The following is a 144,179-nucleotide window of genomic DNA, read 5'->3' as shown; positions in this document are numbered from 1 at the left end:
TAGTAGTAATTATATTGAGTAGCAGCAGTAGTAGTAGTTACAATAGCAGTAGTAGTAGTAATAGTAGTAGCAATCATAGATTAGTAGTAGTAATTATATTGAGTAGCAGCAGTAGTAGTAGTTACAATAGCAGTAGTAGTAGTAATAGTAGTAGCAATCATAGATTAGTAGTAGTAATTATATTGAGTAGCAGCAGTAGTAGTAGTTACAATAGCAGTAGTAGTAGTAATAGTAGTAGCAATCATAGATTAGTAGTAGTAATTATATTGAGTAGCAGTAGTCATAGTAATAATAGTAGTAGCAATCATAGATTAGTAGTAGTAATTATATTGAGTAGCAGTAGTAGTAGTAGTTACAATAGTAAAGTAGCAGTAGTAGTAGCAGTAGTGGTGGTAGTAATAGTAATAGTAGTAGTATTAGCAGTAGTAGTAGTAGCTGCTGCTGCTGCAGCAGAAACAATAGCAGTAGCAGCAGAAGGTGATGGTAGTGGTGGTGGCGATGGTTGGTAATTGGGGTGGTGGTGATGATAAATATACCCCTTCTACACAGTGATTGCTGCTCTCAATGATGTCTCTGGGTTTTAAGCTGGAGGATAGTTTGCCAAGTATATAATAGGAGATCTGGCAATATAAGAAGAAAAGTCGCATCTAGTTTTTGGGAGGCAGGAGTGTACAAATATAAATCAGTTGAACACAAGGGAAAAAGATGTAGAATCTACATGAAAATGTCTGCAGTGTCTTGAAAAGTCCAAGTTTCACTATGACCATGTCAGTGGACCTATGTTCCCTATGAAGAGAGGTAGTCAAGAATTTCTACTGATCTTATCAGTTCTGAACTACATAAATTGTGAATGCAAGAACTTTGAACACAGTAGCACTGAGGGGAAGGAAGACTGTAGCTGTCTCTTTGTGTGAACACACTCTTTTTTCTAGGGCAAGTAGATGCTGTGGAAGTCTTGGGTCTAGCCCTGCCATTAGCATGCATTGACACTAGGCTTTCTTTCTAATGAAAAGAAAAAAAAATGAGACAAATCTTGAAAATCAGCAAAGTGCCACAGGTCTCAGGAGCTAAATAAGATTAATTAGCTCTGGAAAGTCATCAGCCTATAGGGAAAGAAGCTTCATTCATTAAAATGTAAAATATGCTTCCAAAGTCCTGGCTCCTTTCTTCTAGGATTCTCACTAATGTTGCACATAACCTTCCCAAGTTTAGGACAGAGATGACATAAAGGTAGAGGTGGGGCAGGGGGAGAAGAGTAAAATGGACATATTCTGGAAGGGTCAGATTAAAAAGAGTAAAGGGAAAGGGAAAAGAAAGGGAACAAACATTTGTGTGGTACCTACAGGCACTTTGCTAAACACATTTCAAAAATATTTTATCATTTGAATTAAGTAATACAGTTGGTAAGTGTTTGAAGATAGATTTGAGCCCATATTTTCCTGACTCCAGCCTCAGTACTCTACTCTGTTTCAGGACATGAGAGTAGAAGACAAACAAGATCATTAGACAGTCTAAAATAAAATGTGCCCTTGGCTTAGAAAGAGTCTATGTAGCTTTGTTGTGTAATCCTGACTTTCCCAATATCTAGATCACATGGTATCTTGATATACCTTTCATTTAACAAATTTATTCTCTCAATTCAGAAAGATCCACATGTAGGACATACAGAAAGGAAGATTTTCCATCGGACAGAGGAATAAAAGAAGGTTGTCCACAAGATAATGAATTTTTTCAACCATGGAACTCATGAAATGGACAAACTGTTGCAGTCCTCTCTTATTTCTATAATCCTGATTGGCACCTCCTTCCATAGGTGGAAGAAAAGTGAAAAGTGAAGTAGAGAATTCTAGGAAACACCATTCTCAGCTTTTGCCTGTAAATATTAACTTACAAGTAATACTCTTAATGTGGAATCTTTGTCCAACCACCCACCAAATTCAACCTTATTGGATGAAATTAATCAGAACTTGAAATCACAGACTTAGAGATGGAAATGAATTCTGAACCCCTCATCCCTCATTTTATAGATGAAGAAATTGAGTTCTACACAGTGTTAAGTGACTTACCCAAGATCACACATATAGCAACTAACAGAACAGGGATTCAAATACAGGTCTTTTGATTCCAAATTCAGTGTTCTTTACACTGTTGACAATCTCACCACACATGAAAACAGAAAACACTGATGTTGCTCTTCTTCCTTCTTCTTTCTTCCTCCTCCTCCTCCTTCCTCCTCCTTCTTCCTTCTCCTCCTCCTCCTCTTCCTTCCTTCCTACTCCTGTTCCTTCTTCCTCCTCCTCTACCTTCTTCTTCTGTCTTCCTCCTCCTCCTTCTCCTCCTACTCCTTCTTTCTTCTTCCTCCTCTTCCTCCTTCTTATTATTTCTTCTTCTTCACTTGATTATTCTCCTTCTCTCCTTCTTTTTCTTCTCCTCCTTCTCCTCCTCCTCCTCCTTTTTTCCTCCTCCTCCTCCTTCTTCTGTCATTTCACAATAGAACTATTCAGAGTTGGCAAAGATAATGGAATGGTCTGCCATTTCCTTCTTCAATTCATTTTACAGATGAGCAAACTGAGGCAGAGTTAAGTGACTTGACTAGGGACACACAATATGTGTCTGAGTTCAAATCTGAACTTAAGTATCTCTGATTCCAGATTAAATGAAAGGAGATCTCACAGGTTTTCCTTACACAAGCAAACAAAAGACTGATAAAGTCAATTTCATCATGCACCCAAAGGTGACAAGAAGCATCAAAGTCAACATATAATGTACCCTGAGGTGAAAAAAAAAGCATGACACCTAGTAATACTAATGATGCATAAGTAAATAGATACCATTAATCATTGCAATATATGCACTGACAACTATGACCAAGTATTGAAAAGTAGAGGTCTATGAAGTATTTGACAAAATTCTCCAAATCACAGCAATACACATAAATATACACATTTGTGTATATGCCTAATCACACACACACACACACACACACACACACACACACACACACACACATACATGTATGTATACCAAAAGACACCAAGTAGGACAAAAATGAAAGGTGATAGAAAACCATTTTGAAAAAATTCACATTGGCATCAATAATCAGGAATACAAATTAGTTTTAAATCAGACATATCACCTTTCATTTATCAAATTTGAAAATGTAGTTAAAAGATGAAAAAATGTTGCTACAACTATGGAAAAATTGCTGTGCTGAAATACTGTTGATGGAGTGATAAATTTTTGCAATCTTTTTTAAAAGTAACATGGAATTATACAATAAGAATTACATAAATGTTCTTTGACCCAGTAATGTATTATCCATAACATACCCTTTAATTGTGAATGTTCCCCAAGGCCCTGTCCTGGACCCTCTTCTCTGCTCTGCCTACAGTCTTTCTCTTGGTAACCTCAGCAGCTCCCATGGGTTTAATTATCATCTCTATGCTTATGCTTCACAGATTTCTCTCCTGAGTTTTAGTCCCACATTATCAACTGCCTATTAGACATTTCAAACTGGATGTTCCAGAGAAATCTCAAACTTAGCATATTCAAAACAGAACTCATTTTCTTCCCTTTCAAACCAATCCCTTTACCAAATTTCCCTATTTTGTTGAAGATAAAACCATTCTTCTCATCTCCCAAGTTCAAAACTTCAGCATCACCCTGAATTCCTCCACCCTCTCACATCCCAAATATCCAATCAATGCTTCATCTTACTATCTCTACCAACACTTTATCACTCATATTCACCCCTTCTCTCTTCTAAACACAACTACTACCTCAATTCAGACCCTTGCCTAGACTGTTGCAATGGCCTCTTAATTGGTCACCCTGCTTCTATTGTCTCTCCACTTTCATCTATCATCTACACAGCTGCCAAAGTGATGTTCCAGATGTTCAATCTGATCATGTCACTCTCCTATTCAATGAACTCCAGTAGTTGCCTATTACCTCTGAGATAAATATAAATCCTCAAGTCATTATATTCATGTTGCTGAAAAAAAGTTAAAATAGCAAGGCTATCATGTATTTGAAGGAGAAGGCAGGGGAGAAAAATAGTCAAGATTTCCTATGAGGATTAACAAGATTAATCATCACTATTCCCTTTGTCTTTCCCCTTCCTCAGATAACAACAGAAGTTGCTAAACAGACCAGTGTTTAAATAATTAAAAAAGGCAATATTGTCATTTTTATGAGTAGTGACATTGCAGGATAAATAAAACAGGAAAATATGGTCATTTATTGTGTTCAAAATCATGGTGGTCCAGTGGAAGGAATTTTTGCTGATGACCTGCGCTCTTTGCAGATGACACCAAATCCTTCTGAATGTATATACTGGTGGTATGGGGAGGAGAGGGGGGAAGACTGGTGTAACCATCTTCCAAAATGAAATTAAAGTAGAAATATATCTAGCTAGATTTCAACTGGAAAACTGTTCAGTACTTTCAATGACCCTAAGCTTGCTGCTGCAAAAGCCCATCTCTTTAATATGAATCTTCATGGGACCATAGATCTAGAGTTGGCCATGAAGTAAAACCTCATTATTTAATGAAGAGCCAACTGAAGCCAAGTCAGATTAAACAACTTTCCTGAGATCAAACAGAGAAAAGGTTTGTGGTCTTCTGACTCAAGTCCCCTAACTCCACAGTCAGAGTATTATTTCCACTGTATCATGCCACCTCCTCGAATAAGTATCTCTTCTGGTGACTCAGAAAATCAGAACTTTGTGCCTAAGGACAATTAAGTAGAATATATATCAGTTACAATACATTTTTATGATGACTTAAGTGAGAGATATGATATAAAAATATTTATAAAAGACATGTATTACTGGGAAAGATGGTAGACTGTTCACAAATTAAGTAAAGAATTAAAATGATTAATAAATAACCCAAGTGATACTTATTTCTCCCAAGATGTAAAAGGAGCATCAGGGTAGATCTTTCATGGGAGACCTATGGAACACATGAATGAGATGTATGAAGGCTTAGAAGGTAAGGAATGGTTCATATCTTTACTGATAGAAAGTACACCCACCTCAAGGAAATGCCAAATTCATCCACGTTTAAAATGTCACAAGTACAAATATCTATGTGCTAGGTTTTCATAAAGCAGAACTCACCTCTCTCAGATCATCAGGAGCATTAAACTTTCAGAATGAGGCAAAGCATCCCCCCCAAAAAAGACTAAAAACAAATTTTAAAATAATCTGAGGGGTTTGGGGAAAGTTTTGTTTTTGTTTTTGTTCTTAGATCTTTGGGACAGAAATGAAGGATGAGAGAGGAGTAGTGCTGCCTGTTTGAGGTAGATAAGTTGATGGTAGCCAACTACAAAGAGAAGATAATACTCTTCAGACATTTGCATCTACCTCCTCCACCAAGGACATTGACCTTTGCACTGGAAAAGATGGGGGAAATAGTTAAAAGATTCTAAGATAAGCAAGAAGATAGTAAGAGTATTTGGTTATACTTCATGGATTCACAATGATATAGATAAACTTGCCCTTGATTATGATCGGTACATTATTCATTATTTCATAGATCTAGAACTGGAAAGAACCTTAGAGGCCATCAAAACTAACTCTCATTTTACAAATGAGGAAACTGAGATCCAAAGGGGTTGAATGACTTGCTTAAGTTAACAAAGGGAGCAAGTGGCAGAGACAGATCCTTTGGTTCCAAATCCAATATCTTTCCCACCTCACTGCATTTATTGTCAAGATCTTTGAACAAGAGGAACATCAAGAGACTGTTCTGATTTTCAAATAAAAAAAGAAAATGGATTTGAAAACTGTAGGTCATTGACTTTGAGCTTCATGTGTTCAGGGACTTTATTCAGCTGCCTTAATGTCTTTCTCAATAACTTGGACAGGGATAGATGGTTTCTCCATCATATCTTCAGATGGCAAAAGGACTGGTTAACACACTGGATAAAAGTTATGGAACCCTAAAACATTGTAAAATGAAAAAGAGCATTAGGTTTGAAGGACTTGAGTTCAGATCCAGACCTTACCATAAACTACCTAGGCAGCCTTAAGCAAGTCAAATGACCTTTATCAGTCTCAGTTTCTTCATCTACAAATGGAGAAGGTTGAACTAGAAAAGTTTTGAAAACTTTTATAGCAATAATTCTATGTTAATATCTTAGCAAGCAAGAACAATCACCTGAATCTCATAAAATGAAATTTAATATATAAAATCTTATATTTGAGTTAAAAAAGAGGAAACTTTATGAGTACAAGATGAGATCAGTGTAGTTATACAATAGTTTTTACCCCCCCCCAAAAAAAATCCAGGGGTCTTAATGGACTAAAAGCTCAATTTGACCCAATTCAGTATGAGTTTGATAAGGTAGCCAAGTAAGCCTAAGTGACTTGGGCTGCAATAAGAAAGATGTAGGTTACAAAATAGGGAGGTAATAGTCCCACTGTCCTCCACTCTGATCAGACCACATTATATTCAATCTAAATTTGCCACACTTTAGGAAAGACATTGAAAAACTACAGAGAATCCAGAGAAAAACAAAGAGGATACTGTTGAATCTTGAGTTGATGCCATATGAGAACTGGTTATAAGTAATAAACCTGTTTGGCTAAAACTTGTGTGGGACAAATGGGTTCCCCCTCCCTGGGCATTGATTCTTGGATAGGATACACTTTCTCCTTGACTTTCCTTTGACCCCTGTTAAAGAGGATGTGAGCTGGCCTTCCCTCTGATGGCCTGGCAGTCATAAGATCTATATCACTTCTATGCCACATCCATCACTTTCTCAACTTTCTACCAGTCTTGGAAATAACTTTAAATAGGAGTTAGCTGGACATAAAGAGAAGAAGTAGTCTACAATATTAATATAAGCATCTAAGACTTACCACTCTGCCTCAAACTTCTGGTCTACCCAAGTTAAAATTCTGTCTCTGATGAAGACACTGAAGGATGTTGTGTGGGAGTGTGAGGCAGATCATTATGACATTCATTTCAAAAGCTAAGAGATGTCCCTGACACACCTCAGTTTCTCTAAGTAATGATTTAAAATTATTCAATTCCAAATGACCCTATAGAAATAGACTGCCTAAATTGCTCTCCCTTTCTCTTTTAGTTTAGAAAGGATATCAAGACTCTAATTGGCTTCTTGACTCTGTCTCCCAGAACTTAATCTTCCTGCCATGGCCATAGTAACCCAAATCACTACCTCACAGAGCTGAACAGTGGAATTTTTTAGATTGTTTTCTCTCTCTCTCTCTCTCTTTCATGCCAGGCAAAGTATAAATCAGACTAGAACAAGTAAGAAATCTTACACTTCTCCAGTTAACATGTCTCTGACAGAAACTGATGAGTTTAACCAAGCAGAGGCAAAATTGGAAATCAAGCAGCTGGCATCTTGAATCGTAACGTGTAAAAATAAATACTATTTGGTGAGATTTAGAGGGATTATGAAAAAGTGGAGACAGCCAATTTTGGTTGTGTTTATTTCAATGAAAGCTTTTATTTAGCTGACTCGAAACGGGGCTCTTGCCCAAATCCTAGTCCTATAAACAGAAGGAAAAAATAGTAAAGAAGAAATAGTGGCCCTGCATTTTACATCTTACCTGCCCCTGCTCCCTGATCCTCACCACCCAAATAATTTTAGACCAGTCCCAGAATAACAATAGTGAGGAAGTAATGAGTGACTGGTATTGTTGGTATCATCAAAATCTGTTCAAAACATAGTGGAAAGAGCACTAAATTTGGATCAGATGGCCTGGGTTCAAATCTTCCTTCTAAACTTTTAAAAAACACTTTTTCCTTAATAAGCCTATTTTCTCATCAGTAAAATGTGAGGGTTGATTCAAATGACCTCTTAAGGTCCTCTTTGACTTCATATTCTAGAGATAACTTGATAGAGAAAATGTATTTCTTCTGTATCCTCCAAGTCTACTTCTCAAAGTAGATTTCTTTGTTCATACTGCCCCCTACTTCATCCTCTGACTTACCTGAAGGATCATAACAGCCTTCCAATTGAACTGTTGGTTTCTATCATGCCCCCTTCATCAATCCATCCTTGACACAGGTACTAAAGTATTCCTGCTAAAGAATAAGTCAGATCAGGCTATTACCCTGCTCAAGATTCTTCAGGAGTTCCTGATTGTTTCTAAGATAAAATACAAAATCCTCAACTTGAAATTTAAAGTCTTTCTCAGTGTGGGTCCGGCTACATTTTCAGGCTTATTGCACATTTTTTTCTTTATTTGCTTTGTATTTCAGTCAATCTGACCTAACTGCTGTTGCATAGTCAGCATTTCTTTTCCTACCTCTGTGCCTTTACATAGATGATTCCTGATGTCTAGAATGCAATCCCTCTTCATCTTAATATCCTAGAATTACTAACTCCCTTCAAGTCTCAGGTAATATCCCATCATCTAAGGAAATCTTTCCTGATCCGTCTAGTTGCTAGTTCTACCTTACTACTCTAATCATCTAGATAACTTCTCCATGCAAATATTGGTATCCTGTGATAGACTATAAATTCACTGGAGGATGGGGATTAATTTTCATTGTTCTTGTGCCTAGTGTGCACAAGATCTTTTAGATAGTAGATACTTTTTTTAAAAAAAAATGCTTAAGAATTGAAAATTGAGGGCATGTTCATCAATTGGGGAATAGTTAAATAAGTTATAATATGATTATGATGGAATGCTTTTGTACTATAAGAAATGATGAGCAGAATGCTCCCCAAAAAAACCTAGGAAGACTTACATTAACTGATGCAAAAATGAAAAGAGCAGAACCAGGAGAATACAGTAACAACACAATTGTATGATAATCAACTGTGAATAACTTAGCTATTTATAGTAATACAATGATACAAGTTAATTCTGAAGGATTTATGTTGAAAAAGGCTATCTCCAGAGAAAGAACTTGAGGAGTCTGAATGCAGATCAAAACATATCTTTTCTTTATTTTTCTTGATTTTTTTTAATCTTCATAGCATGACTCACATGAAAATATGTTTTGCATAGCTATAACCTATATTTTTATCAAATTGATTGCTTTCTCACTGAGGGAAGAAGGGAATAGAAAAGAGAACTTGTTACTCAAATTTTTTTTAAAAAAGAATTTTTGAACTATTTTTGCATATAATTGAGGAAAGAATATTAAAAATATTAAATTTTTAAAAATGTTTGATGGATTGAATTGGATTGGATTGGATTTAAATACTTTTTCTCTACTTCTTATCTACTTTACCCTAATCACCAAGTCCAGCTCAAGTACCATTTCCTCTACAGAGTTTTTCTTAAGTATAGCCTCCTCAATTACTACTCCTCTTCTTTAAACTCCTATGATCTCTATTACTAATTTGGAACTTACTACATACTGCTCTAAATTATTGTCTGTTTTCATATTTGGGTAGATCTTTCTTCCTATTTGGATTACAAACAAGGATGTACTCATTAATGTTTAACAATCAGGTCTCCAGGAAAACTATTCACAGGATACTCTTCTAAGTTTAATCTGTACTATTAACATTTTGCTATCACTTTCTTAAGCCTATACAATCAACAAAATAATAAATCACACACTTTCTAATTTTTCAATATATAAATTCTGTGCAAATTTAACATTGAGCTAACTCCAAAGCACCCCAATTTTAAGTCCCTTGAGAACAGGGGCTGGGTTCAATTTCCCTTTATATCTCCCAGAACTTAGTTTGGCATGAAACATAATGAGCATTTAAAAAGTATTGATTGATGATGATGATAGTGGTGGTGGTAAATTAGATTTGGGGTTTAGAGAGAGTTTCTGATGTGGAAATTGAATGGCTAATCTTGAAAGAACACATGCCCTCCTGAGAGGATTCTGCCCTCACTGACCTGGTTGATTAAAGAGATTGGGCACAGAGAGATTGGGATATGGCACAGAACAGGCAACATCAAGGTAAATGACAGAAAGAATTACAGCATGGGGTGGGCACTTAGACATAATATCTCCATTATTAAAGAAAAATTAGGCCAGGGGCTGCATTGGCAGAATTCCAACCTCACATCTGGGATGTGCCTCCAGGCTAGAAATTACTTTAAAGCTATCTTCAAAGCTTGAACTTTAGAATCAAAAATTGTGGGATAAGATGATAATTTTCAATATGGTAAAATTCTTCCCCAGGACTTACTCAAGGAACAGAAACAGTAGAGAACCCTTCCTCCCACATTAGTGCCTGAAAATGATAGTTTTGAAAAAAAGAGCATATTGTCTTTTCTAGAAAGCATTACGTGATCAAAACATTTTGGTCAACAAAACACCCTGACCCTCTCCTGATACTCTCCCTCCCAACCTCCACCTCTAGAATCTCTGATTTCCTATAAGACTCAAGTCACACCATTTGCAAGAGGCCTAGCCAAGTTCCTGATGCTGCTAGTGCCTTCTATTATGAGTTTATAACTTTTATCTGCTATGTATTTGTCTGGTATAATATATATCTATATAAAGATAGAGATAGATAGATAGATAGATAGATAGATAGATAGATAGATAGATAGATAGATAGATAGATACAGATATTAATTCTCCTCCCATATGAGTGTAAGCTTCTTGAGGATAAGGACTGTTTTCACTTTCTCACTATGTCCTCTAGACCAAACATAGTGCCTAACAAATGAATAGTACTTAATAAATGTTTATTATGGACAGGAATTCTAGAGGGACTCCTTTGGGGAAATGATTCTGGCAATCAGAAACCTTTGTCTTCATAAACTGAAAAACTCTCTGAGAGTATTTTAGGGATGCTAAGTAATAGTCCCCTGTGTGAGCTTGCAGTGCCATTTTGATTAACAGCAGGCATGGAGATTTAAACAGTTTACTTAGAAATGTCTTGGGAGATGCTGACACTGACCCATCATAAAATTCTTTTCAATACCTTTATCCCCATTTACCTGTCTAGTCTTATCTCCCCACCACACCTGGGATAAGATCAGACTGTTATTTCTGTTCCCCACAGCAAGGAATTGGAAAAGACCTAAGTGCTTAGCTAGCTCAACCCCAACCAGAGGTTTTTGTGCTTGGATCACATGACTCCCCCAATTCAGAATGCTTCCCCAGAACAACCAAATCCTGCTCATCCTTCAAAGGAGCTATTCTCCCAATTAAGCCAGAACTCAAGGAGTTCCTCTAATTAGTACCCCATCTCATTCATCTTAGTATTTGATTACCTACTATATTCTATTATGATTCTCTCATTATGGAGACATAGAATGTCAGAGCTAGAAGAGATCTTAGGAGTTGGCTAGTAATGCCGGTTTCTAAAAGCTTTAAGATGTTAAATAACTTACCCTTTGGTCATGCAGCAAATCAATCAATTAATTTCAATTAAGTAAATGATAAGCATTGTACTAGTTCCTAAAGAGGACCACCTAGCTAGCCAGTGGATGGTGCACAGGGCTTGGACAAGACCTAAGTTTAAATCTGATCTCAGTCACTTAATAGCTAAGTGACCTGGGCAAATCACTTAACCCTGGTCCCCTCAGTTTCTTTATCTGTAAAACAAGCTAGAGAAGGAAATGGCAAACTAACCTAGTGTCTTTACCAAGTTGGACAAAGCTGAACAGCAACAGCAACACTTCTTCAGACCCTTCAACCTCCTGTTCAAACCTGTGGAGAAGATTCCATCTTCATTGGAAGCCTGGGATAGGCCATGAGATTAGCGGATTTCATTTCCTCTTTATAAATAACAACAACAACAATAGCCCTAGGGCTTCCCTCTGTTTACATTTATTTGCTACATACTCCAAAATCTCTTCCCTTCTTTAGCTTCCATTCAGACAGTAAACTTACAAATTCAAGATCCCCAGACAAATAAATAGGTTGAACTGAGGTAAAGGCCAGAAAAAAAAGAGATTTTTCCTCCCCTTGTCAAAGTGCTGATAATGTTTTAAAGATTACTACATTATTTATTTTTATAGCATTTCATTTATTCTTGCTGTTTGTAAAACCCTTGGGACTTTGTAAATAACTGCTATTCTATAAAAGTTTCATTGAGCAAATATTGATTTCTTTTATTCATATTCAGATTGGAGCTGAAATAAACACTATCACTACCACCACCCCTCTTTTTTTGCTTCGAAAGCAACTTTCATCTGACCAAACAGGTGAAGCTTTCTGCAATACAAATCTAACCATGTTATTGACACCCTCTCAAAAATATTCAATGACTCCCTATTGCCAAGGGAAGAAATAATAGAAAATAAACATAGTGCCTTGACATTTGCAAAGTGCTCTACATAGATTATCTCATTTGAGCCTTCCAGAAACCCTATGAATTTGATAGTTTTCATCGACCCTGGTTTACAGATTAGGAAACTGAGGCTCCAAGAATTTTAGTGATTTACCTCTCTCCATATAGTTTAAATATAAGAGACAAGATCTGTGAACCCAAGTTCTCTTGACAGCAAAGACAATAATCCATCAAATTTTCCAAACTGCTTCCCAAATTGTTTTTTTCAGTCTGACATCCAAGTCCTCCACTACCTGATCCAGATGTACCTTTCTTGCTTTAATCGCCATTACTTTCTTTGATCAGACCATTACCAGTTGTTTTGACTTATGTCTTAATACTAGACCCTGATGACTCTGGAGAAGAGAGTGTCTCACAAGGCATCAGTTTCATGATGTCATTGCGCTTCAAGAATGAAGGAGGAACAACTTTCCTTTCTATTCTTTCTTATCCAACCAAATTGATTCACTTACCACTCCCCTTGAAAATTTGAGGTTCTATTTTAACAATGAACAAGTCACTCAGCTTCTGTCTTCTCAGTTTTCTCCTACAAAATGAGAATTGTATCGGTGGCACCTAGCTCATAGGGTTGCTATAAGGATAAATGAAGAGAATGGAGGAATGCATGTTTATTTATACAGCATTTACTATAGATCAGACATTTTGCTACAAGCACTTCACATATATTATTTCCTTTGATTTTCACAAAAACCACAAGAGGTAGAAGCTATTATTATCATCCTCATCTTACCTCTGAGGAAACTAAGGCAGATAGTGATCAAATGACTTATCTAGAGTCACACAACTAACAAATGTCTAAGGCCAAATTTGTACTCAGGTCTTCCTGACTTCAGGCCTAGTACTCTATTCATTGTATTATCTATGCCTCCATAAATAACTTCTAAAGTTCTTTCAAGTTCTAAATTTATGGCTTCTTAAAACTTCAAATTTCCTACTTCTATATTTGTTCTCATTGTTCTCTCTGGGATTTTAATTTTACTTTTTTTAACCTTTAATTTTGTGATCTCTAAGAGCAATGAACCTGTTAAAGGCCTCACTCTAACTTAGGGTCAGGAAAATCTTGTCAGAGAATACCCCCAAATATCTCTTATTCTTAACATCATATTTTCCATCAAAGGTTCTCTTCTCCATGGAGTCTCCTCAGCTAGAAGTAATCTCTCCCTGCTCTGAGGATCTTATTATATTATACTTTATCTCTTTCATGAGTTTTCACATTCTATTTTCTATTATAAGTACTAACTTGCTTTTATACTATATTCACTCACTAATATAGTGCTTATATTGGGAGTAACTAGGTTGGGCAGTGAATAGAACACTGTACCTGGAGTTAGGAAAACCCACATTCAAATTTAGTCTGACCCTAGCTATCTCAGTTTCCTCAACTGTAAAATAGGAATAGTGATAGCACCTACCTCCAGGCTTCTTGAAAGGAAAAAGTGAGAGAATAATTGTCAAGCATATTACAAGTCTTTATATCCCATGTAAATACTAATTATTTTTTATTATAGTTACCATTCTACCTCCCCAATAGTTGCCTTACCATCTAAGAATGACTCTGCCCCGAATTCTTGTCTGAGATTTCTATACCTTGGGGATATTCAGTCACATTGTTCACTTTACTCCAGTCTGCTCCTATTCTCCATTATTTTCCTTGACTTTAGGGAGGAAAGAAAGGGAAGGGAATAAGCACTAATATAATGCCCAGTGTATGATATAGGCATTGTGTTAAACACTTTACAACTATCAGTCATCTCATTTGATCTTTATAATAACTCTGTGAGGTAGTTATTGCTATCCTCAATAACAGTAGAGGAAACCGAGGCAGACAGAGGTTGAGTGACTTGCCCAATAAGTCTCTAAGGTCAAATTTGAACTCAGGACTTCCTGACCCTGGACTCAGGTACCCTCCTTCTCTTCCTATTATTTTCCACCCCCTCTTTGTGTTAGTCCACCCCTTTTAGAATGGGAGTTCCTTGAAAGAAGGGACCATCTTGTTTGCTTGTTTTCAAATGATTACTGTAGAGCCTAGAACATAAAAAATGCTTAATAAATGTTTGCTCCATCATTCTATCTATATGTCTGTCTATCTATTTTCCATCTATCATCTTTGATAAATGAGTCCTGTCAAATTGGATAGAGTGCTGATTGTGGAATACAGATTTATAATTCAAATCTCACCTCTGATATTTACTAGTTAGCTATGGGATTATATGCAAATCACTGACCTATTGGTGCCTCAGGCAGCTTCCCAAGAGTTATCTATTAAAACATCTCAACTATTTTCATATGAATTAAAAGGGGGCAACCCCTAAAAAATATCCTGGCCCTTCTGTCAATACAAAGGGAAACCCTTCAATGAAATCTTTCTTCAGGAAGAGACTTTGGTGTCTTTGTTGCCTTTAGAGTGGTCCAACAAAAATAGGCAATTTCACACATGTCTACTGTTTATTCCTAATACTCTTGTCAGAAATCTCATCAACTCATTATCCTTTCCATGACACCAGGAGTCAAATTTATGGGAATAAAGATCAGTCCACATTCTAATTCAACAGCCACATCTTTTCTATCCAGGGATTTTCAGAATTCCACTCTCAGAGATAATAGTTCATCTTTTAGCACCCCCTAGCAACAAATAATAACACACAACACTGCAACAAGAAATTATTTTCCATTCCCCATTTTGACAAAATTATCCTTTCCCAGGTCAGTAAAAAAGTTGCAAATAGGATGGAGAAGTTGTGATTTCCCTCCCAATTCACTCCTTCAATTGTTTATGAGGCACAAGTGTGTCATCTTCTGAGTGGGATGGCATTTAGGGTCATCTTATTTAAACTTAGTTAAGCCTCTCCCTCCTTTAGGCAAAAAGGAAAAGGACAGAAAAAAGATCCAGACTCTGGATCCTCATAGAAGAGGAATCCCCATTAGCTGTTAAAATGTTGTAAATTCAGAGCAGTTTGGGAGACTTGAAACTATCTTTGAAAAGGAAAAAGGACCTATTTGTTCTAGGTGGTGGAGTCAGGATAACCTGAGTTCAAATCAAGACCTCAAATATTAATTAGTTAAATGATCCTGGCCAAGTCACTTAACCCCAGTTGCCTCAAAAAAAAAGTTAATGAATCAGTACAGCTCTTTTTTGTGGTAGCTAAGAATTGGAAATCAAAGGGATATTCATGAATTAGAGAATGGCTAAATAAGTTGTGGTATATGGCTGTAATGGGCTATTATTGTGACATAAGGAATGACAAGCAGGATGATTTCAGAAAAACCTGGACTTAACTGAACTGATGCATTGCAAAGTGAACAGAACCAGTAGAACTTCGTACACAGTAATAGCAATATTGTTCCATGAAGAACTGTGAATGACTTATGACTTAGCTATTCTCAGCAATTCAATGATCCAAGAAAATTCCAAAGGACTAATGATCATACTATCCACCTCCAGAGAAAAGATTGATATTGATTATAGACAAGTATATATATATATATATATATATATATATATATATATATATATATATATGGAAATGGTCATAGTTTTACATGTATGAGCTATATCTGATTGTTTTCCATCTCAGGGAAGGAGGAAGTAAGGAAAGGAGGAAGGGATGGGTTTTGGAACTCAAAATTTTAAAAACGTTTTAAAAATTGGAAGAAAAAACGAAACTACCTAAAATTATCCCCCTCTCTTAGGGAAATGAGAGATAGCATTGAATAGTGGATAAAGAATTGGCAAGAGAGTAAGGAAGTTACAGGTTCAAGATATACCACTTTAATACACCTCTTTGGCAACCATGGGCAAATTGCTTAACCTCTTATTCTTTCACTACCACTACCACCACCACCAGTAACTCCTTACCTCAAATTACAAAGCAGGTACAGATCTGCAGGAAACAAGGGACAGCTACATGGTGAAGGGGAATCAAGATGACCTGAGTTCAAATCAAGACCTCAAATACTTATTATATGATCCTGGCCAAGTCACTTAACCCCAGTTGCCTCAAAAAAAGTCATCAGTACAGAGAAAGAATTTTGAAATATTTCAGGTTAATTAGATGGCAAAACAGTACCAAGAGTCAAGAAGGACTAAATTTAAAACTGACTTCAGATACTTACTAGCTAGGTAACCCTGGACTTTAATCTGTTTGCCTCAGTTTCCTCTCTGATAAAAAGGTTGTTGTAATAGCACCTACTTCCCAGGGTTGTTGTGAAGATCAAATGAGATAATACTGAAAAGTACTTAGACCATTGAAAGGCACAAGGTACACTCTATATAAATATTATCTATTGTATCTGAAGAAGATTCCATAAGCATAAGTGATGAGGAGAGGTTGAATTAGATGGCTTGTGATTTTAGGCCTTTTTTTTGTCTTTCACTGATCCACCTGGACACTGATTTCACAGATGCTCCCTAACTGAAGTCTATAGTTTCAAGACTTTCCTCAGAATATGCAGTGGGTATCAGGGAAGGGTGACATCCCAAACACTAAACACATCTTCTAAAAACCTTTCCAGCTCATCAAGATCATTCGGTGTGAGAAACAAGTCAGAAATAGTTCCTTCTATATTGGTAAAATAGAACAGAATATGGATTGGAATTTACTATGATGATCTAAGTCCAATCCTTTCATTTTACCCAAGGACATATGGTTAATAAGCAGAAATGCTGGAATTGGATCCCAGGTCTCCTGATTCTTCACACAGGGCTCTTTTCAATACACCACACTGCTAGAAGCATTACTTTCCCTGCCCCATCTTGACAAAATTGTCCTTTCTCAGGACAGAGAAAATGCTAAAAATAGAATGGAGGATCTGTGACTCCCCTTGCAACAACTCTCTCACTCCCTTACTCAATTCTTAAAGAGGCGCAAGGGTATCATCTTTGGAGTGGGATGAAAGCAAGAACCTGTGAAGCAAAACAGGTCTGGCATCGTGCCTGGCTTTCTAATGTGCTTTACTTCATTAAACATACCTCTCCAGGGATACAAGCTAGAGTTAAGACTTAGGACCACAGTCTTTGCTTCTGATACTCATCATAACTACTACCACCATCATCATCTCTTCCAACACCCCCAAAAATCATAGAATTGGAAAGAAGCTTAGAAAACATATATTTGAACCCATAATTTTACATTTTACATGATGCCCAGAGAACTGTTGGAACTTGTCCAAAGCCATACATATAGTAAGTAGAAGAGCTGGAATTTGAATCCAAATTTTTTGCTTCTAGATCCATCTTTCTTTCTATATTACCATGGAAAGGAATGCCTCCCATGCCTTCAAACTCTTCCTGCTACTCCAGATTCTGGGCCCTTAAGGATATAAGGATTCTTTCCTGATAAGGAAACTAGACAAGAAATTAAAGCTGTGTATGGGGGACAACGGTGGGGAAAAGTTGGTTAAAAGTTTTGGTTCTTTCCTGCTTTTCTAGGCAAGCCCCCTAATCTCTTAAAATCATTGTTGTTGTTGCTACTGCTACAAATGATGATCGTGATAATGATGCTGTTGTTGCTGCTGCTGCTGAAATGGATATATTTTTTGAACTTTTAGAAGTTTATAGAAAGCTATTTGTGAATATTTTGTAAGATGCAACAAAATATGATGATAGGAGCTCTGAATGCGCTCATCTGAGCTCTACCACTCACTAAACTTGTTTGTTCCATTTCGTGTTTGTTTATGTTTTTAAGCTTTAGAATTTGCACCTGGGGGCACCCCCAACTGTCAAAAATGTGCATCTTAGACAAGGACAGCCCAGGATCAAGGTATCTATAGATATGCATCAACTCAAAAATCATAGTTGAAGAATCCCCCATGGTTGTGTTTATTTTTTATAGTCAAAGGATACAACTAGTTCAAAATAAACAGTGTAATAAAAAAGCAAGTTTCAAGACTTTCCTCAGAATACGCAGTGGGTATCAGGGAAGGGTGACAACCCGAAGACTAAACACAGTGAGTCATTTGGAAAGACACATGTGTGGACAGAGTAAATGCATTGAGAGATAACTCATACTCTCTAATTTCTCTAGTGATGCCATCAAGTCGCTCTCTATACATGCTCCACTGGTCTCCTCTGTATGCATACAGTCTCTGCTAGACATGCAACCTTTTCAAGGTATATAGAAAGAGTGAGCACAGAATCTGCTAAATATTTCTCCCTGCTAATGAAATGTAACCAGTAAAAAAAATAATAGTCCACTGGGTATAAAGTTTTTACAAGACAATTCTCCAGTGAGTACAAAGTTTTGGTCTTCAATATGAATAAATGAAAAAGGGAAAATGAAATAAGAACAAATCTAAACCCATAATATAAGGCCATTGTCTTCTTCCTTCCTATCTATGTTCTCATTTTTAACATGTTTACATAGCCAACAACAAACTATCACAAAAAAAGAAATACATTAATAATTAGAGCTAGGAATATCCCTGGAAATCATCTAGTTCAACCCACTTTCTCATTTTCCAGTCACTTTATTTAATCATCTCCCCCTCTAAAAGCCATCTCCCCCCACCATATTTCTGTTGAAGGTATCACCTCCCTCCTAGTCATTCAGGTTCAAAACCTTGAAGTTGTTTTTTTAACTCTGAACTGTCCTATATCCAATCAGCTACCAAACCATATTGATTCTATTTTCACAATTTCTCTCATATTGATTTTTTCCTTCCTTTTCACTATACTGCCAGCACCCTAGTTCAGATTCTCAAGTTACAGTCAAACTGGATTCCTCTATATTCCCCATCCCATCTTACACATTGCCTAAATGCAACCCACAAACCTGGAATGCACTCCTTCCTCAGCTCTACCATGTTGAAATCCTTTAAGGTTCAGCTTAGGTGTCACCTCCTTCAGGAAGTCTTTCTTCAAATCTTTAGCAGAAATTGATTTTGTCATCTTCATATAGCCTTAGAATATTTGATCTGGACCTCTGCATTGCCCCTATTATATCCATCATTGCATCACACTGATCATCATACATTTTTCTCTGTTTAATTGTAACTTCCTTGAAAACACTGCCTCTTACTATCTATGTTACCTTAAGCACATTATTTTACTTCTTTTGGTCTGTTTCTTCATTTGTAAAATAAGGAAGTTATAATAGATGATCTCCCAAGTTTCCTTTCATTTCTTAATCTATGATCAAGTTATTTTTCATTTTCATTTCCTATCTAGATTAGTATGTTCCAGTCAAAACCTGTGACATCATCAGAGCTGCCAGACACATGGAGAGATAAAAGGACCTGCTAAGGATCATGAAGTTAATAGCTATTAGGAGATAAAATTTGAAATCAGGTCCTCCTGACTAATCCTCTATCCATTTTACCACACTGCTTCTCTGTACTTGAATATATAGCACGTTCTTGTGGAATGTTTGTCAAATTCAGTAAGAAAACTGATATCCAAAAAATTGAAGTGATTCTTTTTTTGGTATCATCTTTTGACTATTACCTTTTGTGGTTAACTTCTCACTTAAACATTCAGGGCTCCTCTATTAGTTTTCTGATCATATAACAATAATTCATTGTTATATGAGTGTATCATGTTATTTACAAAGTACTTTCAGTATATACTCCTGTTGGAGCCTTACCTCAACGCTTTTAGAGAAGCAGGTCAAGTCTTATTCATTGTTTTATAGATAAAGAAAATAAGGCCCAGAGGTGTAAAGGTTTTTGCTTTTGTTTTTGTTTGTGTTTTTCATTCAGGTTGCACAGAACTTAGGCAACAAAGAGAGGTCTAGAAATCCAGGATCCTAACTTCCATACGGTGTTAGTTCAACTAGGCCAAGACCATGATGCATCCTGCAGGTATAATGACCCTTTAATAAAATCCTTAATAAAATCTCCCCCACCCCACTAGGGGGTTAGCCATTGTTTACTGAACAGATATATGCAGTATAAATAACTGATTACTTGTGTCCTTAAGCTCCACCCCAATCTCTTACATCTATCTTCTGGGATTCTTTGTAAGTCAGGACTTTGACCATAGAAATCCTAGCTTGGGTATGGCTGTTTCTATTCCCACCTGGGCAGAAGAGAACAGGACAGATGGTTGTGTTTGTCTGCCCCCTTCTGGCCAATTTAAAATTATTCAAATTCAAGTTCTGCAAGAAATCTCAGTACAGGAATCACACACACAGAGAGAGAGAGAGAGAGAGAGAGAGAGAGAGAGAGAGAGAGAGAGAGAGAGAGAGAGAGATTTTGAAATAGGTGCCTAATCTTAGCAGCCAAGTTCTAAGTGCCCTAAGCACTTTCTCTTGTTCTGGTATCCCGCATTTTGCCAAACCCTCTGTCTCTATCTCTCAGTTCCTCACCCAGTTTTACATTTTAAGACTATTTCTTTACCTCCCTCTTATGCCTTCTCAAAACCTGCTCTGAGATATCAATTACTGATGACAGCAGAATCAATAGGAAGAGAGAAGAGGATTGGAAATTATAACCAGTCTATTTTTTCCTAAATATTTTGCTAAGAACTTTTTATAAAAATAATTTCAATTTATCCTCAAACATTTCCTTGGGTGTTATGGGTGTTATCATTATCCCCATTTTACAATTGAAGAAACTGAGGCAGACAGAAATTAAGTGACCTACTCAGGATCACCCAGCTAGTAAGAATATGAGGTTTGATTTATACTCGGGTTTTCCAAACTACTCTACATAAAAAGAAAAGCACTAACCTGAGAATAAAGACCTGGATTCCAGTACTGACTCTTACACTTAGAAATTATATTAACAGAAGCAAGTCATATTACCTTTGCCTGGGTTTTAGTTCCCCTAATTTATCAAATGAGGATAATCACATCAGCCCTGCATACTTCAGGGATCTTGTAAGGATCAAATAAGGGCACCTTAGTGAAAATATCTAGTAAATACTTAAATGAAAGTGAAACATAGCATTGTATTTTGTAAGGGAGCATATAGTATGGAAATGCCCTTTACCAATATATACTGACAATTCTGGGGAAAAGATCTGGTCATCATTATATGCTTAAATGCCTCAGAAATAGTACTGTAACCTAGGTCTTCCTGACCCTAAGTTAGGCCTCTTTGTCCAATTTACCTTACATATCTCCATTATTTACATTTATTATATGTTAAAAGATTGCAGCCTTCCCCTGAGATTTCTTAAAAACTCAAAAAATACCAGTCTTTCACTCATGACAAAATTACTGTATTTCCCCACATATAAGATGCTCCCGTGTATAAGATGCACCTTAATTTGGGGGCCCAAAATTTGGAGGAAAAATGTATTACATAAAGTTGTTTGAACTCGTTTTTTTCATCATAAAATTCATTTAACTACTCATTACTGTCAAAACTCCTATCCTTTAACTTGTCCTCATCTGTCTTTGATGATGAATCACTCTCTTAGGAGAGGCTCTGACTACTCTCCTGTGCTCTGGTCTGTGGTTGACCACAAGCACTTCCTGGGCAAATCTGGTGCATGGACACATGCTCAGTCCATTTTATTTCATGAACATGAAGCAGTTGTGTCCTCCTTTGAAATCAGGAACATCTTTTTCAACAGCATTTCTTCTAGCCTCTTGCTGAACCATCTTTGCAAACATAGGAATTCCCATGGCCCCTTGCTCTTCAATTCCCTCTCCAACTCAGGCCATTTTGCTAACTTGTCTTTCATGGTCTTCTTTGGCCATGGCATTTTCAGCAGGGTTTCTTCTTCTATAGCCAGTCTCAGATTGTTCTCTCAGTTGGAGGAGGACCAAACTTATGTTCGGCATCACAATTTCCGTTCACTTTTGCAAGCTGGATCACTTTGAACTTGAATTCAGCATTGGACAAAAATCTTTACTGAGCCATTTCTGGGCAGAACCTGGCAAACATAGCCTAATATACCAGTAACAAATGCAAGACAATGAGCACAAAGTCAACAAGTAGGAAAAAGCAGGAAATACAAGTAAAAAAATCTACAACCACTGTATAAGATGCTCCCAGTTTTTAGACCCAAAATTTTTCAGAAAAGGGTACATCCCATACATGGGAAAATGCAGTCTATAAATGTTTATTTTTATTATTCTATTTTACTACAGTTTGCATTATCAAGCCCCTTCTAAGCAATGGGTACTGGTTAGGAAACAAAAAGGGAGATAGAGTCTGACTCAAGAGGCTGCCATTGTAACCCCATTTCTAGCAGCAATGAAGGACTGATCTGTTCTTTATCCCCAGAATGAGAGATGGAAAGCTGAGGGAGGGAGTACTTAAAAGACTGAACCTGAAAGCAGATAAAGTTGTAGCTCTGATAGTTAACAGCAAGTCACAGAATGGCCAACTCATTTGGCCAGTTTTCAGGGAAGTAATTTGTTCCCTTTGCTCTCACCTAGAATGAAAAGAAGACCAGAGGAAGCAAGCAACCCACCCAGCAACAGAAGGATTTTAGCAGCATCCACCACCTGAGTCTATCTAGTAGCTGAAAATCCAAGACTTAGGATCCTTAGTCACAAGAAGTCCCAGGCTGGGCTTCAATGGGGGAAGGGAGAAAGGAGGGAATACTTAAGGTGAAAGAGAACATGCCAGTTTTATATGATCCCCTTCTTGGACTGTAACCACCCTGGTCTTAATGCAAACCCATTTCTCACTCTCCATGGTACCAGGATAAGAAGGGAATTAATTAACTTGAGTCACTGCTACCCCCTTACTGGGGGGGAACACTGCTCATAAACTGCAGCCTGAGGATAGATATCCCTATAAAGAAACAACACGAGAGGCCATTCCTCCCTCCCTGAGGACAGAAGGATAGAACCAACTCTTGCTCTAATTAAAAGAGAAATCAGACCATTGGCAGGAAAGTTTCTTTTCTGATTAAAATACTATATTCCTTGTGATCAACATAAATGCAAAATGATATCTTACCATTTGTAGAGTACTTCACACCTATCTCATTTGATCATTTGTTGTAGTTATTGTTACTGTTCTATCTTTTTCAGTTGTATCTGATAACCGTAACCCATTTGGGATTTCCTTGGCAAAGCTTTAGGAGTGATTTGTTATTTCCTTCTCCAATCCATTTTACAGATGAAGGAATGGAGGCAAATAGAGCTAAGTGACTTGACCAGGCTCATACAGTTGGTAAATGTCTGAGGTCAGATTTGAACTCACAAAGAAGTCTTTCTGACTTGAGGACTAGTATTCAACCCATTGCACCACCTAGTTGCTTCATTTGATCCTTAGAATCACCCTATGTAGTACGTAGAACAGGTATAATTATTTCCATTTCCCAAATGAGAAAACCAAGGTCCTAAAACACAACCTGGTACTATAGCTGAAAGATCACTGTATTTTGGAGTCCAAAGACCTATGTTCAAATCTTTGTCTGCCATTTATAACTATATGTTGTGGGGCAGCTAGGTGATGCAGTGGATAAAGCACCATCAGGAGCACCTGGGTTCAAATCAAGTCTCAAACATTTAATAATTTCCTAGCTATGTGGCCTTAGGCAAGCCACTTAACCCCATTTGCCTTGCAAAAACCTAAAAAAAAAATATAGGCAATTCACTTACTTCTTTTCTCATATGTAAAATGAGGAAGTTGAACTAGATAACTATAGCTAGCAATTATATAAAGCTTTAAGATTATCAAATATCTCTCAATTAATCATCACAATAACCCTGGCAGATAAATGGCATTATTCTCTTCATTTTATTATTGAGGAAACTTGAGACCGATAAAGTCTAACTGAGACTAGCTAACTAAATGACTTGTCCATGGAATCAAAAGAGACCTGAATTCTATTTCTGCTTCTGATCTTTATTAGTTACATGAACCATATAGATGGTTCAGCCTCTCTGAATCTGATTTCTTGTCTTTAAACTAGAGATAATAATACTTTTATTGTCTACTTCCCAAAGTTGTTGCTATGCCTCAAATAAAATAACTGTTTGGTGCTTTGAAAATCTTAACTTACATTTATAACACAAATGTCATAACTCTGAGTGGGTAACTAGTGCCTAAAGAAATTTCTCTCCCTTGGACAGAACCCTCCAGTACTCAGGTTGTGAGTCTCTGGATTATAGATGCAGGCACTGCTTAGACCAAAAAGGCAAGTAAAAAAAGGAGAGTTGAGGGCACTGTTGGGTTATGTCATGCTTCTCATTACAGATCCCCTAGGTTTCTTGAAAAGATAGGAAAAAAGGGGAAAGGGAGGGGCAAAGAAAGGAAGAATGAAAAAAAGGTAGAAGTACTACTCTGGAATGAAATTGTTGTGTCAATGTTAATTCTACAGTTAATTTGTGTGACCTTTGGAAAGTCATTTTTCCCCCTCTCCAGAAAGGCTTCAATTTCCTTAGTTATAAGTTAAGAGATAATCTCTAAAGCATCTTCGAGCTTTTAAATCTCAAGTATCTCTTTGCTCTAATCCATCCTCTCCAGTTAACTGTCAAAATGATTATCCTAAAATGTTGCTTTGCTCATGTCTCTTGAATACACACTATCTCCCACTCAATAAACTCCAGGGGTTCCCTATTAACACAAGGATTAGCTATGAAATCCCTTCTTTGGAATTTAAATATTAGACTCCTATGGATCTTTCCAGATGCCTTTCATATTACTTAACCTTACACATGACATTCCAGGTCACCTAGTCTATTTGCTGTTCCTTGAACATGACCTTCCTTTTCCCATGTCTATTCATGCATTTTATAGGCTGTCCCCCAATACCTGGTATCCTCAGTTTCCTTATCTCTATTTTTTAAAATTGCTCTCTTCCTTCTAAGTTCAACTGAAGTGCCATATCCTACACCAGGTCTTTCCAGATCTGTCTACTTAAAGAGTTCTATTCAACTATCTGAAATCAATTTGTATTTGCTTTCACATATTTTGTCCCTACTTATCTCTATACCTATTAATTCCCCCCCCACACTTCCAAGTAGAAGATAAGTTTCTTGATATCAAGATCAGTTCATTTTTGTCTTTGGATCCCCTATACCTAGAACTGTGCCTGGAACTTGGTTATATTTTGCATTACATTAATATAACCAAGTTCTAGGGTTCCAAGAAACTACATCAATCTACAGGCTTATTCAAAATGGCACCAATGAAATCACAGATGGAATTGACAAATAATTGCCAGCAGCCTACATTCCCAACTATTATCTGTTACTAATTAAACAAGATTCATTTGAACCAGTTAAACTCAAGCATATTGGAATATTGATTACCTCTCAGTTGCTTACGTTTCAAATATACAAGATTTCACTATCTGATATTGGAAAGACAGTAGAATTCTTCAAGACTCAGCTCCTGACCTTTGCTGTTGCTGCCCAAACAGTTGGAATGGGGAAATCCAAGAGGGACAGCTGTGGTTCATTTTGTGTGACAAAATCACCAAATTCTATGACTCAGGAAAGTAAAAAAGGCTTAGACTTTAATTCACAGATTGCACAAAAGATTTATGTTACTACAAAAAATTTCACAAGTTAGGTTCTTTGCAGAAGTAAAAAAAAAAAAGCATAAGCTTCAGTATTGCTGTGAGTTAAAGGGAATGAGAGGATAAAGTGAAGGCAGAAAACTACTGATCCCTAATGAGACAGTAGTCAGATGGTAAATCACATTTTGGTTCTTTAATAAGGTAAAGAAGGAAAGGTACAAGTTAGGTTAAAGAAAGTGGGTTTTTAAGAAGATAGTAAGGCACAAGTTAGGTTCTTTAATAAGGTAAAGAAAGTTAGTTTTTAAGATAATAAGGAGGGTGGCTAGGTGGTGCAGTGGATAAAGCACCAGCCTTGGAGTCAGGAGTACCTGGGTTCAAATCCGGTCTCAGACACTTAATTACCTAGCTGTGTGGCCTTGGGCAAGCCACTTAACCCCATCTGCCTTGCAAAAACCTAAAAAAAAAGATAATAAGGGACAGGTTAGGTTAAAGAAAGTGAGTTTTTAAGAAGATAGCTAAGTACAAGTTAGGGTCTTCAATAAAGTAAAGAAAGGAAGTTTTTAAGAAGATAGTAAAGCACAAGTTAGGTTAAAGAGAGTTTTTTAAGAAGATAGGTCAAGCAAAGAAGACACAACTGGGGAGAATAACAAAGAACATTAAGAAAGGGAAAAAGGAAGGGGAAAGGAAGCAACCAAACATTGGCCTTAGATCGCCACAAGGAACTGGAACCAAATGGGTTTGGTAGCATGGAGCTGGGATCACGTGGGTCCAGCCTGGGAAAAAAGAAGGGGGAAAAGAAGCCAGGCAGCCTCCCGCCTGACCACATAGTGTAGGAGAAAAGGAGGACCAGAGGGCTGGGCTTTGTGGTAGGACAAACAGGGGAAGGGGACAGCATTTAAGGAATGGCCTGTACTGGTATTGGAGAGGTAGAATCTTCTGTGCATGCCATCTAGACAGTCCTTCAGAAATGCTAATAATACCTAAGGTAAAGTAGTATCCACTGTGCTTGAGTAGCATCTTGTGCACCTGTTCCCAAGGTGTGACTCAGGTCAAGCACTTGGTTTCCTATTGTTAATTATGGAATGGTTTTAGAATTAAAAACACAGAGTTACCAAGACAAGTGTCTTATTGCTAAATGGGTTTACAATAGCTGATACAGAATCAACACTTTAACAGTATAGAAAAAATTACAAAATTTGTTTCCAATACAAAAAGTACCCAAAGTTCCCCTGCTTCACTGTCCACCATTATCTGATATAGTGGAATGAACAGGGAATTTGTGGTCAAAAATCATTCTGCATATTATTGTCCCACACACACACACTCAGTTTCTTCATCTATAAAATGAGTTGGCAGGACTAGATGATTGCTAAGTCTTTCTCAGTTCTCAATCTGATTATTTTATATTCCTAATCATTTAGTCCACTGGTCACAACCTCCCACACCTTCCTTTCAGCAGACTGCAACAAAGGTAAAGGAAAGATAGATATTTTTCAGGTAATATTTAAAGGTCTCAATTAGATATATGAAGGGAAAGCTAGGCTTATGACTCCATAAAATAGTGTGGGAGAGGAGAAGAGATTCCTCTCCAGTGATCCCTTATAATATTTAGTCTATTTAGTCTATTTAGTCCCTTCTATATATTTAGTCATTTCAATCAAGCCCAGCTCTTTGTAACCCCATCTGAAGTCTTCTTGCCAAAGATATTGGAGTGCTTTGCATTTCCTTCTCCAACCCATTTTACAGATGAGGAAAGTGAGGCAAACAGAGTTAAGTTACTGCCCAGGATCACATAACTAGTAAATGTCTGAGGATAGATTTGAACTCAGGAATATGCCTTCTTGATTTCAGGTTCTATGCCCTACTCCATTACTATTTTGATTCTATAAATGCAAAAACTGCCTAACAGCTCTGATGATATGAGTGTAACTGATGCCAGTTTATTTCCTCTCTCAGATGAAGGATGATATTTGTCCTTCACTCTAAAAGAAGACCATGACATTGGGGAAGTGATGCCATGACAAACACGTGAATTGTGAGGGAGTTCTGTGCTAAGTCACTAGTCTCACTTTCTTGAGTCTTCTGGGTCCAGTCAGTGGCCATAAGAAGTATAATTGTACCTTTCCTCTAACACACCAATAGCATTTTGTTCTCTCTCTCTCTCGCTCGCTCATAAGAGCTACAACACCATTCAAAATCAACTCCCTCAAATTAACCTGAGAACCAGAAAGAGTTCTTATCTCCAATAGAAAAATGGGAATGATGCTATTAGAAGATTTGGGGCCTCTCTATTTGGTACCTAGAATAATAGTAGTAGTAGAAGAAGAAAGTCATGATAACAACAATAATAAATAAATAACATTTATATAACATTTTAAGATTTTCCAAGTTCTTTGCATGAATAATTTTTTTGATCATTATAATGACTCTATTAGGTAGGTGCTATTCTTATTATGCCCATTTTACAGATGAGAAAACTGAGGCTGAGAGATTAAGAGACTCAGAGTCACAAAGGTACTAAGTGGGGCAGGATTCAAAACCTAAGACCAGAATTTTTGTCACTATGCCATCTTAATTCATTTGGGATTTCAGGAGCCAGGTACTATGAAAACTAAAGAAATATCAACCATGGCTTGTGTCTTCAGGGAGTTTGCCTGAGAAACCAAAAGAAAGCACATGAAATAAGAAGAGGGACAACAAATGAGTCCAACATGAAGGATATTGACAGTAAGTTATCTCAGTGATCAAAGCTGGTTTCATTAGAAAGATGTAATTTGGAGCTCTTCAAACAGCTTGGACAAGTCCAGCTGATTCTGGGTTTCAACCTTAGGGTTCATCCCTTGGCACCTGCTGAGAGAAAATGCCAAAACCTGGATAGTTGGTTTTCTGCTATAGCAGGGCTCTCACAGTCAAGACCCAGTCAAGGACCAGAACCTCAGACATCAAACCTCTTGCCAAAAAAATGCTTTGTCCAGGACCAAGTCCTCAGACACAGGCTCCATTAGTAGCCAAAAACAAATTTTGGGTATAGTCAGTCTCTCTTAAGTGAGCATCATCTCCCATTATCTTGGGAGAAGGCAAAGGAACTGATTCTTAGGACAAGTTCAATCAGGCTAGAAAATTAATCAATCAATATTTTTCCACCTAGATGCCCAACCCCATCTCCCTATTGACTTAATCCTTCTTTCTCTGGAATTTAAGAGAATATAGTCTAACACCACCTTTATTAGCATAATATCCTGAAGAGTGAGAATTTCATTCAACTGCTACAAGTCCCACTTTATGACTATGAAACTCTGGCTTCCTTCTCTAATTCTTATGATGAGTCTTTATCTGCTAAAATAAAAACTCTCTTCTCCTGTTTTCTAATCCCAATCTACTTCAATTTTACTTCTCCTCAATCCCTATATTCAGCATTTCCCTTCCGTTCCTGATTTTCTGGAACCACCCATTCTATCACCAATAAACTTTCATTTTTCCTAAACATTTTTCCTCTCATACTCTCCATCTTTTCACACTCAGAGAAACCTGAGTCCCTCTAGCAGCATTAATTATATTGATTACATGGTCCTCTCTTCAGTACCACTCTCTTTTTTTCATCTCCTATACAATGGAAACTAGCCAGGATGGCAGAGTAGGTGGAGGTAATACCACCCAGCTCCTCCAGAAACTACTCCAACAAAGTTCTAAGAATGTCAGAATAAATAATAATCAGAAATTAAAGAAGATAATATAATGAAGTCTTTCCAGCTTATAAACTGACACATAAGCAAAGGATAAGGATAGGAATTGTGGAGTAGTGGTAGGCCAGGATCAGGGATTCAGACCCCAGATTCCAAACAGGGTTGGGCCCACAGTATGATGAGGGGCAGCCCAGATCAAATTGCAGACCAGGACCTAGGACAGCAGTAAGGTCTCCTAAAAGGTCTGGGATCAAGATATTAGATAGCTCCCAGAGCTCTCAAGTAGATCAGCAGCACCAGGTCACCCAAAGAAGATCCCACACTTACCCCTCATCCCAAAACAGTCTGTCCACAGAGAGATCATGAACTCAGCCTTAGTACTCAAACAGTACTAGATCAACATCATTCCTAGAACAGATCAAGCCCTTAATAGGATTAAGACAACTGTGATCCTGCTGAGCCTTCAGATTAGCTAACAAGGGCTGGGAGCTAACAACTATTGTAACAAGTCTATATCTTTGTTGTAGTTGTTCTTCAGTCATATATCTGACTCTTCATGACCCTTCTTAGCAAAGTTACTGGAATGGTTTGTCATTTCCTTGCAGTTGTTTAAGACAAATGGAGATTAAATGATTTTCCCGTGGTCATACAGATATAGTAAACCACCTAATTTGCCTAGAGCTGCATTGCCTATATCCAAATTGGAGCCTAGAGCCTGCAAAGTTCAGAAGGAAAAGATCAGACTATGCCTTTAATCTGACCATAAACAGCCCACTAAAAGTTTGCAATTTCTTGGTTCAGATTGTGATACTCGAATACCACAGTACTCTATACTTGAAGGCTATAGAGGCAGAACCCAGAGAAAATGTGCCAAATAAGACCAAAATAAGCCTTGTCAGAAGCATACATAACTTGACCTTTTCTCAAAGTTCCAATCCTGGGAACAAAATGGGGGAAAATGAGTAATCAAAAAAAGTTAAAGATCTTAGAATTCTAGGAATGCCCAAAATAAAAATTCAGAAAAGGAGAATAACTGCAAAATACAGAATCAAAGCTTCAAGGAAAATAGCTCCTCATTCCACTTGGTCTATTTTTTATCACTATCTCCTGAATCTCTCCTCATCTGACTTAGGTTTTGCTTCTCTCTTCTAGTTCTCCCACCTGTTCTCCCCAATATCCTTTACTAGGACCATCATCATGGTAAGATTCGAAAGAGTAAGATTCCAAATTTCTGTCCTGGGTTCTCTTTTTTCTCTCTTGATGATCTCATTCACTCCCATGGATTCAATTTATCTTATCACAACTCAAATCTCTTTACCCATCCCTGACCTCAGCCTGACTTCCAATTTTTTATTACCAACTATTGCATTTTTTCTCCCAGATCTCCCATCAATATCTCAAACTAAGCATATCCAAAACAGGATCAAACCTATCATTGTTGAGGATATTACCATCTTTCCAGTGACCCAACTTCTCAGGCTCAAAAATCATCCTTGATTCTTTCCCTGCCCTCATCCCTCATGTCTATGTTTATGTGTATGTATATATATATATATATATAATATATATCCAAATATTTGCCCAAGCCTGAGAAGAAAAAGGAAACACTTTCAAGAAAAAAATCAATCCCCTGAATCCTGCAAAAAAGTCCTGTATCTCTCTGTGAATGGAGTAATATTAAAAATGAAAATCTCCATCTTCTCTGAGCAGACTTGGCTGTTCTCTCCTTCCCCACCCTTCAGCTAGTAATGGCCCCAGTTGCTGACTAAGAGCTAGAGAAACAGAGCACACAAAGAAAATGTGATCCTTAAAAAGCTTTCCTGTCAATTGTTATTTCACCAATTACTTCTGAATACAAGCTTAACCACTTCACTCTAACACCAGCAATCAAACTGCATCAAACACCCATTCCTGTCAACAGGAAAGATGCTCTTTGAGGTGGGAAAAACGCCCAGGCCAGAAGATGACAATTCTCCCTCCAGTTGGTTATGGAAGAAATTCAATAGTACCTGCCAGACTCTAAGAGAGAGCTAATGGTCTATCTGCCAATGTGTCAGCAAGAAAGTAAAGGGTGGAAAGTGAGGAGAAGGAGGAAGAGAGAAGAACCAACATTAGAAATAGGAAACTGTCTTTGGGGAAGGAGGGAAGCAGGGAAGGGGGGATGGGGAAGGGAGACAGGGGCAGCATCACAAGAGACACTAAGGCAGAAAAAATTTGTTCACATTGAATATGAAATTCAAGATATAGCTTTCTCCTTCTTGAAGGAAATGACCTCCTATGTTATATAAGTCAAGAGTTTAGGAGATATCCTCATGGAATCTTTTTCCATGAGACCACAGGGAGAAGAACTCAGACAACTGCATAAAAACTACAGGGAGGAAGGCTTCAACTGAATCTAAGGAAGAGTTTCCTGACAATGCCTCCAGAGATTGTGAGTTCGCTGTCATTGTAAGTGCTAAAGCACAGTAGGAATGGTGACCAGGTGAGGATATTGTAGAAGGGATTCCTTCACTAGTTGGGAGATTCAAGAATCCTGGAGATTCTTTAAATGCTAACCTTCTTATCAAGGCATCATGAAACTCTTTCCTCTGGATCATTTGAGCAACCTTCCTCTGAGCATTCCTACCATGTGACCCTTGAGGTAAGGAATCAGAGTTCCCAAAATAAATATACCATAGTTTTGTACAAAATTGGATTTTCAGTTACAGAAACCAAAATTACCTACCCTTCAACCTCTCATCATTGAATAAGCATGGGCAACTAGATAGTACAGTGGGTAGAGCACTGACCCTGATGTCAGGAGGACCTGAGTTCAAATTTGACCTCAGACATGTACCAGCTGTATGACCTTGGGCAAGTCACTTTACTCTGATTGCCTTGCATTTAGGGATATATCCAGTCATCCTGATTCATATCTGGCTACTGGACCCAGATGACTCTGGAGGAGAAAGTAAGGCTGATGACTTAGCATAGCACCCCCCTCACTCAACTCCAACTCACATGCTTTTCATGATGTCTTAGTCTTTTTTGAAAATGAAGGACAAGGGCAACTAGGTGGCACAGTGGATAGAGCACCAGCCCTGGAGTCAGGAGGACTTGAGTTCAAATCTGGCCTCAGACACTTTATAATTACCTAGCTGTGTGACCTTGGGCAAATCACTTAACCCCATTGCCTTGCAAAAACAAAAACAAAAAGACAAAAAAAAGAAAATGAAGGACAAGCATTATCAACTGAATAAATAATTCTGGAAAGAAAGAAGAGGTGAAAAGGTAAAGAGAAAGTGGTGAGGACAGGAAAGAATTTAATTTGAGGTTGTTTGAGTTATTATGGTTTCCCATAAATTAAAATCAGACATGGCCACGGTCTTGAAAGGACATCCTACAAACTCAATCTACTTTCTAAGCTGTGAGTACAATTGTACTTCAGAACAGTACTTTTCTCTTTAAAAGGGCCCAAGTTTGAACTTTTTGAGAATTGGATCATAGCCACCATAGGTGACAATAATACCAGCATAAAGAAAAGCATGGGAGGTCTCATTATGCCAACAAAGCTCCTATAGTAGGGTACTAAATCTTTACAAACTATTCCTCATTGCCAGCCCAGTCCAAGTTTCAAGTTTGGGTAATGCTAGTCTACTAACCCAGAGGAGATAAGGCAGATGGAGCTCAAATACATGCCAGATTCTGGCACTAACAAAGCAAATTATGCTGACTTCAGATCAAAACCAGAAATTCACATTATACATGATCTGAGCAGGAAACTATAGTTAATTCGACTCAATTCTACAAACATTTCTTAACCATATTATATAAGCCAGAAACTGACTTACAAAGATAAAAAAAAAAAATAAATACTTTTCTACCTTTGAGAAACTTGTCTTTCCTTCAGGGTAGAAGATAGAGGGCACCCAATGCATACAGTGTTGTGTAAATATAAAGTTATTTGAAACTGGAGAAAACATTAACAATTAGGGGGATGAGAGGTTTCAGTAAAAAGGAGGCTTCTAGGTTTAGCTTTGAAAGAATATAGATTATTTTAAGAGGAGGAAGGAGCATAAACTGAAAAGGAATGTGGATATGAAGGAAATAAGACATTGTGGGAAAATAATTGTTCATACATAAGAAAGGAGCATATTCCAAGTATAAGAAGATGTGAAAATGTATATATGTAGGAGATGGAATGAAAAGTCCAGGGTCAGTGGTCAATTTAGTTTGCCTGGAATGTGCAGTATACAAGGAAGAACATGTTTAGAAAAGTAAGTGAAAGTCAAACTGCATAGGATCTAAAATGTAGGGCTGAGAAGTTGAGGTAATGGGGAGCCACTGAAGGTTCATAAGCTGGAGAGAGACATTTTCAGACTTATGTCAGGAACCAGAATCATGAAGGAGGCATAGATTGAAAACCAAGGAGTTAGCTACAAAGTCTAAATACTTCAGATAATCAACAACTGGCTTTAAAAAAAAAAAGGCAATAAAGGTAGCAACATTTTATGTCAACAGCACAATCAGCAGTGATGAAAACAACACAATTAGGTATTCTAATATTTTGGAAAAGGAAGTGGAATTTGAGAGATATCACTCCTATTCAACCTTCTCATTTTTTTCTTTATAGAATGCTGCCCTGTGCCCCATTTTCCCATTGCTTTTCTTTCTCGAGTACCATGATATAGTGGAAGTTAAATAACTCTGAGGCCAAAAAAACTGAGTTCAAATCCACCTTCTGAGTTTCCTTCTCTGTAAAATGACAGAGAAAGATTAGAGTAGATGACCTCTGAGGTCCTGTACAACTCTAATTTAATGACTTCTATGAAGGTTCTAATAGAATATAAATTTTAATTAGTATTAAATAAATTTAATATTATTAGAATATATCAAATAAAATAATAATGTTCCAACAAATCCCCCCCCAACCCACTCCTATGAAATTGGGTAGTGGTTTTTATTTGTTTGTTTTAGGTACAAGCAGGGATTTCAGAGGTCCAACATATACCAGTTAACACATTGCATTTGGAACATAAAGCATGTTTTTTTGGTGCTAATGTGTCCCAAAGTGAGTTATTAAATCCCAATTTTTTTCTAATTTTGTGCATAAAGAGCCCCAAAGAGGCTTATATTTCCACATTTTTTCCATGTTTTGCTACCCTGGAATCTCTCAGATTTTCCAGCAGGAAAACAGGTGACTAAATACCCAGGCCTTGGAACAGGAAACCCAGAGTAGGTCATCAATTCATATCAAATGACCAATTGGGCAGCCTCTGCTCACACAGGAGCTCAGCACCCTGGATTTATCACAGTAATGAGAATAAATCATCGAAGAGTTTCAGCTTCCCCAGAATTCACACTTGGATTAATATACATTAAATACATCTGTGTTCTATCAAATTATTATCTTGCTTTTGCCAAACCTAGCACCCCCTCTTCTTGTGCCCCCTCCCTGTTTACACACACACACACACACACACACACACACACACACACACACACACTCACCATGATGCTTCAGAGCAGAGCCAAACCAAATTTAAAGCAAATCTAAACAATTTCTCCCATATTTTGGGATACCTAGCACCATGAGGCAAAGCCTTGAACAGTAACTAAGTCAAGGATACAGCAGGTAGAGGAGAAAAAAACAGTTTAGCTAGTGATTATTAGGAAAATAAAAATGAATAAGATTCATATTATATATATCATTAGCCTGCATAATACCTCCTCCATAAGCAAAGTCAATTGAAGCCAGTCAACAAGTATTTCTTAATCATTTAATAATGAGCCAAGAACCAGGCATGTTCTTAGGGTGGAAAAAAAGTGTCTGAGAAGCTGCCCTAGTCCTTAAGCTTTGGGAAACCCAAGACTTAGAGACAACCAATGCCCTCAATAAGCAACAGGAACATAGAAGGATCTTATTGTTGTTCAGTCATCTGGCCTAATTTGAGTTTCTTGGCAAAGATACTAGAATGACTTGCCATTTCCTTCTCCAGATGAAGAAATTGAGGTAAATAGGATTAAGTGACTTGTCCAGGATCACATAGCTAGTTAGTGTCTGAGACAGGATTTGAACTCAGAAAGACAAATCTTCCTAACTTTAGGCCCAGAACTCAATTCTTTGAGTCACCTAGCTGCCCACAGAAAGATATGTGAAGCAAAGTGGATAGAATACCAGCCCTGGAGTCAGAAGGATCTAAGTTCAAATCTAGTCTCAGATACTTACTAACTGTATGTGACACTGGGCAAGTCATTTCATCCCAATTGCCTTTGGAAGTGGAGGGGGGGAGAAAAGGAAGAAGAAGAAGAAGAAGAAGAAGAAGAAGAAGAAGAAGAAGAAGAAGAAGAAGAAGAAGAAGAAAGATGAAGATGAAGACGATAAAGATGAAAATGAAGAAGGAGGAGGAGGAGGAAAGGAAGAAAAAAGGAAGAAGAAAGAAGATGAAGGAGGAGGATATGCAGAATATAAACACAATATGTGTTTATTTGTAAAATGCTAGTAAATGTAGCTTTTCAGAAAATAAAATGTATACAGACACATTTTTAAGTTTAATCTGCATTATTAATATTTTCTACATCACTTTCTTAAGTCTATGCAATTAACAAAACAATAAATTAAGCCCTGAACTGCATCTGCCAGTTTTTGAGGTATAAACATTCACACTGAAAATGTAACAATTGTCTTGGTGTGGGCTTTCTCCAACACACCCCTAAGAAATGATCTAACAGCTGGAGGGGATCAGGATTCATGTAGACCAGAAAAATTAAAGAAATTGCCTCTCTAAAGGGAGACATATTTACCCCAATTGCCCTTTAGTCACTTCTTTCTCCCATCTTACCCCCTTCAAAGCTGCTCCAAATTTATCTCTTAGCATAGTTTCACCAGCATACCAATGTTTTGTGAAAGGGGTTCAAAGGAGAGTCATTCCCAGGACAGGCAAGTCCCTCCATAAAAGGAGGTTTTTAGTTTTTTGTTCATGTCATGGATAGGCAGTCTGATGAAGCCTATGGACTCCTCTAAACAATGTTTTAAAATAGAGAAAATGCTAAATTTCATTTAGATGTGAATGAAAAAATAAAGATGTAATTCTTTTTCCATCCAAGTTTTCAGACCCTCCCCTAAAATCTATCAGGTGTCTGTGGACCCCAAATCAAGAAAACCTGCTCTTGCTACTACAGGACTAGAGAATCCTGGTCAGACTCTCTCTCAACAGGGCACCTGTGAAAGGAAGCTTGAAATGTATTTCCACCATAATAATTAATGAACTGCACAGAAAAACCTACAACCTAGCCCCTGAAAGGGAGAGAGAATTGTTCCAAGAAAAGAAAACAATAAGAACAATATTTCAAAAGTCTTGAAAATGTTCTCTCAGCTTCATGAGGGAAGTGGTCTTTGCCTGTATCTGTCTGAATCAGTGATGTCTTTTCCCTTGTCTCTTCATTAACCCTATCAAAGGGGTCAGTGGGAGGAGAGAGGAAAAGGGGGGGGGGGAATCTAGAGGTTTGACAACTCTTATGATAATTGGAATGAACTAGAATAGCTGATATTTCCATAGGGCTTCAAGCTTTACAATTACAAATATATTTCATTTGAATCTCAGAACAATCCTACAAAGTAGCCCCATTTTACAGATGAGTAAACTAAAATTCAGCAGTTAAGACACTTGCTCATGATTAGACTGTGTCAAAGGCAATATTTGAACTTGGGGGGTTTCTGACTCTAAACCCAAGCACAAGATCATAGTTAATAGCCCTTTTTAGCTTTGCCCCCCAGATGAGGCTCAACTAACAAAGTCACTTTGGTACAAAAATTGGTGACCGGGGCGGCTAGGTGGCGTAGTGGATAAAGCACCGGCCTTGGAGTCAGGAGCACCTGGGTTCAAATCCGGTCTCAGACACTTAATAATTACCCAGCTGTGTGGCCTTGGGCAAGCCACTTAACCCCATTTGCCTTGCGGAAAAAAAAAACCTAAAAACAAAAAATTGGTGACCATCTAGAATGGGAATTTTGTTTCTAGTTTGGATATATTGGCAATAACATGTTTCTCAAAGGTTTTTGATGAATGCTCACTTTTCTGCTTGTGATTCAGGACTCCACATTGTTCACAGAGAGTCTGCCAGACATGATTCCTGTTGCCTTGAACATTAAGCCTCAAGCCTGTTCTGGGACACCCCAGAGAGCCTACACTTGTTTCCCAGGGACTGAGAAACTGTAATTAGGGAATTAAGAATAAGAGAAGTCTTAAAACAAAACCTGATCACTGTAGGGTGTTATCTTGTGTAAAGCAGGTCTTATCTGGATTTCTCACATATGAAAGTCCCCTGGGAGGGACCCTAAGGACAGAATTGAATGAATATTAAAGCATTTTATTTTTAAAAACTACTTACTTAGGGGTGGCTAGGTGGCACAGTGGATAAAGCACCGGCCCTGGAGTCAGGAGTACCTGAATTCAAATCTGACCTGACACTTAATAATTACCTAGCTGTGTGGCCTTGGGCAAGCCACTAAACCCCATTTGCCTTGCAAAATCCTAAAAAAAAAAAAAAAACCTACTTTAAGATTATACTGTGTATTATTACAGGGGTGTCAAGATGGCTTCTCCACCACTACCAACTGAAGTTTGGAATTCCAAGATTAGACATTCATTCCTTTGTGAGAATCCATATAACCTAGTAGATAAAGTACTGAACTTGTAATTAAGAAGACCAAGGTTTCAACTCCACCTGTGATGCTAGTTATGTGACTAAAGACAACTCACTTTTTCTCTGAGTCTCAGGTTCCTCCTCACTTAAATGAGAATTGATATTATCTGTAGTATCTGCCTCTGCAAATAACAATTTTTATTGTTGTTCAGTCATGTCTGACTTTCCACGAATCTATTTGTATGTTTTTGACAAAGATACTAGAGTGGTTTGCCATTTCCTTCTCCAGATCATTTTACAGATGAGGAAACTGAGGCAAAAAGAGTTAAATAGTTTTCTGGTAAGTGTCTGAGATCAGATTTGAACTCTGAAAGTTGAATTTTCTTGACTCTGGAGCTACCTATCTGTTACACAAAATAGCAATAATAGCAAGCATTTGCAGAGATCTTGATGGTTTACAACGTCAGGGTTGCACATGCTATCTCACTTGATCCTCACAACAACCCTAAGCTCCCCATTTTAGAGATGAGGAAACTGAGACAGAAGTAAAGTGCCTGACCCATGATCATACAGTCAATAAGTATTCGAAGACGCTGCATTTGGACTCAGTTACTTTTGGCTTCAGGTTCATTACTCTATCAAATTTAGTTCCTACCTCACTATATTTTTGTAAGGATCAGAGAGATAATGTACACATGATGCTTTACAAACTCCAAATTAATATACCTATCAGTGTTATTTGCCTTCCATATCTTATTCTCTTAATCATGCATTGAAGGTGATTCTATTGGACCTTAAGCTCATTCACACTGTATGGTAAATGACTGATATTAAGTCCTTTCCTAACGACAGGTTGGGCTAGCTTAGAAAAGTGAGGGTATTGGTTAGGAAGAACAAAAATATTCTAGCTACCTGCAGCGGGAATCTAAAGAAGGAAAAGATCATCAAAAGAGAAGCAATCACTTGCCTCCATTTTTGCCACATCACCTGGATCTGTTGTTGGTTTCTCTTTTAGGACAGGTAGAAAATTCAGCAGACTGTAAAAGGTTTTCCACAAACTCATGGAAGTAAAATTACCTTGAACTTTTTTTTAAGTTAGCTATTTTCAGGGCTACCATTAGCCTTCAGACTGAACTACATCCAATGGCTCCAACCAGAGCTGGGGACCTCTGTTCCAGAAGAAGCTAAAGGCAGTAGAAAGATTCACATAAGTTTTTCAACAATTCTAAGTAACACTGTAACTTTTCCCCCTCTATTGTGTTTCCCTCAGGGAAGAAAAAGTAAGGGAATAAGCATTTAAATAGGATCAAGCATTGTACTAAACTCTTTCTATAAATATTCTCTTATTTGTTTCTTACAATTAAGTCGTTTCTGTTATCCCCATTTTACAGATGAAGAAACTGAGACAGAGGTCCTTCCCAAGATCACATACATAGCTAATAAATATCTGAGGCTCAATTTTAACTCAGATCTTCTTGACTCAGATAAACACTCAATTGCCTCAACTTTCTTCCACCACTCACTCTGCCACTTTCTCCCTTTTTACTCTCAGGCAAAACTGATACTCAGAAAGGTATTCGTTCACATAAGGAGTCAACTGGTGATCATTATTTATAGTCTTATTCCCCCCCATGAAATTTTCCTCACCTTCCCAACCAAGGAATTTCTCAAATACATTGTGATCAAATGAAAGCCTTTAATCCCTGGAAAAGGAATTTTCCATATCATCTAAGAACTAGGCAGGTAGGGAAGCTTCCAAGACCCCTGAACCCTCACCCGTAGTCCTACTTCTTAACAAGGCACTGGTCTGCTGTTTGGCACAACTATCTGACAGCACTTTAGTTTCTAACTCATAATGCCAAGAGATTTTTGAGAGCTCAGCACATACTCTGTCTCTGTCCTTCCAACTGCCTCATTAATGAGAAAATTGACAATCCCCTAAGGTCCTGACCAGAAAGGATCAGACAGAACAGTCTTGAATATTATCTAATTGCTAAACAGGAACCAGATCATTTACCTCTGACTCTTTCTGCCCTTGGCATCTCTATTCACCAGTGAAAGAAGATTACCCACCTTGCCCATCCCAACTGCCTAAAAATCATGCTTATGTATGTAATCCTGGGCACCATTTTTTTTTAGTAGAGAGGAAAAGACAGAATGAAGAAAGAAGATTAAGTTTCAAACAGAGACTATAAGACTCTTACAACCCATCTGATTGGTGACATTAAGCTTAAAAGCTATATCCTTTGGTCTTTCCAATTAAACATCCTTCCATGTGTCACAATCCAAGCTATCCTTGGAGTTTGAGATCATATATTGTGATCTTCAGACTTAATTTCAAATGCCAACTCTGTTACTAGCTCTGTGATCTTGGTCAAGGTACTTACAGGAATATAGTTAAAACTAAAAAGGACCTTGGAAGACAGTCTCAGTTTTCTTATATGTAAAATAGGGAGGTTAGACCAAGGTATCTCTTTGATCCCTTCTAGTTTTATATTTGTGATTCTTGGGTGATTAATTTTTTTTTTGTATTATGGACCTCTTTGGCAGCCTGACAAAGCTTAGGAATACCTCTTAGAATAATATTTTTTGAATATAGAATCATTTTTGATATATTTAATAGTCTTAGTTTCTTAGTTTACATATTGTATATACAATATTCTTTTATTTCTATATTATAGGTAGTATTTTGTTTTATATATTATATATTGTATTTTTATTTGTATATTTTATATATTGTATTTTGTTATGTTGCTTAGTATATATACAATATTCTTATTTTTACATGAGAAAAAAGTATGCTTCATTATCTCTTTACCAGGTCTTTCACTAATTTTTCCAATATTCAGAGATGAATTTCCTTCTGGTAATATTTTCATTTCCATTTTGACAATCATTATTGTATACCTTTTTCTTGGTTCTATTTATTTTATAGAATAATATTTTTAAATTCACAAAATAAAAAATAGGATTACAAAGTAAACCAATTATAGTAAAATACAATTTTCAAAATATTTTTCAAACCAAGTTTATAGATGCCAGATTAAGAAGCCCTATCCTAATGGAAAGTAATCTCTACTTTATCTAAATTCCAATAGTTCTATTAGTTTGCTGGGGCCATTTACTATATTCACTGTTATTAGAAGAGCAATGAGGTGGCACGGTAGATAGAGCACTAGACTTGCTATCAAGGAGATTCATTTTCCAGAATTCAAATCTTACCTCAGACACTTAATACTTGTGTGACCCTGGACAAGTCACTTGCTCCTTTTTGCCTCAGTTTCCTCAACTATAAAAATGAGCTGGAGGAGGAAATGGCAAACCACTCCAGTATCTTTGCCCAAGAAGTGTTATGAATACTGAACAAGATTAAAACAATTGAACAACAACAACAAAAACTATCATTAGAATATCATACTATTACTATTGCATTAGTATTTTGCTATTTATTAGAGTACTTCTACTACTTTACTGCTAGTAATGTTAGTAGAGCTATTACCCTAGTATTCTAATACTAATAGAGATACTCTAGTATTAGAAATATTTCTATCAGAAATAAAACCCTTTTGAGTGAGGACAGAGTGAAAAGAGAGGAAAAAAATAATAAACAAGAAAGAAGATGGAGGGAAATACACAGTAATAATTGTGAAAAAATATAGCAAATTTCTCTAGAAAAAAAGCATCATTTCTCAAATAATAAAAATAAAGAATTAAATCAAGTTTATAAATCATTCCTCACTTGAAAAGGGGGTCAAAGAATATGAATAAACAAGTTCTAGATGGAAAAAAATCAAAGCTATCTACTCTCATATAAAAAAATGCTCTAAATCACTATGGATTAGAGAAATGAAAATTAAAACAATGCTGAGGTACCATCTCACACACCTATCAGATTGGCTAACCTGACAGAAAATGGAAATGACAACTGCTGGAGGGGATATGAAAAAACTAGGACACTAATGCACTGTTGGTGGAGTTGTGAACTGATCCAACCATTCTGAAGAGCAATTTGAAACCATGTCCAAAAAGTTATAAAATCATTGATAGCTGCTTCCAAGAAGAGCCCACAGAGCTGCTACTGGGTCCCTAGGGGTTCCAGTTCATGGCAGCAGAAGCAGTGTCCAGAACTGCCACCCCAGGGAGCACCAAGCACAACTTGGAAGATCAGCAGGGAAACCTCTGCCAGAATGAGCAAGCATGGCCTTCAGTGCAATTGTGGCCCTCAGCGCAAAACAGATCCTAGAAAATGGAAGTAGGCCTGCAGAGCCACCCAGCAGGGAGCACCAGGCAGCTGCTCCCAGAGCACTCAGCACATGGAAGGTAAGGGGATGAGGATGGGGGAGACTGTCTAGGTCTCTTCTCTATCCCTGGGACAGGAATCTGTGTCTCCATCTATATTCAGACCCTGGTCCCAGTCTGGGGTCCCCTATTGCCATAGACTCTCCTCACAGCTCCAGGGCAGAGAGGAGCACTTGTGATCATCCACAGACAAGAGCACAGGCAGGAAAGTAGTCAGAGCCTCTCATAAGATACTGAAGGAACTGAGATCCTTGTGGGAGAGTTCCAATAACAACTCAAAAGCTTGAGAAGCACCTCAAAACCAGAACATAAGCTGGGGAAATGAGTAAACAGGAAAAAAAAAAGGAACCTGATCATAGACAATTATTTTGGTCCCATGGAGGATCAAAACACACACTCAAAAGATGAAAAAGCCCAGACTTCTGTATACAAAGTCTCCAAGAAAAATAGGAATTGACCTCAAGCTATGGTAGAGCTCAGAAAAGATTTTGAAAATCAAGTAAGAGAGGTAGAAGAAAAAATGAGAAGAGAAATGAGAGCAATTCAGGAAAAACAAAAACAAAGTCAGTGGCTTAGTCAAGGACATACAAAAAAAATTCCAAAGGAAAAAAATATTAAAATCAATTTAGGTCAAATGAAAAAAGCAGTCTAAAAAGTTAATGGGGAGAAGAATACCTTAATGACCAGATGGAAAAGGATATAAGGATATAAGGCTATAAGAAAGCTCTCTGAAGAAAACAACTCCTTCAAATGTAGAATGGAGCTAAGGGAAGCTTGATGACTTTGTAAGAAATCAAGAAATAATAAAACAACATCAAAAGAATGAAAAAACTAAAGGAAAATGTGAAATATCTCATTGGAAAAACAACTGACCTGGAGAGTGAATCCAGAAGAGACAATTTAAAAATTATTGGGCTACTTGAAAGTCATTATCAGGAAAAGATCCTTGAATTCATTTTTAAAGAATTTCTACAGGAAAATTGCCCTGATATTCTAGAAGCAGAGGGTAAAATAGAAATTGAAAGAATCCACTGAACTCCTACTGAAAAAGATCCAAAAAAATATAACTCCCAGTAACATTATTGCCAAATTCCAGAACTCCCAAGTCAAAGAGAAAATATTACAAGCAGCCAGAATGAAACTATTCAAATATTATGAAGCTACAATCAGGATTACCCAGGATTTAGCAGCATCCACATTAAGGGCTCATGGGGCTTGGAATATAATATTCTAGAAGGTAAAAGAGCTTAGAATGCAACTGAGAATCAACTACCCATCAAAACTGTACATCCTCTTCCAGGGAAAAAGATAGACATTCAATGAAATAGGGGAATTTCAAATGTGCCAGTTGAAATGGCCAGAGCTAAACAGAAAGTTTAATCTTCAAATACAGGACTCAGGTGAAGCAAAGAAAGGGTGGACGAGAAGCATAAATTATGAGGGATTTAATGATGTTGAACTGCATGTATTCCTGAATGGGAAGATGATATTAATAATACTCATGAATCTTCTCATTTATTAGAGCAGTTAGAAGGAGTATATATATAGACAAGGCACAGGATGGAGCTGAATATGAAGGTATAATATATTGTAAAGATGGAGTCAATGGGTAAAAAGGGAATGTCTTGGGAGAAAGGGAAAGGAGAGGTAGAATGAGCTACCTCTGAGACCATGTAGACCTCTGAGAGGAAACAACATACACACTTAATAGGGCACAGAAATCTTTTACCTAGAGGAAAAATGAGAGGAAAGGGATGGGAGAAAGGGGACAGAGGGAGGGGGAGTATAGGTGATAGAGGAGAGGGAAGATTGTGAGAGAGCATAGTCAGGTACAATATACTTTTTTTTTGTTTTTTGCAAGGTTGTGGGGTTGGATGGCCTGCCCAGGACCACACAGCTGGGTAGTTGTTGGGTGTCTGAGGTGGGATTTGAGTTCAGGTGCTCCTGGCCCCAGGGCCAGTGCTCTATCAGCTGCCCCATAACACACTTTGAAGAGGGACAGAGCAAAAGAAGAGAGAAAATAGAATAAATGGGAGTGGGGAGGAATGAATGGAGGAAATTACAATCAGCAATAACAACTGTGGGAAAAATATGGAAGTAACTTCTCTGATGGATAAAGAAAAAGAGACAGAGCTGTAAGGTTTTTATTTTTGTGGGGGGGAGAGGGGTTATGTTTAATATTACTACAAGACTATTTTAGTAATTGTAAATAAATAAAAATTTAAATTAAAAAAATACACATTAAAACAAAAAGAAAAAATCATGGATAGCCTATGAGCCAGTAATACCACTACTAGGTCTGTATTCCAAAGGGGTTTTTTGAAAAAGGGAAAATGACTACAATGTACAAAAATATTTATAGCACCTTTTTTTCCAGTGGCAAAGATTTGGAAATTAAATGAATACCTATCAGTTGGGAAATGGCTGAACAGGTTGTAATTGGTTATGATAGTGTGTGATCAATAAATGATATTATAGAATACTATTGTACTATAAGAAACAATGATCAGGATGTTTTCAGAAAAATCAGGAATGAACTGCTGAAAAATTAAGTGATTGGAACTAGAACAATATACACAGTAACAGCACTTTAATTGCACTATGATCAATTGTAAATGGCTTAGCAATTCTCAGCAATCATTGGATCCAAAACAATTCTAAAGAATTTTAGATGAAAAATATTACCTCCTTCTAGACAAAGAATTGAAGGAGTCTGAATGAAAATCAAATAATACTTTTTTTTTTACTTTTTTCTTGGGTTTTTTTTATTGGTCTGTGTTTTCTTTCACAATGTCTATTATGTATTACATGACTGTGCATGTATCAACTATATCAAATTGTTTGCCTTCTCAACTGGGGAGGGTAGAGAGGGAGGAGGGAAAGAATTTGGAACTCAAATTTTTTAAAATGAATGTTAAAATGTGTTTTGACATATAATTGAAAAAATAAAAAAATTTTAAAGAAATATTTGACAGTTTCTTAACTCCCTTAATAGACTAGAAAAGGCAGAAACCATGTCTCTATATCGCCTAGAGTAACCAAAGCAATTAACACTGTTGATCACCCTCCCCTCTTGATGTGCTCTCCATACTAGGTTTTCACAACATGAATTTCTTAATCCTCTTCCTACTTGCCTCTCTTTTGACCTCCCTCATTTATGTTGATGTACCCCATTTTTCTAGACTATTAAGTATACAACCTCAGTCATTCTTGACTCTTCCTTTTCCACATAGCATCTCTCCCTTCTGTCCACTCAGACAATAAATTACCCTAGCTCTGGACTTCATCAACTCCAGCCAGGACTCTTACATTTCTATCCCACTGAGTCTCCCTGTCTCAGATCTCTCTTTTCTCCTATTTTCTTTTCAGATGCCAAACTAATATTTCTGAACAACAGGTCCGGCCATGTCACTCCCCTGTTCAAAAATTTCTTCCATTCTCTATTGTCTGTAGGATAAAATTACCTTCTTTTTGCTCTTTAAAGACCTCTGTAGAATATTTAGTTTCTTTACAAATTTATTATACATTTCTCCCCAAACTCTTTCTAAACAGGACTGACCTGCTTACTGCTCCTCATATACAATAGTTCTTCTCTGATCTTGTCTATTTAAAAGTTATTAATTAATTAATTAAGGCATTAATAATACCTATTATTCCTAATCGGTATTCCATTCTCTCCTTGATCTCTCAGAATCCCTACTCTCCTTCAAAGCTCAGTTCAAATGCCACTTAAGGCCTTCCCTAATTCTCTATCCTGACCCACTGCAGTGACTAGCATACTAGTAAATCACTATAATCTTCCATTGTTTGTTTTTCATTTATTCATATATGCTGACATTATTTCTGACATGGAATGGAAACTCCTTGAGGACAAGGGCTGCTTCTGATATATATCCAACCTCTGGCATGTATTAGTTGCTTTATTTATGCTTATTATATGAAAGTTGGCTGATTGATTAAGCCTTGAACATAGAATTCCCTTAATAAATAAATATCCCTTGAATGTATTTAAGCATATCCCTAACTGGCAGACATCAAAAGAGTCCACCGCAAGGATACTTTGAATAGATAGTCACTATTCACTTAGCACTATTAAAAGCAGATCTTTGGACTTGAAGCTGTTAAAAAAAAAAAAGAAAGAAAGAAAGAAAAGAAAAACTTGGAGTCCACCAAGACCTACTTGGACTCATAGATCCTCATTCATAATAGATGAAAAACGGACCCAGAGAGATCAAATAACCTGCCCAAAGGCAGGTTTTGAACCATTTTGAACCCTGGACCTTTAAGTGAAAATTCAGTACTCTTTTCAATATACATATTGAACTGTTTCTTGCTAATTCAATTAAATAGAAAAATGTAACTGACTTTACCAAAATTTTACTTTTATAACTTTTTAGGAATATACCCATACATAAATACAAGACAGGCCTTACATGGAAGAAAAGCCCTAGTGTGGAATCAGAAGTGCCAGGAAGGTCATTAACCTATGTCAAATTTCCCCAAGTAGCTAGCTGACCCCCCCCAACTTCCACTGGTAAAACTTCCTTAAACTGAAGGATTTGATCCCAGATAAAATCAGACATGATGCTAAATCCTGAGGATGTAAAGGGAAGACAAATACACAGTTCTTGTGTCAAGGCAAACACTTTCTTTTTTAATTATTTATTTATTTTGAATTTTGCAATTCTCCCCCTAATCTTGGTTCCTTCCCGATGCCCCCAATAGAAGGCGGTCTTTTAGTCTTTACATTGTTTCCATGGTATTCATTGATCTAAGTTGAATGTGATGAGAGAGAAATCATCTCCTTAAGTAAGAAAAATAAAGTATAAGAGCAAAATTACATAACAAGATAACAGGTTTTTTTTAAATTAAAGGAATAATCTTTGGTATTCGTTCAAGCTCCACAATTCTTTCCTCTGGATACAGATGGCATTCTCCATCGCAGATACCCCAAAAATTGTACTTGATTGTTGCATTAATGGAATGAGCAAGTCCATTAAGGATGATCATCACCCCCATGTTTCTGTTAGGGTATACAGTGTTCTTCTGGTTTTGCTCATCTCACTCAGCATCAGTTCATGCAAATCCCTCCAGGCTTCCCTGAATTTTCATCCCTCCTGGTTTCTAATAGAACAATAGTGCTCCATCACATATATAAATATTTATATTTATATATGTATACCACATTTTGTTAAGCCATTCCCCAATTGATGGACATTCACTCGATGTCCAATTCTTTGCCACCACAAATAGGGCTACTATGAATATTTTTGTACAAGTGATGAAGGCAAACATGTTCTAATGGGAGCCAACATACAAACAACTATGCATAAAACAAGATGCATACAGTGTAACTAGAAAGTAATCTAAGAGAGGAGGCACTGGTGATGTGGGGACATAGAGAAGGGAATGGAATCCGGTAATGAACCCTGCAAAATGTGGGATTTGATCAGAATTTCAGATTCTTTCACAAGGTCAGATTTTGCCTGAAAGTTATAAGGAGAGACTTAGGGTCATTAAGCCTTTGAAAGATAGGAAAGGTCCACATTAATCTGTTTTACTGTATTTACACATGCCTGTATGTGTTTTTCTCTTTATAGCCTTAATTGTACTTGCCCTCATTCTCCCTTTAGAACAAGGGTAAAAATCTTTTTTTAATATCATGGGACCTTTCAAATATAATGTTTTAAAATCCATAAAATAAAATATATAGAAATATAAAGGAAAGCAATCATTTTGAAATAGAATTATAAAAATAGTTTCAAACAAATTCAGAGTCTAAAAGTTAAGAAGTCTTGCCTTAGACTACAAATTTCCCAGGAGCAGAAAATCTTCATTCCTTTTCAGTCCTCTAAGACCCGTGGAACAAAACTCAGAACAAGTAAGGCCCTGTGACAGGAACTGGCTGACAGATTATATCATTATAAGACAAAGACAGGAGTCAAGACCAGGATTCTAATAGGAAATCCTGAGAAAATCAACACCTACACAATTATGCTACTAATAATAGTTTACACACCGATATAGTACTTTAAGGCTTTCAATTTCATTTCAATTCAGAAAATATGTATTAATTGCTTTACTCTATACAAGGCAATGAGGAATAACAGAAAGAACTGGACTCAGAGAGAGAGGCAGACCTCAACAGAATCTTGCCTCTGACACATAACTAGGTATGTGTGCTTTAGGCAAGTCCCTAAGTCTCTCAGTGTCTCCTTATAATCATCAAAGATCTAAATGGCTGAATATGCATGTGCCAGATTGCCCTGGTAGGAAGAGATTCTTCATGGAGAGCTCTTTAGTAAAATTATAATCCTGTCCAAAAATAAAAACAGTCCTTACCCTCAAGAAGCTCATTGAGGTGTCTATCATGGGTAAACATATAATACAACGTGCAGACATAAAGAATGAAAAAAGTTATTTGGGGAAAGAAGCATTAATAATTTTAGGTTTCAGGAAAGGCTTCCCTTAGCCCCTTCAGTCTAAGTCTGACCACATTACCCCTCTATTCAATCCAATGCAGTGACTCCCTGGGACTTCTAAGATGGAAATTAAAAAATAAATCCTCATTCTGCTTTGGAAGCCTTTCAAAACCTGACTCCTTTGGACTTTTCCAACCTCCTTACCCTTTATTCCGTTCCACAAAACACAATGATATTTGATAAAGACCATGACATCAGGAAAGATGATGCTATGACAAGCACATGAATTGAATTTGAGTGAGGGGGTGCTGTGCTAAGTCACCAGGATCACATTCTCCTCCAGAACCATCTGAGTCCAGTGGCCAGATTTGAATCAGGACAACTCAAGATGGTCCTAGAGGTGAGGCAATCAGGGTGAAGTGACTTGTCCAAGGTCACACAGCTAGTATCAAGTTTCTAAGACTGGATTTGAACTTCCATCCTCCTGACTCCAAGTCCAATGCTCTATCTTTTGTGCCATGCAGCTGCCCCTAATAGCTCTACATAACAACAAATAATAATAACAATAACAATATCATTTTCTGTCCCACTCTAAGATCTGCAAAAAACTTTACAAATATATCTCATTAAATCCTCACATTAACACGGGGAAGTAGGTGCTGTTGTTATCCTCTTTTACAGATGAAGAAGCTAAAACAGGCAGAGATTCAGTGACTTGCCCAGGATCACAGGGCTAGTAAGAGTTTGAAGATGTTTTTGAGCTCAAGTATTCCTGATGCAAGGTCCAGAACTCTATTCACTGCATATACCTAATTATTTCTGCATGACCTACCAGCTGGGTAACATAATGAATAGAGCACTGGTCTTGGAGTCAGAAGAACCTGAGTTCAAATGTAGCCTCAGACCCTTGACACTTAGTGGGTGGTCTTGGGCAAATCACTTCACCCTGATTGCTTCGCATCCAGGGTGATCTCCATTTATCCTGATTCATATCAAATTTGATCACTGGACCAGACATCTCTGGAGGAGAAAGTGAGGCTGGAGACTTAGCACAACTCCCCCCTCACTCGAATCCATTTCATTTACTTTCATGACATCATCTCTCTGATATCATGGTCTTCCAGAAGGAAGAACAAACACCCTCATCCACAGCTGTGATTCAGTGACTGGTTTCTTAGACATTCCTGGAAAAGGACTTTTCATCTCCTTTCTCAGTAGTTTCATCAATTGTCTTTTCCAGTCTTTTCCTCATGTCTGCAACTCTCTCTTCCCCCTCATCCACCCCGCCACTCCACAGCTTTCCTGGCTTCCTTTTAAAACTTAATTAAAATCCCATTTTTTTTCAAGAAGCCTATCTAAATCTTCATGCCTTTATCTGAGATAATTTCCAATTGATCCTGTCTCTATCTATGCTTAGAACAAGTCCCGGAACATAGTAGGTGCTTAATAAATGTTCAAATAAACTTGCTTGGGATGGTACTGGAACTAAGCACTGAAGAGAGGTCAAGAGAAAAAGAAATGGAATGAGGCCAGTTTGGGGGGGAAAAATGAATGTTTAAGGAAGAGTGATGTAAATCTTAGCACACCATCAAAAAAATAAGGTAAAGAAGGGCATCTTTTTTTTATTTCCCAGTTACATACAAAGATAGTTTTCAGCATTAATTTTTGTAAGATTTCCAATTCCAAATTTTTTTCCTCTCCTCCCTTCCTTTCCCTCCCCAAGGTTATACATGTACAAACATGTTAAACATATGTCCATATTAGTCATGTTGTGAAAGAATTAGAACAAAAGGGGAAAATCATGAGAAAGAAAATACAAAACAACAGCAAAAAATTTTTAAAGTGAAAATAGTATACTTTGATCTGCATTCAGACTCCATGATTCTTTCTCTGGATGAGGATGGCATTTTCCATCACAACTTAAAGCAGAAAAAAAAAGTTAGAGCAGAGCATCTTAATCTTTTCCCTGTCATAGAATCCTTTGGCAGTTGAGTAAAATCTATAACCTCTTTCTGAGAATAATGTTTTAAAATCCACAAAATAAAATATATAGGATTACAAAGAAAGTGAATTATATTGAAAAATAATTATAAAATAATTTAAAATATATATATTACATGCATGTGTAATATATAAAACCATATATATTTATACATGCATCTATATGTAAATGTATTTATGTAAGTAACAAAGTCACAGCCTCCAGGTAAAAATCCTTGTTATATGTATATATTTAGCACATGCATGCCATATATAAACACAAATATGTGTGTATAATACATGCATTTTGTGGCTATATATATGCATATACATATTATATGTGTTCCTATATGAATATATTTATATATTTAAATATATATATATATATATATATATATATATATATATAACAAAGTCACGGGTTAAAACTCCTTGATATGTGTATATAGTTGTATGTATTTATCATATATGTGTCATATATAAACACATAAATATGTATAAAATACCCACATAAATTTGTTTATGTATACATATACCTTTATATGTGTGTCTATGTATATAACAAGATGACATTCCCCAGGTTAAAAATCCTTTAGAGCCATATTGTAAAAAGTTTTCAATGCCAAATATATGACTTTATATTTTATCTTAAAAGAAAAAGAAGGGGGCATCTAGGTGGCACAGTGGATAGAGCACCATCCCTGGAGTCAAGAGTACCTAAGTTCAAATCCAGCCTCAGACACTTAATAATTACCTAGCTGTATGGCCTTGGGCAAGCCACTTAACCCCATTTGCCTTGCAAAAACCTTAAAAAAAAAAGAAAAAGAAAATAATTGAAACTTGAGGAGCAGGGATGTGACACAACTAGATCTATCTGCCAGTTTGGCAGCCACATGGATGATGGATTAGAGAAGGGAGAGAATGAAAACAGGAGCTTCAATTAGGAGGTTCTTGTAATAATAGTTCAAGTGAGAGGTAATAAGGGCTTAAATTAGGATGGTAACCATGGGAAAGAAGGGAATGGACATAAGTCATGTTTTATAAGTACCATTGTCAAGTCTTGACAATAGTTTGGATGTAGGACTTAAGGGAAAAGGAAGTGGTGAATGACTCCAGGCTGGCAAAACTGGATGACCAGAAGAGTAATTGTGTCCTCAATAGAAAAAGGGAAGGTAGAAAGAGGGATGAGTTCAGATTTGACTAGTTTAAAATGCCTGTTGGATATCTAGAGGATACAGACTTGGATTTTGCTCATAATAATCATGAGAGCTAAGCAATTCAAATTACAAAAATTAATGTTGAAAACTATCTTTATATGTAATTGGGAAAAATACTATTAAGATAAAAATAAAGATGCCCTTCTTTACCTTATCTTTTTGATAGTGTGCCCTTGATACAGATAAAGTAACAAAGACTCAAAGGTGTTGAAATAACTAGGCTCCTATAGCTGATAAGGACCCAAGCAGCATTCAAACTCAAGTCTTCTGATTCCAAGTCTGGGCTATTTCTATCATCCTGGCAGCAAGCTCAGGCAAAGAAAATCAATGGTCACTCAGTCTGCAAATAATCCCAGACTCATCAATCAATCAAATAATAAACATTTATTGAGTTCCTACTTTGTGGCAGGCACAAAAATAAGGCATATATAAGAAATAAAAGACAGTCCTGCCCTGAATCTAATGGGAGAAACAACATATATGCAAAGATATTCAAAGCCAACTATTTGCAGGATAAATAGAAAATAATTAAGAGAGGGAAAGCACTAGAATTAAGAGGGGGTTGAGGAAGTAAAGCATTAGTGGTCCTAGAATACAACTTTCATCATGTGTTGGGTTTTCCCTGTTTAAATTTTCCCAGCCTTTTTTTTTCCTTCCTACTGTGGTTCCCCAGTGCTACAGGATAAAATCCAACTTCAATCTAGCTAGATGCCTTCCCATATCAGATCTGACTATATCCTTCCAAGTTTATCTACCACAGCTTCCCAACATTCAGTCTCTGCTCCAATCAAATTATCTCTTTACTGTCATGACACACTAGCTACATCATGCTCTTTTCCATTAGCTTTTGCTCATACTGATTCCCTCCCCTAGAGACCCACCCCTTTTTCTTTATCCAATTCTTCAAGGGAACTTCAAAAGAACCACCTCTTCCATGAGTTTACTTTGACTAAGCTCAGCCCAGAATACTTTTTTCTATTAATTGCCACAAGTCTGTCTTTGATTCTCTCATTTCACAAATATCTCATCTCCACAAGAGAGCACAGGCTCTTAGCAAAAGTGACAAGTCAAACTTTGTATCCCCAAATCCCACTAGCACTTTCCTTGCTCTTCCCCACACACTCTTCTTCTGTTTCTAGTCCTCTTAGACACCCAGTGCTCTTCCATAATGAAAAGGAAGGAAACATTTGTTAGGTTGTATGAATCCTGAGAGTCATCAGGATGTTGTCTTACAAGTATCTCCTCCCAAGGTTTATACATCACACTTTTGTACTCTGATAATAATAATAATAAAGTAGTTCACGCGAAGTTCTTAATTGACTTATTTTGTTCCCCTGCTCTGGAACAATTGCATTTTTAAAGAGAATGATTTTGTCTTTCTTTGATCTCTTTGGCGTATAGGCTAAGTATTACATATTAAAATTATTTATAACAATTGTCAAAGCTGGAAATATTAGTCTAGTGTCAAAAAACTGAAAATTAAGGGAATGCCCCCATGAATTATTATAGAAAAAGGCAATGAAATATTGTTGTGCCATATGAGATGATGAGAGAGGACTTCAGGAAGAAAAAGGAAAATATGCATGAACTAATACAAGTAAAGCAAGTGGAACTAGAATAATTTATATAATCACAATAACACCATAAGGACAAAGAACTTTGAAGAATTTAAGAACTTTGATCATCGAAATGACCAATCCTGATTTCAAATGATCCAGGATGAAGAATGATATCCACCTCTTGACAAATGAGAAGGACTCAAGCTGAAGAATGAAGCAGACATTTTGGGACATGGTCAATGTGGGGATTTTTTTGCTTTCCTTTGAATATCTGTTAGGAGGATTTTAGTTCTCTTCTCCCACCCCAGAAGATAAAGGGAAAGAAAATACATGCTTCTTAATTTTTTCAGTTATTTTTCTTTAAAAAATAAAATAAAAATAGGGGCAGCTAGGCTGATAGCAGATAGAGCATCGGCCCTGAAGTCAGGAGTCCTGAGTTCAAATCCAGCCTCAGGCATTTAATAATTACTTAGCTGTGTGGCCTTGGGCAAGCCACTTGACCCCATTTGCCTTGCAAAAACCTAAAAAATAATTTTTAAAGAGAGGACAATCCTTAACCCAAAGGAATTAAATTCAAATGAGTCAAAAAAAATTTATAAAGGACAGAGACAAAGCTCTAACCCTCTAAGTTGCAGGGAAGGTACTAAATTTCATTGGTAGAAGGAATTTGCTCATTAAATAGTTCCCAATATTAAAGAAATCATAAGACTGGTCCCTATTCCTAAAAATCTAGTCTTTGTTACCAAGGTATTCACATTTTATTTAGACTAAAAGTGAAATTTTATATAATTTTTTTCTTTAGAATACATTTTAATAAGCACAGGTATGAATTAAGCCATCTTTCATTCAATATTCAACAAACATTTCTTTATATAATGCTTTTAAAATGGTTTAAAATTATATAAAACTTCTGAGGCTTTAAACTGAGGCACAGAAAGGTTAATGACTTTCCTCATATTTATACTGTAAGAGTCAGATGTGGGATTTGAACCCATATCATCCTGACTCCAGATTGCTATCATTTATTCATTAGAATGAAGCTTTAATGGTAGAATTCCAGGCATTGTATCATCTGGAAAGGAGAAATATTTTCATTAGGGTATTGCAGACCTGATGGTTCCTAAATCAGTAAAGGCTTGAAAAGTCAAGTCTTGATGCTTAACCAAACTGTAATCTCTCCAAGAAACAGGTCACCTTTGAATCCCCATTCATCTAACCTCTGGCTGGACCCATAGGAGACAATTAATAAAGACTTCTTAATTGAAATGGGGATAGCATTCAACCTGTGTTTTCATTGATACAGGGAATTCTTGTGAGAAAACTCCTACTATTTACCAATGTAGATGACATCTACTTTGCAAATTACGACCTTACCAAATCACTTGGGGTTCTTAAAAGTTGAGTAAAACTTGCTCCATCACACGGCCATCCTGTGTCAAAGATAAGACTTGAACCTAAGTATTCCAGCCTCCAAGACTCCTTTCTTGACTAGAAGATAATAACAAAGTATGAAATAAGTAAGAGAAATCTGGTAAGATCTTTGTGGGGGGGGGAAAAGAAAAATTCAAGGAGTAAAACTCAAAGAATGGAGAACAAAACTATGATCATAAAGTCAATAAACTATTATTAAGTTTATTAACTAGGCATACCTACTGAGTGCCAGACATTATGGTAAGCCCTTAGAGATACAAATAAAAAGAAGTCAGTCCTTGCCTTCACAGCTTACACAATATCCCAGAGTAGTACAATCAGGTGAGAAATGAGAAGTCTAGAGTGAAGACATTTAGAATTCATGGCCTCAGGAAAGCATATGAGAATGAATAGTGGTGAAATAGAGGGAACTCCTGAAATATTATAATATTTATTATAATTATATATCACATATAATCATAATACTTAATTCATTTAAATGAATTATGTTTCACACGTAATCATATATCACATAATTATATTTCACATATAATCATAATACTTAATTCATTTAAATGAATTAATTTCAATATAAATAATCACTTAAGCAAGTTGACTGGCTTGCAAGAAGTTCAGTGTTGTTTTTTAATAAAAATATTCTTTTTAGGTATTTGCAAGGCAAATGAGATTGCCCAAGGCCACACAGCTAGGTAATTAATAAGTGTCTAAGGCCGGATTTGAATTCAAGTACTCCTGACTCCAGGGCCAGTGCTCAAGGTCAGTGCTCTATCCACTGCGCCAACTAGCCACCCCTAATAAAAATATTTTTAAAAGAAAAAAATGCAAACTAAACAAAAAGCCTACAGGAGATACATTTGTACACACAGGACTTAACTCTGCCACAATTAGACTTGTGACATTTGGACAAGTCACTTCACTTTCCTAAACCTCAGTTTCCTCATCTGAAAAATGAAGAGGTCAAACTGCATGACCTCTGAGATCTCTTCCAATTCTGGACCTGTAATTCTATGTTCATATCATATCAGCCATAAAACAAAACATGCTCAAACAGAAGAGCACATAGTATGTTGAAGTACTTAGCAAGATGGTACCTAGGTGGCTCAGTGGATAGAGCACTGACATTGGAATCAGGAGAAAGGGAGTTCAAATCTAGCCTCAGACACTTAACCCTTACTAGCTATGTGACCTTGGGCAAGTCACTTAACCCTGATTGCCTCACATCAAGGGTTATCTCCAGTCATCTTGATTCATATCTGGTCACTGGACATGGCTGTGGAGGAGAAAGTGAGGCTGATGACTTAGCATAGCCCCCCACACACACTCAAACCCAATTTTTGTGCTTGTCATGGCATCACCTCCCCTGATGGCATGGTTTCTTCAAAAATTAAGGACAAAGGGGTGGCTAGGTGGTGTAGTGGATAAAGCACCAGCCCCGGAGTCAGGAGAACCTGGGTTCAAGTCCAGTCTCAGACACTTGATAATTGCTTAGCTGTGTGGCCTTGGGCAAGCTGCTTAACCCCATTTGCCTTACCAAAAAAACCTAAAAAAAAAATTAAGGACAAAGCATCATTAACATCTTCATCATCATCAAGATGGTACCAGATCTTTCAAATTGCCCTTAAAATGTGGACATTACCAAAGGAAAGGAGGAACAAGAGTCTAACCTTATCTAGACCTCTAAGAATACCAAAATAAGCATTTTCTCCTGCTAAAATAAAGTAGCTTAAAGAGAAGCTCAGTTCCCATCCATATTTTTCAAGAATCCAGAACAAGTCTGTCTCTCCTCCCCATTTTCTTTCCTCTCTGTCCCTCTTTCCCTCACATACCTCACCCTGGGAATAAGCCTCTTCTCCCAGGATATAATTAGGTTTTGCCATTAATTAGGCTAATTGACAGCAGGCATACTGCTGCCTGGTGCTAACAGTCCCTTCTTAAAATCAAGGTGTTTCTTTTTTTATGAGTCTTTTTAACTTGCACAGAAGGAAATAAGACTCATGGGAAAAAATTAGAGGAATGGATGGGACAAAAGTAGAGACTTAGGGGGAAGGGAGTGAACTTGATGTAAAAATATGTGAAAACAAAGAAAGACCATTAAAGTAAAAACTAAGTAAGTTAGTAACTAATAAGCACTATCAACAGACTAAGGTTCTAGTTCTAGCTCTGTCATTAATTTACTTGGTGACCTTGAGTAAGTCTCAAGAATTAGGACTATTTACTGATGCACTTCTAGGTCACATGAGCAAGGGAGAGATTAGATATTTTCTCTGTTTCATACAGTCTCTCAGACCTCTCCAAAATAGAAATTATGTGGGAAAACATAAAGCAATTTTTAACTGCCTCCATAATCTAGGACATCTGGAATCCAAGAAAAGGTTTAAAAGAAACAACTCATAAACTTACATTCACTGACTCTAAGCCCTTACAGCACCCTTCCTACACTTCCCATGTTACTGGCAGTAAGGCTGCACTAGCAGACCCAAGGACCCCACATACAGATTGGGGCTTGTAACAAATCTTATCCTAAGCCCCAGCAATTCCTTCTTTCTTTCCAGTGCCATGGCTCCAAATTGTGGAAGTTTATTTGGGCAGCATGACAGGAAGAAACTTTCCAGCATAAAAGCCTGCTAGAGAACACAATCCTGTATACCAGGGCTATAAAGCTTTGAATTTCTGGTGCCAGATATGATAACCCCAGAGCATCTGCATAGTAGCTTCCTTTACTGCCAGTGCCAGATCAGAGATCTGAAGAACAAAATGAACAGGAAAGACACCAGCAAAGGATATCAAATGTGTGGTAGAAGACTGTATAGCATTCCACTAAAGCTGAGGGTAAAAGCTCAGCATCCAGCTGGGACCTATTCTAATCACCCAAAAGTGCAGAAACTAAAGCTGATGAACTGTGAATTGCCCATAATGGAAGAAGGCTGAACACTTTGAGACTCAGCTTTCAAGGAAATCACCATCAAAACAGACAATCAGGAAATAAGTATGAAAAAATATGGGAAGGCAGAAGAGGGAAGATGTCCTGAGAATAAAAATTAACATCTTAGGAAGAAGAAAACTCAAAACCTTAGACATAAACAGATAAACAGAAACATTAACAAAAGAAGGAAATATGGTCTCCAGATCTAGTAAACAAGTTCATACATCTGTGAATAAATACTACAGAATAAAGGAAAATAATCCCACATTTAATGAGACAGAAAATCCTGTGGAATGTAAGAAGGACATGGAACCACAACATGTTGTTTCTAAATGGTTCAAAAGAGAAAAGAGAATATCGAGAGTAGAATTTATGACCTGCACAGCAAAAGTAATGGGCAGATTAGAAAAATCAGCAATGGCAATTCTTACCAAAGAAATAAAAGAGAACAGTAGACTGGAAATGTAAATATAATAGAAATGAAAGACAATGTAGAAGAACGGAAGCAAAAATAACTTTAAAATAAAATATACTCACTGTACAAGTAAAACATACTCATTTTGAAGAAAGATTATGATGATACGACAAAAAGGATTATAAGTCTGAGAAGAATATAAGACAAAAAAATAAACCTTAATTCCATGATTCAGGAAATAATAGAAGAGAATTTCTATTCTCTTTTACTCTGTGCCTGTAACTTCTGAACACAGAAAATGAACTACCAAATGAAAGAATTCACAGATCACCCCTCCAGGACAAAAAAAAAAAAATCAAGACTGCAAACTTCAAAACACATAAATGTTTTTAACATTAATGTTAAATTTAACAATTCAATTCAGAAACAGGATTTGCAGATCATCAGGAGAAATCTTTAAAGACAAAAGAAAAGAAATTGTATGGCTGCAAGACTTTTCTGCCAGCACTAACAATAAAACATAAGAGGGAAGAAACTTCTGTAAGTAGAGCAGGGTGATCTACCCTGAAATGCTGAGAATAAATCAAATCTTAATCATAAAGGGAAAAATAATAAAAGGTAAAACATTTTTAGAAAAAAATTAGAATTGAGATTATCTGCTTCATGAATATTCCAAAGAACAAAAATGCAGAAGTTAATAATACAATAACCAAGGACAATGAGAGCAGCATAGTGACAGAAGAAAGGCCAATAAGAATATTCTTTGTAAATGTACACAAGGAGAAAGTGATGAAGGCTGAAGTGCTGTGGAAGTAACAGTGAAGAGGCAGATCTAGGGCACTGTCTGCAGGTGAATGAGTGTGTTTGCTTGCTTGTTTGTTTTTTTACAAGTCTCAGTTTAACAGAAGGGGGAACATGAAAAGGGGGTAGAGTAGAAAGGAGTAGAAAGGACTGTGTGATGTGCTGAGATCAAATCTAGGGCTATCAATGAAGGGAGACCCTGTGTGGTCTCCAAAAGAGAAGACCTATAGGTGAAGAAGGGGAAGGATTGAAATCGAGTGAAAGGAAGGAGACCTTGCTTTGGTGGTGAGAAGAGTTGTGCTAATAAATGCTTTTATGGGTGGAGAGAGCATCTGTGTAGGGAGGAGGAAACTTCGTGATGGGGTGTGTATACTTTTCCTATCTTGACAAGATTTATGGGGGGAGTTAAAACTGGGAATAACTGGCACCTGGGGAAGTGGGAGAGATGGATCCAAGGAAAATATTTTGAGTCAAATGGCGGGGAGAAAATAGAAGATATAGATCTATGGTTGGCTGCATAATCAGGGACATTGTGGGAGAAGACTTTTATCATGTGATAATGTTCTCTTTGAGACCTGAAATAATAGATATTGTTCTGTGAGAAAAAAAAGAAAAATGGAAATCCATGAGCAAGTTCTACAAGGTAGAATATAACTTGAAAATATATTAGAGATAGAAGAAAATATAAAGCCAACTCATAACTTTAAATGTGAGTGGATTAAACAATAAAATAAAATGCAAAAGAATGGCACATTGGAAGAAATCAAAATCCTACAGACACATTTAAAAAAGAAACACATTTAAAAAAATAAAGACATATACAAAATAAATCTCAAAGGATGAGGGAAAAAATTTGCTGTGCATCAAGTGAATCCAGAACATCTGGAGTTGCAATTATACTGACAAAGTAAATACAAACTTTCAAAAATAAAGGAATAATATGTGCTGAACAGAACCATAGAAAACAAACAAATATCAGGAATAAATTGATATGCTTCAAATTCCTAAGAAGCAAATTTGCAAAGAATTATCTTTGCTACAAGAAGACAAAAACAATAATAAAATAGTGCCAGAAGAGCTCAATGTCACTCTCAGCTTTGGATAAGTCTAACAGGAAAAATAAAAGGGAAACCAAATTCCTGGAGAAACTAGAGTTAAAAGACTTATAGTATCTTCTAAAGGAGACAGCAAAAGAAAGTACATATTTCTCAACATTACAAAGAACTTTCACAAAAATTAACCATATAATGGGCCATAACAATATTTCAAATAAATATAAAAATTTGAGTTATTCTTTATAGACTATAATGCAATAGAATAGTAATTTCTTCAAGGACAATAAGCAAAAAATACAGAACAAAATAGAGGGTAAACAATGAAATGCTAAATAATTAATGTATCAAAGAACATATTATAGAAATAATAATTACATAAATGAAAATTACAATGACAAAATAGCATATAAAACTTCTAGGATGCAGTTAAAGTAATTTTCAAAGGAAAATCATATCCTAGAAAACATATGCATTTTAAAACAATTAGAAAACTAACAAATAAACAAACTTAAAATAAGCACAAAAGAGAAGATATTAAAAATTAGAGGGGAAATAGATAAATTAGAAATAAAAATCTATAGAAATGAGAAATAAAATAAAACCTAGATATTGGAGCCAAGACAGTGGAATGGAGGTAGGAATTCCAGAAGCTCTTCCTTAGATCATTCCAAATGCCTTCAAATTATGACTCTAACTGGAATCTTGAGTGACTGAACCCACAGAAAGACTGAGTAAAACAATGTTTTGTCCCAAGACAACTTGGAAGATCTGCAGGATCTAGGGTTGGAAAGAGCCACAAATGCAATTCAGGCTGCTGCTTCACTGCAGCTGAGCAAACCAGCTCCAGCCTTCCAGGAATAGCCTGTGGGGTGCCTGAGTCCCTGGGAACAGTAGGAGTAGTTTCCATACCTCTCAGCCCAGTGATTACCAAGGACAATTTGAAAGGTCAGTGGGAAAATTTTGCCACACCAGAGTGAGCATGGACCCCAGTGCAGCCCAGGTATCAGCATAGCCCCACCCCAGGAATGAGAAGCCAGCCTGGGGAGCCACCCAGCAGCTACTTCCAGAGTCTCAGTCCACAGATGGTAAAGGGGTAAAGGGTGTCTATTGAGATCTCTCCACTATCCCTGGGAGAGGACTCTGTTGTTCTGCCCAACTTCAGAACTAGATCGTAGTCTGGGACCCCAAATTGCCATAGCAGAGCAGGGACCATCCTCACAACTCCAGGGCAGAGGGAAATACTCGTGATCATACATAGACCAGAGCACAGGCCAGGGGAGCAGTCTGAGCCTCTCATAAGACCTTGAAGGAATTAAGGTCCCTGGGGAAGTGTCCCAAAAACACTCGAAATCTTGAGAAGTACATTAAAACCTGGTCATAGGCTGGGGAAATGAGTAAACAGCAGAAGAAAAAGAATCTGACCATGGATAATTACTTTGGTCCTGTGGAGGATCAAAATTCACACTCAGAAGATAACAAAGTCCCAATTTCTGTATCCAATGCCTCCAAGAATGATAGGAATTAGTCTCAGGCTATGTAAGAGCTCAAAAAAGATTTTGAAAATGAAGTAAGGGAGGTAGAGGAAAAGTTTAGAAGAGAAATGAGAGCAATGCAAGGAAATCATGAAAACCAAATCAGCGGCTTAGTCAAGGAGATACAAAAAAATACAAAAGGAAATAACATGTTAAAAATCAGTTTAGGTCAAATGGAAAATGCAGTCCAAAAGATCAGTGAGGAGAAGAATACCTTTAAAATCAGAATTGGCCAGATGTAAAAAGAAATTTTAAAAAAAGCTCTGTGAAGAAAATAACTCCTTCAAATGTAGAATGGAGCTAAGGGACATTGATGACTTTGTGAGAAATCAATAAACAATAAAAAAAAACCCAAAAGAAGAAAAACCAAGAAGAAAATGTGAAATAACTCACTGGAAAAACAACTGATCTGGAAAACAGTACATGATAGATAATTTAAAAATTATTTGGCTACATGAAAATCAGGAAAAATGCCTAGACTTTATTTTAAAAGAAACTCTCCAGGAAAATTTCCCTGATATCCTAGATGCCGAGGAAAAAATAGAAATTGAGAGAATACACTGATCACCTCCTGAAAGAGATCCCCCCCCCCAGGAAAAAAACCTCCCAAGAATATTATGGCCAAATTCCAGAACTCTCAAGTCAAAAAGGAAATATTACAAGCAGCCAGAATATTGTGGTGCTATAGTCAGGATTCCAGAGGATTTAGCAGCATCTACATTAAGGGCTCATAAGCCTTGGAATATGATGTTCTGGAAGGCAAAAGAGCTTGGATTACAACTGAGAATCAACTACCCAGCAAAACTAAACATCCTCTTTCAGGGGAAAATATGGACATTCAATGAAATAGGTAACTTTCAGATTTTCCTCTTAAAATGACCAGAGCTGAACAGAAAGTTTGATCTTCAAGTACGGGACTCAGGTGAAGCATAGAGAGGGTAGACAGGAAGGGGAAATTATGAGGGATTTAATGATGTTTAACCACTTGTATTCCTTCATGGGAAGATGATACTGATAATTCATATGAACTTTCTCATTTACTAGAGCAGTTAGAAGGAGCATATATAGACAAGGCACAGGAGGCAACTGAATGGGAAGGTATAATTATTATAAAAATGGAGTCAATGGGTGAGAAAGGAATGTACTGGAAAAAAGGGAAAGGAAAGATAGAACGGACTAAGCTATTTCCCATAAAAGAGTCAAGAAAAATATTTTGTAATAGGATAGAAAGGGGGGAATGAGTAAGTCTTCATTCTCATCGAAAATGGCTCGGAAAGGAAACTATTCACACTCAAAAGGGTATGAAAATCTATCTTACCCTAGAGTAAAAAGGAGAGGAAAGGGATGGGAGATGGGTGTGTAGGTAATGGAAGAGAGGGAAGACCACAGGAGAGGGTAGTCAGATAAAACACACCTTTGAAGAGGGACAAAGTGAAGGGAGAGAAAGAATAGAATAAATGGGAGTGGAGAGGAATAGAATAGCAGGAAATACAGCTAGCAATAGCAACTGTGGGGAAGTAAAATATTGAAGCAACTTCTCTGAAGGACTTATGATAAAGAATGCAATCCATACTAGACATTGAACTGATGGTATCTGAACACAGATTAAAGTATATTTTTTTCTTTTTCTCTCACTTTATTTTTCCTGAAGTTTCTCTATCTTTGTATGTGTTTACTTGTATAAGACTATGATAGTAATATGAAATTAAATTTTAAATAATAAAATAAGTATACCATCATAAAAACCTGGTTCTTTGAAAATACCAATGAACTTGATAAACCCTTAGCTAATCTGACTAAAACGAAGGAAATCAAATCAAATCAATAAAACAGCAAATGATCAGGTATATTTAAATATTCACCTTAACAGAAGACCAGATAGATACCTTAAATAAATTAATCTCAGAAAAGGAAACAGATCCAACCTCCAAAGGGAAAAAACTCCTGACCCTGGTGGATTCACAAGAGAACTCTTAAAGAATAGTTCATACTTATACTTTGCATATTATTCTCAAAAATTGAGGGGGAAAGTACCCTACCAGAATTCTTTCATGAGATAAATGCAGACCTAATAACTAAACCAAAGAAAGATAAAAACAAAAAAGAAAATTATAGACAATATCATGATAACTATTCATTCAAAAGTTTTAAACAAAATCCTATCAAACAAACTACAGTAATTGATCCAAGCAAAGGATGCAAGGATGGTTCAACATGAGAAAACTAATTAAAATAATTATGTTAAATACCAATATATCCAGTACTGAGTTACCATCTCAATATATGCAGGAAAAACTTTTGATGAATATTCTTTTATGCTAAAAAATAATTACTGTGAAATGTAGACAAAGAGGGAATTTTTTTTAAATCATAAGACTCAAAAATCTAAAACTAAAAGCAAGTATCATATGCAATAGGGTACAATAAATACAAATTTCTACTGTATTCTACTCACTATTATTTGCTATGATTGTGGAAATGCTAGCAATAAGAGAAGAGAAGAAATTAAAGGAATAAAGATAAGTGGAAATTATGCTGTCTCTACTTGCAATATTATCCTGATTTTCTTGGAAAATATGATGATGATGATGATGATGATGATGATGATGATGATGATGATGATGTTTGTTCTTCATTCTCAAAGAAAACCATGACATCAGGGAGGTGATGCCATGACAAACACGAGAATAGCATTTGAGTGAGGGGGGCCTTGTGCTAAAGTTACCAACCTCACTTTCTCCTCCAGAGTCATCTAAGTCCAGTGGCCCGATATAATCAGGATGACTGGAGATGGCCCTGGAAGAGAAGCAATCAGGGTTAAGTGATTTGCCCAAGGTGACACTAGTAAGTGTCAAGTGTCTGAGGCTGGATTTGAACTCTTGTCCTCTTGACTCCAAGATCAGTGCTCTGTCCACTGCATCACCTAACTACTCCCTCACTAACAAGGGAGGGTATGCCCTGCCCAGCTTCATCCTGACCTCTACTGGAAAGCATATAATAAACATGTCTCCTATTGAGTCTAGCACACCACATTGAAGGGTGCTTGTCAGTGAGAGGAAGGAGACCAGAAGGGCAGGAGCAGCAGATTTCTCTAATCTCTTCCTTCTGGGGAGCCATCAGTGCAACAACTGGAAAAAGGTCAGAATTCAGGAATCCTCAGCTGTGCTCATGGGACCCTGATGATGAAGAGCTCACTAGTCCATCAAAGTCTCAAAGCATAGAAGGCCTGGGGCAAAGAAGGCTTATTTCCATGAATTTTCAAGGAGTCTGGGCAGTGAGTCAGGGTGAATTGGGATGGAGGCAAATGGTTTCTTTTCCCAATGATGCACCCACCCTTCAGTTGCTTCTCTTCTCCCCACTATCTTAATATTGCCCCCCCCAGAGCAGGAAGCATGCCCAGAGTAGATCATGACCCCAAGAAGATGATGGGGTCCCTCTCCCAGTATCCTCAGCCTTGGAAAATCCTAGAGAATCAATAAAGGTACTCAAGAACTAATAGTATCAGCAAAGTTGCAAGCTACAAAATAACATCTCAAAAATCAAAAACAATTCTATATAATAACAACAAAATACAAGAAGCAATAATGTAAAGGAAAATCTCATTCCAAATAGCTACAAAATAAATAAAATATCTGGAATTGACATACACAAAGACCACATCAATTCAATTACAAGGTACTCTTTGAAAAACAGAAAAATAACCAAAATAATATTAAATTATCATAGCTAGAACCTGCTAACATATTAAAAATGACAACTATTATGAAAATGAATCTATACTTTTAATTCTATATCAATAAAATTTCCAAGAAGATACATAGAGCTTAATAAAATAAAAACAAAATTCATTTAGAAAAACAAAAGATATAATATCATAAAGGAAATGGTGAAAAGTAGGGACAAAGGGGGAATCAGCATTTCCAGACCTCAAACTGAATTATAAAGTAACAATCACTGAAACCATCTCATATTTGTTAAAGAATAGAACAATATATCAATTGAACAGACTAGTCAAGAAAGAATAAGAAATGATAGAACTCAATGACCTAATACTTGATAAAGTGGAAAATATAAATTATCTAGGAAAAACACCTTGTTTGATTAAAAAACACTGGGAAAGTTGTCTGGCAGAACCAACATCTTAACCATATTTCAGATTATATTCTGAATGAATATCTGACCTCAATATTAAGGATTGTACTATAAAAAAATTTGAAGAGAAACAGATCATATATTTCTTATAGCTAATGGCTTGGAGATGTATTCTTAAACAAACAAGAAAGAAAGTCTATTACAAAAGATAAAATAACTGATAACTTGAAACTGAAAAACTTCCAGATGATAAAACTAATGCAACTAACATAAGGACAAGAAATAGAGTAGGAAAAATCTTTATATCAAATTTTTCTGATAAAAATTTTGTGTACAATATAAATAAATAATTACACACATGCACATACACACATAGACAAGTATGATTACTAGTCATTCCCAAGTAAATAAGTGTTGAGAGGAAAGAATTGCAAAGTATTCACACTGACATAAAAGAATGTGCCAAGATATTAATAATAAGGAAAATGTAAATCAAAACAACCTAAAGTTTTACCTCACACCCTATAAATCTGCAAAAATAACAATACAAAAAAAATCTCAAAAGTCAATGTTGGAGAGGTTGTGGAAGAATAGACACACTAATACAGTGTTAAAATGTGACATGGCCCAATCATTTGGGGAAAGCAATTTGAAATTATATTTAGAATGACTAAAATATCCATACCCTTTGATCCAGAGACTCTGTCACTGGATTTATATCCCAAGGAAGCTATCAATAAGAAAGTTCCCATATATTCCAAAATATTTATAGCAATACTTTTTTTTTTTTGCAAGGCAAATGGGGTTAAGTGGCTTGCCCAAGGCCACACAGCTGGGTAGTTAGTAAGTGTCTGAGGCCGGATTTGAACCCAGGGACTCCTGACTCCAGGGCCGGTGCTCTATCCACTGGGCCACCTAGCCACCCCTATAGCAATACTTTTGTGATAGCTAAGAATTAGAAACAAAGTAGATGCCCATTAGTTAAGAAATAGCTAAATATTGTCCATGAGCAAAATGAAATATTCCTGTGCTGTAAAAAAATGATGTGCATACAGAGAATCAAGGAAAAATTTAAATAAACTGATGCAGAGTGAAGTAAACAGAACAAAGAAATATTATACACAGTAGCTATAACATTTTAAGTAGAAAGAACAACTATATACCAACAAAATGAAAAGTAAATGAAACAAAATTATAAAGATCAAGCAAGACTTGAATGAAAAGCTATGAAAGGGGGGCAGCTAGGTGGCCCAGTGGATAGAGCACCGGCCCTGGAGTCAGGAGTCCCTGGGTTCAAATCCGGTCTCAGACACTTACTAACTACCCAGCTGTGTGGCCTTGGGCAAGCCACTTAACCCCATTTGCCTTGCAAAAAAAAAAAAACTAAAGAAAAGCTATGAAAGAACACTAGACCCTCTCTGCCCACTGAGACCCCTTCATGGAATTGAGAAGACCAGATGTATTGCACACTATAAATGTTTTCGCATTTTTTTCAGTACAAATCAGTGGAGGTGATTTTTTTTTGCTCTCTAAAAAATACTATATGTTACATGGAATAACTCTCTAAGAGGGGTGGAGGGAGATGGCTGAATAACTATAGTGATATAAGAAATAAAAGATAACAATTAACTTTGTTAAGAAAATAAGGAATTGTACACAGGTGAAATCAATGCCTTGAAGTTTTGTGAGTTAGTTCTTTCCCAAAAGACCCTTAAAAGTAAAACAGGATAAACACTTGTTAGGGATTCTGGGTCAGATAAAGAGCTTGGGAAGCTTAGAAGAATAAGAATATAATGGAAATAACACTGGATATCAGGAAACTAGTGTTCTAGTACTAGCTATACTCCTAACTAGCAATGTGATCTTGAGCAAATCCTCTTACCTTTTTAAGCCTCTCTTCACATCTACACGATAAGGGGATTGAGCTTTTTACCCTCTAACTGGCCCAATACTGCATGAATCTATGATAATACAAATAATACTTTACAAATTCATCCTTTCTTTTGTTAAAAGATCATTAAAATAAAGAGTTACTGTGATAAATTTAAAATAGGATTTGAATTTTAGGAAGTTGATTTAAACACATTTTTAGGAACAAAATTCTTATATAAAGCAAGGAATAACTGTAGATATAGGGAACTAGTTGAATATATCAGTGATAACTTATGTAGATGTAAATCAAGAGTTCTTAACATGGAGCTCAAGAACTTTTAAAAAATACATATTTATTATATTCCAATATTACTGGTTTCATTGATAATCATATGGCAGAATCCATAATTCAATAAAAAGTTAGATATCCCTGATGGAGAAGTATATATAACTTCATGGTTTACAAAGTACTGTCCTTATCCCATAAGCTGGATAGCTCCAATATTATACTATCTTTTTAAGGATGAAGAAATTGATGGGGTCGGCTAGGTGGCGCAGTGAATAGAGCACCGGCCCTGAGTCCGAAGTACCTGGGTTCAAATCCGACCTCAGACACTTAATAATCACCTAGCCGTATGGCCTTGGGCAAGCCACTTAACCCCACTGCCTTGGGAAAAAAAAAAAAAAAAAAGGATGAAGAAATTGAGAAGTGTGACTCACCCACAATCATGCAGGAAGTAAGGGTCAAAACTAGGACAGCAGGCAAGCCATTTGGCTCCAAATCCAATGTTTTTTCTACCATACCACGCTAATCTCATGAGTCTTGACATTTCATACCAGGCAGCTAGATGAGAAGCACCTGGACCTCAAACACTTAGAAGTTATGTGCACCTAAAAAAGTCACTTAACCTCGGCATGCCTCAGTTTCCTTACCTGTAAAATGGGGATAATAAAAGCACACACTTCTCAGGGTTGTTGTGAGAATCAAAAGAAATACAGTACACTTCCTTGCACATAGTAGGGGCTTAATAAAAATCTTCCCTTTTTCCTCTCCCCACTAAACTCTAACTTATATGTTCTTTGAAAGCAGATACCACATTTTCTTTCTTTTCATTTCCTTATACTTCAAAAGACAACAAATAGGTGCTTAACCAATGTCATTTTCATGATCTAATTTGAAGGAAGTAGATGAATCAGCATATTAGCCAAGGGGTCAATGACAAACATGCTTTGTATCATAGAGGAACATATATTTAGAGCTAATAGGTGCATTACAGACTATTGAGTCCAACCATCTCATTTGATAGATGAAGAAATTTAGGTACCCACCAGGTTAAGTGACTCACCCAAGGTCATACAGTTAGCAAATATTAGAAGCAGAATTTCAACTCACAGCTTCCTAACAAAGCCATTCACTCAACTCATTATTCTGCCTAATTTACTGAAAGAGAAGGAAATAGAAGCATCTTAAAATTTCCCCAGTGAGAGATTTGATTTGACATCATAGGGATATGACATATTAAAAGCATTTCTGCTCATGCAAAGCTCTGCTTTGGGATATTAATTTTTAACTTACATAGAATATCATATTTTAATTAGCAAACCTTATCTGCACATGGCAAACAAAAAACATTTCTCCCAGTAGGGATCAGTCTTCCTATTCATATTCCACAGAATGAAGGGATAGAGAGGAAGCTTAGTTTCCTTAGTAAGTGTAACTTACTTCAAGTTCTGAGAGCTAACCTTGGGAATTTTCATGTAGAAATAATTGAATGGTGGGGCGGCTAGGTGGCGTAGTGGATAGAGCACTGGCCTTGGAGTCAGGAGTACCTGAGTTCAAATCCGGCCTCAGACACTTAATAATTACCTAGCCGTGTGGCTTTGGGCAAGCCACTTAACCCCATTGCCTTGCAAAAACTAAAAAAAAAAAAAAATAATAATAATAATAATTGAATGGGGGCAGCTAGGTGATGCAGTGAATAGAGCACTGGCCCTGGAGTCAGGAGTACCTGAGTTCAGATCTGGCCTCAGACACTTAATTACCTAGCTGTGTGGCCTTGGACAAGCCACTTAACCCCATTTGCCTTGCAAAAAAAAAAAAAACCTGAAAAAAAAGAAAAAGAAAAAAAAGAATTTTAAAAAAAGAAAGAATTGAATGTGGGGTGGCTAGGTGGAGCAATGGATAGAGCACCAGCCCTGGAGTCAGGTGTACCTAAGTTCAAATCAGGCCTCAGACACTTAATAATTACCTAGCTGTGTGGCCTTGGGCAAGCCACTTAACCCCATTGCCTTACAAAAACCTAAAATAAATAAATAAAGATAGATAGATGATAGATAGATGGATGGATGGATGGAGAGAGAGATAATAGATAGATAGATAGATAGATAGAAATAATTAAATGAAAAATATTTATAGCAGCTTTTTTCATAATGGCAAAGAATTGGAAATTGAGGGGATGCCCATCAATTGGGGAATGGCTGAACAAATTGTGGTAATATGAATGTGATAGAACACTATTGTTCTATAAGAAATCATAAGGAATGGGACTTCAAAAATAACCTGGAAAGATTTGCATGAACTGATGCAGAGTGAAGTGAGAAGAACCAGAAGAATATTATACACAATAACAGCAACATTGGGTGATGATCAACTCTAATGAACTTGCACATTTCAGCAGTATTATAGTCAGAGACAATTCTAAAAGATTTGTGATAACAACATCCATATCCAGAGAAGGAACTGTGGAGGTTAAATGTGAACCAAAGCTTATTATCTTCAATTTTTAAAAGATATATTATGTCTTTTGTTCTCTCTAATTTTTTTTTCCAATTTGGATTTGATTATTCTTTCACATCATGAATACTATAGATCTATATTTAGTATGGTTATATATGTATAGCTTATATTAGATTTCTTTCTGTCAGGGGGGAGGAGAGGGAGGGAGAGAGAAAAATGAAAAACTCAAAACCTTGCAAAAAAAATGATTGGTGAAAACTACTATTGCATGTAGTTGGAAAAAATAAAATATTTAATTAAAAGGGGAAAATTGTATGTAATGAGTTTGTAGAAAACTTTCCTTACAACAACATATAAAGTAGGGATTATTTTTTCTCAATTATAGATGAAGAAACTAAAATTCTGAGATACTCTGACTATGGGTGTGTCTGCAAGCCTCAAGGCTCTCCCCACTCCAAAGTCTCCTCCATTCAAAATGATTTTCCTAAACCATAAGTTAGACCATGTCACTTCTCTACTCAATAAACTCCAGTGGGTCTCTACCGGGACCTGCAGAATTGACCTCTAAGACTGAATACAAAATTCTCTAACATAACCCACTCCTAACTTTTCTGTTTTCTTTCCTCCTTCCTTCCATGTACTTTTCAATCCAATGACACTGGACTCCTTGCTGTTCTACAAGCAAAACACAAAACATTCCATCTCTCTACTCCAAGTATTTTCTCTATCTGTCCCCCATCCCTGGAAAACCCTCCCTCCTTATCTCCACCTACTGGCTTCTAAGGCCTCCTTTTAAGTCCCAACTAAAATCCTGTTTTCTACAGAAAGCCTTTTTTTTTTTTAGGGGATTTTTTTTTGCAAGGCAAATGGCTTAAGTGGCTTGCCCAAGGCCACACAGCTAAGTAGAAAGCCTTTTCTAATCCTTAATTCTAGTACCTTTCCTTTTTAAAAATGATTTCCTATTTATCCTGTATAAAGCTCATTTCTATACATTTGTGTTTGTTCCTATTTATATTTCTTATTTATCTTGTATATAGCTTGCTTATATACATTTTCTTTGTTCCTATTTATTTGTTTCTTATTTATCCTGTATAAACTTGTTTATTTAGATTTTGTTTGTTTGTTCCACCGTTGGATTGTAAACTCCTTGAGAGCAAGGATTTTCTCTTGTCTCTTTTTGTATCTCCAATGCTTAGCATAGTATATAAATAAAACCTAAATGCTATTCACTGACTGACTGACTGCCTGGGACCATTTCACCATTTATTTCATCAGCTCCCTGTCCTTGAAGCAAAGCCAGAGGGATCTCTGAGTTTGATATATTATTGCCAATGTACTATCCTTGCATCAGGTCAACAAATGATGTCACATCCCAGCTAACCAAAATTCCAATCGCTCAGAACTGCCTCCAAATTGTATTTTGTTCTCATATCAAGAGGATATCTGATTGTAATTTTTACCCATTGTTCCTGGCTCTGTTGTCTGGGACCAAGCAGAAAAAATCTAATCCATCCCTCTTCCTTCTACCAGCTCTTTAAATACTTCAAGTCAATTGCCCCCAAGTTATTTCTTCAGGCTAAAACATTCTTGGTTTCTTCAACTAATTCTCATAGGAATAATGAGTCCCCCTCTCAATCCTGGTGATATTCTTCTGGACACACTGCAGCTTATGCTAAAGCACACTTCAATCCTTCCTGGAATGTGCTGCCCAGAAGTGAATACAATACACTAGATGAGATCTGACCAGAGGAAAATGCAACAGAACCTTCACTTCCCTTGTACCTCCACATCATGAAGGTTAGGGGCATAGCACTCAGGTGATCTAGAAAATCTGCATAAAATTTTTTCACCCTCTCGTTGTACAAGAGAAACAGTCTTAATATTTTCTTTTTTTCTTTTATAGGGAATTTGCAATGCCTTACTCTAAAATTTGGGTTTATATTATATAATATATTGCATATATTTTATGCATCTGGATCATCTTCTGACCTTAATTTCTTGTCTGCAACTTCCAAAAAATTCCTAAAAGATTCCCATTTAATTTCTTTTGTTGACCTACAACATATTGAAAAGTAGGATAAGTAATGGGAAAGCTATCATGTAAAAGGAATAACTATAGTCACTTTCCTTCCCTTGTGCTGTTTCCTCATCTGCAAAATGGAACAAGTGAATTAGCCAATCTCTAAGGTCCCTGGCAAGTTCTAAAATTCTAATGGAGACTGTAGAATGAATACTCACTGAAGATCCTATTTCAATCTATGCATACTACTCTTAACTACTTACTGCTTTCCACTGTGGCTATGTAAACATAATGTTCAGTAAGTTTTTGTGGGCCAACAATGAGTTCACTATTTTTCTTGTCTTCATGGTGGAGTAGAATGACCAATAACTGTGTTACTAATGCTGCCTCAACCAATTACTCCTTCTATAACTTTGGGGAAGTCACTTGCCTTCAGTTAGCCTGGTTTTCTCATCTTTAAAATGAGAATATTAGATTCTTGTATGTGTTGTCAGTGAAATCTTTGAGATCATTCTCATAATAATAATTTTAAGTAAAGGTAGAGCCAAAATGGTAGAGTAGAGGCAGAGACTCTCACAAACTCTCCCTCAAATCATTCCAAATACCTTTAAATAATGATTCTAACCAAATTCTAGAGTGACAGAACCCACAAAAAGACTGAGTGAAACAATTTTCCAACCTAAGACAACTTACAGGATTAGTGGGAAGGGTCAGTTGCATTGGGGTGAGAGAAGAGTACAGGGTGGTGCAGGCTATGGAACAGGAAACCAGGTGACTGGGTCAGTAGCAGCCATGGTGGTCTCCAGACCTTTTGATCCAGGAATTGCCAGGGATAGCTTGAAATGTCAGCAGGATAACTCTGGCACATAGCAGTGACAGTGGAGCACAGTCCAATATAGGCCACAATAGCACAGACCTAACCCCAGTGGTCCAAGAGCAGGTCTCAGTAGCCACTGAATCAGCAGTGGCATCTGCTTCCAGAACTCTCAGTCCACAGACTTAAGTAAGAGGGTTGGAAGGAGATTGCAGAGGTATCTTTACTAAACCTGCAGCAGGACTCTGTGATTTTGCCCATACCCAGATCTGTATTGTAGTCTGAGGCCCCACTCCTAGGAAGTGAAGGAGTGATAATACAACAGAGCTTACTGCTGCAACAGAGCAGGAACCCTCCTCATAGTTCCAGGACAGAAAGGAGTGCTTGTGATTACCCTCAGAACAGAGCACAGGCAAGAAGAATAGTTATAACTGCTCATAAGATCTTGGAAGAATTGAAAATATCTCTGAAATATCTCTGAAAACAACTACAAAAACCCTCAAGTTTGGGACAGTGCATCTTCCACCCTGAAAGCAGGGTGACAATTGTCATATAGACAATTACTAATGTCATTTGGAAGATCAAAATACCCACTCAGAAGATAACATAGGCTCACAGAGGCTATATCAAAGCCTCCAAGAAAAATATCAATTGGGCTATGGAAGATCTCAAAAAGGATTATGAAAATCAAGTAAGGGAAATAGGGGGGAAATTTGGAAGAGAAATGAGAGGGTTGGGGAAAAAATCATGAAAAACTGAGTCAGCAACTTGGTGAAGGAGATCCAAAACAATACTGAATAAAATATCATCATAAAAACCAGGCTGGGTCAAATGGGAAAAGAGGTCCAAAAAGTTAATGAGGAGATGGATGCCTTAAAAACAGAATCGGTCAAATAGAAAAGGAGATACAAAAGCTCAATGAAAAAAATAATTTTTTAAAATATAGAATGGAGCAAAGGGAAGCTAATGACCTTGTGAGAAATCAAGAAACAATAAAACAAAATCTAAAGAATGAAATACCAGAAGAAAATGTGAAATATCTCATTGGAAAGACAACTGACCTAGAAAAACAGATCCAGGAGAGATATTAAAATTATTGAACTATCTGAAAGCCATGGCCTTAAAAAAGAGCCTAGACATCATTTTTCAAGAAATTATCCAGGGGAAAATTGTCCTGATATACTAGAAACAGAGGAAAAAATTAAAATTGAAAGAATCCATTGATCACCTCCTGAAAGAGATTCCAAAATTAAAACTCCCCAGGTATATTATAGCCAAATTTATGAGCTACCAAGTCAAGGAGAACATATTGCAAGTAGCCAGAAAGAAACAATTCAAATATCATGGAGTCATAGTCAAGATAAAACAAGATTTTGCAGCTTCTACATTAAAGGATCATAGGGCTTGGAATGTGATATTCCAGGAGGCAAAAGAGAATTATAACCAAGAATCAACAACCAGAAAACTCTTTCAAGGGAAAAGATGGTTATTCAATGAAATAGGAGACTTTCAAATTTTCCTGATGAAACAACCAGAGCTGAACAGAAAATTTGATCTTCAAATGCAAGACTCAAGGGAAGAACAAAAAGGTAAACACAAAAGGAAATCATAAAGGCTTATATTTCTGCATGGGAAGATGATACTGATAACCCATATGAACTTTCTCATTTATTAGGGTAGTTAAAAGGAGCATATATAGACAAGATACAAGAGTTGTATTTGAAGGGATAATATATTAAAAACAAAAAGTTAATGAGTGAGAGAGGAATGTATTGAGAGAAAGGGAAAGGGGAAGGTAGAATGGTTTAAATTATTTCATATAAGAGAGACAAGAAAAGGCTTTTGTAGTAGAGTGGAAGAAGTGGGGGAGGTGAGGGGGAATAAGTGAACCTTACTTTCATCAGAATTAACTCATAGAGGGAATAAAAAAATCTAACTTACCCTAGAAGAAAATAGGAGAGGTCAGTGATAGGAAGGGAAGATTATGGGATGGTGTAGTCAGATGCAAAACACTTTTGAGGAGAGAATGGATAAAAGGAGAGAAAGAATAGAATAAATGGGAGTGGGAGAATAGGATGGAGGGAAATATAATTAGCAATAGCAACTGTGGGAGGAAATATTGAAACTATTTTCTACAATAAAAACCTTATTTCTCAAACATAGCGAACTACATCAAATTTATTTAAAAAAAGCAATTCCTCAATTGATAAATGATCAAAAGATATGAACAGTTTTCAGATGTCCTAACTCACTATTGACAGGAGAAATGCCAGTTTGAACAATTCTTATAGGTAGTAGATTGACTAATAGGCAGAAACAGAAAATGACAAATATTGAAGATGTAGGAAAAATGAGACATTAATGCATTGATGGAGGAGTTGTAAAAGGATTCAAAAATTCTACAGAGTAACTTGGAACCAAAGGGCTATAAAACATGTCTACCCTTTTTCAACCTAGCAATACCACTACCAGGTGTATATTCCAGAGAGATGAAAAACAAGAAGGAAAAGGATCTATAGTAAAAGAATATTTATGGCAACTCTTTTCTGGTGACAAGGAACTGGAAATTGAAGGGATGCCCATCAGTTGGGAAAAGGTTAAATAAATTGTATGTGATTAAAATGAAATGTCATAAAAATGATGAACAAGATGCTCTCAGTAAAAAAAACTTGCAAGGGCAGATGATATGGGAAATTAATTATATACAAAATAACAGAAATATTGGATGATCAGCAGTGAATGACTTACCTTTTCTCAGTAATGCTATGACCCAAGAGAACTCTGAAGGACTTATGATAAAGAATACTATTTATCCCAAAGACAGAGTTGATAGTGTCTGAAAACAAGTTGAAGCATACTTTTTTAACTTTATTTTTCTTAGTGGCTTTTTTTGGGGGGGGTGGGTAGGGGTATATTGACTTTTATAACATGATGTTTTTTATAACATAATGTTTTTCTTGACTACAAATCTTTAACCTATATCAAATAACTTGCTTTATCAATGAGGAAGATTGGGATGTGAGGAGGGGAGAGAATTCAGAACTCAAGGTTTTAAAAGTGAATGTTGAAACTTGTTTTTTAATGAAAAATATATAGCATAAAATATATAGAATTACAAATGAAATCAATTATATTAAAAAACAATGACCAAAATATTTTTTAAAAATCGATTCTCAGGGCAGTTAGGCGGCACAGTGGATATAGCACCGGCCCTGGAGTCTGGAGTATCTGAGTTCAAATTTGACCTCAGACATTTAATAATCACCTAGCTCTGTGGCCTTGGGCAAGCCACTTAACCCCATTGCCTTGCAAAAAAAAATAAATTCTCAGGCCTTTGAAATCTCTCTACAACTCCATTAGTACTTGACAAACCATAGAATAAGAATCCTTTAACTGTTTCCTGAGGTCCCTTCCACATGAAAGCAAGGACCATGTCTTGAGGTAAAGAAGGTAAATAAAGACTCATAGGGAATTGACCTAGATAAGTTCTAGAATTCCATGTGACCTAGATTGCTCTATAATACAAAAGGGTTAATTTTCAGCGAATGCTCCATCTTCTATTCATCTCTAAAGCTCTCTTAGGAACTGAAAGTTCTTAGCTCCTTTTCAACTTCGTTAAAAGTATTATTAGGATATAGTAAACACAGGAACATTGCCATCTACTGACTAAAATTACCCATGCAACCCTATCAGGCAGATTGCATGAAGCAATCCAGTGTCTTACTAAAAAAATTCATCTGATTTGTATGACAATGCCCCGCATCCCATTTCCATGCATTTGAAGACCTGGGGAATTGATGAGTTCCTGAGGATCACCCATGTTCTTCCTCTTTCTTCAGAAAGTTCTTTCTCTTAGCAAGTATTGGGAGGAAATAAGGAAGCAAATAAAAAAATTCTAAAAAATTTTAACATGTAATTGAGAAAAATAAAATTAAAATTAGTACTAAAAAAAGAAAATTTTGAGTAATCTAGTAGCAAAAGTACATACAAAATAAAGAAAGCTTTATTATCACCTGAGTAGTTCTTCAAAAACCTCAGATGTCAGGCCACTTGAATTGTCCTGAGTCATAGGAAAATGACTACATTTTCAGCTGCTGGAAAGTGCAAAAAGAACTACAGAGGATTGTAGGACAAAGAGCACTATTCTAAAAGTCAGAAAATCATGGTTCTAGGCCAAGTTCTGCCAATAACTAGCTATGTGATGTTGGACAAGTCACCTACAACTCTGTACCTTCATTTTCATATCTGATAAATATGACTACTTATCACCTGCCCTATTTTACAAGGTGAAATATTCACAATGCATTTTTTAAACCATAGATAAAATGAATGCATAAAAAAGTAAAGTGATATTACAATTAAATGTCAAGGCAGCTAGGTGGCACAATGGATAGAGCACCACCCCTGCAGTCAGGAAGATATCACATACTTGACACTTACTAACTGATCCTAGGCAAGTCATAACTCCAATTGCCTAGCCAAAAAAAATTAGATGTGTATTACCTTCTTGTCTCTTCTTTCTTGCCTGTTCTTCTCATCCAGGTTATGACCCAGTCTTCAGTTCTTCCTTTAATTCAGTAGATGATTCTCATGTGTATCCCTCCTATTTTAATTTTTCCAAGGAGGGTTAGAACTGAAAATGGTACTGTTTCCCTACTGCCCTATTTACTTTGTCCAGCACAAAATGATTCATAGGAAAAATAGAATAAAAATCAGCTTTCAATTGAAAGGTGTAACCATGCCCTGACCCACCAGGTTCACAACAGAAGATGCTATGAGAACATTTCAAAAGAAAAGGAAGACACCAAGGTGAGAGAATTTGGAAAATAGATCAAAAGATCAACAACAAAAGATGTTGCTAAATGATTCTATAATGATGCAAAACTCCGGAACTATATCCATTTAGATAACGTCTCTTTAAAGTAGTCACCCTGAGAGGCTGTACGCTTATTCCAAAGAGGCTACCGTTACTCAGTACTCATTTGGAACTCCTCTTTGGGAACAACCTTCAGAGCCTGCAGCACATTCTTTTGAATCTCACCAATGGTAACAAATCTTCATCCCTGAGAACAAATTTAATTTTGTGGAAACTGCCACATCCTTTTGAGGGCACAACTGGAGAGCAAGCTGAATAAAACTATTTGAGTTAAAGGAAATGTCACTATCAAGTAATGCATTTCTTTTGTTGCTCATGAAAAAACCTATGAATAATAATAACAGATATCAGTTTCCTGGCTCTTTACAGTTATTATAATTTGAGCTTTAAATGTATTCTCTCATCCAATCCTCTAAACAATCCTTTTGATGATTGCAGGTGTTACAACTCTATTGAAAAAAATAGGGGTTTCCCCAAGTCACAACTAATGAGTGGAAATTCTAAGACTAGAAACAGGGTCTTTTGGAACTAGAACTCAGATGTTCTGGGACTAGAAGGTAGGTCCCTTAGAACTAGAACTCATATCTTCTGGGATTAGAACTCAGGTCTTCTGGAACTAGAATCTTGGTCTTCTGAGATATAACTCAGGTCTTCTGGCTCCAAATTCAAATTTCAAACATGATTTGGGCAATAGCTTTCCTGGAATAAGTTGCTTAGGAACCCAAGTTGCTGATTTTAGAGTCAATTATCTGGATGGATAACTTCTGGTCTGTCTATTTAGCAATGTTTTATTACACTAATCACCTTCCCAGAAAAGCATAGGGTTTTTTTTCCGTTTCGTTTTTTTTTTTTTGCAAGCCAATGGGGTTAAGTGGCTCACCCAAGGCCACGCAGCCAGGCAATTATTATGTGTCTGAGTCCTGATTTGAACTCAGGTACTCCTGACTCCAGAGCCGGTGCTCTATCCACTGAGCCATCTAGCTGCCCCAAAAGCATAGTTTTAAAAGTATACATTGAAAGGGTTGGACTAAATGCTAGCAAAGATCCTTTACAATTCTATCAAAAGATCTCATCATAATCACTTGATCATAATATTTATATATTGCTTTAAGGTTAACAATTTACATGTCCTCACAACAACCCTGTAAGGTAAGTGCTCCTATATTCTCATTTTACAGATAAGGAAACTGAGGTAGACAGATTTTTTTTAAGTGGTTTGCTCAGGGTCACAGAGATAGTTAAAATCCTGAACTGAGATTTGAACACCAGATCAGCACTCTAAACAGTGTACTCTAGCTGCCTTACTACTAACTGAATGTTCCTGGTTCAATCTTTTTCATATCTGAGTTTCAGTTTTCTATCTGTAAAGTGGAGATAATAATACTTACTTCACAGGGTCACTGTGAGAAAAGTAATCAAAGCATCTTGTAAGAGTGAATTATTATTTTTAATCATTATTATTCCAATATTATCACGCTAACATTCCACTGTTCTGTGAATCTACCATCCAGTGACAAATTTCCTCCACTTCTCTGAGGGAAGACATAAAGAGTAGATATTAAATCCATTTTCTCCAGTTATATCCACTTTGTGCTTCTGCAGAACCGTTCAAAGTGATCTAAGCCAGACAAAGACAGCAAAATCCAAACAAAATGCAAACTTGACTCTAGCTTACAAACCCCTATAGAGACTATAAGACAAAAATATAGCCACCGGCTTTAATTGCAACATTCAAGTTCTTTCCCAGCCTCCCCAGCACAGTTTATAGGCAGCTTAATTAAACACTAACCCAGTTCTCTGTCAGAATTCCCTAGAGGGAACCAGTTACAATTTTTTCCTATCATGGCATGTGGAAGCCCAGATCCTGCAGATTCTATCCTTCCAATGGAGAAGGCTGCCTGAATAAATGGCAAGCTCTTATGATGGTCTTAAAGAGGGGGAGATCATAGGGATGCTGACCTCTGAGTCATGGAGTTAGAACTGATGAACCTTTGGGAGGACCTTCTCAGCTGTGCCTTTAGCCTTGACCCTGCATCACCTAGACTCTTCCTTTCTGACCATTCATTCATTCATGTGTTCCTCTAGGCCAGCCAATAAATCTGACACTGGAGAAATAGCATTATCGTATTAGAATTGAAAGGTACTTCAAAGATTACACAGTCTAGGTCTCTCAATTTTTCAAGATCATACTGTGGAAATAGCCAGCATGGGCCTAGAACTCTGGTCTCCTGAATCCAAGTTCAGTGTTCTGATCCAAGGTCATCTCAATCTCTACTTCTTTTTATTAGTGGAGATTTGGCTAGCCTGTATTTGGGGGTTTTCTCATATGACTATGGCACAACTCATTTAAAGATGTATCTGTTAGATTGAGGTAGCTAGGTGAGATAGTGGATTGGGTATCAGGCCTGAAGTCAGGAAGACTGGAAGTCAGAAGGCTCAACTGGGGTCACCAAGAGTTAGATATAGCTGAAAACAATGGAACAGAGCTAAATAACAACAAAATCTAATAGACTAGATGTATTATGTGAATAGATTACATATTAAAATTGATGTATCTATTGGTCTGTGGCACCTCTTGTTTATTGCTCTTTTAGAGAGGTAATCTGATCTATCAAATTGAGGGCAGGTCATTGAAGTCAAGAAGACTTAGATTCAATGTATACTGAATAATAGTAGCAAACATTTACACAGTACTTACTATGTGGTCAGACACTTTACAATTACTATCTAATTTGAACCTCAAAACCCTATTTTACAGATAAAGAAAGTGAAGCAAATTGAGGTTAAATGACTTAGCTAGGGTCTCACACAACTAGTAAGAGTCTAAGGTCAAGATCTGAATTCAGGTCTTCCTGCCATTGTTCAATTGTATCTGACTCTTCATGACTATATTAGGGTTTTTTGGCAAAGATGGGAGAGTGGTTTGCCATTTCCCTCTCCATCTCATTTTACAGATGAAGAAACTGAGGCAAACAGGATTAAGTGACTTGACCAAGGTCACACAGCTAGTAAGTGTCTAAGGTCAAATTTGAACTCAGGAAGATGAGGTTTCTAGACTCCAGGCACAGAACTTTATCCATTGAGTCACCTAGCTGCCCTAACTTTACCCATGGTACCACCCAGTGTATGACCTTAGTAGGTAACTTAACCTCCCAATGCCCTTAAGTAACTCTTGAAGGCTCCAAGATACAAATGATTAGGCAATTTTTATGGATTGATGGATTTTTCTCACTCATAGATCCCTATGACACAGGTAGATAGCTGGTGGCACAAAGGATGCTAAACCTGGAATCAGGAAGTCCTGAGTTCAAATCCAGCTTCAGACACTTATTAGATGTGTTACTCTGAGCAAGTCATTTAACTTATGTTTGCCTAAATCCACTAGAGAAGGAAATGGCAAAACACTTTGCCAGGAAATCCCCATGGTCCATGGGGTCATAAAGAGCAGGGCACTCTAAACAACTGAACAAGAGGTATCTATATCAATGAAATAGATATCTAGATCTACTTCCCCACTATCCATTTCCTCCTCCCCCCAAAAAATTAAGATGGTAAAAGAACTGCAAATTTGTGACTCAGTGCCATTATTTTGTGTCCAGTTGGTAATATTTACCCAAGGTAGCTAGTGTGGACAAACTCACTATTTTCTTTTACCTCAGTGGTTATTTCCCAAATCCCAACTTTTTTTTCTTCCAGTTTACAAAATGATTTTGTTTACAAAAATCATGCTTGTTTTAAAATATAATCAACCATATCATTAGAATCATCAGTAAAAAGGATTTATCCTGGATTTCTTTACTCCTGGATTATTTACTAAAGAACAAGTAACAATGGTAGAATCTGAGTCTGTATAAGTGACAAAAAGCATGTATATATGAATTCTGACCATGTCACTTCTCTGTTTAAAAAACCTTCAATAACTCTTTATTGGCTCTAGGCAATCCTTCACATTTTGGCTCCAGTCTATCTTTTTAGGAGCACTGCAAATATTCTCTCCCTCAAACTGTTCTGGTTATCTTTCCTTTAATTTGGCACTTCATCTTCCAACTCAATACCTTTACATCAGGGCCAGCTAGGTGGTCCAGTGGATTGAGCACTGGCCTTGGAGTCAGGAAGTCAGGAGTTCAAATCTGATCTCAGTTACTTACTAGTTGTGTGACCTTGGGCAAGTCACTTAACCTTGATTGTCTCACGTCCAGGGCCATCTCCTGTCATCCTGATTCTGCAAGACCCCTGGATCCTGATGGCTTCAGAGGATAAAATGAGGCTGATGACTTAGCACAGCATCCCCTCAATCAAATTCAATTATGTGCTTGTCATGGCACCACCTCCCTGATGTCATGGTCCTCTCAGAGAAAGGACAAACATCATCATCACCTTTACTTCTACCCTAATTGAAATGCATTTCCTTTTCACACCTTTTAGAATTCCTCTCTTCCTTCAAAGCTCAGGTAATATAATTTCCTATAAGAAACCTTTCCTAATAACCTGCATTGTTAGTACTTGCTCCATTCCTCAAGATATCATATAATTACTAGTTTTATCTTTTATGTAGAATGTAAGCTCCTTGCAGGCAGGCAATGCTTCCCATTTTAACTTTGTATACCCCAGAAACTAGCAGTGTTTTTGCACATAAGTTGATTGAGCTGATTGTGTAGAATGGGATATATGGTTTGCAATGGGAGTATAAGAAAGGACAGTCTTTGGGGGTGGCTAGGTGGTGTAGTGCATAAAGCACCGGCCCTGGAGTCAGGAGTACCTGGGTTCAAATCTGGTCTCAGACATTTAATAATTACCTAGCTGTGTGCCCTTGGGCAAGCCACTTAACCCCATTTGCCTTGCAAAAACCTAAAAAGAAAGAAAAAAAAAGGACAGTCTTCAAAATAAGATGGGCATTTCCTCTTTTTGGTTCTACATAGGCTTCTTTCCCAATATTCCACACCATGGGTTCATTCAGTGTTTATTAAATACCTATGTGCATTTAATTAACATTTTGATATGGGATTTCTGGTGATACATGAGAGGTTAAACAGCAATAAGAGGGATTATATTATATGGAACCAAGTGATACTGGGGTTCAGATAAGGAACTAATCAGTTTTGGTTGAAAGAGTCAAGGCTAGAGGCACCATGGAAGAGGTGGGGACTTGTGCTGAACATTAAAGGATGGCTGGTAATTAGATAACTGGAGAAGAATAAAGGCAGAAATCTATGATTTCTTTGGTACAGGGCTCTCCCAGGTAAGGAAACAACCTCTACCAACACAGGGCAAGACTTTCTTTGCAACACAAGAAATTTTAAATTCCCAAGGGTTTTGTGAGGTTAAGTACATTGCCACAAAGCCAGAATATATCAATCATTACTCAAACCCAAGTCTTCCTGACTTCAAAGGCAACTTTTTTATCCGTTTACCCTAAGCCGGCTCTCCAAGCTCTATACCAGCTAATCTAGAGAGTTAGTGAGAAGACTGTGTCAAAGTATCGATTCAGAAATAAACATGTCACACTTAGGGACAGAGCCAACCACTGTCACTGGGACAACGGGAACTCACTGGATCAGATGGACTCAGCCATATCCATGAAGATACAAAATATTTTGATTTGAAAAACAAGCACTGTAGCCTCTAACTTCAAATAACCAGGTATAAGAAATACTTTTTAAATGAGAAGGGCTATTAGCATTCCCTTTACCACCTCAGTTTTTACCTCTTAAAGGTCTATCACTTGTACATGGTAAGCACAGGAGCTCCTTGAAGCAATCCAGTCATGAATCTGACATTGACTGAGGATCTACAATGCATAAAGTTATGTACTCAGCCCTAGGTGAGGTAGAAGGGGGATGGGGGAGGGGGGTACAAAGAGTATGTCAAATACAACTACTGGCCTCTTGAATCATATGATCACTAAGATTTTACAATCAAAGAAATTGTCCATTTCGTCCTCAATTTTTAAACCTATTTTCTAGAAATAGAAATTCTATCCTAGGCCAAGTTAAAGAGAGAAGGGGAAGAGGGCAGTCAGGAAGGAAGGAAGGAAGGAAGGAAGGAAGGAAGGAAGGAAGGAAGGAAGGAAAGAAGGAAGGAAGGAAGGAAGGAAGGAGGGAAGGAAGGAAGAAAGGAAGGAAAGAAAGAAGGAAGGAAGGAAGGAAGGAAGGAAGGAAGATCAAAAACAATAGCTCTGCAGAATCCCTACTTGGAAAGCATAACACTTCATCTCAGCTTGTTTTGTTTCACTATCCAATGGCTCCCCTTTGTGGGATCAGGAAATTAAGACCACTCTCTTGGCTAGGGATTACAACCTAATTATAAAAGAAATTTTTTTTCATTCTGTAAGTAAAGCATTCAGATACCAAATTATTGGGTTAACAGTTTCATTTTTCAAACCAACACCTGCTACTACCTCTAAATGAATGGGAGAAAGCTAATGAACTAGTGATGTAATAATTACTGATTACATTCCTTCATGAGCTTGTACCTATATTGATGTTGAGTATTGATGTACCTATATTGAGGCACAAATCTTGTTGACTTTGAGAAGTATTATTAAGGTCTGAGTTATCTGCAATGATTTCAATCTTTGGGGCAAAGACCCCACACTGATCTCTCTTCTCTTTGGCATCTCCCTGCCTTGTCAATGTAATTTCATTGTAAGGATAAATTGTGACTAAGAAACAAGCTCTCCTTTTGGGTTAGACCCCTGCTTATATCCAAAACCTTTCCTCTGACGAAATATTTTTATTATTTATATAAAACTGAGAAAGAACATCTCATATGAGCTATATTTTTGTCACCCAATCTTCCCTCTGAGGTCCTGCACATTATGGTTTTATTCTTGTCCTCAATCTTTATAGGTCCATCTTGCCCAGTTTATTTCTCATAGCCTGAAATGCCAAGCTGACGTAAGCATCTGGCAAGAAGCTCCGACAGGCAGCAACACCTGAACACTGTTTTCTTGGCTTGATCCAATTAAATCAAACTTCACTCTGAAGGTTTCCTTGTGAAGTGACAGGTTTAATAGCCTGCTGGACAAATATTGGAGTTACCGTTACACTTGAGTTACAGTCTGTTTTAAATTCAAAATCGGCTGCATCTCACTACTCTTGGATCCTGAGAGAGGAAAAGTTGAAAAGGATCACAGGCAGTTGAGTCTCCAAGGAAATGCTAAGGCCTTGAGTGAGAGAGGGTTGGGGGGGAGGGGGCATGTAACCGAAGAATAATACAATGAATATACTTCTGACCATTCATGCAGAAAATGGCTCTGGGACTGCAAAACCTGGACTTGAGAGAGCAATTTTGAAACAAGGCCATCTAACATTTGATCTTTGATGGATCAACAATTATAATGCCACTGTAAGACCTTTATCCTTTTCTTTCTTGGACTCATTTCAAACATAATTTAGGCTTGAGATGGTTTATACTTCTTCCATGCTATACAAGATGTTGAAGGCATTTGGGGCACTTAGTCCAAGTTAGGTCTATGCCATCACTTAGTCAATCATAGATCTACTTTATTGTCATTTCTCCTGATGGCTTGTACCCATACTACTCCTGCTCAGTCAATATGTCTTTTATTAGTGATTCCCTTTCAAATCCTCCAGCTTGGGGCGGCTAGGTGGCGTAGTGGATAAAGCATGGGCCTTGGAGTCAGGAGTACCTGGGTTCAAATCCGGGCTCAGACACTTAATGATTACCTAGCTGTGTGGCCTTGGGCAAGCCACTTAACCCCATTCGCCTTGCAAAAAAAAAATCCTCCAGCTCCCCCAAAGCAACTGTTTTAGGATATTACACTATTAGGGACAACACATTGAATTAATGACTAAATGAATGGTATTGGCCTGAGCTGAGCTTTCCTCCAAAGTGTCTCCCTAGCCCAAGACTTCACCATAGAGGCCTTCTTGGGAAGACCATATCAGAAAATAGTTTGGGTGAATTGGTAAGCAAATGGTACCACAGTGGGAAGGGAAGATGGGAAGTGAGAAAAAACAGAAGAGTACAGTCAGTCACAGTTTTGCTTTTTTTTATTCATTGATCATAAATATATCTTCATGAGCATTGCAGTTATCATGAAAAACATGCTAGCACCTGGAACCTGGAACCGGATCCTGTCAAAGAACAGTGATTGTTTCACAATGACCGGCCAGCACACAGGGGCTTCCTGTGGGCAACCCTGAACATATGTTTGGTTTTGAGGCACCTGTACTCATGGTGCAGCAGTTTCACTAGGCATATTCTCGACAATTTTTTTTAAAAAAGTGTTTTTCCAAGTGGCTATCAAAGAAGATTTTCAGTTCTTCTTGGAGTCAGAAAAAAGGGAGAAAGGGGAAGGAAAGAGGAAGTCAAAAGGTGTCAGGAATGTGCCATATTTACTTCATTCCCAAAAGCAAATTAAAAAAAAAAAATCAAGTGACGTTAGTGCTGTATAGAAATTGGGTTTGTTTCTCTGATGAGCCACTCCAGAGCTTCCTGTCGCCCCTGCTTCTGCAGTTCCTTCCCAATCACTTCCCTGCAGGTTTTGTGATAATTGTTGAGCCAGTCACACTGAAAAAAAAAAAAAAAAGACAGGAACAAATAGAAAAATTTATTCACTGCATATCCAATAAACAACTGAGCACCTACTATGGGCAATGGCTCTGAGTCTTAGGGCAGAAGAGATCAAAAAAGGTTCCCTAAAGAAAGGTAAGCCCATCACAAAAGGAAGGAGTTAAAAGAGTTAGCAAAGCGGAGAAGATAATGAATTCAAACCTGAGGAAAGTGCTGGGGAGAACAATAATTCAGAATAGCTTAACAAACTCCATATGGCACCTGCCTTCAACAAGCACATTATAATAATAATTTCTATAGTGCTTTGAGGTTTAAAAATATTTTATATATAAAATTTCATTTGATTCTCCCAATAATCATGTGAGATAGGTGCTATTATTATTGGGAATCAAGAAGACCTGAGTCCAAATCCATTCTCAGATCCTGTTGATGTTCTGATGTTGTGATGTCTTGACCTGTTTGTGAATGGCATTTAAGAGAGGCTGAGTTGCATAAAGTCATCAATCTCATTCTCTCTTCCAGAGTCATCAAAATCCCATGGCAAGACAAACTGGTAATGGCCCAGGATGCAATAAGTAAACTCAGGTGCCTTTGATGTCTATAGCATCTGCTTCAGTCACCTTCATGGCCACTGAACAAACTGTTCTCATTAGCCCATTCAACCAGGGTAAGTCTTCACATGTTTAGGGTATACAACATTCCCTTACTCACCAATGAATTTGAGGCCTATCAGTTATGCTGAACCTAGTTACCCCATCTGCCAAGATAGTTTTACCAAGATGTGGTCAGTTTGAATACTACATTTTTTTGTGGTCACAGGTGAGAAACTTCAGATAACTAAGGCTTGTATGACCCTAGGAAAGTTACTTAACACTTCCATTCCTCAGTTTCCCCATGTTTAAAATGGGGATAAAAATAATTCCCAACTTCTGGGTAGTTGTGAAGCTTAAAAAAATGAGATATTTTAATTTAAATGAGATTTAAATGATTTAAATTAAATTTAAATGAGATAGTATATTATTATTATCTGTAAAGGCACCAGGACCATGTTTTCTACACAAAATTATCCTTCATTCATGCAAGAAAGATGACTGGAACAACTTCTCTCCATCCCTTACTCCTCTCTCTTTGATTAAATGTCCTAATATTACTCTCCAAGTTGCATTCAAGACTTTCTCAAAAACTCCTTCATCCTGGATATCCACTCCAGCCCTGGGATGAGATGATACCCTCATCCCATCCCTTTCTTTTCAGCCTCCATTAAGTGTCATCTTCTTCAAGATCAAGGACTTTCCTTCCTTCTGTGAGTATTCACAAAGCTTCAAACAATGCTTGTCAGTTAATAAACACTTAATAAATTCTTGTTGACTGACTAATCTCTAGCTACAAAGCCCTAGACTAATTAGAGTCAAGTATACTGCTTCAGCAACATTCTCAGCAAAGGGTGACCCTAGTTTTGTGCCCTAGAGAAATCTCCTGGATATTAACCATTTGCCAAGACTTTTGACCACCTACTCTGCTTTATCCTCTGAGATCAAGGATCCTCTAGGTCAGGTCTTATCTGCTCAGTGTTTGTCATAGTTTTCATAGTCCTATATGTCTGTATGTCTGGACTTCAGTTGGTTCCATCCTCTGACCTTTCAAACCTACTTAACTCTTTTCATGCTTTCACTTGAGGATGTAGATGCTGGGCCTGTTGACTATGGTAACATCTGAGCATCTGATCCTTTAAGTGCTGCTCCAGGTTCTGGCCCCTTGCCTAGTGCTCCTATCCTGCTTATCAGTCCCCATGCTAAGATGACAAATTATTTTGATACATCTGGGCTTGACAAGTCATGCGGGTATATGTTCTGTACAAATAGGAGTACAACTATTAACAGCTTGTGTCCTCCTAAGCAGGTACAATAAAAGTCCTCAGTATTCCATTTTCTCTGAATATCACAAACCACAGGCTGTCATTTCTACATACATGGAGACAAAGGAAGCCTTAATATTCATTTGTCAGTGGCCCAGTGGACAAAAGGGAATCAGTGAATGTTCCCAGGAGTCATCTGGTCCAACCACCTCATTTTATAGGAGGAAACTAAACCTAAAAGGGCGGGGGGGGGAAGAAAGATTTCCCAAGACCATACAATGAGTCTATGATTCACCTTCACATTCCCAGCAATATGTTCCCCCTTTTACAATAACTTTAAACACCTGCCCCTGAATAATCTAAAATATTCATATTTGAAAAATGAAGATTTACTCCCTCAATTAAAAAATGGGAAGAGAAGAGAGTGAAAAAATATCCCCACTTGCAACTCCCAGTGCCCTTGGCCTTACCTCTTTCTGTGTCAGCAAATCAACATCTATCATTTTGGTCTGTATCGGAACCAATGTCAAGGGATCAAAGGTCAAGCTTCCTCGACTACTAAAATTATACTGTGAGGGAGAGGAAGGAAGGAAACAGCAACTTTTAATTCTTGAATACAGACTGCCACAATCATAATGTACTTTCAGGGAAACAACATCATGAGAATGCCTCAGCAGGCTCAGTTCAGATTAGATATGACCAAGAAGAAATGTATAATAAGCCAAATCCCATTTTCAGCGAGGATAATAATAATAATAATAATAGCTTTATATGTATTATTTCATTTGATCCTCACAACCACCTAGTATAACAGGTGGTATTATTGTCACCATTTTATAAGTAAAGAAACTGAGGCTGAGAGAAGAGTTAGGTGGCTTACTTAGCATTACACAGTCACAGCTAATGACTAAGAACATCTCCCTAATTACAAGTAAAGCATTTGAAGATGCTCTTTGGTTGACTGATCTCTACCCACAAAATTCTAGACTATCCTAGTAAATATGCAAGTTTCTGGTTTTGTTCCCTTAGAGAAATATAAACTAGACAATGTCTCTGAAGTTAGAGCACCTAGGGTCAAATCCAACACCTAATACTAACTACCATCTCCCCAGCCTCAGTTTTGTCAGCTATAAAATGGGAGGTTTGGATTAAGGGAATGCTTGGGCATCTAAGAACATATGTTCATTTTTGGAAATGAAGTCCTAATATCATATCTTGTGGTGAGAGATATTTCTTATAATTGCAATAGGGTAAGATGAAGGATAGTAGAGGAAGGAGGAGAGAATAAGGAGGCCACTTAAGGTCAAGACTATAAGCTTTAGTTCAGGAAGACTTTGTTAAGTTTAATTCTCCAAAAGGTAAATACGTAAAACCAACTGTACTTGTCCCTTACAAATCAAGTTTCTTAAATCAAAAGTATCCTTTTTTCCTTGTTTGGCAGGACCTTCAGGGGTGGATGCATTTCAAACAAACTTTCTCTTTTAGGGGTAAAAAGCTCCCAATCAGCTTGGACTCAGGAACAAGGGATTATAGAAATCTCTCTCTAGAATGTGACATTTTCCAGAAGAATCATCAAACTCCTAAGAGTGAGCGAGTATATATATAAATCTCTTTATAACACAAGTACTGGGGACAAAACAGACTAACTCCTGTCAGGCTTGGTCCTGGACAGTATGAATAAATATATCTGCAGTCACATGAAAACAAGTTTAACAGAACCATCACATGCCAGGCCTGCATTCACATACTTTAAAAAGCAGAGTCGAGTTTCTAGAATTTTACAAAAATGAAACTGAATCTGAAGAATGTCCTAAAAGGCCGCAAAATATCAAGGAAAACAGGAAGTTAAATTACTAAGATGCTCCCAGTCCAAAACACACCAAAAGACCTTGCCTTCTCTTCAGAATTCTAAAAGCATAAAAGATTTTAGAATTTTTTAAGGGCCCAAGGGGGTGGGGGTGGAGGTAGGGAGGGGGATAAGGGATAAAAGGGAACAGGAGCTATTTACAAGTAACCTCACCTTAGTCTTTGCTGAAACTACAAGTACAACATTCTCAATTCGGACTCCAAAAGATCCATCTTCATAATATCCAGGTTCTGCAGAGATACAAGATAATTAGCTGATGCTGATCTGCAGAATCAGCAATCTCTTACAGCACCCTACCCCCAGGCAAAGTCTATTCCAAGAGTTGTGAGGTCCACTTGAGAAAACAGAAATTAAAGTGTAACCCTATGATTCAATCATCTCTTCCAATAGCTAAGAAAGTGACTAGCGTTCATGACTATCATGCCCACCTTCCCCCATTCCCAACTTCTTAACCCAAGTATCAAACCAGTTTACTTATAAAGTGACCTCTGGAGAAGAAAGGGAAACTGCCCTTCTCTCTGCACTCACAAACAGCATTAACACAGAGGGAAATCTAATGGAGAGAGTCATACATCACCTACCATCAGTAACAATCATGCCAACCTCCAGTGGCTCATCAGAAAAAGTTTTATAACTGATGCCACAAGGACCTTCATGAACATTCAGGAAGCAGCCCACACCATGGCCTGTTCCATGCAGATAATCCAGGCCAGAGTCCCATAAGGCAGAACGAGCAAAGGAATCAAGAAGGTGACCTGAGAAATCAGAAGGAACCCCTTTACTATTGTATAATAGCATGTCACTATTGAGAGGCAATATGAGATTAGAAAGAATACTGAGCATGTTACAAAGACATCTAGTCTGGGTCTACTCCCTTATTAGCCATGTGATAAGTCATTTTTAACATCTCTAAAGTTCAATTTCCTAACCTATCAAAAAGAATACTATTTGCATAAAATATGACACTGGGTTTAAGAAAAATGTTTTATAAAGTTTAAAGTACTCTATAAACTAAGGTTATTTACTATGTATAAAACATAAGCATCATAATTTTGAAATCTAATCTTCCATCCTTCAAAACACTAATGATCAAGTAAAAACATAGCATCTCCAACTATTGAAAGTCTAGCTGTCATTCAAGGTTCATTTCAACTTATTTCAAACCCAGACTCATACTCCATAAAACTTTTTCTGATCCCCCATTTCAAAATGATCAGAGTTTCCATAGTACTTTGCATTTTTTCTTTGAACTTTTCTTGTTCTCCTTTATATTAAATATGTCCTTATATTCTCTTACTAAACTATAAACTCCATAAGCATAGGCATGATGTCTCATTGACTTCACCAGAACCTAGTACAACATAGTAGAGGTTTAATAAATGTTTGCTATGTGAACAAAAGAGGTAATGAGGGGCAGCTAGGTGGCACAGTGGATAGACCACTGGCCCTCGAGTCAGGAGTACCTGAGTTCAAATCTGGCCTCAGACACTTAATAATTACCTAGCTGTGTGGCCTTGGGCAAGTCACTTAACTCCACTGCCTTGCAAAAAAAACTAAAAAAAAAGATAATGAAAAGGAGAAACTAGAAATGCAATGAAGATCTCAGAATAAATATTGAAGCATACACTTCCCTCTTTATAGCAAGAGTTGGGGGACTACAATAAAAATGCTGTTATACATTTCTTGACATGGTCACTGTATCAGATATTTCAGCTTCATTTTTTCAATAAAAATGTTTTCAGATGTTTCTGTCATGAGGTAAGTAAGGTTTGGAGTGAGGACAGGGAGAAAGGGCAAGATAAGAAATAATGGTGATAGTAAGGCAAAATATGCCACTATAAAATGTATTTTTAAAATATTTGCTGCATTTTGGCTAATATGGAAATGATCCACATGATTACATATGTAGAATCTATAGCAAATCCCTTGCCTTCTCAAGGAAGGAGAAAAGGGAAGGAGAGAATTTGGAATTCAAAATTTTAAAAAATAAATGTTAAAAATTGTTGTTTATGGGGCAACTAGGTAAGGCAGTGGATAAAGCACCAGCCCTGAAGTCAGGAGTACCTGGATTCAAATCCAGTCTCAGACACTTAATAATTACCTAGTTGTGTGGCCTTGGGCAAGCCACTTAACCCCATTTGCCTTGCAAAAACCTAAAAAAAATTGTTATTTATATGTAATTGAGAAAATATTAAAACTATTTGCTGAATTGAATAGTGATTTAGAATTGGTTATAAAACAATAACTCTCATTTACAGAACTTAGCACTTTATGATTCCTAACTGCTTTCCCCCTCCTAAACCAGTGAATAAGGAGTTCCACCTCTTTTTCAGATGAGAAAACTAAGGCTCCCAGAAGTCAATCATGAATAGCTCTCTTTAAGTGACTGAATCCAAGTCTTCTGAATCCAAAATTATCCCTTTTACAAAGCTCTTATCTAATCCTCCCAACATCCCTAGAGGCAAGGTTGTATCTGTTAATCAAAGATTTCTTAAACAGTAAGAGCACCTTGCTAAGCACTGGCTAAGAAAGAAAACATATCCTCTTATCAGATGAAGGAAACGGGGACCATAAAGGTTAAGTGACTTGCTAAGCTCCCACAGCTACTCAGTGAGAATCAAGACTTGAACCCACTTAAGACTTTAGACTCAAAATCCAGTACCATTTCAGTGACACCATTCTGTCTCCATCACATCATATAATACATATAAACAACAATATAAAATAGTCACAACACTATTTTGCTTTCTGATTTCTTTTTTAGCCAAAGTACTTATTAACTTAGCATGGTACAATGGAAAGAGCTAAGACTCAGAGAAGTTAAGTGATTTGTCCAAGGTAATATAGAGGATCAGGACCAGACTTGAACTTAGGTCTTCTAGGTCTATGTTTAGTGCATCTTCCAATTAAGGGAGCACTTAAAACATGCTCCATGACATCCCTCTCCATTTGAATTTAGGAGAATTAATACTTGCTGGTACAGATCATTCTTTAATCTGTTTTACAATCCCACAAAAAAAAAAATCCTTCAATGACCAAGCTCAACAACAGGCACAATCAATTACCTTTAGTTCCAGTTGGGAAAATGGCAGCACTCACAGCTATGTGGCCCTTGAGGACATATGTGAAGCATTCCTGCAAAGCACAAAGTCTAGTAAGCAATGGGAGCCCAAGGTATCAGCTGTTGGAGAAATGAACAAGTTCCTTCTAATGAGAAAACTTCTTTCTGAGGAGAAAGAGCAAGCTCCAACCTGTTCTCTGGATTTGGACACATGATGTCATCCAGAAAACCACAAGAAAAAGGAAAAAAGGAGACCCACATCATCAAACTGATTTTCCAAAATCCCCTTAAAAATGAATTTATAAAAGAAATGCTCCAGAGAGATAATAAAAAGAGAAACACTTAATAGGTGTATTTCACTTTAATATTTTCACTTAAGTCTCATAATACTCTGAGATATAGAGGGCAGGTATGGTGAAATCACTTTATTAGATTAGCTTCAGCTCCCTTTTTGTAGAAACAAGATTAGAAACCAGATCATCCTTTTAAAAAAAATTTTAGTCATATCTTTTAATAATTACTTCATTTGTGAATATATCTAACTCTCCTTCCCTACTCCATCACCTAGATCTTATAATAAACAATTAGAGCTCAGACTGTCAACTAAATCCAAAAAGCATATATGCAACACTCCACACTTATAGAGCCCACCCACCTCTGCAAAAGATGAAGGTGCATTTTCTCATCTTTTCCCTGGGGCCAAGCTTGAACCCAAGTCTCCTATCAGTTCAATGATCTTTGCATGAGTTCCAAACAATGATGCCTCACTTTAGAAAGTCCCAAGACCTCAATGCTAAAGTCCAGTTCTTTTCCAAAGTACCAATTTTCCAAATGAAGCAGAGAAAAGGACTAGAGAAAAGTCAGCTCAAATGAACTGATGAATGAAATATACTTCTAAAATATTTAACTCAGTGCCTTAATAAATAATTGTTTCTCTTACTACCACTCCCCCTGCTCCTTGTATTTTATGAATCTAGGTTCTGGAGAATCCCTCCCTGCTTATTCACTTTGATCTAGAAAAGTACTCACTTTTGTAAAGATCCATACACATTGTTTCAGACATACAGTGTCTGTCTATAAATTATGAGATAGGACCCAGTCAAATAAGATGTATCTGAAATCTAAACCAAAGGAGTTTTCAAAATCAAACCTATTCTGCCAAAGAGATAAGAAAATGTAATTCCCTCCTTTCTTTACAGATAAAGTATTTTGAATGTGAACTATCATATATTGTCTTATCTTTTATTAATCTTTGTTATGAGGGAAGGTTGGATGAGTAGGAGAGAAATATATTCAGAAATGATTATAATATAAAAACAAAATTGTGCAAAAAAAGTCAGAAAATCTCAAGTCTCAATAAAAAAAACAGTACCCTCAGGAAACTGAGACCATCACTTGAAGGAACAATGTTCTCAGTGATTCAACATGTCAAGACTACCAGGCAGAAACAAAGTAGAGTCTTTGTCACCTTGACCTTAAGAAAGTACCTTTGAAATTTTGGCAAATGTTCTGGCCTTTAATAATCAATTAAATGATCTCATAAAGCTGGTAATCCTGACTCCATGGTAACGAGCTATTTCACTGACCTACATATAATTTTACTGATTTCCAGAATCCCTTTCATAAAGGTGATGCTCCTTGTTAAACAAAATGAAAAAAAAATCAACAGATTTTCAAATTCTTTGTCACTATATCCTGGAAAGCCTTACCTTTTCATATGCTGATGGGGTCCCAAAGTGCATAGTTCGTGTCACATCCGTTGTCCCATCCCTTTCCAAAAGGAAGGACAAAAACAAGTCTAAAATCAATCCAAGCCTTTGTTGCAAAGGAAAAGGAAGCACACTCTATCTACAAATGTACCCAGAGTGGGAATGTACTCAAAGGCAGTATCCTGAAGCAGATTTCCCAGTCCAGGATAAATCAACTGTTTGGTAGGAGATGCCACTAATGAGTAGCAAGCTTGCATCCTGTAGTAAGCAAAATGCAAATATGCCAGTTGGGACAGGCCAAGGTGAACAGGGACTAGAGATTCAATGCCTCAACCTAAAACATTCATGAAGGACAAACTCTGGACCCTTGATTACATTGTCATTCAGAGAATAAAAAATCAGGGATAAATGGGATCTGGGAAACATCATTTGGGTCCAGCTCTATACTTTATAAATGAGGACTATTAAGAGGAGAAAAATAATTTGCCCAAAGCCACACAATCAGTTAGCAGCAGTCCTAAAATAAGAACCAAGGCTTCCTGTTCCTCTCTCCCCACCCCAGCCCAAGTAAAAGTGCTAAGAACCTATTACCTATGCTATTACCTGAGCCAGCTCCACACCTTCAATCATAGCATATTATTACTAATAGTTAGTCCATTAACTCAACTGAAAAATTGTATTTTCTAAGTTAACGGGATAAAGGGTTGGTTTCTTAATTAAGTTTTCCATTATCATCAATCCCTGTTTCATTTGGGAATGAGGCATTAAAAGTTACTGCTCTGGGGTGTATCTCAAATCACTAGCAATTAGTCACACATACATATGCTCCTTAATTTTATACATATGCTTTTTTTCCCCTTTTCTCATATCCTCCCACATGAAAGTCAGCAAATTCTTTTCTAAGAGCCCAGCATGGAGGTCACTTGTGTAAATAACAGGTCTAAAGAATGAACTGTTTAGAGGTTCAGAAATATCTCTCCTCATTTCTTAAGGACTCTAGGTCAACTGTTGCCCATTGCTTATGGATTGGGCCAGAGAAGTTTCAAGTAGTTCCTAAAAGCTTGGTTGTTTATGAACATCAAATAGCTTCTTGCTGATGACTAATATTTCTACCAAATTGCCCTCTGTGGGAATGGAAAACACCAGGGTGATATTTCAAGGGAAAGGAATAAGTCATGGAAGTGACCCCATTGGGAAGAAATACAGACAAGAGAAAGTATTCAACTAGAGTTAGGTAACTGGATTATAAATTCCCCTAGCATTGACAGACTCAAATTTTCCAAGTCACTTACTTGTACTGGGCTCCTGAGTCTATAAGGTATACTTCATTCAGGGATAATTTTCTATCCGACTCTGGGACTGGCCTAAGAAAGTAAATAAAAGTTAATTATTCCAGCTATTCTTATCCTATCAACTGGAGAATCAACACCACTTCTCAACTGGACTATAATCATCCCAATGTGAGAGGTCATTACATCTTTGGATTACCAATAGGGTCATGTAAATTTCTGGCAACATTATATTTGCTCAGATATTTAGTGTTTGGAACTGAAATGTGTTGTGAGAGATCCCAAAGTCATATTCCAGATTGCACTTGCTTTGCCTTCAGCATCAGGAAAGACAAAATTCTAGATTTCTTGGTGTAGTTACATCTAGAAGTCACCCAACATTGCCCCTCCATATTGTCCATATCTGGTAGGTTAAGGATGATTTCTGGTAAGACCATCAACAGAGAGACTCATTGTTCTTAGTGACCCTTACCTTCTCAGCCCAGTGTTATCATACACACCTTCTCATTCCTCAACAGTTACACATTTTTCTTTCCAAGATCATAAGGCAAGCACTGTTCATTTTTCCAAGTCTAGAAACTTCTCTATGTATATGTGTTTTTTGTATGTTTCTATTGGTAAACAGTGGGATCATAGAATACATTCATAAAGTGGAACTGAGATAGAAACAGATTTGAAAAAAATTATCAGCATCCATTTCAGATTTATTTTTAGATTTTTTTTTCAAGGCAATGGGTTTAAGTGGCTTGCCCAAGGCCACACAGCTAGGTAATTATTAAGTGTCTGAGGTCGGATTTGAACCCAGGTACTCCTGACTCCAAGGCCAGTGCTCTATTCATTGCACCACCTAGCCACCCAGCATCCATTTTATTTGTCAATATCATTGCCACTAATATCACAAAAGTTGGAATGATACAGAATTCTAGTCATTGTTGTAGTCCTTTACAATTAAACATAATTTTCAGGTCATGTATCCTGGGAAAATGCACAGTATGAGCTGAATTTGGAAAAGAAATTGAGAAAATATGGAACTCAAAAGCTTGCAAAAGGATGAATACTGAAAAACTATCTCTGCAAATAACTGGAAAAATAAAATAAAAGCTTAGTTTTAAAAAAAAGAAAAGAAACTGAGTTGGTTTTTAAAAAGATTGTTCTTTGGTTTTGATTTAGAGTTGATAGAGAAGTAATTAAACTCTTACAGTTCATATCCTCACCAGGATACTGAGGCAAATCAATGGATCTAAAGAAAGTATTCTTTTAAATAATGATCAATGTACTGATGTGACATTATACTCTTTCGAAGAGAGTTGGAGGAAAAGATCCAGGATACCTATTGCAATCAACTATGAACTGACCTAGAAGCAGCTAGGTAGCTCAATGGATACAGTGTTGGGTCTGGTGTCAGGAATTCCTAATATCAATTCCAACTTCACTTACTAGCTATGTGACCCTGGGCAAGTCACTTAACCTCTATTTGCCTCAATCCACAGGAAGAAGACAAACCACTCAGTATCTTTGCCAAGAAAATCCCATGAAAAGTTAAACATCAATATACTGCCAGAGAGAGTTACTAGGTGAGTTGGCATTGCTTAAATTAATGATTTGTCTTTTCAAAGAAAGGATCATTTCTGTAGCTGACATATGTGAGGAGCAAGGGAAGGGAATAAGTATTTATTAAGCACCCAAAGACAAGATCCCTTGAAATTAATGTGCCAGCATTACTCTTCTTTTTTGGGGGGGGAGGGTTCATAGGTCCTTCAGTAAAGCTCCTGGATCCCTGTTCAACTCAGTATTTAAGAAAGAAAAACTGTTAAATTTTTCTAATCTGATCATCAAATCATAGAATGACTAGAACATACCTCAGAAGCCATCAAGTCCACCCCTCACTTGAAAGATAAGGAAATTGAGGCTCAGAGAGATGAAGTGAATTACCCAAGTTCACCCAGGTAGGATCAGAGATGGGTTTTGAATCTAAATCTCCTGGGTCCAGACTCAATGCCCATCCCATGCTACCATTTATAATCAGGGACTACAGGAATCAGGTTAAAAGGCAATGAATTTATCAGCCATCAAAAGAGCCTTCCCTCCCCTCTGAATGAGATGGGTGCAATGAGGGTATCATGTATTCCCCCTAATCTAATATGCTGGATGGAAATCTAACTTGAATGCTAACAGCCTCCCACAAAGTAACTTTTCTCCCCTGATTAGACTCCGCTATGGAAGCAGCAACAAGGCCACTGGAAGGCTCCTCCATATCCCTTACGAGTAGTGAATGATGGCGCCATGGGGTCCAGTGCTGGAAATAGTTGGAAAGCTGAGGTCCACAAAATCAGCCTGCTGCCTAAAACAGAAAATTTCTGTCAGTTCAAGTTGGCACTAACGAGAAACATAAATGCCCTTCAGACACTGACTTTTTTTTAAACCCTTCTCCTAGCTTATGTCCCACACAGTCTTCCAGATTCTCAGTCTGCCCATCCCAAAGCCAACAGGAGATCAGAGGATCAAAAAAACACTGAAATTTCTCACCTGCGAAATTCCTCTGCTTTGTCTGCTGCTGAGATCTCTGTCACGTTGCCTTTGGGAACCTGAAAAGAAAGTAGGAAATAAATCACCTGGAAAATTAAAGCTTAATTTAATTACCTTGCACACATAGGAAGAGGGACAAGCTAAGGTTTAATTCATTCTAAAATCTCATATTGTAGTTACAGCACTAAAATATACAGCTTATGCCCTCTTCAGTTCTGTGTGTGTGTGTGTGTGTGTGTGTGTGTGTGTGTATGATTTTTAAAGCACCTAATTTACTCAAATTGATTGAACTGAAATATATTTATGGTATGATGAAGAAAAGTTTTGCACAGAAAGCCAGGAAGCCTGAATTCTTTTTCTAATTCAATGCAAACTAGCTAATGACTATGACTGAATCACTCCCCAAACTCTGTAGGCCTCGGTTTCATCTGTAAAATATAAGGATTAGACTGCAGTTATGTCCCAAGTAGTGAGAATAATGAATCCTTTAAAATGACTGCATGTTTTTGAATTTCTCTATTCAAAAAAATAATCATGTAAAATATGGTAATTGGTTCCAGCCCAATGGAAATATGCAGCATAAATAATGCAGGCAGTTCAGAGGCTTCATTACTCTCACTAATCAGGGCCTAGCTTTAAATTAGAGGTTAACTGGTTTTTTGTGTCTTGGGCCCATTTAGAAGTTGAGTACCTTCTCAGAATAATGTTTTCAAATTAATATTTTAAAATGTATATATAGGATCACAAAGAAACTCAATTTACTTAATTTTTAATTATTTTTATTTATTTATTTATTTGTATTTTTACATTTGTTTTTGCCCAGTTACATGCAAAAGTAAGTTTCAACATTTACTTCCAAAACCTTGAGGAGCTCAATTTATGTCAAAATAGTTATCAAAAAAATGTTTAAAGTAAAGGATCTTAAGTCAAGAATTCCTCGAATTAAATCCTTAAGATCCTACCTTACCTGTTCCATTCTTAACTTTCACTAATGCATTTTTCTAAGAAATAAATAATACTAATTATTTATGTATTTATGTATACTGGGAAAATTCACAATATAGGTGAATAGTGATAGAATAGTGACCCTGGTTTGTAGTTGTCAGCAGAACACAAATTCTTATAGGTCCTACCAACTTGGAAAGACTTCAAAAGCATGGACTCAATGACAAACTACCATCTATAAATGAACCTAGCTAAATAGAGAGATGTTCATTTTGAGAAGGTTGATGCTTCTGGTCAAGGTAACTCATGAAACAGTCTACTAAAGGATAGAGAAGGTGTGATCTTCAACAGAAGAAGGCATGTTCACACCAATAAAATCTCAGCTCCTGAAAGTATCTAAAGTATATTCCTATGGGGTTTTATAGTTTTCAAAACACTCATATGTCCTGTTTCATTTAATTTTCAAAACAAGAAATCTTGAGGCAGGACAGAGATTAGTGTTCAAATACAGTTAGGGGAAAAAAGCTTAGGGGGTTTCTGGGGCTTATCCAAGGTCATAGGGCTAGTGAATGGGCAGTTCTCAGTCAGTAAGCACTGATTAAGCATGTACTTGGTTCCATATACTGGAGCTACAAAGAAGGGCAAAAACATAGGCCCTATTCTCAAGAAGCTCACATTCTCATTGCCAGGACTCAAATTCAGGTTTTCTTGCACCAAATCCAAGACTCTTTCCATGATCAATTAAGTACCTGCAATTTTAACTGCTACATGAAAGGACAGCTGGATTCAAAAGTGGATTATAAATAAAAAAGGTAGCAAACCAGCCTCCTGGGTTTCACATTGAAAGATAAATGGAAAGAAGGCTTCTATAAGGGCAAACACAATGGAATTTTGAATTTTCCAAGGCAGTTCCTTCTCAGATCAAAATCATATTTTCACTCCCTTAACTCTTATCCCACTTTCCCTTCTCTGAATTCCCTTAATGAAATATTCAAAGTGGAAGCAAATAATTCTTTTTTTGGTTAAGTCCCATCACCAGGACTAATCCTAGAAAGTACAACAAACAGGCGGGGTTCTGCCCGAGAATTAAACCCATGGTTTAGAAGACAGGAAGAGAATTCCAGATTCACAGATATTAAATACAGATTCATTATGGACTTTACAAAAATGTTACTGGGAAAAAAAAAGGACTAACCTCTTTTTCCAGCCAGTTAAAGAGCTCACAGAGGGCGACAGCATCTTTGATCTATACAAAGAATGATAAAAAACAGTTACATAGCTGATGCTGAGATTTAGAAACAGAGAAAGGAAAAACAGGAAATCCCAGATTTCCATGAGGCATCTTGGGCAACTAATGGACCACAAAGGAAGTATCCTCCTCTGAGAACATATCAGCAGTTCCACAAAATTCATGACTGAATAGGCAGAGCCCATTTCATTTTTCAGGGTTCTAGAGGAAGGAAGTAATAACAGTTCCAGAGGAAAGATATAATCAGAAAAGGGCCACTAAGACCTCATATTTCCCCTTCTTCCAAGTCATCTCTGTAACAACTGAGACACAAAGGGAAAAAAATCATTTCAGATACTGGACCAACATAAACACTGGAACACTAGGCAAGCTATCTAGTGAAACCATGATGACTCAGGGCTTAGGGTCAATATAGAATCTGCTAAACCAAAGAAGAAAGAGTCTCCATCAGGAGCTTAAAGATACATCATAAACCTTTACTCACATGGGCTCTCCTCATGCCTTCCGACTCGGTGAAATTCTTCACAGCCTTCGAGATGCATATTGGGGTATATGGCATGCAGCAGCGATGTTCCTACAGTAGAAAGCACCATTTGATTAGAACCCATCATGGTCATCTCTCTACTCATAGACCAAAAGGACACAAACCGTGACCTCTGGTGAGCACGACTGCTCTGAAGAACCACTTTTGTGAAGAACCCCTTGCCAAGGGCTGTAATTCTTGCCCTTTATAGTTACAAAAGGCTATTACTCTAGCAGTAAGAGGAGACACTAGTCTTTTGTTCATAATACAGGCAAGTGACTAGTCTTTTGTTCTTAAGACAAAAATAAGTAAAATAAAATGAGACACCAATAAGAAAGGCCATACCCAGTTAAGGACCCAGTTAATTGCTGTGGAAGCAATTCCTGTATTGTAAAAGACTGAAAAATATGATGTCTAAGGTTCCTTTCAATTCTGAGATATTCTCCTACAAGGAAAATCAGGAAAGAGGGAAGCATGGTGGAGAATATTCTATTAAAGATCAGAGACAGAATAAATTGTTGTGATTTTTGCCATCATAGAATCTCTGAATATATAGAAGAAGCAATATGGCATAATGAATATAGAATTGGCCTTAAAGTCAAGAAGACCTGGGTTCAAAACCTTCCTCTGACATATATCAGCTAAATGACACTGAACAAGGTAATTCTATAAGACTAGAAGTTGCAGTACATGGCTAAAAGGCATTAGTAGAAGGTATTCCATCAACTAGAAGTTCCTGTTACTCAAGAAATCATAGGTTCAGTCCCTAACTCCATCTATAAGATATTACAGACTAAACAGGGAGAAACCATGAGAAGTTTAAGAAACAGCTTATAGGTCCAGTACAAGAACATGGAAAGGTTACAATGAGAGACTTTAAATTTCCAAACATCTGCTGGATAGTACTCTTTTTCTGCCAAAAGCAGCAATAACAATTTCTTAACTTGCCTTATTGAAAATTTCTTACTTCAAAAGATAAAGGATCCAAGAAAGGGGAATCTGATTATAAATCTGATTTATAAAAGAAGAGATAGTGACTGGGATAGAAATGATAAGAATGTCAGGATTTATAAACTTTAGAGGAGTTTATGAGAGAAGATGAAAAGAAATATTATCTGTAGAGACCAATGAAATACATAAAATACTCACCAATTAACTTTGCTTTTCAAGATAAAGGAAAAGTAGGGAATGGGATGTATACAATAGTATTGTCCAATCCTATGCTCAGAGAAGGGATAGGTGCTCAGCTTCAGAGTAGATGGAAAAATGATAATTGGCAATGGCAAAAGAAGGGAGGTGGAGGGGGGTATTAATTCTTATTTGGCTTCTGTTTTCTTTGTCAAGAACAATGACCTTTGGATGGAGCAGAATAGAACAAAAGTAGACAAAAAGCAAGTTAATATCCAAGGTAAAATGTAAGGAAACAATTTAGCTGCTCTTAAATAATCTGGTCATGTGAACCAAATGAAATATTCTTCTGAGTTCTGGGTGAAAAAATCAATGCATATGACTGCTGAACCACTGAAATTAACAGATGAAAGTTCATGAAAAATAAACAAGGTATTACAGACCTAGAATATAGTCTTGATGTTCACAAATCAGAATAGAATCTGCAAACTAAAAGTTAATGAGTTAGACTGCAATTCCTTTGAAAATTCTAGGATATATCATTAAAGAGATGACAAGTTTCTGTTCGGGAATTCTCAAAGGAAGAATTTCAAACTGAGGGAATTGAGGGGATTAGGACAGCAAGTGATTAATTATGGGAATTGTGTGAACCACCCTGACTCCCTCCTGTGACTCAATTCTGGAGTTAGTTCCTTTTATATACAATTACAGATCTACTCAAAAATCTGTCTTATAAGAAAACTTTTTTCATTTGTAGGAACTGGGAGAAAATGTATTATATGGGGCGGCTAGGTGGCATAGTGGATAAAGCACCATCCTGGGAGTCAGGAGTAGCTTGGTTCAAATCCGGTCTCAGACATTTAATAATTACCTAGTTGTGTGGCCTTGGGCAAGCCTCTTAACCCCATTTGCCTTACAAAAACCTAAGAAAAAAATGTATTATATGCCTTAATGTGGAAAGGAAACCAGTTAGAACCCTTACTTAAAGACCTAGGTTGTACTGAAAAGAAACCTGGTCAGATCCAAACAATATATCTGGTATATCTCAAGCAATCCATATTTCTTACATATGTTGATGTGTGTGTATGTGTGTGTGTGTGTTTATAAAATATGAATACTGACCCCATACTGGTCAGTCAGCTATTATTTTATTATTTCCATATTCCTTTGAGTATTCATAGATGCTGGGGGAGGGGTTCTTTTCTGAGTTCAAGGAATTATACCTATTCACTCTCCCCTTCCCAGCTTAGAAAGTCCCTAATCTTTCCTCCAATTAGAAATCAGAATATCTAATGATGTAAATTGGTTAATTGTTTCCTTTTAATTAATTGCTCTTATTTGATTGTTTTTAATGATCAAAAGTCCATCTTTCCCTGTACTTGGGATTCAGTTCAAATACACTATGCAACTATTATGCTTTTCTTAATAAATCAATATGATCAAACTTTTGTTTCCTCAGTCATTTCATCTTTCATCCATCACAAAACTTTGTGGTTGGTTCAGTTGTTTCAGCCATTTCTGATTCTTCATGACCCCATTTGGGATTTTCTTGGCAAAGATACTAGAGTGGTTTGCCATCACTGCTCCAGTGTATTTTACAGATGAGGAAAATGAGGCAAACAGGGCTTGCCCAGGGACAGACAACTAGTTAGGTGTCTAAGGCCACATTTTAACTAAAGTCTTCCTGACTCTAGGTCCAGCACAATATCCATTGTTCCAGATAACTGCCCCCAAACTACTAGCAATTGCTAAAGATCACTCATAATAAGAGAAATACATTTTACCTCATACCCAGCAAATGGACAAAAATGAAAAAGTGATGGAAATAATTAACATTAGAATGACTGTGAAATAACCTGCTTACTACTATGAATTAATCCAACCACCCCAGAAAATTAAAATTATGCTTTAAATTTTTTCTAAGATATCCAAAACCTTTAAGCCAGAGATCCTAATGCTAAGTGTCTACCCAAGGGAAGGCAAGAACAAAGAAAAGCCCTATTTGTACCAAAATATCACCAGCAGCATTGGAGGAATGGGAGAGTGGTTAGTTGATCCCACTGAGGGGGGATAAAGGTGTACAGCAAAGAACTGGCAGTCAACAATCTAAGTGTCCATTGATTGGGAATGACTTAAATACATAGTATTTACAGAGAATGTAACTGAATATTACTGCACCCCAAGGAATTGTAAATATTAAGAATTTAGAAAAGTTTGGAAAGACACGTAAACTTTTACAGTAATACAAGAAGAACCAGAAAGCAATATACACAAATAAAACAACAAAGTAAACATAAAAGACAAAATGAAACTAGACACAATTTAATTATAATAATCAAGCTTGTCCCTGGACAAAAGTTGGGAAACTGTAGCTCTCCCTCCCTTTTTTGAGAGGAGATAAAGGATCACTGAGTATAGAATATTGCTTATATTATCAGCCATCATCAATGTGCAGGTAGCTTTTGCTAAACAATTTTTGGCTCCTTTTAAATCTTTGTTTTAAAAGGGATGACTTGTCGAACAAGAGGGATAGGAGAAGGGATATATTCAGAAATGAACATTATGTAACAAAATGCATGTGTATATGTATGTATATACACATGCATATATACTTATGTGAATGTGCATATATTTTTGTGGACATGCATTGTATACATACAAAAATGTATGCATGTATGTACAAGCTTAGTTAGCACAAAAAAGAAGCAATGATTACAATGAACCCAGCATAACTCCAAGAATAGGTCATGCCAAAAACAAATAAATAAACCAAAAAACCACAGGTCCTGCCAGACTAATATCATTTCCTTTTTTTGACAAGGCCACTAAACTGGTACACCAAGTTAATATATAACATAGTTTATCTAGGTTTTAGTAAAACATTTGACAAAATATCCAAGCTATTCTTATGGAAAAGATGGAAGAATGTGAGCTACATGACCATATAATCAAATAGATTCCAGACTCATTGAATGGATGAGGAATGAGGAATCACTGAAAGTTCGATGTCAGATTTAAAAGGCATTTCCAGTAAAGTGAGCCAGAGAACTGTCCATAAGCCTGAGTTGCTTAACATTTCTATCTATGACTGGGTTAAAAACATAGATAGCATTCTTTTCAAATCTTCAGTTAAAACAAATCTAGAAGAGGTAGTTAAAACATAAGATAAAAGTTAGGATCTTTTTGGTAAACTACAAAATTGGGCCAAACCTAATAAAATAAAATTTAGTGGGGATAAATGGAAACTTAAATTTGGATTTAAGAAATAGATATCAGAAGGAGAAGCATGGAGCCAGTCCATCTGAAAATAACCTGGAGTCTCAGTAGACTACAAATTCAATATACTTAATAGTGTGATATAGTAGACCAAAATAATAATAATAATAATAATAATAATAACAATGAGAAGAAGAAGAACAATTGTGTTCTTGGGCTGTATTGAGAGGCATAATTTCCAAGAATAAGAAGGTAAGCACTGGCCCTGGAGTCAGGAAGACATGAGTTCAAATCCAGCCTCAGACTTTAATACTTACTAACTGTGTGATGGGCAAGTCACTTAATCCCATTACTTTACAAAAAAAAGGAATAAAGGAGGTGATATTTCCTCTGTACTCTGCATTGGTCAAACCATGCCTAGACTCATGAGTCCAGTTCTAGGTAAGTTTAAGAAGGTTTAAGGACTTTAAAAAACTAGAGTGCACTCAGAGAAGTACAACCAGACTGGTGAAGGGACACATACTCTATGAAATAATCAATGATGAAACTGGGAGTGTTTAGCCTAGAGAAAAATAAGATAAAGGGAAACATAATTGCCTTCAAATCTTAAAAAGGTGGCATGTGGAAGAGGGAGTAGATTTATTCTACTTTGTCCCAGACTGAAAACTAAGAGAATGGAAGGGAATTACAGAAAAAGCAAGTTTAAGCTTGATGTAATTAAAAAAGAATCAAAACAGGCTTTCTCAGGAGATAGGAGATAGATAATTCTTTAAGACTTATATAGCATTTTGAATGATTAAAAAGAAACAATAGTTTTGATGGAAGTATAATGAATTGATATTTAAGAAACTTAGTTCTTGTTTTATTTATTTTTATTTTTAAATTTATTGTTTTAATTTATTTAATCTATTTTACTTTGGGTGATTAATAAAACAAAATAAATTATAAAATAAAAATAAAGAAAGAATCAGGTTTCTTGGCTGTCATTACACTTTCCACCAAAATAATTAGTTTTCAACAAATAATTGAATCTAAGCTAATTTTTATCTATGAAAATATTCAGCTCCCTTATGCATGCCACTACCATTCCTTGCCCAAGCAGGACAGGGAATACCTCTATTTAAAAAAAAATTTAATAGACATCAAATTTAAATTGTTATTCTTTTTTATTTTCATCAAACAGTAATTAACTTCAAGAGGAGAGTATCTAACATACTAGAGTGAAATTAAATATTTAGCTGCCACAGTAGGGGTCACTCTTACAAGAGGAAAAAATATTCTAAGGTTACAAAAGGGATCAAAAGTATAAGACATGCCACACCAAAAAAACTTTTTTAAGGGTGGGGGGGGGGAACTCCTTAGATCTAAGCAATAAAGGGTTTTCCCAAGGTTCCTCCTTCCACTACCACGCTGCTTTACAATATCCTGAGCCCATGAATCAGTTCTCTGCTTCATTTTGCTATTCCTTCTCATCCTTCTCCAAACCCCTGCCCTGGGTTATTTTCCTTCCATCAACTCCACTTACATTTCTATGCTGCTGAATACTACTAGAGGAAAGTACCTAATCACTGCAAATTTTTGTTTTCCAGTCTGACCTGGGCTCACTCCATTCCAATCACTCTTTCCTGATCAACTCTCTTGAATTCTGTTGATCAAAGAGATTGTTCTAAACCTCTTCTCAAGATATTGCTACTGTTCCTCACTCCCTCTCAAGCAAAGACTTTGGCTTCTCAAACTTCTATGAAAGGGGGACAGAGAGAAGAAAAAGGATAGTCCTTCATTAGCTCCTCTCAAACCTCCATTATAAATCAACTTAGTATTATTCCATATACTCTCCTCTGGCTCTAATCTCAAAGAATGAGACAATTCTCCTCCCACTACCAATCTCTTCATCTGTGTACTTGGTCTTATCCTCTGATTAAGTCTTCAACGTTTCTTTACCCACTAATGCCTTTTTAATCTGGTTTCAAATATGCCCAACTTTTCCCAACCTTAAAAAACTAATTTGACCTTACCATCCTCCTCAAAGTCTTATATCTTTTTTCCCTTTCACAGTCAAAATCCTAGGGGGAGGGGGGGGACTCAACACTGTGTGCCTCTGCTTTCTCACCTCCCATTCAATTCTTACCCCTTTGTAATCTTCCTTCTTTCCAAAATCTTTGATGATCTCTTTATTCATTAATCCAAATGGCTTTTTTTCATAGTTTTCTCATCTTTTTTAGATCTCTCAAAATTTGACAGTGTTGATCATGCCCTCCTTCTGAACAGTCTCTCCACTGGGTGTTTGTATTACTTGCTCTGTAATTTTCTTCCTGCCTGCTTCATCTTCTCAATCTCCTTTGCAGGATCAACATTCAAGTCTCACTTACCACCTCCCCATGAATGGGTATTCTCCAGGGATCCTCCCTGAGCACACTCCTTTCATCTTTCTAAGTTTCCTCTCAGTGACCTCATCAAGCTTCAAAGAGTCAATTATCATCGCTATGCAGATGACAATTTATAAATATATATATAATGTATGTATATATGAATATATGCATGTGTGCATATTTAAATATATGATAAATGTCTATTCATTTATTTCATTATTTAGCCCTCATCTCTCCCCAGAGCTCCTTCATTAACAACATTATGCTAGACAATAAGTTCTGGATGACCCATAGGCATCTGAAACTTGTTCTATTCAAAATGGAACTTGTTATCTTTTCCTCTAAACTCATTTCTCTTTCTAATGTCTCAATTTCTATCCTTCCAGTCCTTCTAATCACCTAAGTTTGCAAAGTTGGAGTTGTCTTCAAGTCTTTTATCCTCTCTCCTCTATATGCAACTGGTTGCCAAGGCCTCCCCTAGATTTTTCTCCCCCAGATCTTCTCTTTAGTTAAACCATATGGAATTTCATCACTTTTTACCCCGACTATTATAATACTTTTCTAGGTATTTTGATAACTGTATTGTAACATAGAGTTCAGCATTCACTCATTACTCAAGCTCTAATATTCTGCCAACTTAATCCACAAACAACATAGTCTTTGCTGACTCTGTCCTCTCCATGGTTCAATCACTCAGAAAACAGGGGCATGACATGTCCTTCCTCTGGACCCTGGTCCTTTTCAAAGGAAAAATTGTGCTTTTATCTTTCACTCTATTATCTTTGCAGAGTTTGTGGTATTTCCCTCTTCCTAGACAGATGTTCTTGCTGGGGGAAGTGGGAATAGGAGTTGTCATATGCCCAGCCTTCTAGGTTCTTCTTCCCCTTTCTCCTTTCTATCTGTTTCAAGAGAAATTGGGCAAAATCACCATTCTGATCTGACAGTAATTTCCAAAGAAACTGATGACTAGAGAGCAGGAGGAAAGAAACAATGGAGCTCAGTTCCAATAGGGGCTACTAGGGGTCAGGAACCTGAGCACAGTGGTATGACATGAAGAATGGATCTAGAACTGGGAATAAATGATACCCACCTTGGGAATGGCCTCGCTTACAGCATAGCTGGCTTTGTCACTGATCCACACCTTTTCTTTTGGGGAGAGACCAGTGCAGATGGTCTTGAGCTCAGTCAAAATGGATTTGTAAGGAAGCACTTGGACTTTGAACTCATCTGCCAAGCTGGAGTTAAACAGAAGATGCTCCTTCACGTCAGGTGCTTTGGTTCGGTCTCCATCAATAAAAAGCCTGAAGAGAGGTGGGGCCAGAATATAGAAAGAGGAAGACAAAGAAATAAGGAGAGGAAGAAAAAAGAACAACCATGAACCTCAAAGAGTCAACCCATCTACCGCACAGAGTTTAACATACCACTGTTATATGTGTATATATATATTATTGATTGTGGTTTAGGGGGCTTTATCTTCCTGACAATCAGAGAGAAGTCACAGATGGTTATATACAGCCAAAGGAAGCTGTTCCAAACAGGCAGTCACTCAGAGTCCAATAGGGCTGGCAGAGAGATAGTGAAGTGGAGAGAGAGGTCAGGTAACAATAGCTCCTTGGGGGAAAAGTGCTTTGCCCATTTTACCTAGTCATGTTTAGCATATCCCTAAACTGTGTTTATACAATCTAGTGCTAAGGCAAGCAGGGAAACAGGAAGGCTAGCCCTAGGAGGAAAATAGGAAAGAAAAGTGAGTAGTTATGTGTTGAATTCACCTGATTGTGTCTGTTCCAATGATAGCATAGGAAAAAAATACTGGGTTGTGCTCCACATCTGATCCCCGGAGATTGAACAACCCTGGAAAATAAAACAGAGGGGGCCCCATTACCTACCTAGCATGAGATATGAAACCAGGACCAGACCTGGGAAGAGAAAAGTGCTCAGGGACTGGAAGCCAAAGTCCATAGAAAAAATAAATGATAGGTCAAGAATGGCCTATACTCCATGTCAACACATTGTTGACTCATGGAAGTTTTCTTTCACCACACGATGGCGCCCAAACTTTGTCTCTAGCCAGAAAGTTCACAGACTCCCAAGTGAAGTAGAAATGAAGCTCTTGCAGGGAAATCCTGCCAAATAACTGACAAATTCAGCTAGAATGACTAACTCCCTTCCTTGTTCTACTTGGGGGTACCCTCACCCCTAGCTGCTTTCTGAAATCTGTTTGGTGGTATTCTCCAAGTCTATCAAGCTCACAACAGAAAGTACAAGAAGAACCCCCGCCCCAATAGGGTAGGATGGGAATCTCAGGAGAAGGATGAAGGGACAGAGAGAGAGAGAGAGAGAGAGAGAGAGAGAGAGAGAAGCTTCCTACTTGGTTCAATGAGGACATAAACAATCTCTAGGGAAAACAGAGAAACAAAGCTACATGCAAGTGAAGCCAAAAACAGGCCTTCCTGTAAGTTTCAATGAGTCCCAGTTAGAACTGCTTCTTTGAAAACAGTGAGTCACAGCTATTGTAGTATATGAATGAAATTAGAACTAAAAAGTGCCACCCAGAATTCTGTCATGGTACTAACCACTGGCAAAAATCTGCTTATCCTTCCCTGCCTTCTACCTATCCATACAGGCCACATCTTAACCTCAGTTCCCCTTTTATTAAATGAAGGGCATGGAAGAGGTGTTCTCCAAGATCCCTTTTCTACTCTATATTTTCAGATCCCTACATAATGAGGTTCAGTTCAGTTTTTCAGTTGTTCCTGATGCTTCATGACCCCATTTGGGGTTTTCTTGGCAGAGATACCACAGTAGTTTGCCATTTCCTTTGCCAAATCATTTTACAGATGAAGAAACTGAGGCCAACAGGGGTAAGTGACTTGCCCAGGGTCTTTTAGCAGTAAGTATATGAGATCAGATTTGAACTCGGGAAGAAAGTCTTTCTGACTCCAGGTTCAGCACTTTATCCACTGTGCCAGATTAAATGACCTTTGAGGTCCCTTCTAGCTTTTAACATAGGAAATTATGATCCTGTGGTAAGCCTACTTTGCACATTAGATTCATCTCAGAGAATTAAAGAATTCAATAATTGGAAGAGATTACACAGTCATATATTGATTAGTACAACTATAACATACCTAACAATCCAGACTCTCCATGAAGACCTCCAAGAAGAGCAATCTAAAACTCAGTCCATGCAACTTAGAGATGGCTCTGATAGGAAGTATCTTTTTTTTGCCTGTAACATCTTGCCTAAATTTACCTCTTTACAACTTATACCTATAAGAGTACTGTAATAAGACTAACAATTCTGAAGAATTTCTGAACTGCAAATACAAGTATATTCCAGAGATGGAGGTGGGGAAAGGGGAATTTCTCTTGAAATTAAGATTTAAAAAAGTAAGCCATCCTTCTTCTTGGCAGAGAACCAGAGAGAAAGTAAATAGACCTTATTAGATTGCTCCAAATCACAGTCTAGATTTTGCTAAGCACAGACACCAGAATTAGGCATAGGCAAAATCAGAGATGAAAATTTACAAAATTTCTATTACAACTTATAGATTTAGCCAGAGGTTTCTGTTTCCTGTGGGGAAAATTGCCTGAAACCAAGAGGAATGTTTTAACATCACCTACAAAGAGGATAGAGACTGATTTAGAACACTTAAGCCCAACCTTTTCATTTTTGGATCCTTCATTCAAGCAGTTTTTAATGTGCCCAATGTGACCAGCAGTAGGTAGGTATCATTCACCTGGTTATTCTTAGCCTCTAAATTGTAATATTAATCCTTCACTCAAGTCTCCCCTCACCATCCAATCTTAATAGACATCTCTTGTATGCATTTAGAACTGTAATTGAACCACTCTTCATTCCATAGCTTCTCAGTAAGTAAAATGATGTGAGCAAAGAGATTCCAGGGAACCTACAAAAAGATCAAGTTAACATACCCAAGCAGTGAAATGAGAGTACTCACATGCAATCTCATCCAGGGCAGTGACCACAAACCACACCACTTTTCTCTCTGCCATTTTCACTCGAAGGTCAGCAACCTTGTCCTTCCAGGCTACACCTAAAATAAACAAAATCTTAGACTTAAGGCCCATTCTTCTAGGAAATCTTCTCATAGGAGAAGTGCTGCCTTAGTCGAATATATTCTATTAGACTGTAAACTCTTCATGGGGGCACAGAGAAAGAGTGATATCAAATCCTTACAATTACACTGACATCCAATAAAATTTAAATTTTATAGAAAAGGGAGTTTTGGCCTAGAAAACAGGAAACATGGATTCTAGTTATCCCTTCCCTTTCTATTTGTGCAAACTTAGCCAAAGCAGCTGAGTTTTATGATACTGAGTCTATAAAATGGGGATAAAATCTGAAAGTCTTGAAAATCAGAAGATAAAATGAGGTCCTATTAACTATTAAAAATATGATTTATACTGAGAGCACTACTGATGATAGCAAATTGCAGGACTCTCAAGCAGATGTCACTGGGAGAAGGCTCAGGTAATAAAGACTTGGTGAAGCTTGGCAGGAGACATACTTTGCCACTTACTGTATGGTCATAGGCAAATCACTTAAAATATCTAAGCCTTAAAAATTAGGGCCCTCATAAACAACTAGAGAGAGACAAGACCATGGTGCTATGGAAAGAACACTATCTCTTTAGTCTGAAAACCTGGGTTCAAATCTCACCTGTAGCACTTCTATGGATGTGACTTTACACAAGTCAAGTAACCTCCCTATGTCTCAATTTCCTCATCTATGAAATTAAGGAGATTGGACAAGAGGTCTTCTGAAGTTCTTCCATGAAATTATCTCCCCCCCATTAGACTGTGAACTTTATTTATCTCTCTCCATTGGAGTGTGAGCCTCTCAAGGGCAGAGATTATCTTTTGCCTTTTGCTATATCCCCAACACTAAGCCATAGGAGCTTACTAAACATTTACTGACTACGAAGCCAAAGCTAAAGGAATGTTGCACTCAGAGAGAGGTGAAGTTATTATCATTGTTGTTGTTTATCCTTCATTTTCAGAGGACCAATTATACCATGATGTCTTGACTTGCATGTAAATTGGATTAAAGAAAGGCAGAGCCACACAAAGTCATCAGCCTCACTCTCTCTTCCAGAGTCATCCAATGGCAAGACAAAAGTCAGGATGATTGATAATGGCCCAGGATGCAGTGGATGACCTTGGAGTCTTTGATGTCTATCTAACCAAGCTCTAGGTTTCCCACAATGTATGCTTCAGCTATCTTCATGGCCACTAGAACAAAGTGTTCTCATTGACCCATTCCATCATGCTAAGCATAGCCTTCACATGCTTGTCATAGACATCCCCCTAATTCATCAACACATCTGAGGACTGTCATTTACCTCAACCTGGTAACAGAACATCTGCTGATGTATGACCATTGTGCATGGTTTTTGTGGCTATTGTGCATGCCTACTTAAATATGACATACAAACCAGCTATGGTGATCCTCCTCCAAGAGATCATAGGAGATTTGATTTCACATTAAAAGAGGTCTTAGAGGTCTTGTAATACAAACACATATTACAAATGAGGAAACTGAGACCTTTGAATCTATAGAGGCAAAAACCAATGAGTAGTGAAAATGACATGGACAGACTTATACTTTAGGAAAAAAACACCTGACCAGTGATGTGGAAGATGAATTGGAGAGGAGAGAGAAACGATGCAGTGAGAAACCGTTTTTAGAGAAACCTAACAATAGGACCTAAACTAGACACTGATACTTGAGAAAAGGAAATAGAAGCAAAAAACGTATAGAGGTAAAAAACAGAAGATTTAACTGATTAGTTGTGGTGTGATGGGAGAATCAGAAGTTAAAATTGACTCTGAAATTAAGAACATGATTGACTGGAAGAATGGTGGTACCTCATTGGAAATAAGGAAATATGGAAGGGAGAAAGAGTTCAAGGAAGAAGGATAATGAATTCAGTTTTGGATACACCTTATAAAGTTTGAGATGTCTATGGAATATCTAGTTAGATGTATCTAATAGGCAATTAGAGATGTAGTACTGGAGCTGAGGAAAGACGAAGACTGCACATATAGATATAGGAATTGTCTACTTAAAAGTGATATTAGACCTCATGTAAGTTGATGAGATGACTTAAAGGAAAAAAAGAAGACCCAGTACAAAGCCCAGGGATATAACCCTAAGAAAGAGTTGTGACATGAATGAAGAACCAACAAAGCAATGTAGATGTGGTCAGTCTGGTTAGGAAGAAAGCTGAAAATTCAAGAGGAGAAAATGATCAACAATGTTAAAGGCTGGAGAGAAGGCAAGAAGGTTGAGGCCTGAAAAAATGCCATCAGGTTTGGCAGTCAGGAAACAATTGGTAATTTTAGAGAGAGCAGTTTAAGATAAGTGTTGAATTTGGAAGTCTGACTACAAAGGGTAAAGGAGAGGAAAGGAAAGACAACCAGAATAGACTGCTTGCTCTAGGAGTTTGGCTATGATAGGGAAGAGCAATAATAGTTTGAGGAAGAAGTTGGTGAGTAACCACAATTAATAATTCCTGGTAAACTACTCTGTTACAATCATAATTCTATTCCAAATAGTTAGGTGCAGTCAGACGTTACAGTCATCTACACCTCCAAAAAGACTACAGAAAAAACAACAGTAACAACGCCCCAAGAACTCCTTTTCCAAAGCATGTCCTACTAGGTGCCAGCACTGGAGTTTGGAGTCTTTTTTGGCTCTGGAATGAAAGTCAACTTCTGGCATTTGTCACTATTTGCCAACAAAGTTCCCAGTACCCCCTCCTCACCCTCCTCTAAATCAAAGGACCAATGGTAAGAACCAATTCAAAACAATTCAAAGCATACAGGGAGAAAATGTCAACCTAACTTTGTATCACTAGGTTTGTATATCAAGGCCTAAGGAAAAGAATAAAATATCCTCCAAGGGTGAAGAAGAAGAAGCAATTGGAGGATTCCACCTCCCTGACAAAAGAATACTTTGAAGATCACCTCTGGAATGTTTTTTTAAACACTAAGCAGAAAACTGGTCTTCCATCCTGTCTTCCCAAGACCCCTTCTGGGCAGTGTGCCTAAATTCCATAAGCTAACCCTCTCCTTTTCAATTTCATAAGCTAAAATTCTCTCCCTTACAAATTGAGTCTCACTCCCTTGGTGCTTGATATCTGATAATCAAATTTTACCTACAAATTCATTAGTCATTATCCACTACCAACATTGACTGGCTGTGACAACTATCCCAACACACACATACACACACACACACACACACACACACACACACACAGCAAGAAAGTAAATGCCACTTTAAGAGGAGCAGGGGGGGAACTCAGCTCTGCTCCCATGAGTAAATAAATTAGAGGAGAAACAGTTAGCAACTCAGAACTGAAGAACATTGCCTTCAGAACAACAAGGAAGAAAAGAGCTATTCAAAAGAGTTTTGTAAGAATAAACCAAGCCTCATTAAATGGCATTACAAGCTGAATAGAACCATTACTTGAATCAAATGCCATATCATGCCAGGAGAAAGGAAAATCTCATGACAGTTCAAAGTTTATTGTAGGGATTTTTAAAAGGATAATGGAAAAGAGGGGAAAATGTGAAACAGGAAAATCCAAGCACTAACCTGTATAATTCACACCCAGAGTTAGGAGAGGTTTGCAGGGGCGCTGGGGACGATCTGTCCAGATCTTGTCAACAAGATTCTCTTTGACAGGAACAAGATGGTGACCTGCACCTCTCAGGACCTTGGCCATCTTTTTCCATTGATCTAGGGAAACCAAGTACAGTCATGAAAGCACATTAGAGCAGAGGCAGATTGAATTCTCTTCCCAAGGTATTCCAAAAGTCAATTCTTCTTCTACCCTTTCACTAAAACTAGAAATATAGGGACGGGGGGGAGGGGAGGAGAGAGGGAACCAACCACAAAGTCTTGATGAGACTCTACTTCTTTCCTCCATCATAAATTGTTTTCATTTAATCATATTCATAAGAATAAAAAGCCATTTTAAAAGGAAATCATAAGAATTAGGTTTTTGACAGTCTTCCTTTCCAGAGCTCAGATTCTTCATGAGCCAAGTGATTAGCTGATCTCTAAGGTTCAGAATTATAAAATTCTTCTGAAACACAAACCTACCATCCATTAATACAACTTCTGTCATCCTGTAACATCTTAGAAGGAAATCAAGATTCTAGCAGGTATTTTATTACCAAGGCTAGAAAAGATCATATTCACTAACCTGATGGAATGATCAAAGGGTCCACACCAACCCTGGATCCTTCAGGAAGTACACTCACCAACCAGTCCTCCTGAGTTGGTGTGTCCTTCAGACCTGGAGGGACAGACAAAAATAATTCATAATTGGTTAAAGATGGTCCTGTCACCTTAAAAAGAACCTAAATACCAGTGATCCTGTGGCAGGGTCCTAATCACTCTCCTCACTAAAAATGATTAGAATGCTTTAGGAAATGTGGACCTCAGTAAGTCAAAGAAGAAGATCATAAGATGGTTTTGAAAGAATTGAATTAGATAGATATGGAGCATAAGAGAATTCAGTCAAATGTCAACTCTTACCCCCATAACATCTCCCTTTCAAATACCAACCTTATTCTAAGGGAAATCCTTAGGAATAAATAGTATCAACCTTGTAAACTTAACAATCCTAATTTATCTACCCCCCCCCACAGACTGGAAGGAAGATGATAAGTTGAAGAATAGGGACCTATCAGAAACCAAAGTCCATCCACCATACTTGCTCACAAACAATGAGAAACTTCTGAATGGGATTATTTTTATCTGGAAAGAATTTTGGAAGGGGGGCACTGAAGAGTTAGGTTTTATACCTTAAAGGCATCATAGGTCCTGAACAGAAAAGAGACATTTTAAAAGCTGATAGAATTATAGAGGCCACCACAGACTTTTCTAATAACCAAGACAATCTGAGCCCAAGTGGCACCCTTAACAACTAAGATTCACATCTTTCTTGAGAACTGATAAAAGACTGTTCTAAGGAATGGGCTTCTTTTAAAAAAACTTGACTCCTCAATTTTAACACCTGAGTTTGTGCTTTATTCTTTGCTCTCCATCTCACCTCCCCTCCTTTTTTAAACTACCAAACTTATTAGCCAAGTTTCTCTTTGGGTCTTTAATTCACAAGGAAAAGTCATGTGATTTTCAGAAACAGAAACAAGAAATTTCTGTTTGAACAAACCCCAGGGAAACTCACACTCATTGGCTGGCCAAATCTAATCTATATGACTCTATCCCCAAACAGATTGAGTTAATTATGACAGAAGTCCAGGAGTCATTGTCCAGTCACTGAATTACCCTGACTTTTTACCTCAGAGTGTTTTACATTAGAATTTACTTTCCTCATTATTCTCCTCTAAGAAAAAAGAAATATCAAATCTTCCTAGTCTTTACTTTCCCAATCTTTTCCTAATTTCTATAGCCAGCATTACCTTTCCTTCAACCAGAGAGGCCTCTTTTCCCAATCCCATGTTCTCACTGTTAAGAGTTGAGGAAATCCTTAGCACTGATTTGCCTTCAATGACATCATATGAACTTTGAATTCATTACTCCCAGGGAAAGAAACCTTAGCACATCATACCTTTGCTTCTGATATTCCATGATCCTCCTAGGTTCTGTCACTTGATACAGAAGATTGAACCTATACTAGACAACTAATAATTGTCCTCAAGTCCTCAGTAAGTAAATGACAGATGACTGCCTGACCAGAAAACCTCCCTACTACCCTTTGTTGGGGGACACCACATCACTTCTTCACATTGAGAAGACCATCATGATACTGCAGATATAGTCATTGAGCATCTGATATTTTCTAGTCATCATTCCCAAATATCCAACACTTTCTAGCCTTTGTACCATTGTTAATGTTTTATCTATTCCTAGATTCTATCACCACCCTTATCTCTTACAATCAATATTTCCTATCTAACCTTTCAAACTTTTCAAATTCTACCTCAACCATAAAGACTTCCTGGTTGCTTCCAACTAAGAGTGATCCCTCTTACCCCTGGACATACATGGTATTTTATTTTGTACTTCTCTGGAGCACTTTTCATATTGATTTCACATTGGATATGTTTGATTTCCCTAAGAACAACAAGAGGATAGAGAACTTCTCCATAGACTTCACAATATGGCATCCTAAACAAAGTGATGAAAGGTCAGCAGTTGAATATGGTAATACGACCAAAGATCAAAAGAAAAAAGCTGATAGCACCCTAAGACTAAGGACTAGGAAGAAATTCTCAGTGTCTGGGTCACTACTTGATAAACCTCCTTCTTTGGCTGTCTCAGGGACAACAGTGACATTCCACTCGCCTCCTGCTGGGTCTAGGCAAGCATCCGGCAGCCCCTACCCACCCATCTTCATGAGAGTCCAATTGTTGTCCATTTGTTTGGCAGCTTGGAGAAAGTAGCGTCCATCAGTCCACATGGCTGCATGCTGCTCTGTGATGATGGCTGTACCTATGGCAGAGATGAGGGAGAAGCAAAAAGAAAAGAAACAATTCATCTCAAAATATCCACACTCTGGCTCAGAGATAATCCTGGAGCTGGAACTTACTTAACCCCAGAGTCATGTTATATAAAAAGAAAAATTAAACAGTACCATGAGGTCATTCAGATTGGCACTGGGGCCAAATACTCAAAGGAGTAGATTCATAGAAAAGAACTCATTTCTCAAAATCAGCCAAGGTCTCTGGAAGTATTAAGGAAAAAAAATCTCAAAAACTCCAAAACAAGGTTGGGTTGAAATTCCTAAGACTTCTATTGTTTCTTAACATTAGAAACACTACTAACCCATTCTGACACATCATGGAAATCAATTCATTTCTTCTCTTACATACCTGTCCTCAGGGGTTATTCAGTACTCTAATTTTTAATCACCTACTGGAATCCTATCCAACCTGCTCCATAGAAAGATCAAACCAGACCTACCAAAGGTACTGGGAAATCACATTCATTAATGGGGAGGGGCCTCTGAACTTGTACATTAATAGGCAGTCTTCTCTCCTACCTCTGCCCCCAGCATGCACTGGGTGTAACAGACTTGAAATCATTAGTGGAACATCAGGCACAACTGATAAGTATGAGCAAAGCAATGAAGGCATTTGGAAAGGGAAACAATGATCTAATCTGCGAGGGAAAGAGCAATTTTAATTATTTGGAGGGGTCTGTAACCCAAACAGAAGGCAGACAGAGACAGACACACACACACACACACACACACACACACAGACACCACCTGTTATGAAATCCTTTGTGCCTCACAAATGGATCAACAAGCATTCATGCACTTGGAAGTATTATACAGACCAGCTAACAAAACTACACTTGGAGCAAATAAGAAGGCACTATAGGGAAAGGGGCACATGAAACTCAGAACCCAATACTAAACAACAGGATTTAAACAGGGAACATCTGGTTTGCATTTTCTTTTGGATCGTGTACTCCTACACACACACACACACACACACACACACACACACGACCTTGTCCAATTATTATCTGGAAGGGGAAAAATCCATCTATATACAGATTAAAGTTTGCAATAACTTACCAGCTGAGCCATCAAATCCAGAAACAAAGGCACGTCTGCAGTCACAGGGGGCAATATATTCACTCTGGAAAATAAAAAAAAATAACTAATTAGATAGCACAATCGTCCCATATGCAGCACATAACAAAAAAATCAAATCATTATCTGACATCATCTATAGGTTTCATACTATACTAGAGACCTCCTGACCAAAAAAAAAAAAGGGAGAGGGAGTTAGTGAATGCGTACATGTGGGGTGTGTGTGTGTGGTCCCTGCCCTTGAAGCTGCTTATAATCTGCTTGAGGAGATGAACATAGCAAACAGAAACCATAAAGAAAATACCAGACAATCACTATAGAGCAGTTAAGCTGCCCTAAGCAAGAAAATACCACAACATTGACCTAGATATAATACACTTCCTTTGGCCTAAAGATCCAATCCTAATGGCCATGGAAAATGACAGCTAGTACGTGAGTCTCACTGGTATTAACTTCCCTGGTAAACAGTTCACTTATTCCATGTGAATAATCATCAACATTAAGTCTTTGCAATTTTCAACCCTCTATAATACAGTTTCACCTAAAATCTGTTTTCTCAGAACTAATCAATGACATCAACTGAACTATGCTAACAAAATAGCTGATTTAACATAATAGTTTGATGACCTTCACACTGAACATATTATTTCAAAATATACTTGTCAGATGATACAGGTTAACTAATTTACTCATTTTATAGGTTTATAGGTAGATAAACTGAGAGAAATCAAGATATACCCAAGATCACACTGAAGGAAGGAAGGGAGGATTTTTAATGTCTATATTGTGTAAAGAGCTTTATAAATATTATCTTAATTAATTTCTCAACCTTTAGAGGTAGGTATTATCCCCATTTTACACCTGGGAAAACTGAGTCAGACAGTGGTTTAGTGATAGAATTCAAGTTCAGTCTTGGCATATCATAACAGCTCACCCTGAGGTTTAAATATCCTTAAGACTAGAACTTCTATCTCCTTCCTTGGGGAGGATCAATTAGACCAAGAGAATAGGTGAAGAACTGGAGTTTCCTTACTGTACAGAGATCCATAAGTAAGGCCAGGAACTTTTAACATTTAGCTTCAGTGATTCTTTAAAGTAAGCCTTCTCATGAAAGTTTGCTGCTCTTAATCTCTAAAGTAGCCCCACCAATTTCCCTCATGGACTCTGCCTTTGCCTAAAGGAAACGATTCTATACAATGTTGGTTTTTTAAATAGTATTTTTTCCAATTACATGTAAAGTCAATTTCTGACAATATTTTTTATATAATTTTGAGCTTCAAATTGTCTCCCTCCTTCCTAAGATAGCAAGAAAATTGATATAGGTTACATATGTGCAATCATGTAAAACATTTTTATTACTAGTCATGCTGTGAAAAAAAAAAGTTTGCAAAAAAATTATAGTTTGCAAATGGAAAAAACAAAAAAAAGAAAGTGAAAATTGAATGCTTCAATCTGCATTCAGATTGCATCAAGTCTTTCTCTGAATGTGGATAGTTTTTTTCCCATCATGAGTTCTTTGAAATTGTCTTGGATCATTGTATTACTGAGAAGAGCTAAGTCAATTATAAATAATTGACTTAATGGCACAATATTGCTATTAAGGTGTACAATGTTCTCCCAATTTTGCCTAACCATTGTACATTGCCTAACCATCCCACTTGGTCTAAATCACATTTTGACCTTGGCCTATACCTAGTTTCTGCCACACTCTTCCAGTTTTCCCAGAAATTTTTGTCAAATAGTGAATTCCATCACAGATACAGAGGTCTTTAGACCTATTAAACACTAGATTAGTATAGTCACTTACTACAGTATTTTGCATACCTGATCTATTCCACTGATCCACTACATTACTTCTTAACCAGTGCCACATTGTTTTGATAATTACTACTTTATAATACAGTGTGAGGTCTGATACAGCTAAGTCACCTCCTTTTGCATTTTGCTTTCATTAATTCCCTAGATATCCTTGACCCATTGTTCTTCCAGATGAATTTTACTATTTTTTTCCAAGTTCTATAAAATAATTTTTCATAGTTTGATTGGTATGGCAGTAATGAGGGGTCCCTCAGAACACTTTTCAACAGGTCAGGTTGAGGGAAATATATTCTAGCAGGGAGCTTAAGGCAACATCAAGGCAGTTAAGAGGTAAGAGAGAGTTGGAAAGGGAAATGAGAGAAGACCCTAGACAAACTTGAACGGTTTCAAAATACTGCTGGCATAAGCCAACATAGTGTCCCCCAAATTGAAGAGGGATCTCTTCTTATTCCTCACACCTACAGTACACGGCCTCCTAGGACTCAGTCATATAACTCTGCTACATAATCAACTACATCGATTTTTTGTTGCTTTCTTATAAACCTAACCATCATATATTTACACTGGTTCCATGAGAAACTAGTCTTAAATTTCAACAGCTTTGAAATAGGGAATACAATTTATCAGTAAATTACAGAGAGTTTGCATGGCATGATTATAAGTTTGGATCTGATCTTCTATTTTAAAAATCATCTGACTTTAGTAAGTAAATTAACTTAGAATTGTCATTTTTATTGTATTGGCTCAGTCTACCCATGAGCTGATATTTTTCCTATTGTTTAGATCTGACTTTATTTGAATGAAATGTTTTGCGATTGTGTTCATACAGCTCCTGGGTTTATCTTGGCAAGTAGACTTCCAAGACCTTGATATTATCTCAGTTGTTTAAAATGAAATTTCTCTAGCTCTACCTGCTAGGCTTTATTGATATACATACATATATGTATGTATGTATGTATAATCAATATGCATGTATAATCAAATATATACATATATAAATGATAATGATTTATATGGGTTTATTTTATATCCTGTTAACATAGTTAATATTTTAAGTTATTTAGTAGATTGTGAGATCCTTGAGAGTAGGAACTACCTCAGCTTTCTCTGTACGCTTAAATGGTATGGAACATTGTAGGCACCCAACACCCAGTTTACTGACTCAAAATGATCCTCTCTCGTAGAAGGATGTTTCTTACTTTATTGCAAGAAATATTTGCTAAGTGTGAGACCTCTTGAGTGCACTAGAGTCAGATAGACACCCCCTAGAAGGTGAAGATTCCCACAAACCTTTTCTTCAGTGGCCAGCTGTCTCTCTACTCCCCTTTCACAACAATGTAAACTTCGTTAGGTTTTGGTTTTTGCTAATGGACAGTTTTCAACTGCCTAAAATTTCATCAATTAGAAATACTTGTGGGTGAACAAGTCTACCCTTTTAAAAATACAAAGGGCTTTTCCCCCCCAGAATGCTTACTACACCATCAGTCATTAAGAAAACTGTATGAACTAGCTGAATTATAGGATCATAGAGAGGAAAGGAACTTCCGAGACAATCTGGTCCTTGTGCTTTTATACTAGTCTGTGGTAATATTTCACTTGGTCCATGAACCTTCAAGGAAAGGGGATAGGGGCAGCTAGGTGGCATAGTGGATAAAGCACTGGCCTTGGAGTCAGGAGTACCTGGGTTCAAATCCGGTCTCAGACACTTAATAATTACCTAGCTGTGTGGCCTTGGGCAAGCCACTTAACCCCATTTGCCTTGCAAAAACCTAAAAAAAAAAAAAAAAAAAAAGGAAAGGGAAGAGAGAGAAGGAAATAAACATACATCTATAATGCCCCATACACACACACACACACACACACACACACACACACACACACACACCAGTCACTCTATTAAGTGCTTTAAAAATATTATCTCATTGGATGGGAAGGAGGGGATTGTATCTTTAATTCAATGTAGTCAATAAATTGAATTCAAAAAACTTATTTTCTTTTTCTTTTCTTTTTTGTATTTAAAAACATTCTGAGGAGTCCATAGGCTTCACTCACTGATATAAGAAAGGTTAACAAGTCCTGACCTAGCATGGTTTTCTCATTTTAGAGATAAGGGAACATAAGTGACTTGTCCAAGACCACTGGAATATTACTGTTTCTGTGGAAAGCTCCAAACAACTTTAAAAGAGGCTTTTGGAATGCAATCTCATTATGATCTGACTGTGAATTTGAATGTGATGTTCTATATTAAGATTATCTAATATAAGAACTGGGATTGAAAACTAAGTCTTCTAACTTCAAACGTGGTGCTCTTTCCCTGACACCCTACCACCACCACCACCACTCCAAATATCTATCAAACTGGAGGAACAGAAAAAGAATGATAGGTGATGTCAATAGAGAGGGTCCTCAGAACACTTTGCAACAGATTGAGTTGAAGGAAATGCACTCTAGCAGGGGGTTTAAGGAAGCATCAAGGCACTAAAAGGTAAGAGAGACCTGGAAAAGGGAGTGGGAGAAGACCATAGACAAACTTCATCAATTTCAAACTATTGCTGGCATGAACTGATCCAGTGACCCCCAAACTAAAGGGACATCTTATTCCTTACTCCCACAGTACATGGGGCTCCTAGGACTCAACATTATAAATCTGCTAAATAACCAACTACATGGTTTTTTGGTTGCTGTCTTATGAAACCTAACCATCATGAGTAACACTGTTTCTGTGAAAAACTAGTCTTAAATTCCAATAACTTTGAAAGAGGAAATACATTTTATCATTAAATTACAGTGGGTTTGCATGGCATGATTGTGAGTTTGGATTTGATCTATTTTAAAATGATGTGACATAAAAACCTATCTCCAGTGTTTTATTGTTGTCTTCAAAAGGCTTTGTAGCCTTTTAGGCAATTAAAGAGGATAAACAAACTGATCAAAGCTAAGATGTCTTCCCCTCAGCACTGTGGGTTCCATAAAAATGCCTCCTCTCCTCAAAGTAATCCTGAGTGAAGATGAAGGGGGTCTTCCCAATTCTCCACTCTAGAGATAATAATCATAAGAGGCAAGATAAATGCTGTTCTAGAGAGAGGAGGAATTAGAAGTGTGTTGATATATGTTTGGCCTTAGATCCAAGCGAGGTCTGGAGCAAGGATATCCAGACATGACCTAAGTGTGTGGTGGGACAATGAGACCCCACCCTACTGAGGCTGGCTATTACTCCCACTTCCTCACTAACAGCACAAGAAGACACAGGAAAATTCATAGGCCAAACCTTCCTAGCACTTAGAAGGTTAGAGACATTCAATTAACATTCCCACCCAAGAACGTGTTTTTGTTTCCTGATCCCTTAAACAGCTAAGTAAAGACTCTGGAGTCTTTCTCATAAGAATGTTTGTTGCTGAGTGTGGCATACAGGTAAATATGTCTGTCATACTGGGGGGATGGAAGCTGGTGAATTATTTGAATTTAGAAATTCTGAGCTGCCAGGATATTGGCTGTCTGCACCAAGTCCACACTGATATAGTGAATCCTTAAGGAATGGAGAAGATGACCCAGGTGAGAGGGGGAAAAAAGTTCAAGCTTCCTTGAACTACCCAAATCAACATTGGGATAAGTGGTCACAGTTCTTCTATATATAATCTATAAAAGGAGACTTGATTTTTTAGTCACATACATTTATAATTGAAGGGAATACTAAATTTCAGTTAGAGGTTAGTGAAAATAAAATATGTATCTTTTTTTCCCCATCTATGTTCATAGACTCCCTAAAATTTATCCACAGAAACTCAGCAGGGTCCATGGACTCCAGGTTGAGAATCCTTAGTCTCCTAAGAAAACAACAGTGACCTCATGTATAGTGGCATCCTTTCCTTCTACTTTCTTCCACATCAGATCAAAGCTAAAAGTCTTAGTTCATGGACCAGTTCAAATTTCTCATCCTCTCCAACAATCCTCTAGCCCATACTATTCTACCTCCTGTGGGCTCCTAAAGTTCTTACTTTCTCAGTGTAGAACAGAAGTTTCTTAAGAGCAGAGATTTTTTTTTTTAGCTTTTATATCCCCAGGGTTTTATATCCCCAGGACTGTGTGTGTGTGTGTGTGTATGTGTTTGTTTATAAAACAAATGCTTAATAAATTCTTCTGAAAAGGATTAATATGTGTGTATACATATATATATATATAATTTATATTTATATATAACAAGTGCTTAATAAATTATTGTGAAAAGGATTGAAATTTCAGCACTTACCATAGCCTGACTAATATCTAACAGTTTCATTTGAAGGTATTGAATGAAATAATGCCCAAGACCCTCAGAAGCTGTAAGATTCCATGTGTCTATTAATGAGCCAGGACTAGACTTCAAGCTCATCAGCAACGAAGTTAGAGTTTATACTTCATAAAATCATTATCAACAAGCATTGAGGCAGTGTGACAAAATGGATGAGAGGAACTAGGAGTTCAGGATTCTAGGACTGAGCTCTGACTCTCATAAGTTGTATGAGTGAAGAAATCATTTTACCATTCTAAGCTTTAACTCTGTCATTTGTGAGATGATGTGATTGTGCTAGATTAATGATTCTCAATCTCTTGGACCCAGGACCCCTTTATATTCTTAAAAGGTTTTGAGGACTCCTCTCCCCCAAAGACTTTTTTGTTTTTATGAATCTACCAATATTTAACATATTAAATTGAAATTAAATTAATTTATAGCATTGTTGTCTTTTTGGCAGGCTACTTCTTGGGGCTACCATTGCTACCTTGACTCTGTAGTAGAGGAGCTGCAATCTAGATAAAAAAAATTTTAAAAATCCAAAGTTCATGTATGACCAAGTGGGTTTGCAACTGGAATTACATGAGACCAGTGGTAACCCAGATGAAATTAAAATATTATTGTTACAAAACATCTTCCCCTAATAGTGTTAGGGACTCCGCCCCTAGGACATCCTTGAACTACATTTTGAGAATTAGATAATCTCTAATATCACTTCCAGATCAAAAACCTTATAATTTGGTGAATAAATGTTGTAATTTTGTGCTCACTGTGATATAAAGATGAGTATGACATAGTCCATGCCTTCACAGAGCTTGCAATCTAAGGAGAGAGTCAAGACATAAACCTAAGAAGCATGAGCAATACATAGCAGAATATGCCAAGGCCAAATGAGAGCTAGACAGTTAAATATCATAAGATTTCAGAAGGGAGAGATTACTTCCAATTACTTCCAACAGAAGAAATATAAAACTTAAATCAATTAGATTCAACAAGCAATGATCAGGTACTTACAATGTAACAGGAATCAGATAAATTAAACAGTTCCTGTCCTCAGAGAGTTTAAATTCTATTGAACATTAATAAGATTTGAACTGAACTTTGAGATGGACAATCCAGAAAGCAGGCAGGAACACAAAGGATTATTCTTTGCAAATGGTTAAGTAGTCAGTTCACTGTGGCTACATAATAAGAGGATCAGTAGAAGATAAGGCTTACAATTTAAAGATTACAGAATATAGGGCTAGAAGGGTCTTAGAATAGTAGGAAGAATTCAAGGTCCAGGTCTCCTGGCTCCTAATACAATGTTTTTGCTGCTCTGCCAGCATGGATGCTTCTTTTAAATGAATACCACACTGTAAAGGGGCATGAATGCCAAGCTGGGGAATGTGTAGAGGATAGAAAGAACTGTGGGATAAGAATAGTGTGTTTGAAAGATTTCTCTGGCAAGGCTATTGCTTTGGTCTGGACAAGATAAAATTAGATTCTGAACTAGGTGAGGATGTTTTGTCCTTCCTTATTATGAACTGGATTTGAGTGAGGAGGTGCTATACTAAGTCACCAGCCTCATTTTCTCCCCAGGAGTCATCTGGATCCAGTGGCTAGATATGAATTAGGACTGGAGATGGCTCTGAAAGTGAGGCAATCAAGGTTAAGTGACTTGTACAAAGTCACACAGCTAGTTAAGTATCCTGGTCTAAGTCCAATTTTGAGCTCAGATGCTTCCAATTTCAGGGCTGGCAGTCTACCCACTTGCCAATTAACTGTCATTAATGGGACTAATACAAGTGCATTGACATACTTTCAGAATGCAGTGAATAAAGTCGATACTCAGAAGACACTTTTTGAATCGGGGATGACTCTCTACATCTGGGTCACCACTGGTCTCATATAATTCCAACTGCAAACCCACTTGGTCATACATGAACTTTGACTTTTTTAAATTTTATCTAGATTGCAGCTCCTCTATTACAGTCAAGGTAGCAATGGCAGCCCCAAGAAGTAGCCTGCCAAAAGTCAACAACAGGACTGTTCAAGGATAGGATCCTGGAAAATCTGGGTCCAGTTTTCTTTCCTTTTCTGAGGGGAAAAAAAAATAAAAAACTATTGTTGACAGGGCTAAAAAAAGTCCTGCTTTTCAGAATTATGGCAGACGGAGTAAGACCCTGAGGACTGTATTTGGCCCAAAATTTCAAGAGGGCTCCTTAGGACAGGGAAATGGAGTAATTAGAAGGATTCCTTGCAAGGCAGTAAATAAAAAGGTCTTGGCCTTAAGCACTTCTTTCCCAAGTGAGGAGGTCCCCCCCAAGCACCAAAGCTAGTCCTAAAGATGATGCAAAAAAAATAGAAAGGATGGCTTCTCACCTAAGGAGCTGCCCTCTACTCTTCAGGACATTAACACCACAGTGACAACTAGAACCAGACCACCAGGGTACCACACCCATGAATATTTAGTCAGTCACATTAATCATTTCTGGAAAGACTCCAGCAGAGAAGGGTATGTGGGTGTTTTATTTCTATTGCAGAAAATACACAAAGGACAGAATTCAAGATTGCTTCTCCCCTTAGATCTCCCTAAGGAAAATTTCCCTCAGGAAATTTCCCAGGAAAACAAACAAAAGCAACTTTTAGTGCCTTAACCTCCTTCCAAAAGAAGGGACTTTTAATAGCTAACAGGACAATGATTCCCCCAAGTACTCTCAGACTCAGAAAACATACCCACAGGCTTCCTCATATAAGGGAGCCTCTCATGTATAGGCTTAGGTCAAGGCTTCATATGCAGATTCAGCCAAGCTAGGACAACAGGATTAACTGTTTAGATTGTTTTTAAAAGAACCAAAAAAGCAGGAGCGGGAACTTCAGTTAAGCCTAGATAAGCAAAGACTATGACAAATATAACAACTGCCATAGTTGAGCCAACACCCTCAACTTAGAGAATACACTTTTAGGAATGGAACCAAACACACCCAGTGTTTTAGGTAGAAGTCCAAAGTCATCAGTTTTCCTTTCTGTAAGATAAGGGACTCAGGCTAAATGATCTCTACCACACTCCACAGCCCCCCTCACTGCTATTAAACACCTCTCCAAATATGAAGGAGGAGGCAATGGGGTGAAGATGACTATTGGCTGGCAGCGATCATCATCATCTGTCCCCTTTGGGAACTCCTTCTGAGAAAATCAAGCCCCACCAAAAAGGAGATGAGGCACTGAAAAGGACAATGAAAAACAGCTTTCATGACTACAAAAGAAATTGGCCCAAGAACAACACCCAAGTTCATCAAATATCAAGATGACCTTGGCTTTGGTACAAGAACATACCCTTCTAGCAAATACATAGTCTGGATTCAACATGAGGCAAAAGAAAACCTCAGGAAGAACCTCCACTTTGCCTACAACTAGAAATCTTCAGCCCTCGTTCAAGGAAAACTCCCAGATCAAAGATCTTCCTGTGTGATTAACTGGAATTATGATTTCTGTTTGAAATCGTCCAGAAAAATGACTTATTTCCAAAGGAAGTAGGGCCAATCCCACTAACTCAGGGATAGTGTCAAGTTACTAAATTGCATGAGATCATCAGTTCAAAGTACTAGGGGTCAATAGCAGAATCTCACACTGATCATCAAGAGAACAATACTGACCCCCATCATTCAGTCCACCACTGACAAAACACAACTGTACTCAAACCAGCCTAAGCAGACAAACAGAAAAAGAAAAATACCATCAGCAAGTAAAGGAAGGAATCAACATTGAAATAATCCAGTGCCACAGGACAGGAAATCTAAGGCTGAGGAACAAGGACTTCTACAGCTAGAAGGAGAGAACCAGAAGATAACCATGACAGGATAAGCAAATCACCTCCCTTGGTTTTGATATCCTCATGATCTCTACTTGGATCCCCAGACCTTAGCAGAATGTATTGTGCATAGCACTAATAAAAACCTTTTCATTTATTTATCCATTCACCTGTAAAATGAAAGGGTTAGATTAAGCAGTAATATCAAACTCAAATAGAAATAGAAATCATCAATTCATTGATAAGGTGTCCTGAGAGCCATATATTGACTTGGGTTTAAAATGTAAGGTTATCTTTATTTTATTTTTAGTTTGTTAAATACATTTCAATTACAGGTCCACTTTGTAGTATTGCAGGCCACATGCAGCAGAAAGGCCAAGTGTTTAATACTTTTGGAATAGAGAACCTTTAAAATCACTTTCAGCTCCAAATTTGTGATCACATGGAATGAAGACTAGAGAATGTAGCTTCTATACTGTGAATAACCTCTTCCCTCACTCCCTTCACTAGCCTTCATTCTGTGACAATCAAAAATCAACAATGGTGACTGTGGTCCTCCTCTTTCAATTTAATTCGTTTCCAAAGTCAGATTCACCTTATGCATAGCTCACATCAATCAGTATTTCTTAATTGAGGGGATGCCCTTCAATTGAGGAATGGTTGAACAAGTTATGGTATATGAATGCTGTGGAGTACTATTGTTCTTTAAGAAACTATGAATGGCAATTTGAATCAATGTATACCATGGAAACAATGTAAAGACTGGCAATATGCCTTCTGGGGGGGGGGGGAAGTAAGAGGGGGGGGAATTGTAAAATTCAAAATAAATAAAATCTTTAAGTACAAAAAAAAAAGAAGCTATGAATGGGGACGGGTAGGTGACGCAATGGATAGAGCACGGGCCCTGGAATCAGGAGTACCTGAGTTCAAATCCAGTCTCAGACACTTAATAATTACCTAGCTATGTGGCCTTGGGCAAGCCACTTAACCACATTGCCTTGCAAAAAAGAAGAAAGAAACTATGAATGGTCAAACTCTAGAGAAGTATGGAATGAATTACACGAACTGATGCTGAACAAAGAGAGCAGAGCCAAGAGAACATTGTACACATTAACCACAGCATTGTAAGCTGATCAACCATGATGAATGCAGCAACTCTCAGAAGTTCAAAGAGCTAGGAAAAACCTTAGGAGACTGGCTATGTGCAATGATCATCCAAAGGAAGAAAAACTAAACAAACAAAAAACCTTACCAAATCTGAATAAACACTTTAAATTTCTCTTATGTATTTTTTCCTATCTCATGATTTTCTTTCTTCTTCCTCAATCCTAATTCCTCATACCAAAAACGACTAATCTGTAAACATTTTAAACACAAAAGTGTATTTACAATATTCACCTGTTTGCTGCTGAGAGGAGGGAGGATAGAAGGAAATTATAAAACTTAAAAAATATGCATATGCCTGTGGATGAATGTTGAAAAATTTTCATAATGTGTAATTGGAAAAATAAAGTAAAATATCAATTAAAATAAGAAAAGAAAAAATCAGCATCCCTTCTTTAGAAATCTTCAATTTCTCCTCACCAGCCTACCACAAAATAAAAATTCTAGGAAACTGCCCATAGCTAGCTAACTATGGAGTGTGTTTTCAGAGACAAAAAAACCACATCTCCAACTCCTCCTAAAGTCTCTGAACATGCATGGCTAGTCATCACAAAATTAGAGAAAAGGCTTAAGTACCTCCAGGGATGGAGGAGAAGAGGCAATGCCTGAAATTAACATTCAGATAGATTTGGAAGTATATAGAAAGATACCTATAAGGGAACCTAGCTTTAATAACTAATAGCAGGACTTTCCCTATGAACAATTCCTTAGTCTGATGGGTAAGGACTTTCACAGTCAGACACCATCTACTTGGCAGTGAATCTTTATATATGAATTAAGGGTTGGGTTAGAGTATCAAGATATTTAGCACAGCTTGATGTTTCTTGATTCAATGAGTGGTCTACCCTTGATTCCACCCCAAGAGTCTATGATAGATTTTCAGTCTTATATCCTATATTAATACCCATTCCACACTCAACACTCCTACCAAAGTTGAAAAGCATTAGTTCCTTTAATATAGTCTCTGTACTTTTTCCTCCCTTGATAATTTTAGTCATGGTCACTACTTTCAGTTAGAATGTATACCAACTGGGAGTAACTTCAAGGCTAACTCAACATCCACTAAGAAGTTTCCCCAAATTAATATTTCTCCCTCTATAAAGATATATATATATATACCTACTATGGTCCTTTCTCTGTGCCACTGCCAAGTCACTTGTGACATATTCCCCTTATCTTAGAGTTACCTATATATCTTTTCTCATTCACTGTCTCATGACAATGATGATGAATAATGACCACCACCACCACAACCAGTAGGGGCTTTAAAAAATGTATAATTTTTTATTCATTTTCTCCATTTACATGCTATTGGCCTGTGAGGGTAACAATCACTTAATAGTTATTGAATAAATAAGTTTAAAGTGTTAGATCATGAAAGTACTTTATCTATCCATTAGCTCACCAGATAATGCTGAAATACTGGTGTTTTCTTTCCCAAGTCAAGTGATTTAAGTTTGCCCTCTTTAAATCACTCTTCAAATGGAAAGACCATTTGATATCCAATAGTGAAAGAGAAGTTGCAATGTCACACTCCTACTAAAGTATTTCAGAAAATCACAGAATCTCAGAGTTGGAACAAAACTCAGTGACTATCTAAAGCAACCCATACCTGAAAAATAATCACTCTATGGCATAATCAAGAAACAGTCATCCATTCCAGGCTATCATCTCATTCCTATAAAAATGACAAATGCTAGAAGGGATAAATTATAAATTAAATAACTGTTAGTGGAATAGTGTCTTGGTCTGATTATTCTGGAGAACAATTTAAAACCAGACCCAAAGAGCTATAAAACTGTGTATAACTCTTAATCCAGCAATGCACTACTAGATCTGTGACCCAAAAAGGAAAAAGGACTGTATGTACATAAATGTTTTTAGCTGCTCTTTCTGTGGTGTCAAAGAATTGGAAGTTGAGGTAGTACTATATGATTTGATGGAATACTAATTTAATATAAGAAATGATGAGGGGGAGGGGCAACTAAGTGGTACAATGGATATAGCACCCGCCCTGGAGTCAGGAGTACCTGAGTTCAAATCCAATCTCAGACACAATAATTACCTAGCTGTGTGGCCTTGGATGAGCCACTTAACCCCATTGCCTTGCAAAAAAAAAAAACTAAAAAAATTTTTTTTTTAATTTTCAAAAAAGAAATGATGAGGGGAGTATTTTCAGAAAAACATGTCAAGACCTATATGAACTGTTGTAAATTAAAACGAGAAGAACCAGGAGATCATCGTACACAATAACAGCAATATTGTAATGGTGATCAATGGTAAAAGACTTAGCTGCTATGATCAATACAATGATCCAAAATAATTCCAAAGGACTCTCAATGAAAAAAATGTTATCTACCTCCAGAGAGAAAACTATTGAAGTGAGTGAAAACTGAAGTACAATTTTCTCACTTTATTTTTCTTGCATTTTAAAAAAATGACTAATATGGAAATATGTTTTATATTATTTCACATGTATAACTGATATCGTATATCTGCTCATGGGTAGAGGAAGGGTGAGTGAAAGAGAGATTTTGGAGCTCAAAATTTTTTAAAAAATGTTTAAAATAAATATCAAAAAAAGAGAGTCATCCAACCTTTCCTTGAAGACCTCCAATGATGGGTAATCCACTACTTCCATTTTGGGATATATGGGAATATATTTATTATTTTTTTAAAGGGGGGGAGGAAAGAGAGAAGAGTCAATACCCTTTGAAGATGCCAAATCTTCAATAATCCACCCCCCAGGCAAGTTAAGTTATATTTTATTGGTACTATAACTATCCCTGGGGTCCCATTAATTACAGATGCTAATTAGATCACTACTAAGTCACATTAAGTACTTAAGGCTAGCATTCAAGATTTTCCAAAATAAGACATCAAACTATGTTTCTACTCTTATCTCTATTATTTTTTCCTTCATATATAACATTTACTACAGCCAAACTTTATGATTTTCACCTCCTCCTGTAATTGTTCCATGCTCTTCAAACTTAGTGCATCTGTTCAGGTCAGTCTTTCAGTCTGCAATGCCCTTCTCATATATTCCTGCCCATTCTTTGAGTATTACTTCAAATAAAACTTCATGAAATCTCTCCTGAGCTCCTCATAAGAAGCAATCTATGCCTCCTCTGAACTTACATCATTCTTTAATGCCTTTCTTCCAATTGCCTATACCATAGTAATCTATACGCTTGCCACACCTCCCCTACTACATAGCAAGTTCATTGAGGTTTGAAACCATCTTTACCTATCTTTGTACTCTCTTATCTCCTGCAACAGACAGACATTCTATAATATCTTAATGACTCAGAATACTCAGTCATGTTTGCTAAACTGAGGTGGCTACATCAATCTTTTCTTAAATCTGTGATCACGATTTCTCCATAAAGGCCACACACTCCTCCTCAAAAGCAGAAGTCGGGTCTCTTCTGTCTTCAACATTATGCTCTCTCATCAGCCTAGCACAAAACAAAAATTCTAGGAAGCTGCCCATAGCTAGCTAACTGTGGAATGTGTTTTCAAGGATTAAAAAAAAACACATCTCCACCTCTTCCTAAAGTCTCAGAACATGCATGGCTAGTCATCACAAAATTAGAAAAAAGGCTAAATTACCTCCAGGGATGGAGGAGAAGAGGCAACGCCCTAAATTAACATTCAGATAGATGTGGAAGTGTATAGAAAGATACTTATAGGGGTGGCTAGGTGGCACAGTGGATAGAGCACCAGCCCTGGAGTTAGGAGTACCTGAGTTCAAATCCAGCCTCAGACACTAAATAATTACCTAATTGTGTGGCCTTGGGCAAGCCACTTAAACCCATTGCCTTGCAAAAAAAACCTAAAAAGAAAAAAAGAAAAAAGAAAGATACCTATAAGGGAACCTATTAACTAATAAAAGGGCTTTCCCTATGAACAAGTCAATTCAATTCATCTCAGTAATTTCTCTAATTTCATAGCAACTTTCTTAGTCTGATTCAAGACAATAGGAATAGGAAGGGTTGAACAGTATGATATGCAATCATGTTGGTGTCAGCAGACCACAAACTCAAATTTTGACCCTCACACTCACCTAGATGACCAAGAACAAGTCACATAACTTTTAGGAACAACAGTTTCCCTATATCTAAAATAGGGACCATGTTTATTCTATCACTCTCATAGGATCATTTTGAAATGACTTTGAAATTTGAAAGTTCTGTATAAATGTGTGCCATTATTTATTGTCTACTCCTTTCCAGAGGTGCTAGGGATATAACTAGGAAGACAAAATATTTTTTGTCCTCAAATAACATATCTTAATAGAAAATTTGATTTGACAAGTATAGGGCATAGACTATCTTAAGGAAAAATAAGAGGATTTGGGGATACAGAACTCTTGCCAAATCTCACAATTTTGCCCAGGGCCTTCTTAAATCCAACAATGCAATTGTATCCATGTAGCAATCAGCCTTATATTTAGTTTTGTACCCAAAGCAAGTTTAAGACCCAGGGTTTAGACCTTGAAGGAGTTTAAAGCTAGAGATACCAGAGGCACACACATTTAAAAGAAAAAAATAGCACAAAGCAAAATGCAAATGTCACCACTCAAGTGACCAAAAGGAAGCCCAATTGGATCTTCACTGAACTGTGATGCAGGGTACTCTGTTGAATATTAGGTAACCATGACTGCATTAAGTATATATAGAAGATACTATAGCAAGGATGACAACTGAAGGATCCATGTCCCATTAGACAGAGAGGTGGAAATAAAGCAAAAAAAAAATGGTGAAAGGAAAGGAGTTCTGCCATTAGCCAAATTCCACCCTGTACCTGGTGAGCATCACCCGATGGGATTATGTAAGCTTGAATCGGTTCAGTCACATACTCAGTGTTCTTCATGGCCTGTCTCAACTGCCGCAGCAATTCAGAAGTTGCCTTTGGAAGCATTCTGTCGTCTAGAAGAACATAAGACAGGATATTTCAAAACCAGATTGTCCTACATACACCCATGACTAGTTTTGAATAAGTGTTAATGAGCCTTAATATCACAAACTCAGTCCCTTTTCCATTTATCTATCTATCTATCTATCTATATATATATATATATATATATATATATTATACATAATATATATATATACATCCATGATACCATGTATCCTCCCCCATGTTCTCTTCCCTATTTGACAAACCAACTGTGAATATGACCTAGAATCTTCTCAATCAGTCAGAAGGATATCTAGTAGGTAATACATGAGAAAAAAGTTTAATCTGCAATATACATTTTAATACTATCCAACTGTAAGCTATTCCTTTGGACTGGACAGTCAGAAGATCTGGGTTCTGCTCCCAACTGCCACTAACTAGCTGGACCCTGGACAAGTTATCTTACCTTCTCTAGATCTCAACTTTCCTCATTAATGAAATGAGGATATCAAATTAGATGAACTGTAACATCTAAAATTCTATGATCTTAGAATGTATATTAAAAGTTAAATGTAACATTTAACTCTGGAGTGCATTAAAGAGGGCCAGCTAAGAATGTCTAAATTCTAAATGGGGTACTTCATTCACCAAATATTTATTGGGCACTTCATTCAACAAATATGCACAGGTCACTAAACTATGCACTAGAATAGAAACAAATTTAAATAAGATATGATTCTTGGGTTAGCCATATAAAAACCAGAGATATGAAACAGGTGATAGTGAATAAGAGACAAACAATGTACTATACAAGTTCATAGGAATAAAAGATTGGCTGAGGAAAGGATCAAAAAAAAAGCTACAGAGGTGATAACAGTGCTGGGCCTTAGGGACCAGTATGATTTCAACAGAGATTAGGAGTTTGGGGGGAGGGGCAGCATTCCATGGGAAGGAAACTGTGTGAGCAAAAGCTCCTCTCTCCTCTGCACATCCTCACCCATATGTCACCCACTAACATTGACAACATTAGCATAACATTAACAGTGGGAATACTACCACAAGGCTCCATCCTGAGTCTACTTCCTTTCTTTCTCTAACAAAGGTTCTATCAGTTGTCAGGGGTTTATCATTTCTATGCAGATGATTCCCACATTTCCATATTGCACCCTAGTCTCTCTCCCAAATTCAAGCCTCACTTTATTAACTGCCTAGCAGACATTTCAAACTAAATGTCTCATGGGAATTTGAAATCTAACTTGTCCAAAACAGAGCTCATTTATTGTTAAAGACCCCACCATCCTTTAAGGGTTTCAGTTTTACTCTCTCAATATCTTTCTCAGTTGTTCACTTCCCTTCACCTCACATTTCAATAATTGCCAGATCTAATTTCCAGTTTAGAAACTATTCTTGGATCTGTCTCCTCTCCATGCACATAATCACCACACTAGTCCAGGCTCTTGTCATCTCTCACCTGGACTATTACAGTAGTCTGGTCTCCTAGTCTCATCTCTTCCCCACTAGAAGTCATCTTCCACACAGTTGCCAAAATGATTTTCCTCCCTCATTCAAACTCCAGTGGCTCCCTAATACATCTTTTTGTTTTTTTTGGGGGGGGTTGCAAGGTAGTGGGGTTAAGTGGCTTGCCCAAGGTCACACAGCTAGGCATTGTCTGAGGCCAAATTTGAACTCAGGTACTCCTGACTCCAGGGCTGGTGTTCTATCCACTATGCCACCTAAGCCATCTCACCCCATTACATCTTGAAACAAACGTGAACTTCTAGGACCCTTTATTCCTTTCTCTTTGGGCTACACTCCTAATTTTCCACCCAGACTTTGTCTTTGGTGCCCCAGAAACCTTTCCTCCCTTAAAGGCCCATTCCAGGTCTGGACATCACATATTAAGTACCCTGGGTCCTCCCTCTGATTGACTAGTTCCTCTAAGAACCTCCATTTTAAGGAGGATGCTCAGGACATCCTCTATACTGTTCTACTGACTCTTCCCCACCTCACCACCTATCTCCAACTAACTATTATGTGTTTGTCTCCCTACATAAGGAAGAAAGCTTCCAGAGGGAGAGGATCATATATCTTTCTGCTTGTATTTGTATATCAAGGACTTAATATAAAGTCTAAAAAGAATAAGAGTCCTGAGTAGTTAGGTGTTGTAGTAAAGAGAGTGTTGGGCTTACAGTCAGGAAGACTTGAGTTCCAATCCAACCTCAGACATTTATCAGGTGTTTGACCTTAAACAAGTCACTTATCCTGATACTTCCATTTTCCTCATCTGTAAAATGGGCATAAGAAAAGTACCTAACTCCAAGGATTGTTGTGAAGATTAAATGAAATAATAATTCTAAGTGCTTAGCATAGGACCTGGCACATAAATGTTAACTATGATGATTATTATATAAATGCATGATGACTTAATTTGATTCTTTACTGTCTGGTATCTACTTTTCCAGCTTTATTAATATTCCCCTTTATGCAAATTGTCTTTATAGTTCCTCATACACAGTATTCCATTTTCCACTTCAATACCCCCATCTTCCATAACCAAAATGCACTTCCTTCTCATCTCTACCTCTCAAATTCCAAATTTCCCTCAAGATTCAGCTCATGCACTATGTTATCAGAGGTTCTTAACTTCTTTTGTATCATAGTCCCTTTGGCAATCTGGTAAAGCCTAGGGACCACTTCTCGGAATAAAGTTTTTCTAATTCTTAAATGAAAGAAAGATTAAATGTCAGTTAGTGGTAAGTGAAAATAAAGATGCCAATTTTTCCCCATTCAAATTCATGAGTCACCTGTAATCTAAGAGTCCAAGGACTCCAGATTAAGGATCTCTGGTCCTCTAAGATGCTAGTGACCTACTCCACTAAAACCATCCAGTGTCTATTTTGTATATTCTTATATGTTGCTGCTGTTCAATCATTTCAGTCATGTCTGACCCTTCACAACCCCATTTAGTGTTTTCTTGGCAAAAAAAAATACTAGGATGGTTTGCCATTTCCTTCTCCAACTCATTTTACAGACAAGGAAACTGAGGTAAATGGGGCTAAGTGGCCTGCTTATGCTCACATAGCTAGTATCTGAGGTCAAATTTGAATCCAGAAAGACTCATCTTCCTGACTTCAGGTCCAGCACTTTATCCACTTTGCCAAATAGGTGCCCATCTACTTACATTATGTACATGTTACTTCCCTATGAGAATATAAGTTAAACTCCCTGAAGGCAAGGACTATCTGTTTAGTCTTTGTCTTTCTGCATTCCCAAGGTATTACACAATATTATCAACCAGAAATAATAAATGCATACCGATTAAAAGACTGAAAGGCTGAGCCAAGGTATGTCCAGGAACACAGTGCTTCAATTTGGTTTCAGAGTAACCTACAAATAAGAGTAGCAAAGATAAAGGTAGGGTGGAGCCTATTAGCCCTGGATACTGTTTCTAAGACTGAGCACCTTTGTGTAGTTAGACAAGAAAGAAAGAAATGAGGCTTTTGTTTACCTAGAAAGTGAGTCACCCTCCTCTCTTCATTCTGGTCATTACCAATATTAGTTAAAAATTACCCCCTGCCAGTTCAATAAAAGAGATATCAGAAAACCAGAACTCTGTATCTATCTAAGATCTTTTCAGAGCAAAATGAGTCTGGTAGAGACAGATTCCTACTTAAAGAAGATCCATGAATCCATGAGGGAACCTACATATGTTACACTTGTTAGTCATTACTAACTGTCCACATTCTCAATGAGATTTCATTATTCTTAAGAGATGAAACAAATGTGCATAATGAGATAGGTAGAGGGAAGATCTAGTTTCCAAAAGCAGAAGTTGAAAATGTAACATGGGAGGACTCAGATAATCTTTTAAGGCATGCCTTAAAAGAGAAGGACCTTGGGGGGGGGGGGGGGGGCACATTACATCAATCAAGTTTGCTTATAAATGGAATTCTTTAACTTTTCAACCTAACCTCAGCTGTGCATTTTATAGCAAGGGATGTTGTAGGAAGCCCCAACTAGGGTTTGGACCCCCACCAACACCACCGGCTGAAAAGATGACAGGTTGCTCAGATCTAAGGACTGGAAATTCTCTCAGATGCATAGGAAATAAGTATATCAGCCAGTAGCCTCTCCAGAACCATTTTAATAACTTTTCTAAAAAAGTAGCATCAAGTTTCAATGGAGGCAAAATTAATATAGATTGGGAATAAAAACTATGATAATTTGGTCACTTTTATCTCTGTAGGCAGCAGTTTCCTTTAAAAAGTTTCCACTTAAAAAAAGGAGTTGGAACAGTTGAGGTCAAGGGTCCTTTCCACTTCTACCAGTCTATCTAACCACTCTCTGTTATGGAAGCTTTCCATTTGTTTATTTTTGAGGCAGTGAAGACCTGAGTTCAAAACCAATCTTAAATACTTACTAGCTGTATGACTCTGGGCAAGTTAACCTCTGTGTGTCTCAGTTTCCTCACCTGTAAAATGGAGATATCTCTGAAAATTGTTGTGAAGATCATATGAGATGATATTTATAACACTCATGCACAATTTCAGAACACAGCAGGCACTTAATACATGCTTCTTTCCTTACTATCCTTCTTTAGTTATATATGTTTATAATGGGGGGAAAGAAAATCACACTGGGTGTATTTAAGTTTTTGGTTTTCTTAATTAACCAAATGAGAATTGTAATTGTAGTCCTAAATTTTCTGAAATGAATGATCTCTCAGGATCCTTTCAGTTCAAAAATTTCACAATTCTAAATCTTTGTGAGTTTTAAAGCCCAAAGAAGATACAATAGACCATTAAGGCACATAAGAAAAACACTTAGATAAGATTAAAATGCAACTGCACATATTTATCAGGGATCTGGGCTTCTGGAATCAAGACCCTCAAATTCTAACAAGACCTGAAGCTAAAATAATTGTCACAAAACCCAAGCATTTTGTCCTCATAAGGAGTTCCACAAGTCTTCACATAGAATATAGTACTCTTAATTTAAATATAAGTCCAACAAAGTTCCTTATCTGATTTTTCTATCATTAGTAAATTAAAATAGTATGAAAGCTGTTCAAAGCAGTTTGTGACAATAGAAGTACAGGTTCACAGCTTAACAGTGAAGGAAGAGAAAATAAATAGTAAGCATTCAGTAAGATATACTAAAGGATGGAAATCTGGGGTCATTTGGTTTAGGGACAAACAATACCTAGACACTTAAAAAGAAACTGAAGGCAGCTTCTCAAAAAGATGTCTAGAAAAAGTCTTCAAGGAAGTCTTCTTAGGAAATCCAAAATGCTAAATAATACCACCCTAACCCCCATGCATACATATCACAGAATATTTTTATAGAGTGCATAAAAAAAAGATATTGCTCACTTCACAGTTCTAAAATGATCACTGGATTCTGGTTTTCTAAAGTAGTGAAAACAGCACTATCTGAATTCCATTAGTTATCCTCCATTGCTTTTTTTTAATCAGACAACTTACAAATCCTCTAAATTTCCTTGGGAATACAGGATGTCTACTTCATCATCTTCTACATCTCTATATCTACTATATATCTCCTATATCTCTCCCCCCTCCCCCCCAAAAGAAGATTTGCTAACCCCAGGCAATTGTCCATGAAGTCAAAGGTCAACTTTTTAAATTCCCTAGATTCATGTTGACCTTCAAGAGCAATTCTCTTTTCTGAGGTCTTTCCTTATCAATAAAACCAAGAAACTCTGGGAGGAAATCTATACCAGATTTACATTTAGAAAAATTACCTGATTCTCCTTGAATACCAGTCCCTCTGCTTTGGATTCAATTGGCCTTATTCCTCTCTGAAGAAAGGTCTGAAGCCTTTGGCCCAGGAAAGAGAAGTGGCAGGCTTGACAGACTTTGACCATTAATAAACAAGGCAAACTTTAATCAGTGTCAGCACCAATCCAAGCTGGAGGTAGTCTTCCCTGAGTCAGGAAAAATTGCTCCTTAAGATATCAATCTGTGATTGAATAAATGAATCCCAAAGATCAGATTTGAAGAAAAATGTTCTAAAGAATCATTGCAAGTCTCTTCACACATGTCAATTAAATATGAGAAAAATGACTTCATATTATCATGATTTGAATTTTTACCATGTGAGAATCACACAATCTTTGAGCTAGCTAAGAATCTAAGAGACCTTAGTCCACCCTCTTATTGAATGAATCTGCAGCCCACAATGGTTAAATGACTTACCTAAGGTAACACAGTATTGAGTGACAAAGTTGAAACAAGAATTGTTTGCCTAGACTCCTTGTTACTTCAATGCTTTTCCAATACTTTGGAAACTCAATGTCTATATGGTTGTATATCATAATAGAAGTCTCATGAGAAGAAAAAAAAATCTGTTATGCTAAACAGATGAGTTGCCAAATACACAGAATTCAATGTCTTTGCCTAATTACTGAATTATAAATCTCTTGTTTTAATTTCACTTTTTTTTTTTTGCTGCCACTAGAGAGGACCTGGGTTAAAATCAGCCTTCTGTGGACCAAGACACTTTTCTTTGGACTAGTTTATCTGTAAAATAAAGGGGTTAGATTCTCCATCTCCAAAGTCCATCCTTAGTCTCCCCAAGATCCGTTGGACCATTATAAATAACCGACAGCCCTAGAATAGCCAAGATAGCCTTCATGTATCCTAGCCACTATACAGTGATTCAGGAGGCAGATTAGCCCATCTCTGAGTTATGCAGGCCTTTTGCTTTTCTGCCTGGAAGACCTGTAATTCAATCCACTCTTTTTTTTTTCACCATGCCTTAAGTAGTTCTAATCTTAAAAAAAAAACTGTCCCTTAGAGAAGATTGAATCTCTTTTACCAATAAAAAGTTGGAGGATTATTAATCTGTATTAACTCTTTTTTTTTCACCATGCCTTAAGTAGTTCTAATCTTAAAAAAAAAAACTGTCCCTTAGAGAAGATTGAATCTCTTTTACCAATAAAAAGTTGGAGGATTATTAATCTGTATTAACCTTTAACACCGTCTCTCCCCATAGAAAACTGAGCTGGACTAATGAGGAAGAGCCCCCCACATAATTCTCCTACTTCAGAGAAAACAGCCATGATTTGAAAATCCCCTTCCTGCTTCTAAAAATCTTGCACGATGTAAAGAGCAATGGACTAGAAAGCAAGTGGCCAGAGTTCAAATCTGCTATTACTCACTGAGTGACCAGAAGCATATGAGTTCATAATTCTATGCCTCCATTTCCCCATCTGTAAAATGAAAAGGTTGGACATCTGACTTCTAAGAGCGCTTTCTTTGTTCTACCCATAGCTATTACAGGTTTATTGCCTCGGTTTAAACTACTGGAGCGGTAAAAGAATTGGACTTTGGTGTCTGGAATTTCTGATTGTATCTGATGCTCTTGGGTGTGTGTGACCCTGAGGAAGTCATTTTTACCAATGTGAGTTTAAATTTCCCCATCAGAAAGGTGACAAGATTAGACTAGATGACTTCTAAGGTTCCTTCCAGTTCCAAGATTGTTTCAATAAACTTGATTCAACTGCAGGATTAGCATTCCCCAAGGAAGAAGGAAGGGAGGGGCCCCAAATGAAACTACCCTAGTCTTTCTTGCCCTCATCCCCCTTTTAGGTTACCTAACCTGCACCCAAGTAAAGGGTGGAGTACTTCCTACTCCCCAAAACCAGGTGGGTCTGACCCCAAGATAATCTATGCTTTCTTTCCCTAATACCGCCCTGGATCTGATTGCATAGAACCTGCCCCTGGAAGCCTGGCCGTTCTAAGCACCAGGAGGCCTCCCTAGGAAGCAGGCTGCACGCCTGCAGGCAGCGCAAGGCCGGAGCTGCAAACGCTGCACTTCCACCCTTGTCCAGCCTCACTCGCCTCTTTCCCTCGGCCCCGAACCTACTGCACCGCGACCCCCACCCCAACGCCCCAACGTGGCCCGGGCTGGGGCCTCCGCATTCCACAGCGCCTCTCGCTCAGCTCACCTCTCCACTTGCCCGGACCGGCTTTCCGGAGGAGGCGGCCATGCAGCAGTGACGTGCCCAAGCCCACGTCAGGGGAAACGCAGACCAGCTGATCGCGCCTCGGGAGGAGGGAAGGAACGCTGAGCCCCGGCCCGGCTTGCAAGCCTGGGCCCCGCCCCGCCCCGCCCCTCTGTGACGTCACACGAACCTCAGCCTCTGGGGGTCCTCGCCTTAGCCCGGCCAGCTAAGGGTTAGAACCAGCACTTAAAGAGTGCCGGCCTTGAACTTGAACGCTGTCTTGGGTCTGAGCTTCTGGTGTGAATGGGGTTTTATTCTGCCCCTTCTTAAACAGAAGAGTGGAGAAAAAAAGAAAAAAAAACCTTCTTAGCTTCTCTGTGCATGTCCTCCTTCCCGCGC

General features: G+C 37.2%; 1 protein-coding gene across 5 annotated transcripts; it reads right to left on the bottom strand.

Annotated features, from left to right (window-relative positions):
• Window positions 1-85,980: 85,980 nt before the first annotated feature.
• On the bottom strand, window positions 85,981-143,891 carry XPNPEP1 (X-prolyl aminopeptidase 1). 5 transcript variants are annotated; one of them, XM_074233747.1, is made up of 23 exons: window positions 143,784-143,891; window positions 141,576-141,793; window positions 140,235-140,304; window positions 139,130-139,201; window positions 135,719-135,843; window positions 119,847-119,910; window positions 118,649-118,753; window positions 116,499-116,591; window positions 115,886-116,029; window positions 112,221-112,316; window positions 110,028-110,109; window positions 109,349-109,559; window positions 101,507-101,596; window positions 100,969-101,019; window positions 98,829-98,887; window positions 98,566-98,643; window positions 96,306-96,377; window positions 95,014-95,074; window positions 93,309-93,378; window positions 90,825-90,998; window positions 90,397-90,473; window positions 88,847-88,945; window positions 85,981-86,518 (listed from the first exon to the last, which is right to left on the bottom strand). In XM_074233747.1, exons 5-23 carry the CDS (start codon window positions 135,833-135,835, stop codon window positions 86,390-86,392), a joined length of 1,872 nt encoding a protein of 623 aa, XP_074089848.1. In that variant the 5' UTR covers window positions 135,836-135,843; window positions 139,130-139,201; window positions 140,235-140,304; window positions 141,576-141,793; window positions 143,784-143,891; the 3' UTR covers window positions 85,981-86,389. The 5 variants fall into 5 exon arrangements, with proteins under 5 accessions (XP_074089848.1, XP_074089847.1, XP_074089849.1 ...); XM_074233746.1 differs by having other exon boundaries at window positions 140,235-140,285; XM_074233748.1 differs by lacking the exon at window positions 140,235-140,304.
• Between the last annotated feature and the right edge of the window lie 288 nt (window positions 143,892-144,179).

This window comes from Macrotis lagotis, chromosome 4 (genome assembly GCF_037893015.1).
Source record: "Macrotis lagotis isolate mMagLag1 chromosome 4, bilby.v1.9.chrom.fasta, whole genome shotgun sequence".
In the NCBI taxonomy this organism is placed as follows: domain Eukaryota; kingdom Metazoa; phylum Chordata; class Mammalia; order Peramelemorphia; family Peramelidae; genus Macrotis; species Macrotis lagotis.
This window is presented reverse-complemented; position numbering and strand designations above follow the sequence as displayed.

Bases quoted from the DNA above. Each gene is read 5' to 3' on its own strand.
- XPNPEP1 (XM_074233747.1), bottom strand. From the start codon at position 135,835: ATGCTTCCAAAGGCAACTTCTGAATTGCTGCGGCAGTTGAGACAGGCC. The intron at 110,110-112,220 runs GTGAGTACTCTC...TTTATTTTCCAG, and splicing joins TGCCCTGGATGAGATTGCAT to GGTTGTTCAATCTCCGGGGA. The intron at 86,519-88,846 runs GTAAGGCCAAGG...TTTTTTTTTCAG, and splicing joins ATTTGCTGACACAGAAAGAG to TGTGACTGGCTCAACAATTA.